The sequence below is a fragment of the Natator depressus genome, chromosome 3 (assembly GCF_965152275.1).
Source record: "Natator depressus isolate rNatDep1 chromosome 3, rNatDep2.hap1, whole genome shotgun sequence".
Taxonomy (NCBI): domain Eukaryota; kingdom Metazoa; phylum Chordata; order Testudines; family Cheloniidae; genus Natator; species Natator depressus.
Window position 1 is genome coordinate 176868934 of NC_134236.1, and position 121896 is coordinate 176990829.

The 121896-nt window shown below is 44.0% G+C and overlaps 1 protein-coding gene across 2 annotated transcripts; it reads left to right on the plus strand.

The window, feature by feature from the left end:
* Window positions 1-49389: 49389 nt before the first annotated feature.
* SOCS5 (suppressor of cytokine signaling 5) lies at window positions 49390-97828 on the plus strand. Of its 2 annotated transcripts, XM_074949388.1 has the most exons (3): window positions 49451-49524; window positions 89454-89499; window positions 93364-97828. In XM_074949388.1, the coding sequence occupies exon 3, from the start codon at window positions 93376-93378 to the stop codon at window positions 94984-94986; it is 1611 nt and encodes a 536-aa protein (XP_074805489.1). In that variant the 5' UTR covers window positions 49451-49524; window positions 89454-89499; window positions 93364-93375; the 3' UTR covers window positions 94987-97828. The 2 variants fall into 2 exon arrangements, with proteins under 2 accessions (XP_074805488.1, XP_074805489.1); XM_074949387.1 differs by lacking the exon at window positions 89454-89499 and having other exon boundaries at window positions 49390-49524; window positions 93364-97827.
* The last annotated feature ends 24068 nt before the right edge of the window (window positions 97829-121896 follow it).

Here is a 121896-nt window from a genome sequence, read left to right on the forward strand (position 1 = left end):
ACTTTCATTTAACTCTTAAAAGTTGATAGGTTGGGGGAGAAGGGAAGACCCAAAGGCTTCTGCCTCAGTGCATCTGAAACTAGCGGCATCAAGAGCTCAGGTGCTAAGAGAGGCCTTCCAGCCCTCATGCCCTCACTAGACAGACAGTTGCCCAAGGCACTGGCCCTCCCCTCCATGTGCGTAGCAGCAGCTCGAAGGAGTATCATAGGCACTGGTCTGTCATGATATATGGAATCAAGACGTTGAAGTCCTTCTTAAATAGGAGGCTTTTATTATACATGACTATGCATGCTTCCACAAAACTCAGGTTCTAGCTTGGTCTGGCTTTGCTTACCAGGGACTACCCTGTGTCTGAAACTCTGTAGAGTACACAGAGGCTTCTAGTGACTCAATAATATATTGAAATATACCCAAACACTCAGTGTTCTTCCTCAAAGCAGCCAGCTGAAGCTGAGAGCAGGGGGTAAATCAGCGTCTTCTCACTTCCTCCATCTCCATATGTGGAGCAACAGAAAAGGCTAGGGAGGAGCTTTTTCAGCCTGCTGATATCATCATAAGATGTAAATTTTTAACAGTGAGGGTAATTAGCCAGTAGAACAATTTATTAATGGTTGTGATGGATTCACCATCACTCACAATTTTTAAATCAAGATGGATGTTTTTTCTCAAAGATTTACTCTAGGAATTATTCTGGGGAATCTATGGCCTGTGTTTCACAGGAGGTCTGATTAGATGATCACAGTGGTCTGTTTTGCCCTTGGAATCTATGAATCACTTACTGGGCTCTGAAAGGTGGACTCTAGTTATTTCCCTTCATTTTCTGTGTTGCCGTTGGTTGCTAGTTCTTCCAACCCATGCCCACCATTGTATTCACTCTCTTCTCCCCAGTTCATTCCTCATTTTCCCATGATCCATTCCAACAGTCTTGCTCCCACACTCTCCTCTTCTTCCGCACTTTAAACTGGAGTACATCTGTGATGGGATGTATCTACCCTGCACTGGCCCCGCAGGGCTTAACTGTGCATTGCAGGCCCTTTGTCCCTGCTGGGCATGCTCAGCCTGGAGACAAGATATAAAGGGAAGCAGCCCAGCTCAGTTGGGCTGGGCTGTTGAGGAGAATGGTTGTATATTGTGAGCTCCCTCCATGCAGCTGCAGGAGCTCCCAGTTCACAGATGCCAGTCACAGTGAACCCCAGCTGGACACCGGATGGATAGCAGAGACCAGGGAAGGGACTGAGTTGCCACAGACTTTGCCAGCAGATGATCCCAGAGGGCCCATGGACTGCTATACTGGGAGACCAGGTATGAAGTAGCTCAGGGGAAATAGATACTAGTCCAGTCATACGACTGGGAGACTCAGTGTGTTTTGGTGGGAGCCCTGCTGACCCAATGGTGGGATCACCCTGCCACTGTTAGGGCCCTGGGTTAGGACCTGATGGAGCAGGTGGGCCCAGGTCCCTCTACTGCCAACCCCACACCAGGATGGTAGCTTCTCCCCACCTTAGGCCTAGAGACTTGCAATTGTCTACCATTCACCTGGTCAGAACACTAGACTATTAAGACTGTGTGTTTACTGCTCTGTCCTGTCTGAGGGCCTGAGCAACCCAGACTGTTGTTTTGATGCTCTACCCTGCTTGAGGGCCTGAGACCCTGGGGAGTGGACCAATCTTCTCTAACTTCTAGGTAGTGCCCTGAGGGTAAGGGTAGCCCAAAGAACTCGGACTGCTAGCTCGCACTCTCCCATTTTGTGGGTTAGGCCATCAGAGACTCTAGCAATCGAGGCATAAGCTTCCTGCTGACCATATGTGATTGGACATCCCTTGATGCAATGTATCTACCCTGTGACAGCATCCTCCAAAAAACAAACATGCCACTCTTCAAGATACCCTAACTTCTTGTGAGAGTAATATATACACACACCATTTCACTTCTGGGATAAACAGGCACAACTCCATTGGCCCTCGATTGATTTCAGGTTTGACTCCATTTACTTACGAGAAGGGATGCTGGCAGAAAGGAAATCCTGAATCATATCAGGGTCCAGTGCTAGCTCTAGAGATTCTACTGCCCTAAGCAAACCAGGAAATGTCTATACCTTAACAGCAACATTCAAACAGTTTTTTTATTGCCCCAAATAGGTGCCTGGTTCTGTACAGTTAAGTGTCCAGGATTATCCAGGAAGGAGGGGCCAGGCTAGTCCAGAGCTGTCCTGAGAATAACAAGACCAGATGGAGTGAGCCAATAGAGACAAAGCAGGCTAAACCTGAGCCATCCCAACAGGAGTCAGGCCAAATCAGACCTATCCATAGTAATAGGATCAGATTGAAGATGTTTGTGTGTGTCTCTAGTGAAAATTGGAAGAGTCAGACTTACTGCCATTTAGCCAGGGCCAATCAGAGGGGGGGCCACGAGGGCTATTTGGCCTGGGCCTCAAGCTCAAAGGGGGCCTCAAATTTAGACATTTAATTTTTTGGCATTTGCTAAATTTTGCAACTTGTTTTTATGCTCATCCCTATCGGACCAAAATGTGACACACTCTCAGCTTACAGCTGCAAATTTAAGCAAATAAGAGATGTGATTTGGTAAGATGTAAATTTTTTTTGTTATCTGATATAGATTGTCATATTAAAGAGTTTAAAATGTTCATAAATATTAATAAAAATCAGTTCTGATGGTACAAGATTAGATCATGTGTCTGTCGTCTTTTTTATTATGGCTTGGGGCCTCAAAAGCTGGAAGTGGCCTGGGGCCTCTCTGGACATCTGAGAGGGCCTGCATTTAGCTAAGGTCTTTGGAGTGTTCTGGTGGGAACCTTGCACATAGTCTTTAAATATAAACATTTCCTATTATTTCTATGTGTTTTTAATTGTGTTTGGGTGGAGATTGAACAATTGACCTCATGTCTACTACCCATGAGGTCTAAGCCTATTGGCAAGAGTGAAAAATATCAGTGGCATGCTTCCTGTAGTTTAAAAAAATTAAAACAGTTGTTTACTGGCTTCAGTTGTAACATTGTCAGCCAACTTATTATTTGCAATATGGCTATGCTCAATGTGCCAGCTGTTTTCTACATACAGTGGGAGATGTACTCCCTGCCCTAAAGAGTGTAAAATCTATTTAATACAGTACAAACAAGTATTTATGTATTAAAATAAAAATGTACTATTTAACACAGTACTAAAATGTAGTCTACTACCAGGGCTAATACAGAACAGGAAATATCCATTAAGAATACCCCTAATTCAAAGTACATTGGTCTCTGATTCAGTTTGTGATATGTACCAAAAGGATGAAAGTTAAATGAGCTTAGAGTTGCTGTCATCTTTTGGAACTTAAATAGTAAAAATCTGTAAAGTGTCTGCCAAAATAAATTCAAATTATGGTCAGTTTTCACTTTGCTGCAGCTTGGAAAGACTGAGTTGTAGAAGAGTCTGTTTGCAGACTCAGAAAGACGGCAGGTAGTGGTTCAGTGGCGGGGTTCCTCCCCCTCCGGGTCCGTGGGAGACCAGTCTGCCTCACTACATCTCTGGGCATCGCCCGTCGTGAGGAATTAGCAGCGTGGCAAGAGTTTATAGCTCAGGCCTGTAATCAGAGGCTGAGCAACCAACACAGGTAGAAAACCCAAGCCCTTGGGCAGGGCAGGGCAAATGAGTCTCTAGCTCGGGCCTGCTACATCCACTCCACTGTATCTCCGCCCAGGGCCCTAACAGTGGCAGTGGGCTTTGCCACTGAGTCAGTGGCGATCCTGACCGCAACACACTGACTTATGCTCAGGCAGTGCTGCAGCCAGACTAGGGTCAGCTGCCCCTGGGCCACTTCCTAACTCCCGCTCAGGGTGTACCTGGTCCTGTAGAGGGTTGTCCAGATCGTCCGGGTAGAAGGCCTGTGGTAGTGCTGGCAGCTTCTCTGCGGTCAGGTCAGCATGCGGCTCTGTCCAGTCCTCAGCTCCCCAGGGGCCGGCAGCAGTCTCCCAGCTCTGGAGCAAGCAGGAGGCCTCTGGTGGCTGCAGCCCAGCTGAGCTTTCAGACCGGCCTTTTATACTTCGTCACGCCCACTGACTTCCGGTGGGAGGGCTGAGCATGGCCTGGCTCCACCCACCAGGGCTTAGTGAGGGGTTCCTCCCCATCCGGGGTTGTGGGAGCCCCCTCCGTCCCACTACAGTGCTCTGGCTGCCCTGCTGGCTGGAGCTCTCCCTCTGGCGGCTGTCGTGTGGGGGCGGGGGCCCTGCTGGCCTGCTCGTCCTCTGGAGAGGAGCACCTGAGCCCACCACCACCACCATCCCTGGGTCTCCCTGGCTGGCCTGCGCCCACCCACCTCCCAGGTTTTCCAATAGGTGCTCCGTCAGAACCTGCTGCTACTATCGAGGAGGAGGAACCCTGCTGTGGGACATTGTGGAGGGGGTTTGTTCGCGAACTGAGTGACTTCTAACATCTCTGCTCCTGGGGTGATGGTAACTCCTGTTGTTGTTGTGGGGAGCAAGGGCAAGAGGTGTGGTGCCCTCCCCCTCGCCCATCTACTCCCCCACACGTCCCCCTCCACCACCCCCCAGGGCTGACTTACAACTGGACCTGGTCTTTGCCCCTCAACATGGCTGTTTGCTTCCCCACTTTATCCATCTTGGACTGTTTGCAGCGGGGGGGATGGGGAAGGCCTGCCGCAAGACCATGCCGGGGGGCCACGACCACGACTCAGATGACGATGCCATCTTAACCTGTGTCCGGGTGACGATTATCAGTTGTATCACTCCTGGTTGGACCACATTTCTTTATCATGTTTCCATCTGGCATAGGCCCACTCTTCCGGCATTGGGCCAGCCCCATTCTCGGATTACCACTTGGTGACCATGATGGCTGCTCTCAGCTCGGAGAGGCTGGAGCCAGCCTAATGGCACTTTAATAATAGCTTGTTGGAGGATGTGGGCTTCGTGGCACCTTTCTGGGAGTTCTGGCTGGCCTGGCAGGGACAGCGGCATGCCTTTCCTTTGGCACAGCGGTGGTGGGATGTGGGGAAGCAAGACTAGACTAGACTTTTGCCGAGACTAGACCTGGGGCAGCAGCCGGCAGAGGGATGCAGTGATAGGGCAGCTGGAGCAGGAAGTCTTGGAGCTGGAGAGGCGTCTGGCCACCAGCCCCGGGGATCCATCCCTCTGGAGGAGCATCAGGCCTGGGGGGGCGTTCGTTCAATCCCGCATGAGTCTCCTTCAGGAAATGGATCGTGGCTCCTGCTTCTTCTATGCCCTGGAGAAGGGGGGGGGGCAAAAAAGCTCACCATCTGCCTCTTGTCATAGGCACCTCTGCCGCCCCCCCCCCCTTGGATCTGGAGGAGATGCGTAGACGCGCCAGGGCCTTCTACGCCCGCCTCTTCTCTCCAGATCCGACTGACTCCGATGCTTGCTGGGTGTGCTGGAAGGAACTCCCAATGGTCAGCGCAGGCAACGGGGACTGGCTGGAGCTGCCTCTCACTCTGGCCGAGTTCTCGGAAGCCCTCTGTCTCATGCTCACCAATAAATCTCTGGGCATGGATGGGCTGACCATAGATTTCTACCACATGTTCTGGGATGTCCTCAGCCCGGACCTTATCACCATCTGGGCTGAGTCCTTGGAGAATCTCTGGAAGAGCTAGAATAGGGGCTGCAACCTGGCGCATTCAGGATAAGCATGTGTCAGGTTCTTCCTCACGCAGCAAAAGGGGCAGGCATCAGAGATGGGGGTGAACCGTGCCAAGTATACGCCTGTGCTCACGGCTCCATAAAGGCTCCTCCTCGTCAACCAGTCCTTAGAGAGGCTGGTCCTGGTAGAAACCACCAGAATCGGAGACCTCCTGGACTATGACAGGGGGGACTTGGTGGATCCCCAAGCGCTCAGTCGGCATATGGGGCTCTCCACCCTTCTGACCCCCCTGCGCATACTCCAGGAGGTCGTGGCAGCCTTGTCACCCACCTCTCAGGTTTTCCTTGAGCGGGTACTGTGAGAGGGTGCTCCCTTCCCACCCCTCACCTCAAGCCCTCCAGATCTTTTCAGCGAGCTCCTGCCCCAAGAACCCTCCCGGCCCCCTCTCTTCCACAATCCAAGCTCGCTGCGTGTCCTACAGCCGGTTTGCTTCCAAACCGCACTAAGGGAACAACTATACACAGTTGTGCTCCACACGTTTCACTTTCTCACCCTAGTGTCCCACCCTGATACCAAGTGGGCCAGCCTCTATTCCACCCTGGTCCCACAGCCAGCCGGAGCCGTGAGCACAGGCGTGTACCTGGCGCAGTTCACCCCCATCCCCAACGCCTACCCCTTTTTCGGCATGTGGGAGAACTTGGTGCATGCTTATCCTGAATGCGCCAGGTTGCATCCCCTATTCCGGCTCCTCCAGAACCTCTTGTTGAGGTTCTGGCTGCTTTTTTCCCCAACACCTGTTTATATTTACACACCCTGTCCATGGCCCCATGAAGTCATGAGACCTCCTTGTCAACCTCCTCTTGGCCCTGGCCAAAGTGACCATCTTCAACACCAGGAGGAGGATGCTAGACAAGGGGGTGCTCTGCAACTGTGGGGCCTATTTTCATTCCTCCCTGCTCCCACGCATCCGGACAGAGTTCCTGTGGGCAGCATCCCCTGGCTCCCTAGAGAGCTTTGAGGAACAGTGGGCACTGTCCAGGGTTTTCTGCTCAGTGTCCCCCCTGGATCCCTGGTTTTGAATCTGTGACCTCTACTTCTTGCCTTGTTATTCTTTAGTTGTGCCCCATATCTACTTGGATCCCAGGTCCAGTGGTCCCTCCCACAAGGCTGGGGGAGGGGCCTTTAGAAGCAGACAGGCTTGTGCCCACCTGCCTCTCAGGTTTTCCAATAACTACATGCCACCACATTGTTTCATGCTTTATTCACATTTGGAAGCGTTTCTTTACAATCACAGGACTGGAAACATATTTTAAAATAAAATAAAAGTTTTGAACAGAAGTTAATGGCACTCACAGGGGAAAGATTCCTGCTCAGAGAGTGGATTTTTCAAGCCAAATGTATTGGCTAAAATAGCTTGATTAGTCAATAGCTCCCAGAGAGGCATTAATATTGTTCTGTGGGTGATAGCAGGAACTCTTGCTCTGTGAAAAGTGTGAGTAGGCCACCAGCTGTCAACAGCCTCTTACACAGTTTCCAGACTCTTAGCATGTTCCTCAAAATCAGACTGGAGCAATAGTGAAGTAGATAAAAGAGTATTGCACACACAGAAACTGAACAGTGGGCTGCAGTCACCAGAAAGCAAGGTTTAAAAAACAAAACAATAGGTATTTCAAACAAAGGCCCCAATCTGACACTAACTTAAGCACGTAGTTAATATTTTGCATCATGGGTAACTCCTTTGAAATCAGAGGCAACTCACACTATGGAATATTAAGCACACACACAAGTCTTTGAAGGATCAGGGCCAAATTTTTTTTCTGAAGAGTGTGAAGCACTTGGGAATACTCCTGAAAAACAGCACTGGGGCCTTGGTGTGGAACTCTTTATAACATTGCCAGCCGCAGGCTGCTTATCAAACAATCATTAATCTCCTCAGATAAAACGGGATCCATTCTTGTACATCTCAGCTTGGGGAAGATTTTAGAACATAGCCTTAAGAAACATCAGTAGCAAAAAATGCTTTTAGATATGCACAGTGTAGCTATCAAGAATTTAAGCTAAAGACACACATTCATTTAACTGAGAGTGTTCTATTACTCCCTCTCCTACCTATTAAATCCCTGCTGCCAGGCAGAATTTGCTCTGTATGAGCCAATAAGCTGCAATCACTTACAAATAGACAGGATGGAAACAGTTTCTATTATTACTTCAGGTTATGACCTTAGACATGGCAAGAAGTAAATCTTCCTATCTTACCTCAGGCTAATTCAGCATGAAGTATATGAGACAAGAATTTAGTGTTCAATTTGCAGCTTGCTTATTGAAGAGCAACATATTCATTTCAGGAGCAGGCTCTAATTTTAGATCAGGATTGAAGGTGCTATGAAAACAAGAATGCTGCAATGTACAGTAGGGCTTTTCAAGAGCAATCCAAGTATAGTTCTTGAACTACAATGCCCAAGAGATAAAAGGAACCATGGAAAAGACTTTATTGCTGTAAACCGTACCCACTGTAGTGGTGAAATGATTCCTCCGTTGGTTATCGTAAGTCTGGTGTCAAACTTCCTATTTCAGTTGAACACTTTAAAGATTAAAATTTTCTTAGAAAAGAAAATAGTCTTTAACCCATCTGATGCTGGAGTCCTTTGCAACAGACCATGCTGATGTTTTAAGTGGGCAGTCTGTAGAGATCAGTATAAAATCAGACGATAGAAGCTAGGGAAAACTGTTTTTCCAAGGATCACAGTGTATCATTGTGCACAAAGTCAAGCCACATTAATTACAGTATGTTGCTGAGCCATGCGATATTTAGGGACTGTGATAAATGAAGTGGTGGTGGGGGGGGAGCACCCACCTTTTATGAGCACCCAGCCAGCCAGTAGCTATAAAATCCCTCTTAGTAGCTGTTCTCCAATTGCTCTACCTGTAAAGGGTTAAAAAGTCTCACTGCTATGCATAGGTAAAAGGAAGTGAGTGGGCACCTGGCCAAAAGAGCCAATGGGAAGGCTAGAACTTTTAAAAATTGAACAAAGACTCCCCTTTTGTCTGTCTGTGGTTGATCTCCGGGGAGAGGCAGACAGGGCTGCAGTTATGCTGTAAGAAGATTGGGGCCAGGTATGAAAAATCCTCAGTATCGTACATAGAAACTACTCATTTGAATTCCCCCTAAGTGCAGGGTATCCTCTTAAATGAACCTTTTCCCATCATGCCTTTCTGGGAATGGTTGTTGAAATTTAGCAGAGCCTAGCAGCTGCAGTACTATAGTAGCCATTTTGCAACCGTCTATTGCTTCTGTCTCTCAGCTAATAAGTACCTGTTTTGTTTTCTCCTCCTTGTTTCAGAAAAATTGGTACATCCCAATAGGAATGGAATAATGATATGTGGCCTCTTGGTCTTTATCAATGGGTTATTGTGATGGGTTCCCCTCGGGGTGCCACCTGGAACTGGGGTATCATTGAGACCCCTGACCCACCAGTCTGGGGTCTCTCTCACACTGTACTGCTGTGACTAGCTGCAAAGCCTTCCAGTCTGCACTTTCACCAGCATTCCTACATGTAGGGACACACCCAGCTGCAGTTACATGCAGGCTCTCTAACCACCATCTTCCCAGCCTGGGATCCCAGAGCAGTACCATCCTGCCCTGGTCAAATCTGGCCAGTATATGGCTTTAATACCTGGTCTGCCTCTCCCTCCATGTGAAGAGACAAATGAACACTTGTGGTAACCAAGCAGAGATTTTCCCCAAGCACTTCAGTCAAAGCTCACTGGTTTAGATTAAAACAAAACAAGTTTATTAACTTCAAAATAGATTTTAAGTGATAGCAAACAGATCAAAGCAGATTACCTAGCACATAAACAAAAACTGAAGCTAAGCTTAATGTACTAGATAGATTAGATATGAATAGCAGATTCTCACCCTAACTGATGGTGAAGGCGGACTTGTACATTCTTAAGGGACAAGTTGCACTGCGTTACAGCTTGGAATCCCCAGGTGTTTCATATACAGGCTAGAAATCCCTTTAACCTGGTTTCAGCACTTCCCCCAGTTCAGTCTTTGTTCCTCAGGTGTTTCCAGGATTGTGTGGGGAGTGAAAAACTACAGATGATGTCACTCCCCACCTTATATAGCTTTTGCATAGGGTGGGAACCCTTTGTTCCAAAGCTTGGTTCCCAGACCAGTCTGTGGAAAAATACTGACATCCCAAGATGGAGTCCAGCATCATGTGGCCTGGTCACATGCCCATGTAGAGTCAGAGCAGCCATCGCTCACAAGCTGTCTGTAGCGTTCTCAGGAAGGCTCACCAGGTGGGAGATAAGCTTCTCCTAGGGCCTATTGTTCTTTCTAATGGCCAATTACCCTGAATAGGCCCTTTACAACCAGCTATTTAGACTGAAAGTACCTTGTCTAGTGGGGGTTACTTAGGTATAACTCAAAAAGAAAAGGAGTACTTGTGGCACCTTAGAGACTAACCAATTTATTTGAGCATAAGCTTTCGTGAGCTACAGCTCACTTCATCGGATGCATCCAATGAAGTGAGCTGTAGCTCACGAAAGCTTATGCTCAAATAAATTGGTTAGTCTCTAAGGTGCCACAAGTACTCCTTTTCTTTTTGCGAATACAGACTAACACGGCTGTTACTCTGAAACCTGTCATTAGGTATAACTACATTTGAAATCCAGATACATAGTCAATATTTATATCTTCGGATATGAAAATGATACATGCATTCAAATAGGATAATCATATTCAGCAAATCATAACTTTGCCAATGACACCTCACATGATTTATCTTGCATAAAATGCATCATAATTATGCTATAATCATATCATAATAATAGCCCTATAAAGAATATGGGGTGCAGTGTCACAGTTAGCACAAACAGGCACAACCCTGGAAACATGACCCTTAGCACAAGTTCATTGCAAAGAAGGTACAAAAGCAGTCCCGTGCCTGCTGCTGCTGTGGCTGTTACGTTCACACATTATCAGAGATATAGGAAAATCAGACACATCCCTTAGCTTCCTCTCAGAATTACTGCTCAAACTAAGGGATGCTTCCTAGAATGGAGAAGGCACACCCCTTGGAGATACTTGAGAGACCTTGTCTACACTTGTGGTGGCGTGTAGTGTACGTGTAGCTCCATGCCACAGTGAAAGGCTGGCTGCATCCACACTTGTCGCTGTGATGTGTAGCTACACATGGCCGGAAAGGCTCCGGCAACAGAGAGCTGGCAGACCCTTTCCCCGCCACAGTGAAAAGGCTCTGGAAGTGGGGAGCTGCTGAAGCCTTTCCCCACTGCCTCCTCCCTGCCAGAATTGTTCTTCTCCCCGCCAGAGTCTTTCACTATGGGAGGCATGGCTTGGGCACGTAGAGAGATGTGTACGGTATCTCCCCTAGGGTTCAGGCAAGTAGGGCACTCTAATCTATTCTACTTACCTAAGCTGCGTCTCACCAGCTACACTGCTATTTATACCTGTGCTAGCTAGGCGTGCAGTGTCCGTACTCTATGCGCTGCGTAAGTGTAGACGTACCTTCATTCAGCCAGCCAGTGTATTGTCACCCCTCTGCTGATTTGTCGTAGGTGTTGGGGCCTTGCAGACCAGCTTCCCATTGAAGGAGAAATCAGCGATACAGTCTGGGTATATTCTTAGTTCAATTTGTTTTATTTTACATTATATATACCAGTTCCTGAACAGCAGTGGTAAATAATCAGCTTCCCTCCTTCAGGAATCTCAGCCCAAACACTAATGTGAGGTTTCCAGGGAGCACATCTGCCTCATGAACTGACTCTAGTTAGAGAGACTAAGGCAGAGGGCAAATTCCTCCACTGCTTGCCACAGCTCCTGCAAAATGAAAGTGCCCCTCAAAGCTAACTTCATCATTTCTTCAAAGAAATTTCTTCACTGCTCACACACTAAAAGAACCTATAAGACTGTGTAACAGCTCCATCTGGTGACTCCTGCAATATTAACAAAGTATCTAAATATACCTATCTATAGATATTATTTTTATACAAGTCACTCTTGCAACACTGTTCCAATATCATGACAATTGAATGTCATCAATACAGTGTCCACAGTGATTTGTCCATAACAAGATGACATACAACTGTTTGCTAGATGTCTGCAGCAGTCACGTGATTTGAACTCACTTCACTTTGCTGTCTGACCCTTCCTGTCTGACATACATGTGCAAACACCCCATCCTAATGGGTATCTATAATAAGTTAAGGTTCTCAAGTTTTCCAGATCTGAAACTAGGTGCATAAAATTTGACAGACAAATTCAAAATTGAACCACTAACTTTGGCAGCCTAGTTTTAAAATGAATAATAATAAAGTAATATTTAGCACCTCTAAAGTGATTTAATTCTTCAAAGCACTGTGCAAATATGAACTAAGTCCTGAACAAAAACAAAATTCAACTGGATTTCAGTTTGAAAATATGTATCAATACTTTATGGCGGAAAACTGAAAAAAGCATGGAAGCTTTTAAAAAAACAAAAAAACAATCCAATAATAGAAATGTCAGGAAATGTTCATTCAGAAAAGACAAATCTTTAAACATAAAATAAAACAAACACTGGGAAATATGGAAATGCAAAGTTCAAGTATCTCAAGCAATTTACAAGGTGTGGATGACTCCATTCTAGTCTGGTCTTTGGTGAAGCAGTATGGTAACCAGTCACTAAGAGCACTCTCCTGGAGTCAAGACACCCAATACACAATACTACAGTCAGATTTTGCAGATGTGCAGAGCCCCATTGACGTCACAGGGCTCAAGTGGATGTAAGGATTTGACTGTAGGATTAAGGACTTGAGCCCTGACCTTGCAAAGAGAACTGTGTGGATTCAGAGTTTGAATTCCAAGCCACTGTATGAATTTAGGCAACTCATTGAACCTCTTTGTGTCTCAGTTTCCCTATCTGTAAAAATAGTGACAATGATACTGACCCACCTTTGTAAGGTGCTTTGAGATCTACAGATAAAAAGTTTGATATTATTGCTAGATTTTATTATTTTTATTTTAAAAGTCCTCTATCATTCTGATATTTCAAATACAGTCATGAATAACTTATAAATATGCTGTTCCATTTCTTTAAAATGGTTAAGACACTAGTTTTCATCCAGCCAAACCCAAATTATCTTAGAGGGGGGTGACAAAAAGATATTAAAAGATTTTTTTCCAAATGTGATTTACAGCTAACTCTTCAACACCTGTATCTCAAAAACTGCTTCTCCTGGCTTTCTTAAATGACTAAAACAGGCTTCTCGATCCACAGGCCCCATGTACAAAATTTGAAGAAGAAAGGATTATTTTTGAGTATTTTAAGGAGCTAAAATTAAGTAAGTGGGCCCAGTGTCTCTTCATAGGCAGGAACATTTTAACATGTCCAACAAGCCACTGGAAAAACTATTATGTGGAAAAAGTAAAATATATCATATTTAACTAGTAGATGAGGCCATAAAATAGCAGACAAGGCAGCCATTTGATTCCACACATCTTTACTTAATCAATGTTGAATCTGTATAATGACACTTCAGTGAATTTACTGTCCCAAAATAATGCCTTTTTGAAGTATTGCATCATTGCTAACCTTTAATCCCTTTGAATACATTATAATATTGACACCTAGCTATAATGTTCTGAAACATGACCATCTTGTAGAAAGATAAAGGCATACAACCTATTTAGAGTTACTGAGAGCACTTGCAGCTTTCATTGCTCAGCATCTCAGAAAAACAGGCCAATATAGTCTATCTGTTCTTTCTAGTGTTGTTCTTAGGTACTACAGTGATAAATGCAGGTAGACAGAAATAAAATAGACTCAATTTAATTGTAACCCACACAATCTAGGGCACCACGCCTATATCTTACCGAGGGCTCAAGGCATGACTCGGTCAATTTAGGCCTACAAAATATTCCTGCCATATTAAAGTTCTTATAATTATTTATTCCACACAGTTTTGTCTGCAAATCAAATATATATTAGCTGCTCATTGTTTTTTTTAAAAAGCACATGATTAGACGCAAGGTAATTAAACTGATACACATGCATTTTGATAGTAGTCTATCCAGTCCCATCACCATTGCACACTTACACACACCCCTTTGACATGTTGTACGCTATGTCCAAGTGCGCAGGTTTACATTAAGTTAAACTAGCTGGCACCGTAGTAATTTTCAAAAAGTATGGTGGCTAGGATGACCAGATGTCCCTTTTTTAAAGGGACAGTCCCATTTTTGGGGACTTTTTCTTATATAGTCACCTAGTACCCTCCAGCCCCATCCTGGTTTTTCACAGTTGCTATCTGGTAACCCTAATGGTGGCCAAACCAAGGAGAAGATGGATTTGGGTCTAATTATGAATGGCTGGGCCTTCACCATCTGTTGCTTGAATGGACACATGGAGATGTTTCAGTGTGTAGAATGATATAAGAGCAATAGGAGTTTCTTCAATACACTATCTCTTGTCAAGGTCTATTTGGGGATTGTTTAATAGGCTGCTCAGTGATACAGTAGGTATTATGGTGCATAGTGTCAAAGGTTATTTGGGGTGGCTTCATTTCACAAATTAAAACAGACTAAAATAGCACCTGTGAAGTTATGTTCCATGCCACCCAGGCTAACAATTTTCATGAAAAGCAGTTATTGAACATGCACACAAACAACTTTCCTAAATAAGAAAAATTATTAGATTTCCTCAAACCATGAAAGTGAGTAGACTATATTAAGAAAAATGGCCAGCATTTTCAAATGTGGATGCCTCAAGTCAGGCACCTAAATCCATACAGAGGTTCCTAAATAAATGGCCTGATTTTCAGACACGAAGCAACCACTGTTCCCATTGACTTAAATGGAGTTTTGCCAGTGTAATGAGACAAGAATTTGGTTCAACAATTGTAAATCAGTTGAAAGTTACAAGTATAGACAGAAACAACTTTTAGCATATGGTGTTAGGCTATCTGGAAATACAAAGATCTGGATTCTAGTAATTGAATGTTTCTATGAAATACTGTGGTTTCTGATTTGTGTGACTCCTACATATGTTTGCTTAATGACTTTTCTGAAATGAGATTAAATTGCTTGCAGGAGAAATTTGTTAAAGTAGCGTTATCCATTGCTGTACTTTACATGACCTTGGATTGAATCAAAGAATCAGTGCCAAGTCTCAGGGGATGAGAAAATTGAGGATAAGACCATACTTTCAGTCAGTGGAACATAGGGTACAACCACAAACCCCCTCATTCAGGTATACACTGGCATTCACATGTGCAATCAGGCAAGTGAACACAAGTGGGTAGTTAGACATCTGTCTGCATGTGTAAACTGGACTCTTAAAAATGCAGGGAGTGTGTATGCAACTCTGCATATCCCTGGGGTTGAAAATTTGACCCATAATGCTAAGGTCAAATAGGCTTTAAGGAAAATGTTGACTGGTTTTATGGACTGGATCTCCAAATCATACTGAGTTAAGTAATAGCTGTTGGCAGTGCTTTTTAATATTTCACCCCAACTGTTAACTACCATCAGACCTTTATCTAAATTATCTTACTAGTAATATACAATGATCAGTAGTTCCAAAGAAGTTATCTAAATAAAATTATTTCTGTGTCTGCTTTTAGGAACTTTGTAAAAGTGTAGACTTATAAGGATACATTTCACTAATTCGGTTTATTGAATCAGATACTTATTGCAAATAATACAATTTTAAAATCTGAGTTTTTGCACTCTTGTATCCTAAAAATAATTAAATTGATGTAAACCAAATTCATAATATAATTGCTTCTAAGATGACATGGCTTGTGCCACAACTGAGTCCAGAAATTTTTGAGGGACAAACTTATAAACCTTTTACATTAGTGGTTTTTTAAAGGAAATGTTCAGAGAGAGACTGTAATGGCATTCACTATAATGGCATTAACGGGGACTATTACAATTACTATTCTGTTCTGCATTTTCATGAGTTACATTTTGTCTTCCACTATGTTCCAGGTGTCTCAGGCATTTATATGCGTTAAAAGAGAGAGCTGTATTAATGCTTATGTCTCATAAAATAAATGTTATGCTCTTCATGCAACTTCATGCATCTGGGGACACCTTCAGCTATAACAGGCTACATAACTGTCAGTTATAAACAAATGGTCCAATAATGCAGGCACTTTTCTACCAGGCATGGTACTTACTACTGTCAATAGCCCTATTAAAGTCAATGGGATTACCCAGAGTAATAAGCAGTACGTCCAATAGTAAATGTTTGGATCATTGTGCCACATAGTTTTGTTCCCACTGTCACTCTGTGTGCAGAGCTCCCATTGACTTCAATGGGCATTCCATGCATAGGACTTGCAGAATCAGGCTACAAATGTTCAGCATTGTACACTAGCCTAAAATCACACCAATAATGAAACTGCAGCGTTTCAGGGAAAATTCACGTCCGCAGTGGAACACTGTGCTGTTTCTCTATATGAGGCAGCATTATTGCTGGCCTGACAAATGTGAGCAGGGATCTTTTTCTGAGAACTGTGCTGTAAGTACAAGTATCTCCAGGTGTCTACTGTACAGCTTGGCTCCCCCATCAATAGAGCACTTGTATCCGCATCTGATCCATGATCCACAAAAGTTGTCCGCAGATATATCCGTATCCATGGACGCAGATAGCCACAGGTATCGGTGGAGTTGCAGGGCTCTACTAACAGCTCCATAGGTCACCACACGACAGTGATGCCAAGCAGCTCCCCCAAAATCACCCACCTCCCACTTCTCCCCCAAGACCTTCTGCCCCTCCGCTGCTCCACCCCCGCCATAGGTAGGAGGCTACAATCCTGGACCCTTGTATGCAGTTCTGCCCGCCCAGTGGGAGGGCTCAGACACCCCTATACAGCTGCGGTGGCCCTAACGCATGCAGACTCGGCAGGATAGACAGCAGCAACAGCTACTTTCTTCATAGCACCCACCCTTGCCCCCCACTAGTTTAAAGTACAACCACACCTCTTTCTAAATGTGTCTTGGCTCACTCCCTTCAGGGAGTTGTCGTTTACCTCCTCCGGCCGAGCAAGCTGGGGACTACAACTCCTAGCATGCCCAGGGGCTCTTACCACATATTGTAGCCCACTGCTGCGTGATTCAGAGAGCCGAGCTGGAGCCTGAGGGCTGGCTGACAGCCGCTCTGTTCGGGTGAGCGTGTGCTGCAGAGCCCTGCATGAATACAAAATTTGTATCCTCATCCGAGCTGCAAAAATGGCCCGCAGATATAAAATGGATATCCGCAGATTTGCAGGGCTCTATTCATTAGAACAGGGAATAATGATGCTTAGCTTCTTTTAAAGCATTTTGAGATCTACAAATGAAAAGTGATATATAAATGTTAAGTATTGTTCCTCCATCTTGAATCCTAGCAGACGGTGAGGCAGACATCTTCAGTTTACAAGGACAATACTCCAAAGATAGAAAGCTAGCCACATATCCAGCTAGCATCAACCAGGTTTCGATATGGTGGCACCTCACTCATTTCTATCCCTAGCATGGCCTTAAAAGCTAGACAAATATGTTGCAGCTGAAGTGAAAGTAATAAAGAATGAAGAATTCATGGCACAGCAAAGCAAGCCCACACAAGTCAGCTACCATGACACAACACAACAGGAAATTCAAACACAATAGGCACAAATTTAAGAGCTCATGAAAAATACAGTTTTATTAGAAATGGCTATCATCTCTCCGTGGTGGCACAAATCCCCTCTGAGAGGATGATTTTTAAACGGTGTTTCGGTGTCCCTGAAATAGTACAGTGCTTCAGGCTACTCTGATAACATTTCCAGCTTGCCTGGCTTTAACAATCTACCTGTAAAAACTCAATGAATCAGATGATTTGGGTTTTTATTTCAAGTGCTTTGGAGAACATTCATAGTTGCAGGTGCATAATAAGTTTTTATTATTGTGGTTTTTAAAAAGTTAAAAACCTAGAAAAAAAAGTGTTTTTACCCAAGGGGGAGGTAAAATTTGTACTACAGTGTCTGTGATGATAATTAATGAGCTCCAACCAGCACCAAGAAAGAGATCCTGAATGAGATTTTCAAAAGTGACTAGTGATTTTGGATGCCTTTGTGTTTGGGGCTCAGCTTGACACACCTTAAACAGGGACCTGATTTTCAGAAAATGTTGAATACCAGGGCTTCTACTCCAGCCTCTTCTCCCCGGATCTGACTGATACCTGTGGAGGGCTCTGGGACGGACTCCCAGTGGTCAGTGCAGACGACAAGGATCACCTGGTGCTACCTCTCACTCTGACCGAGCTCTCAGAAGCCCTTCATCACATGCCCACTAATAAATCTCTGGGCATGGATGGGCTGACCGTGGAGTTCTACCACGTGTTCTGGGACATCCTCAGCCTGGACCTTGTTGTTGTCTGTCCAAGTTCTTAACGCGCGGAGTGCTCCCCATCATGTAGGCAAGCCGTGCTCACCTTGCTACCGAAGAACAGGGACCTCTGAGAACTTAGGAATTCGTGTCCCGCCTGCTCCTCAGCAAGGACTACAAAGTCGTAGTGAAGGCTACCTCACTGTGACTGGGATCCGTGCTGGCAGACTTGGTCCACTCTGACCAGACCTACACCATCCTGGGCCTTACCATCTTTGATAACCTTTATTTGGTCCTGGACCTCCTCTAGCGTTGGTGTAGGGATGGTCTTTCGTTCACCCTCCTGTCCCTAGACCAGGAGAAGACATTTGATAGGGTGGACCACAGATATCTCCTGGGCACTCTGAGAGAGTTTGGCTTCGGGCCCCAGTTTGTGGGCTTTCTCCAGGTGCTGTACACCTCCGTAGAGTGTTTGGTCAGGCTCAACTGGACCCTGACCGGACCTGTCAGCTTTGGGTGAGGGGTACGTCAGGAATGTACGCTCTCCAGCCAGCTGCACACTCTAACCATCGAGCCCTTCCTCCATCTCCTCCATAGGAGGTTGATGGGTTGGCACTCTGTGAGTCGGAGTTCCGGGTGGTCCTGCCAGTGTACGCTGATGATGTGCTCCTTGTGGTCCAGGACCCAGGCAATCTGGTGCAGGTGGAAGCTTACCAGGCAATTTACTCAGCGGCCTTCTCTGCCTGGGTCAACTGGGTCAAGAGCTCTGGCCTGATGGTTGGGAACAGGTGTCAGGCAATCTCCCTGCCACCTGAGCTTCAGGCCATTCCATGGAGTGCCGGTCCGCTGCTCTATCTCAGCATTTACCTTTCTGCCACACATCCTTCTCCGCTGGAGAACTGGCAAGATGTGGAGGGCACACAACTAAATTTAGAGGCAGATAAAATTGCTATTAAAAGATGGATGAAGTCATGCGCAGTTTCTAATTCTATTAGAGGAACCAAGATGAAAAACCTGTGTTGGATCTACATCTCCTCTGCTTGGCTTCAGCCAGTTAACCCAGTCTTGTCTTCTCTTGGCTGGAAGGGCTGTGGTCAGATCATTAGCTGACATGTGATAGCTGTGCACAAGGTTCATTCAATTTGGTCAGTATTTCAAAAGTTTTCCCTCTGTGCTCACTAGCATACAACTGCTCTCTGCCCCTAAAGTTTTTCTGTTTTGAAAGCTGCTATCTATTCCTTTGACTAGTCCCTATCTGATTCCCTGGGCCTGATTCAGTGAGTGAAAAGTGAGTGTGAAATGGTGCCAGATCTGAATTGTAACATTTTACCCTCACTCTGCACTGGTGTTCATGAATATGCAAGGTGTAGGGCAATGGTTAATCAGGGCCTCAGTGGGCTTCTGAGTATGGCAGCTACAAATCAGGTTATCTGTAAATAGCAACTAATAATTTTACCCTGCACACTGGATATCTCTGTGCTTGGAACACAGTACTTAAATCGTGCCAGGGCTCAGCCCCAGCACCTCTGGGCTTGGCAGTTCATAGCCCCAGCACCTCTGGGCTTGGTGTGTCCGTTATGAAAGTAAAAAAAAAAAATTGCTCGAGTCCCAGCACCTCTTTCATTACAGAGCAAGCACTGTTGCAGCATTATGGTAATGGAGAAACAGTGTGCTTTTTGGAATGAAAAATATGCTACACACATCATGGTCTGGACTCAAGCACACTGAAAGAGAAGGATCAACTGGCCCCAAATCTTCATATGTTCCCCCACATTAATTCAACATTTAATCAGTCCTTCTCTATTCCAAACTCAAGTAGCTTTCTCTTCTATAGCCCAGTTCAACCAATGGTGGGTTAGTGTATATTGGCTGGTTGAGGGTTTTATGCATTTTAATTATATGTTATTTGTTCATTATTTTGTGCATTGATTAAAACTACATTGCTATTTCCCCAGAAATAGTAACAATGCATCTCAGGCTTTACTACTACACGCGTGTAAGTGTTTGATTTATAAATAAAGAAAAGAAATAAACACATCTCTTCTTAATAAAAAAATTGAAATGAAAAGTCTTGAAAAATGTTAATGCGAATATACAAAAATGCAAACAATAATATGATCTCATCAAGATCTTGGAAAAATGAATGTGAACTAGTTGGGATAAAAAAATTGTTCTGTGGATTGAAAACTGGGTTAAAGGCCATAAACATTGATTGTAGTGTACTCCCACTATGGATGAATTTGGCCGTTGCACGGTAAATAGAATGGTGAATGACTAAAGAAGAGAGTGAGTTCCTGCAATATCTGGCAGCAAGGCAAGATGACAACAGCATAGAAGAAGGGACTATTGGCCTCCAGACTCTTTACAAAGATACTACAAAAAGAATGAGGAGTACTTGTGTATTCTTTTGCATAGAGACTGTCCAGTTTGGCCAATGTACATGGCAGAGGGGCATTGCTGGCACATGATGGCATATATCACATTAGTAGATGTGCAGATGAATGAGCCCCTGATGGTGTGGCTGATGTGCTTAGGTCCTATGATGGAGTCCCTTGAATAGATATATGGACAGAGTTGGCAACGGGGTTTGTTACAGGAATTGGTTCCTGGGTTAGTGTTTCATTGTGTGGTGTGTAGTTGCTGGTGAGTATTTGCTTCAGGTTTGAGGGCTGCCCGTAAGCGAGGACTGGCCTGTCTCCCAAGGTCTGTGAGAGTGAGGGATCATCCTTCAGGATAGGTTGTAGATCATTGATGATGTGCTGGAGAGGTTCTAGTTGGGGGCTGAAGGTGATGGCTAGTGACGTTCTGTTACTTTCTTTGTTGGGCCTGTCCTGTAGTAGGTGACTTCTGGGTACTCTTCTGGCTCTGTCAATCTGTTTTTTCACTTCAGCAGGTGGGTATTGTAGTTTTAAGAATGCTTGATAAGAGATCTTGTAGGTGTTTGTTTCTGTCTGAGGGATTGGAGCAAATGCGGTTGTATCTTAGAGCTTGGCTGTAGACAATGGGTCGTGTGATGCAGTCTGGATGAAAGCTGGAGGCATGAAGGTAAGTATAGCGGTCAGTAGGTTTCCGGTGTAGGATGATGTTTATGTGACTATCGTTTATTTACAATGTAGTGTCCAGGAAGTGGATCTCTTGTGTGGACTGGTCCAGGCTGAGGTTGATGGTGGGATTGAAATTGTTGAAATCCTGGTGGAATCCTGTACATTGGCCAGACCAGACAGTCTCTACGCAAAAGACTAAATTAACAGAAATCAGATGTCAAGAATTATAACACTCAAAAACCAGTCAGGGAACACTTCAACCTCCCTGGACACTCAATTACAGACCTAAAAGTGGCAATTGTTCAACAACAAAACTTCAAAAACAGACTCCAATGAGAAACTGCAGAACTGGAATTAATTTGCAAACTGGACACCATCAAATTAGGCCTGAGTAAAAACTGGGAGTGGATGGATCATTACACAAATTAAAATCTATTTCCCCATGCTAATTTTTCCTCCTACTGTTACTCACACCTTCTTGTCGACTGTTTGAAATGGGCCACCCTCATTACCACTGCAAAAGTGATTTTTCCTCCTGCTGATAATAGCCCACTTTAATTGATTTGTATCTTTAGAATTGGTAAGGCAACCCCCATCTTTTCATGTTCTCTGTGTGTGTGTGTGTATGTATATATAATCTTCCTACTGTATTTTCCACTCCATGCATCTGATGAAGTGGGTTTTAGCCCATGAAAGCTTATGCCCAAATACATTTGTTAGTCTCTTAAGGTGCCACAAGTACTCCCTGTTCTTTTTGCTGATACAGACTAACACAGCTACCACTCTGAGAGATACTACAGTGAATAACATAGTACTTAGGGGATTTTGTTTCTTACTGTTCTGAGCTTTTGTATACCCTTTGCACAGGTGTTAATAATAACCTAAGAGGCATGGCAATGGAGAATCAGAGCCTCTATATCTTGCCTTAAAATTAGGCACTTACATTTTGAAGTTGTAGTACAAAATAAGGCCCTAATTCTGCAGACAATTAGCCAAGTGAATAACTTTATTCATGAGGAACAATGCCATTCAACTCCACAATACTACTCACATGGGTAAAGTTACTCATATGCAGAAATGTTTGCAGGATCGTTGCCTGAAGGAGCAACCCTCAGAGACACCAACAAAGTGATTGTCAGTCATGAAATTTATTGTACAAATACGTGAACCTGTGTCTCCATAACTGAAAAGCAGAAAGAATGCAAAGTGATACATATATAGTAAAACACAATAGGGTGAATAGGGGAACTTAAGAACACCTTTATGACCCAATCAAAATGCCCAGAGCTTGGATCATTGGTTTAGAAATGATAGTGAAGTATATCTTAGGCAAATTTCTGAATGTTCCTTTCTACATATTCTTTCTCCTTGTAGAAAGGAACATGCAAAACCATAAGTTAGCAATTCAGCTGTAAATGAGCTATGCTATTTACCAGGCATTGGTTGAAGCGAAGTAGAAATTCCTCTTCCATACTTTTGGTGGAGAGAAACAAAAAAAAAATCTGTTGCCTGTAGAGTTAAGGACAATAAGAAGGAGTTTTTTAAGTATACTAGGAACCAAAGGAATTCTAACAGGTGATTGGTCCATTACTAGATAGAAATGATGGGATTATTAAAAATGCAGAAGTGTTCAGTTACTATTTCTGTTCCGTATTTGGGAATAAACGATGATGTAGTCACCATGATGATGACAACACTCTTCCTGTGCCATTAGTATCTCAGGAAGATGTTAAAAAGCAGTTTCTAAAGTATAAATCAGCAGGTTTAGATAACTTGCATCTACAAGAGCTCTCCAAGAGCTGACTGGTGAGCTTGCTGAACCATTAATGCTGATTTTGGATGAGCCTTAGAACCCTGGGAAGTTCCAGAAGACTGGAAGAAAGCTAATTCCAGTGGATGTTTGTGGCACTCTATACCTCAGAGTAGGACCCTGGCATCCCCATGTTCACCATGGTGATATGCTTATGATATGTTTTGTATAAAGTGTGACTTGTGAGTTATCATTTTAAGAGTCTTGATCCGTTGAACATTATATAACACTTCTGCCAGGTGGAGCTAGCTGCAACCGGGCTGGGTTCAATATCTAGGGGTTCCTTTCCATTGATACAACACAGAACCAGCTTGAGCCTCACCCAGTAACCTGGGAAAATTACACACCACCCCTGGGTGCCTCTGAGAGGCGATTCGTCCCCACTCGCAAGCACAGAGTCTGAGTGTAGAAAAGAAACTTTTAATAAAAGGAGGGAAGTAACTCAGCATTAATTTGGGAAAACACCACAAACAGGTTTCAGAGTGGTAGCCGTGTTAGTCTGTATCAGCAAAAATAACGAGGAGTCTTTGCGGCACTTTACAGACTAACAAATTTATCTGGGCATAAACAGGGTTCATAAACATAAACCATGAACAAAAGACCCAACCTCAAGACCCACCCACCCTTTAACGTGCTAATCCCTTCTCTGCACCCCACTCACACTTGCTGTCCTTGGTAAGTGCAGACCCAGAGTTCAGAGGTGCATCTTCAGAGTTTACCTCCCACCATAGCTGGAGGGGGGTAAAGAGGCACCTTACTCACTCTGCTGCTTGGGCACTTGCTCACCACGCCTCTCTGCCAGCCACCCTGCCAGATGATCACCGCGCCTCTCTGCAGGGCTCTGCTCTGGCCCTCTCTGCCAGCCACCCTGCTGGCCGCTCGCTGTGCCTCTCCGCCAGCCGCTGTTCCTCACCGCCAGTGACCCTGCTGGCTGCCCCGCCGGCTGCTGCTCCTCACCACCTCACCTCTCAAAGTGATTTCAGCTATCAGTGATGTTTAGCTCTTAGCAGGCTTGGCAGCAACACAGTCCCATCACAACTGATTTCAGTTCTGATTGAGCATTTAAAATAACAAAGAGGCTCCTAATGAAGCCTATTTAGCTCTTTCTTTGAACGGTGGGGTGGGTGGGAGAGGAAGGGAGAAGAAATGAAATCAGTGTGGGGAAGATCCTTGGGGAGGGTCTACACCTCCTGACTGGGACACGTGTCCCCACCTCTCTTACTTTCACAGGGCTCTGGCATTTGAGTCCCTGGCTTAACGAGGTCTTTTCAGCTGAGGTGACCCCCTCATTTGGGGCAGGTTAAGCACAGTTTTGTTCCCCTTTATTCTTACAATAATGACAACATTGGTAACAGCATTTCACTACCCCTGCATTTGGTACTACAGTGATTTGTAACCCAACACCAGCCAAAGTTGATAACTTTGAGCAAAACACCACTCTATCTGCTGGATATCTAAGCAGAGCAGGAGCAAACTCTCTTTACATGAACAGACCTAAAGTCTCTCCCACTCCTAGCTAGCTCTCAGGGAAGAATTCATTCAGATCCTGCTTACATTAATATCCTGTTGGTGCTATCACTGTATGTGAAGTTATGAAGTTTTGTTATGTGTGTGTTACTGAGGGAGGTGTGGACTGGATAATGAATTTTCACTGGTCAGGTTTCTGACCAGGGCAAGACACTACAGTTCTGGGGTACAAGGCTGGGGAGCTAGAGGGAATTGGCTGGAGCCTCTCTATTGATGGTTCTTGAGTGGCTGGGAGAAGCATTCAGGTAACTCAGTTGGGTGTGTCCTTGCCTGTGGATGTCTGTGTAAGTGCAGTACCTGCCAGAGGTTTTCAGTTTGCCAACATCATCACAGTGTGAGAGGGAGCCCAGATTTGTGGGACAGAGGGCTCAGCAGTCCCACCGTCCAGGTTGCACCAGTGGCATAGCCAGCAGGATGAAATGCACAGCTTGTTGTTCTGAGGGAGATTTGCACTTCATACACTGGTTTAGAGATTTTATGTGTGGTGGCTGAGAACAGTCAAAGAGAAGGTTACCAGTTTGTCATTTTCTGTTTGCTTATTTCAGGAAAAGAGAAGAGGGACAGACGAGCAGAAAGATGAGTGAGAGTGATGCAGTTGCAAAGTTGGAACTGTACAAACTGCAGGTGGCAGAAAAGGAGAGAGAACATCAGAGAATCTTGGAGCTAAATGATCTAAAGATAAAAGTGAAAGAGAGAGAGAAGCTGAAGCCCAGAACTTAGCACATCAGAGGGCTCTGGAACTGAAAACTCAGGAAGGTGATGAAAGAGGGAGAGAGAGTGAAGACATCAATAGGAATTGCTAGAAAATCAGACCCAGAATCCTGCCACACTTCTGATTCCCACCTCTCCAAAAATCCATGAATGAGAACAATTAGTAGTAGTATAAAGGGCATGTCATCAATCAAACATTGGTCCCGCCCCTTGGCCCTCTCACCTCATGCCTATCTATCAGGTTGGCCCTGCCCCTTGACCCCTCCAGGCCCTGCCCATCTGTCAGATTGGTCCCACCCATCTGTCAGGTTGACCCTGCCCAGCTGTCACCATAAGACCCATCCACCTCTTGGGGTATTACTTCCGGGATCAAGATGGACACATGACTGGAAGTAAGGGATAGCTTGTGACCTCTCCAATCACTCCTCCCATTGTCTTCTACCTATGGGTTTTTTTCATCTCCGTAGGGCTGCCCTCAAGCACAGATTTGACCAACTGGGAAAAGTTCCAGGGTGGGGTTCCCTTTCTGTAAGTGGGTTGTGTGACCCCTCTAAGGACTTGTCCCACCTTCCTCTACCAATCCTGGTGGGTTTCACCCTCATAGGAGCACCCTGAGAGCAGGTTTGACCAAATAGGGCATGTGCTGGGGTGGAGTGACCCACCCAGAAGAGGGCCATGTGACACCTCTGAGAACTCCCCTCACCGCCCTCCACCAATCGATGCAGTTTCATCCCCCTTAGGCTGTCCCAGAAGTGAAACATGCACCAATCAGAATAGGTGTGGCACGCAGGTCCAGGCCAGAATACCCCTGATCTCTGGAGCTTGACGGTTGGCCGGCTGGCAGCACTGCCCATGGAACTCCCAGCACTGTGTGGAAGAGACCATCTTGTTTCAAGAACATGTGTTTCATAAATCATGGAAACACTGAGAGGAAACAGGGACTCCTTCAACTCCCTCTTGAGAAATTCGGAAGTTGTTTTAGCTCTGAGGGCCTTTGGCCACCTGTGAAGAAAGTGCTACATCAGCGACAGTTCTGAGGAGGTGGGAGTGGCTGAGGGGAGCCCTTTGACCTGACCCTGAAACCCAGCCACTCATGAGGAAGACCAATGAGCTTGACAGCCTCTTGTTTTCTGTCCCCCTGGAAGAGGAAGGTGACCACAGCTCATGGGAGTTGCCGACGGACAAGGTGAACAAAGAAGACGTTGTACAGGTAAATGAACAATTAAGAAGTGATGGTTGAGAATGGGGTGTAATGGGTTGGAACTGAACCATGGTTACATAAATCTGAACAAACAAAACCAAAAAAACCAGGCAAGAGCTTACAGTATTTTCTTTTCTGGAAATCTCGCGAGAGATCAACAAATACCTTTCTAGAAGCCCTGGAGGCCCTGGCTGGCATTGCATCAGACAGTGAAGATGAATCAGGCCCAATTTGTTTTTGCTCAACACTGGTACAAAGATGACGGCTCTATGGAATTAAGGAGGACCCTTGGCATGGAACTAACAGAGCCAGTGCCATGTCGTGAGCTTTAAAAAGTCGTGCAGTCTCTTGTCTGTGCTGCTATTTATGCTGCCCTTATTCACTGCCTTTTCAAAGATTGTGATGGCTGTGTCATAGGTGCATCAACACCATGAGTGAGTGACTTGGACTTCAGAGGATATAACCTTCAAGCTCTGGGAGCTGTATGCTGACCTGTCTTTGGAAAGCTTATTAAACGCTGTTATTGCCGTAGACTATGCTTCACAATGTCTGTGCCTAACCCAGGAAAATTTAGCACAAGCGGTGACCTTGGTAAATGCTGTGCAAAGTGCTCAAGCCCCGACAGTGTTATAAAGAAAATGACCAAACTGGAGGATACCTGCTTAGTGCATTATATTGACCATCTGGTCCGCACAAAGAATTACAGAACCTTGCTTAGGAAAAAAGACTATTTGTAAGAAATCTAAAAGGATTAAGTTAGAGAATGGTGAGAGGACAATTATGCGATATAAAAGCGGGTCACTGTAAATAAAAATATTTATTGAAAAGGGCTTTGTGATTATCTGTGTCTCAGTTAGAAGGTCTGTGTGGCTCTTAAATAAGATAAAAGTTTTGATGGAGCACAGCTCTTCGGTATTCTAAAAAGATTTGGGAAAAATATGATGCTTTGTTCAGAAAGCTGATGGGTGTTATATCCTCAGGATTTCTAAAAGAAAGGATGACTAGAAATTACATCAAAAATGAACAGCTTTTTTGAGTAACTTTGAAAAATACTTCAGTTTTCCAGAGGCTGGTTCTGAGCAGGCATGACTAGTTGTGGACAGGAGCTTGGTTAAAAGCAGGATCCTCAAGGGTACACATCAGCTGAGGTATAAACAAAAGCAGGGACAGCATTTGAGGGATAAACGGACATCTGCCAAAAAGTTAGGATGAAGGTTGTAAAAAAATTTTTAAAAGGCTAAAGAGGTGATGAGGAGAAAAACAAAACAAAAGAGATGCCCCCTAGCGGAGGCTCTCAAACTGGCATGTCTGAGATTGGGGAGGTGGAATCTGACTCTCGGTTCCTGCGAGGTAGTGGTGACTCTCACATAGACTCTGATTTCAAAAATTGACCAGAAGAGTCTCATGATACATCCCCGTCTGCTCCTGATAATCCTTCTGGTGGCTCCTGGGAGGCTGACTCTCAAATAGCATCTGACGCAGAAAATGCAGATACCCCCCGCCCAAATGTGCATATGGAGCGAGTGAGAAATTGGCAACAGGAAATACCTCGATTCAGGGGTTAGGTGTATTCTGAGCAATTTCATTTTGTCAATCTTGAGTGAATAAATTCAGCTCAGCAGGTCATTGAAGCCGTACACAAGGGAATACAGCTAGTTCTCAAAGGCATTAACAGTGGGCTATTACGTTAACTTATGTTTAAAGAGTCATAATTTAACCAATCCTTTGTTTTTGGTAAGAAAAACTAGGGATGACCTGTCTGCTGCAGATTTTTTAAATCAAGCCTCTAAGCTGTTACAGAGAAATGCATGTTGATGGGACATTATGCCTCATTGATGATCAGTTGGCAAGAGCAAACGGGACATATACCCAGTTTTGCCAAAAAAGTTGGGATGGCTGGGACAGGGCCTAAGAAAGGGACTGTTCCGGTCAAAATGGGACGTATGGTCACCCTCAACTGAAGTGTCCTAGCTGTAGACAGTATTGTTGATCCAAAGAATGTTTAGATAGGTACGTAGACTGTGCATCAAAAAAAACCTCGAATGCCTGTCTAAAATTTTAATGTGATAAAGGTCAGTCTTATTTAGACAAGGGGCACAGGTGCAAATGGAGACACTGTAAGCAGTGTCAGGGTTTGGTCACCAGTGATGTAGACAGCCACCTATGCTTTATGGACAGCATTAGAAAGCCCAGATCATCAGAAAAGTATATTTTTTACGATTTTGTATCCATGCAGGAGACGGTGTTGCATGTGTACAATTATATTTTTGCTATGTCCCTACATCCAGAAAAATCCTGGGAATTTAAAGGCGGTGAGTGTTCTACCTTTGTTAAGATCCTTCTACCTTTGTTAAGATCTTTACTGGCAAAAAGTTCCAGGACTACACATTCATAGTGCACAATTCCAAAAGTTATAATGTGTACTTTGTTGTTAGACAGTTACTGAAGGAAAAGATGAACATAGAACTGATAACTCAAGGTAGCAAGCTAATATGTGTGGAAGTTAAAGCAAGCTAAAGTGTGTGGGTGTTCATTTTATAGTCTCTTCAAACTTCTTGCCCATGAAGATTAGCAAGCTCCTGCAGGCGATGGGGTTTGAAGGTTGCAAAGGGTATTTCCCACATTTTTTTAACACTTTAGAAAACCAAAATTACATGAGGCCTATGCTGGGGGTGGAGCACTATGGTGTCAACAGCATGATGCCTGGGGAGAAAGTAGAATTTCTCAACTAGTATTGGGACAACCGATAGGACGTTTGACTTGCAGAAAGAACACACGTATTATTGTCAGCAGGATGTCAAAATTTTGAGATGAGCCTGTACCTTGTACAGAGAAGGGATCATGAAAATCACAGAGCCAGGAGATATTGTAGAGAGAGGCCCTGATAAATTCATAGAGGTAAAATTGTGTATAGATCCTTTTGGCTACATAAAGTTGGCATCTGTCTACATGGCAAAGTACAGGTTTATATTTTTACAGTCTAACACAATAGCCCTTCTCCCTCTGGACAACTATCACAGGCAGAAAAAGAGATATTCGAACCCGGCCATTCAGTGGCTGTTGTTTACCACTCACAAAGAAAATATACAAACATGGCATGCTTTACGGGGTGGGGAATTACAGGTAGGCCCCTATTTTCTAGATGGTTACACTGTCGTTGACGGGGTACACACGGCCTTTAAGAGGTGATTTCTCCATGGCTGCTTCACCAGTTAACATGAGAGAGCACAGAATCCTAGGATGGGGACAACTTTCCGGTGTCTTTATTACAAGACGCAGCTCAAGACCAACCGTCTGAAAAGACTAGGGTATGTAGTCAGGACTCTTTGGGAGCATGAGTTGGAGATGATAGTAGAAACAGATAGGGAGCTTGCAGATTTCTTAAACAAAGCCCAGTTGCCTCAGCCTCTGGCCCCTAGTGATGCTCTTTTTGGGGGAGGACTAACACTATCCGCCTATATTACAAACCTAACCCCGGTGAAGAAATCCACTATTACAATTTTACCTGTCTGTATCCTTTCGTAAACAAAATCAAAGAATACCCAGTTGGACACCCCGATATAGTTCATGACAAATAGGACACCTCATGAATTATTTTGGAACAGCGAAAGTTTAACTGTACCCCTTGAGTCCTCTTTCCCACTGTTACCTGTCAGAGTGGGTGGCAAACTTGTGTTCCCGCTATGCCGAACTTCTGCAGAAACCAGGCAGCAGGAGACATGTGCCCATACTGATGAGCAGAGGACCATCCTGGGGACTTGGTGCACTGTGGAATTGAACATGGCTGTAGCGAAGGGGTACGCGATGGCAAAAATCTACAAAATCTGGCATTTTGAAGAAAAGTCTGACAAACTCTTTTCAGAGTACATAAAATTACTCCTCTAAGAAACAAGAGGCTTCGGAGTATCCCTGTTGGTGTACGGACGAAGAAAAACAAAGTAAGTATGTTAATGATTTCTACTGGAAAGAAGGCATGTGTTTATGTCAACATGAAATCACGCTGAACCCTGCTAAGCGCCAGATGGCTAAACTGTTTTTAAATTCTCTGTGGGGTAAATTCAGTCAAAGAACAAACCTACCTAATACCATCATCATGAGAGACCCTGACAAACTCTTTCAGTCCCTGTTTTCCCCCCAATTATAAGGTTTCATCCTGTGAGTTTATCAATGATGAAACAGCATGCGTGTCTTGGAAGTATTCGAAAGACTCCTACTCGGTCTCTGGCAATACCAACATCTTCAAAGCCTGTTTCACCACCTCTTACACCCTCTTAAACCTGCTAGACAGGCTCCAACAGTGGTGCCAGTAGCACAATATGGACTCAGTGATATTCATGAAGTGGGAGGGTGACCGAAACTCCTCACTGGGAGATTATTTAAGGGACCTCAAAAGCAAGATCCCACCAGATGAACATATCACAGAGTTTGTGTCAGCTGGTTTGAAAACGTATTGGTACAAGCTATCGAGAGGAAAGGCCTGTATGAAAGCCAAAGGGATTACCCTGAACATAGCAAACTAGGAAAAGGTCAACTTTGACAGTTTGAAAGATCTAGTCCTGGACTATAGAACGGACCTGAGAGTGAACACCCCAAAAAAGATAGAGGTGCAAACGTAAGGACCAAACATCAGTGGCAAATAGAGACAAAGACCCTTAAGAAAACACAAAGTTGTTTACAACAAGAGGGGCCTCAGAGAAGCCCTATGGCTTTTGAAAATGGATACATAGTGGAAATACCCCTTTTCTGAAATTCTCGAAGGGCCTGCCAACTGTGAGAAAAGTTACTTTATAAAAGATGTGTTGGCTAACGCTGATCGAATGTTGTCAGTTATGCCTGAGAACATTATGTGGTGTTAGAGTTGCTGGCAACCTCTCTATAAAAAATTTGCTGTGCAATTATCCCCTTTATCAATTTTGTGGAGGGGCTGCCTGAAGCTTTTGATGATGACTGGTTGTTTCCCACCAATACAAATAAATGTGATTATTGTAGATGATCTGATGAACTCTGCTTGTGAAAGCGATGAAATTGAGAAAGCCTTTACCAAGTACGTGCATCACAGGAGCCTGAGCCTGAGCAGAACATAGTTTGTCAGGGGAAAAAAAAAAAGTTGCACAATTAACCTAAATGCAAAGTACGTGGTTCTGTTAAAACCCCCCAGGGATAAATTACAAATCACTACGCTCGCTCAGCAAATTTTTCCCAGCAAAGCACATATTCTTTCTGGAAGCTTTTGAGGATGCTACCAAAAGACTTTATGGCTGCCTGGTGGTGGATTTAAATACTTCCACACCAGAGGCTTACAGACTAAGAACCGGTCTTTTCTCTCCAGGTTGGCTTTCGGTTTATATTTTGAAAAAAACAGCTGGGTATAAAAAGAGATGAATTATCAGCGGGCACTTTTTAACAGCTTGGGTTGCTGACCGAAAGCATGTCTAGCTGCATGAAGAGAAACCTGGTCCTTTTAAAATTACTTAGCAAATCATCCCTGCAGCAAAGGAAGGCTAGACTGTGTTGGTCCTCTGACAATTTAGTAGCGGCCATCTCAGAAACAGCACTCAATACCTTAAAAGGAAATGTGCCTTTGACACAGAAGCCAGTGCGTTTGCTGAAAAAGAAACTCATGTTTATAAAAATTCTGTAATGAAAGGGTCTCTCTCCAAAGAAAGAAGCATCTGGTGAAGCAGTCCGGGGGGTTTATTGAACCTGTTAAATTTTGTTATCCCTCTGATAACAGGACTTTTGACTAATCGATAATAGAATATGCAGAAAAAAAAATGTACTTGGTGCCCAGGGGCCAGTTGGAGCAATTAAGGGCTGCCCCTCCAGCGGAGGAAAACATCAGCATGACCGTGACTTGCTTACTGGATGCTGAAATGAAGCCTGATCTTCAAAGGACTGATTTAGCTGAATACGAAAAGGCTAAACTTTACAGCATTGTGCTTCAAAGGTACCTAACATACACGAGGCAGAGCAATGTAGATAAAGAGAAAATAAGTCTGTTTCTCCCAGAACAGGAATAGAGCAAATGCCAAACCTCCAGAAACACCAAAGAGCTCTGATTTTGTTGCTCAGGAGGTGCTGGATAATGTGAATAAACGTTATAGGAAAAATGTATTAGCATTGCTAAATAAGCTGGACCAGAATAAAAGTCTCTCTTTGTGGAATGGTAAAGGGGATTTTGTGTAGAAAGAACCATTAACCACTGATCCTAACATGCTTGACTTAGTCAGGGCCATCACCCAGACGTGCTCTGCTCCTGGCAGACACATACCTAAAGGATGGGATGTGTTTATGAATGCCATGTCTTATAGTGAAAAACTCAAGGAGCTCAATCTGTTTAGCTTAAACAAAGAGAAGGTTAATGGTAACTTGATTACAACCTATAAATATCTACATGGGGAACAAGTATTTGATAGTGAGCTCTCCAGTCTAGCAAACAAAGGTATAACACAATCCAGTGGCTGGAAGTTGAAGCTAGACAAATTCGGACTGGAAATAAGGCATCAATTTTCAACAGGGAGAGAAATTAACCATTGGAACAGTTTACCAAAGATTGTGGTGGATTCTCCATCACTGGCAATTTTAAAATCAAGATTGAGGTTTTTCTAAAAGCTCTGCTCTAGGAATTATTTAGGAGAAGTTCTATGGCCTGTATTATACAGGAGGACATATTACAATGGTCTCTTTGGGCCTTGGAATCTGTGAACGTATAAAGGGAAATAGTCTTTAGATTTTTTACAATCAGAAGGGAGGGTTATTTTCTCCTCTACCTATTTCCCACAACTACATACTTATTCAATACATTCTTTAACTACAATAATAGATGCTGTAATTGACTGCAGCGTTGCCATGAGTGCTGTGGTACACCAAGCCCCCTGATGTCTGGTAGCGTGTTGTGTACACCATAAGCTCAGAGACAAGCAATGTAGAAGCTCCAGGCACTAGGCTAGGCTCTAACCCTTCGTGGGCTCCCATTAACATTCACCAGTTTCCAATAAGTAACCTGGATTTATTTTACTAGGCCTGGAAAAAGTGAAGGAATCAAGTTCTCTTGGCATAAAGATTTCTGCAGATCAAACCAGTTCTTGGCATAGCCTCTACGGTAGTAAAGTACATGCATATAAAGTCTCATTGTAACCTGCATGCTGTCCTCCTGCCAGCAGCCCACTGCCTGGGGTGGCTACTGCTGGCCTCCTGCCAATGGTTATCAGCCTTCCAGTCCCAACCCAAAGCTGCCTGCTGCCTCTGACCTGCTGCTCCAACTCACAGCGCCTACAGCTTTCTCCCTAGCATGGTCCCCGCTGTCCTCAGGATACTGCTACCTTTCCTTATTTACTTGGGATTATGGAGCCCTCTACTGGCTGGATATTGAACTGGGTAATAGTGTTTTACACTGGTTACATCCTTTTGCTCCAGTTCACAAGGGGAGGTATCGAGATAACAAGCAAGCAAACAAAAGCCAGTTCTGTTGCTTTGTTACCCACAATGCATCTCCCCTTGACTTCAGTGGGAGATGCACCTTTGTGGCTGAGAACAAAATCTGGCCCTATATTTCGCAAGGAATGTGTAAACGTACTTAAGGTAGGAGCAGTGGTAAAACAAGGACACTTACTGAGATGTGAAGGTTATAAATATTTTTGCTATTGCAGGAATAGCAGAATCAATGGTAACATTCAGTACACTGGGAAAGAAACTTACAGTAATAACAGAACAGAGGAGTTGATATTAATGGGCAATACAAATTAGAACCAGCTTTGGCCTTAATTTAGGGTGGTTAGTCCATAATTACAGTGATTTATTATTGTAGTAACCACTCCACTGAAGGGTTTTACAGAGCATCTTGCAAGTCCTGCGTTAAGGGGTATGGCCTGGGGCAGGAGGGTTATATCAGTGTTCTGGAGGTAGGCTATTGTGATGGGGTGCAACACCACCAGCAGGAGGCACCACAGTAGTATCTTGCCCATTGTCACCCGTTCCTGACCCCACATCACTCCCAGGATTGCAGCATCCTCTTCAGTGACACTGCCCTCCAGCTGTGCCACACTATGTTCCCCCCTTCCAGGGGGACCTGTGGTCCAGTCCAGCCACTCCCTTCAGTGGTTCCAGCACCTTCTTTGCCCTTGCATCAGGGCCGCAGATCCCTGTAGCCCACCAGGAGCTGCCTTTAGCCCTCTAGATCTCTGCCTGCAGCACTGCTTGGTCCAGGGTGCTTGCTGCCTTCCACCTGCAAGGCAGCCAGTGCTCTTCCCTTCTCAAGCTCCAGGGACTGACTCACCCTGCTCTGTTCTGTAGCTCTTCTTATATGGCCTGCCTGGCCCTGACTGGCTGCTCCTATAAGCCCTTCTGTGATTTGCTGCCTCCTGCACATCCTCCCTAAGGCTGCTTTTAACCCCTTTTCATAGAATATCAGGGTTGGAAGGGACCTCAGGAGGTCATCTAGTCCAACCCCCTGCTCAAAGCAGGACCTAATCCCCAACTAAATCATCCCAGCCAGAGCTTTGTCAAGCCTGACCTTAAAAACCCCTAAGGAAGGAGATTCCACCACCTCCCTAGGTAACGCATTCCAGTGCTTCACCACCCTCCTAGTGAAAAAGGTTCCTAATATCCAACCTAAACCTCCTCCACTGTAACTTGAGACCATTACTCCTTGTTGTATAATCTGGTACCACTGAGATGAGTCTAGATCCATCCTCTTCGGAACTCCCTTTCAACTACCTGAAAGCAGCTATCAAATTCCTCTCATTCTTCTCTTCTGCAGAAGTAATCCCAGTTCCCTCAGCCTCTCCTCATTAATCATTTTTGTTGCCCTCCACTGGGCTCTTTCCAATTTTTTCACATTCTTCTTGTAGTGTAGGGCCCAGAACTAGACAGTACTCCAGATGAGGTCTCACCAATGCCTAATAGAGGGGAACGATCATGTCCCTCGATCTGCTGGCAGTGCTCCTACTTACACAGCCCCAAATGCTGTTAGCCTTCTTGGCAACAAGGGCACACAGTTGACTCATATCCAGCTTCTCGTCCACTGTAACCCCTAGGTCCTTTTCTGCAGAACTGCTTCCTAGCCACTCGGTTCCCAGCCTGTAGCAGTGCATGGGATTCTTCCATCTTAAGTGCAGGACTCTGCACTTGTTCTTGTTGAACCTCAGATTACTTTTGCCCCAATCCTCTAATTTGTCTAGGTCCCTCTGTGGCCCATCCCTACCCTCCAGCATATCTACCACTCCTCCCAGTTTAGTGTTATCTGCAAACCTGCAGAGAGTGCAATTCACATCACCCTCCAGATCATTAATGCCCCATCACAGCCATACTGTTACCTCAAAATTTGGACCCAAGGCACTTCAATATTGGTCTGCCTATAATTATAAATTGATTTGTTAATTTATAAGGTCTAAATGGGGAGAAAGGTAGTGACCTGCCCTAAGGGAATTGCCAGGAAGTTTGTCTCTGACCCACAGAGGACTCCCCAGAGCAGGCTAACCTCCTGCTAACCCTTGGAAGGACATGGATACAGCCCTCTGCTCAAAGGATTGTCATACAAGCAGTAGTTCTTTGAAAACAAAGTCTTATTTATTGAGATAAAATTAGGTGATTACAGTATATTCAGTAAAGCAAGACAAAACAGTACAGTATATAATAGGCAGTAAGGCACAGTTACATTACATTTAAAGATTATACATTCAATTTACCCAGAAAACTACACAGACTACAAGACAAATACCATGTTGTGAGCTGGTACACACTGACCTTCTTCAGACACCTGTACAGGGCCTCTAGTACAATATACTCATGCATTTGTATAAAATAGCATTACAATATAACATTAAAATGACCATTTCATGAGTGGTGATCAGACAGTCACAAAATGGGGTGGGATAGATCACACTCAGTAGCAGGCATTCAAGTTTATTTACAGGAATGCCCAGCCATTTCTCAAGAATCATCATAAAAGTCAAACTTACACTCTTTCAACAGTCCCTCTGAATCATCTAGGATCTTTCTACTGTCAAGGCAGCAGTGGCTGCAGCTGCTCAGTCTTCTCATTTCTGTGCCCATGTCCTTACCCTCACACACCAAGCCTGCCTCGGGCCAGGCTTATATTCAGTTTCTGGCCTCCTCTGATTGGTTGACCTTTCAAGCTCAGAGCTCCCTGCATGAGTGGCAACCCCATTCAGCCAGTCAGCTCTGCCCTTACATCATAGCTACTCCTCCTTCTGCCCCTCCCTGCAGGTGTTTTGAGTCATTCTCCTGAACTTTGTTCAACCCCTGTTTCTGACTTGCTATTGGTCAATTTAGTCTGTGTCCTTCCTCTTGGGAATTCTTAATAGAAAATAAAAATGGCGGCCATGCTGGATTTTTAAGTACAAACTATCATTAATCACAACTTATCTAAAGCCCTAAATCTAAACCTAACTACAGTGTTATGCAAGCCAAAGCATCATGACACTGTAACCATCTTTGTTAAGCTAATCGAGGAAAGTGAATTTTCCAGCAATTTAAACCCCTCCGAGGGTTTTCCTTGTAGGCAGACGCATTCATATGCTTCTGTCCTGGGTGCTGCCAGTTGTCACTTAGGACTACTGCAGTTAAAAAAAACCTCTTGTATCAATATTGCTCAGCTATTCTGATCAGCTCTAGATGGCGGAGCTGCTCAGGCAGGAAGTTACATTAAGTTACATGGGGGGTTGTACTGGCCCCTAACCAGCCCAGAATACTAGGAACACAAATGTGGTTTAAAGCTGTGCAGCACACAATCATGTTCTATGGATCAAAACTTACTTTCCATACTCTTCCTATTGGTGCTGTTGAGATTTGTTTGCCTTTCACTTGTATTGACCAGAGCAGATCAGACAGAAAATAATGTGTTTGATTTTCTTTGATAGCAGCAAAGTCAGGAAAGAATTTCCTACCTTTCCAAGTGTCATTTGGCTGCAGGTAAAGAATGTTAAAGCTTCTGGGAATACACCTCTACCCCGATATAACGTGACCCGATATAACATGAATTCGGATATAACGTGGTAAAGTAGCGCTCCGGGTGGGCAGGGCGGGGCTGCGCGCTCCGGTGGAACAAAGCAAGTTCAATATAATGGAGTTTCACCTATAACGCGGTATGATTTTTTGGCTCCCGAGGACAGAGTTATATCAGGATAGAGGTGTAGTACCTAAAGCCAGCTACAATCTGACTGCCTATCTTGGCATTAGCATTACCAGTGGTTTGTTTCACATGTCTGACTTTGGAAGTTCATTGTTTTAGGATCAACCTGGATGCAGTGATCAAAATGGAAGTGGGGTCTGTTGCCCTCTCATTTATCAAGATTTTACAGTATTTGAAATAAGTATGATGGACAAGGGATACAACAATGCCACACTAACTTCTGACTATAGTAGAAATATCCTAAACCACTGCAATGCTACTTTCCCCTAACTATTTAAAGGATAACATAAAGCTATCTAGCACTAGTCTGTTAGGCTATCAGACACTACTTTTGTTTCAATCATTTAAAAAGAGAACACTGTGTACTTTAGTCTGAATGTACTGTATACAGTATTGGCCACAATAGTATGGAAATGATTAATTGCACATGTTCTTAGCCAACTTTGTTGTACTGAAAGAGAGAGAAGGGAGGTGGTTTGCCCTGATTCTTCAGAAACTTTCATTAATCAACAATGGAATAGACAAAAGCAATTGTTCCACTGCCTTTCTATATAGTCATGATGATGCTTGCAAAGGTGTATGTGTGGGCTTGGAATAAAATTCTAATTCCATTTTAAAATGGTTAGCTGCCAAATATTGAGTTATAAAACCTAAGTTAACATGTTATTACCCACTCTATGGTCCATATATGATTAACTTTTTAGAAAGAAATTGATCTATATACATTTTGTGTATGCCCTGTCTCGGGTGATTTCCTTCCTTGCCTAAATTACTAAAAACTTTTTTCAGTAATGGTACCAAATTCCATATCCTTTACCAAAACTCTCTGGTGACTTAATGGCTTTCATTTCTATTAAATTTACAGGGAGAGAAGAATTACTTTGTAAAACTCGAATACAATATTCATTATACCTTTGTGACTTGGAGACTGCAGATAATTTTTGGTTATTTTTTCTCCTTAAAGTTAACATACACTGTAAGCTATTGATTAATTATCTTAATGGATTCTTTACATTCAGAAAAAAATTACTGCACCAACAGTAGTGTAGAAGCCTAGCTTTAGTACTAAAAGGAACATTTTACAGTATATTCCTGAATGAAATATAACTGCAAAGTCTTTTCACAAGAAATCTTTGCATTTGAATCCTCTGAGGAAATCAACAGTATAATTTTATGGATAAAATGTCAAACAAAATAACAATTTATAGTGCATAACTGATCAACAAGAAAGAATTTCTACTGAAAAAATTCTTGGGTGGTTAAATAAGAAATTACAAGAAAAATGAAATTAGTCACAACCAAATTCCCTTGATGATGTTTGTTCAAGACTACATACATAGTCTTAAAAATTCACTCAAATGTATAAAATTTATTTCTTCTTAAAAGACCTAATCCTCCATTCTGCCTACACCCAAAACTCTCTCTGAAATCAGTGGAGCTTTGGAAACACATACTGCAGAATTAAGCCCCAAATAATACAATTTGTGCAGGTTTTACTTGTATTTTAAAATCACTCTGCATTGTTAATAAAAGACATAGGCCCTGACACTGTGCCTGTGCACAATTAGTTGCCAAATCATAGATTTCTAGATTTCATATTCTACGTACTCTTTCAGACATCTGATCTTTTGATCTACATTGCTGTTTTGCCAATAGCTTTTATCCAGCATTTTGGAGGTCTCCGAATTTTGACACCATGCTGCCTCAAATGACACTTTTTGGAAAAGTAAGAAATTAAGTAATTTTCAGAGTCCCTGTTGACACTACCTGTCATAAACATACAGCTAAGGATAGCCTAGAATTCCTCCTTCTTGTAAGGGGTTAAGAAGCTCAGATAACCGGGTTAGCACCTGACCAACAGGACCAATGTGGAAAGAAGATACTTTCAAATCTTGGGGGGAGAGGCGGGGGGGGGGGGGGTTGTGCTCTTTGTTTGTGTGTGTGTTCTCTCTTGGGACTGAGAGGGGCCAGACAGAAATCCATTTTCTTCAACCGATCCTAATCCAGGTCTCCAATATTGCAACCAGTATAGGTAAGCCAGGCAAGGCGGATTAGTTTATCTTTTGTTTTGCTTGTGAATTTTCCCTGTGCTAATAAAGGAGGTTTATTCCTGTCTTCTGTAACTTGAATTTTCCCTTTGCTAGAGGGAGGTTTATCCTGGTTTTTTGTAAGTTTAAATGGGTCTTGGAAGAATGGACCTAGGGGTTACAGTGGACAAGAAGCTGGATATGAGTCAACAGTGTGCCCTTGTTGCCAAGAAGGCCAATGGCATTTTGGGATGTATAAGTAGGGGCATTGCCAGCAGATCGAGGGACGTGATCGTTCCCCTCTATTCGACATTGGTGAGGCCTCATCTGGAGTACTGTGTCCAGTTTTGGGCCCCACACTACAAGAAGGATGTGGAAAAATTGGAAAACCTCCAGTGGAGGGCAACAAAAATAATTAGGGGACTGGAACACATGACTTATGAGGAGAGGCTGAGGGAACTGGGATTGTTTAGTCTGCTGAAGAGAAGAATGAGGGGGGATCTGATAGCTGCTTTCAACTACCTGAAAGGGGGTTCCAAAGGGGGTGGATCTAGACTATTCTCAGTGGTAGCAGATGACAGAATGAGGAGTAATGGTCTCAAGTTACAGTGGGGGAGGTTTAGGTTGGATATTAGGAAAAACTTTTTAACTAGGAGGGTGGTGAAACATTGGAATGCGTTACCTAGGGAGGTGGTGGAATCTCCTTCCTCAGAAGTTTTTAAGGTCAGGCTTGACAAAGCCCTGGCTGGGATGATTTAGTTGGGGATTGGTCCTGCTTTGAGCAGGGGGTTGGACTAGATGACCTCCTGAGGTCCCTTTCAATCCTGATATTCTATGATTCTATGATTTGATCATTTTGTAACCAAATGGTTAGGATATTATTCTCAAGCCTCCCCAGGAAAGGGGGTGTAAGGGCTTGGGGGGATTGCTGGGGAAAAAGGAACTCCAAGTGGTCCTTTTCCCTGGTTCTTTGTTAAATCACTTGGTGGTGGCAGCATACCTCAGTCCAAGGACAAATAGAGATTTGTGCCTTGGGGAAGTTTTTAACCTAAGCTGGTAGAAATAAGCTTAGGGAAGAAAGAAAGAAAGAAAGAAATAAGTCTTTCATGTGGGTCCCCACGTCTGTACCCTAGAGTTCAGAGTGGGGAGGGAACCCTGACACTACCAATAATTGCTACTTCTAGAATCTGAAAGAAAAACAAACTTTGACTAGAGCAACACAGGAGAATTTTGTTTTTACTTTTCCTTAGATGAGGAAAGCTTCCTATCCTGTTACCAACACCTCCTCCTCTCTCTCTGCCCCACCCCTCCACCCACAAGTAAAATATACTGCTATACAAATAAAGCTGGTGATTGTTAGGCTTAAATCCAATTCCTTTCACCTAGTCTGAGTAACTGGGCATTGTGGAGGGTATCTTTATTGAGTAGGTAAAGTGGAATCTTCCACCCAGCTCATGGAGCTGCTCTACCAGCTGGTGTTTCAGCCTCAGGAAGATTGTTCCCTTTCACAGAAAACCCACAGGAGGGGGAGTCCCAGTGGAGAAGAGAACTCTGTGAGGTTCCCCTTGCAGAGGTTGTTCTGAATTATTCCATCATAGGTGTGAGAGTTTGCTCTCCCATGGAAGAAGAGGGGACTCTGCTCCTCATCCCCTCACTGAGCTACAGAAGCACTGAGCTGTCACACTGGGGGCCTTTCCACCAGCTCCAGGGATTCCCTCCCCTTCCAGTTTCCAGGCAGCATGGGTGAAATGAAGCTCTGTTGCCTGAGAATCCAGCACAGTCAGCTGGAATCCCCCCTTAAAGGCCATGGAGGTTCCTCACATGAAGATGCTCTCCACAGGCAGGGAGTGCACAGATTTCCCTTTGTGTTTGTTTTGTTTGGCTTTTTCAGCGTGGAGAAGGATTCCTTAACCTTCCTCTGTAAACCAGTCTTGCAAAATCCTACTCTCTCAGGGCAAGTACTTTTTTTTGTAAACAGGTGAATAAAATATAGTTAGCTAAAATTTTCATAAGTGGTCACTGTTTAGAGAGTGCCCAATTTAAATACAAAGGATCTGATTTTTTCAGAATCTCTGAACTCTCAGAACTCCAACTGAGGTCTGATGGCCTCCCTCCCTGCAATCACCCCTTAGACAGGGTAGTGGGCCCTAGCGACCGGAGTCCATATAAACCCCCCTCGCAGGCAGGGTAGTGCGGCATAGCAGCCGGAGTCCATGTAACTTACCCCAAATGTCAGGGCAGGTGGCACGCTGGCCAAGGTCTATGTAAATCGCCCCCAGCTTTGGAGCACTGCGTCCCTAGCGGCTGGAGTTCATATAATCACCCCTCACTGGAGGGGTAGCACGTGATTCCCGAGCTAAGCCACCCACTACCCCCGACCTGGGGGGCAGGGGAGTGGCAGGTATGGGGGGGAACAGGGGGATCCAGGCCCGCCCTCTCCACAGGGTCCCAACCCAGGGGCCTAGTACAGTAATTCCTCACTTAATGTTGTAGTTATGTTCCTGAAAAATGCAACTTTAAGTGAAATGATGTTAAACAAATCCAATTTTCCCATAAGATTTAATGTAAATGCGGGGAGTTAGGTTCCAAGGAAATTTGGGGGGGGCAGACAAAAGGCATTATATACTGTACAGTACAGTTCTGTGGTTGAGAGGTGCCCCTGGCTTACCCCACACAGGCACAGCCCGCTGCAGGCAAGGACGCGAGGAAGCACCTTGCGCAGCAGCAGCGGCAGCTTCCCCCAGAAGAACAGGTGCCAACTTTGCTGGGGGATGCTCCAGGCCTGCCTCTTCCTGTCCCCGCTCCACTCCAGTCCCACCTCTTCCCACCCCCACTCCACCTCCTCTCCGGAGCACTCTGCATCCCCGCTCCTTCCACTCCGTCCCAGCGCTTCCCTGCTCCTCCCCATCCCTCCCAGAAAGTCCTAAGCACCGCCAAACAGCTGTTTGGCAGCGGGGGAAGCACTGGGAGGGAGGGGGAGGAGGTGGAGAAGAGGAACTTGTGCAATGCTCCCTTGTAAAGTCGCTGCTCTTCCACAGAATCTTACAAGCAGTGGACAGAGCAGGCAGCCAAATGACATTATAAGGGAGCATTGCACAACTTTAAATGAGCATGTTCCCTCATGGAGCAGCGATGTAACTTCGAAACAACATTAAGCGGGAGGACATTAAGTGAGGAGTTACTGTCGTGGCAAGTTTCCCTTGACACTGGCTCGGTGGGGATCTTCCTGAAACACGCCGAGCCCCTGTGCAGCTCTAACGCCATTTTCCTCTAAAGTTCCCCTGGGTCACTTCCTACCAGAACCTCCGGACCCTCCATGTCAAGAGGTCCTCCGGTCTGTTCACCTGTGGTGACGTGCTCCATCTGGGCATCAGGGCACATCCCAGCTTGGCTGGCTTCCGGATCCTGGAGCTCAGGCTGTCCCTCCTTGGGAGCTGGCGGCGTGCCTCCTTCCCCTCCAGTGGTTAGCCCTGACTGAGCAGCTCCTCAGGATTTTATACCTGTTCTCCAGTTGAAGCATGCCCAGCAGAGCCTCAGGAGTGGGGCTTCCTCTGCTAGGAAGGAAGGGTTAACACCTGCGGTGCCGCTCCGCCCCGTCACACACCATCCCCCTTAAAACGACCACTGGGGCCAGCTGATTGTTGACCGTTCCCTCCCCCTCTTTTTCCCCTACTCGGGAAAAGAGGTCCGCATTCCCATGGGCTTTCCCTGGCTGATGTACCATGTGGAAGGAATAGGGTTGAAGGGACAAGTACCACTGCATGATCCTTGCATTCATTTTCTTCATGCTATTAATCCATCTGAGGGGTGCATGGTCAGTCACCAAGGAGAAGGGGTTCCCTAATAGGTAGTACCTCAGGGCGTCAACCACCCATTTAACCGCAAGGGCCTTAGGTACAAAATGGGGTGCTCTTCTCCCCCCATTTCTTGCAACAGCACAGCTCCCAGCCCTACCTCTGAGGCATTGGTCTGCAGGATAAGGGGCTTTGTGAAGTCGGGCTGTGTGAAGTATTGGCTCCCGGGTCAACCGTTCCCACGGGGCGCATAAGGCATTCTCACAGTCTTTCAACCACTGGACCTTCCGTGGCTGGGAGCTTCTCATCAAGTCTGTCTAGGGGGTGACAAGTGTAGCAAAATGCAGGTACAAATTGTCAATAGTATCCGGCCAACCCTAAGAACTGCCATGCTTGCCTTTTTGTCGTGAGGGTAGGGTAGTGCTTCAAGGCTTCCACCTTATTTACCAAAGGGCGTAGTTTCCCCCGGCTCACTGTATAGCCCAGGTAAGTCACTCCTTGTTGGCCCAAGTGACATTTGGCTGGGTTTGCGGTGAGCCCTGCCTCACCCAGAGCTCATAGCACATTGGTGAGGTGCCAGAGATGTTCCTCCCAGTTGGCACTGTAAATGACGATGTCATCGATGTACGCTATGGCATATGAATTGTCGGGGCTCAGCACTTGATTCATGAGCCGCTGGAAGGTAGCCGCGGCTCCATGTAACCCAAAAGGCATCATCATGAATTGGTAGAGGCCAAATGGTGTTGGAAAAGCTGTCTTTTCTCTGGAGGTGGGTGTCAAAGGTATTTGCCAATATCCCTTGGTCAGGTCTAGGGCGGAGATGAATGCTGCCTTGCCTAGTCACTCCAGCAGCTCGTCCATCCACGGCATGGGATAGGTGTCAAAGAGAGAGACCGCATGCACCTTACAGAAATCAATGCAGAACCTGACTGTTCTGTCCAGCTTGGGAACTAGCACTATCAGGCTCAGCCATTCGCTCCTTGATTCTTCAACCACTCCCAGGGCCAACATCACCTCGAGCTCTTTCTGCACAGTCTCCCACATCTTCTTGGGGAGCAGGCGGTGATTCTCCCTCACTTTGAGGCCGGGGATCGTGGCAATATGATGGTTTTCCCTGGCTAGGCTGACAAGACAGTGGGGAAAGCTGATATCAACTGTCGTAACTGCTCCTGCTGTACCGGGTTGAGCTACTGGCCTCTGGCTGCCGCCTCTGGCTCTGCCGGTTCATCAGCCAATGGCCCCAGTTCGGATTCTGGAGGGTACGGGGTGATCATCAGACCTTCCTGGTCTCTCCAGGCCTTGAGGAGGTTCACATGGTATACCTGAGTGTCTTTCCTTTGCCCTGACACCCGAACTTCGTAGTCGACAGGCCCTATTCATCTGGTCACCTTGAAGGGACCTTGCCACTTTGCTAACAGCTTAGATTTGGAGGACGGTAACAACAAGAGGACACGGTCCCCAAGCTCAAAACTCCTTATCTTCGCCCCCTTATTATACCGAGCCTCTTGATGACGTAGGGCCTGCACCAGGTTCTCTCATGCCAAGGCTCCCAACTCCCAGAGCTGCTCTCGTAGGTGGAGGATATATTGAATGGATCCTCTGACCCGGTCTCCTGTTCTTCCCATGTTTCTTTTAGGAGATCTAAGATTCCCTGGGGTTTCCTCCCATAGATGAGTTTGAAGGGGGAAATCTCTGTGGAAGCCTGTGGCACCTCTTGCATGGCAAAGAGGAGCGCTAGGAGCAACTTATCCCAGTGCCAAGGGTAGTCTTCCACGAACTTTCTCAGCATGGCTTTCAGGGTGCCGTTAAATCTCTCTACCAATCCATCTGTCTGAGGGTGGTAGACTGAGATCTTAAGGCATGGATATTTAACAGCTGGCATAGCTCCGCCATCAACCTAGAAGTTACGTTAGTACCTTGGTCCATCAGTATCTCCCATGGCAGACCGACATGAGCAAAGATTTGCAGGAGCTTATTGGCGATGACCGGGACTATGGCGGTTGGTAAAGGTACCGCCTCTGGGTACTGCGTGGCATAGTTGACCACGATGAGGATGTACTTGTGGCCCAAACTGCTCTTTTACAAGGGCCCCACACAGTCCAGGCCAATCCACTCGAAGGGCATCCCAATCACCAGCAAGAGCACAAGGAGGGCTTTTGGTACCGCATTTGGCCTGGCCGTCTGGCATTTGGGGCAAGAGGCGCAGTAATCCTGCACCTCTTGATGGATGCCCGGCCAGAAGAACCTCTGGGCCACCCGTTGCAGCGTTTTCTCCCTCCTCAGATGCCTGGTCCAAGGTACTAAGTGAGCCAAGTGGAGTAAGCTCCTCTGGAACCACCACGGGACCAACAGTTGGTGCAGGTCATTTGTGGTTCCTGGACCACCTGATAAAGTCGTTATGGATCTCAAAATGGGGGCCTTGCTGTCGGTGTCAGGGTGGGGCTTCCTCCTCTGGGGAGTCCGTCACCTGCTCCCAGGCCCAGCTGAGGGTGGTGTCCCCCCTTTGCTCTTCTGGGAAATCAGCATCTGCATCCAGTCATCCCTGGCCCTCCCTTGTCAGTGCCTCGGCAGGAGTTCGGCCTCCTTCAGCTATCTTGGGATTCTCTGAGGGCTCCTCCAGGGGGCCGTCCAATACTGGTTGGCACAGTAATCCATGCCTGTCGGCCCGCACCCATCTTTTCCTCGCAGGCCGGGTACCCCACTCCTGCAGGAGCTCAGCGAAGCCCAGCCAATCGCATTCCAGAATCACTGGGTATGCTAACTTTGGGGACACCCCTACTAGGCACCGCCCGCCGTGCTGAGTAGCATCAAGCTGCAGCCAGACAGTGCAGTGGGGTTTCATGTCCCCATTAATACACTGCAGGCCTATGGGGGTCATGGTGAGGCCGGTGGGTTCTACCAGCCCAGCCCGGATGACTGTCTGGCTACATCCTGAGTCCACCAAGACCACAGTAGACGTCCCATTCACTTTCACTGGTACAACAATCTTATCCAGCTCCCACTTCTGGTCACACTGATTGGCGGCCCAAATCTGTTCATAATTACAAACCAGGTATGGGCAGTCCCTCCGGATATGCCTTATCTGTTTGCACTCGTAACACCGGTCTTGCTTTCCTTCTCTGGGTGAGGTGTTTTGGAAGGTAATCTGCCTTCTGCCTTCCCGATGAGTCATCTTGGCCCAACATGAGGTTCGCCCTGTTGGGTCCCTTGCACTGAGAGCCGGTGGGGTCCCTGATGACAGGGTATACAAACGGGGGCTCCCCCCTTCTACTTTGCACCCCCCCCATGCCGGGGTTGGGTTCCGTTCACCCGAGTTCCCCAATTTGGAGCTGATCTTCTCCCCTCCCTCCACTGCCATGTAATCCTCCATCAGGGAGGTCGTGTTGGTGAGGGTCCTCGGTGGTACCGCTGCACCCACTCCTTCCCCCTGGTAGGTAGGGTCTGGAGGAACTGCTCTAGGGCCGCGGTCTCGACTACTTGAATGCTCGTCTGGCATTCTGGTTCTAGCCACCTTCAAGAGAGGTCACGGATTTGCTGAGCCATGGCTTGTGGCCTGGCCCCCAGCGGGTACTGCTCTCGATGGAGTCGCTGGCGGTAAGTCTCAGAATTGACGCTCGTTTGGTCCAAGATGGTTGCCTTGACCTTAGAGAACTCCAGTGCCTCCTGCGGATTGAGGTTGCGATATGAGGATTGAGCGGGGCCAGTTAAGTAAGGGGCTAAGATAGTGGCCCAATTTGTGGTGGGCCATTGGACTGTGGTTGCAACCTGCTCGAAAGTCATGAGAAAGGCCTCAGGGTCGTCCCCAGACTCTATCATTGTTAGGCACACTGGTAGTCCTCCGAGGCCATCCCTGGCCCCGCCCCCGGCCGAGCCTGGGGGAGGACTTGGTGCATGTATTAGCAAAGTTGCCATCTGTTGAAATAGTTGCTCCTGGTTTGCTGTTGTTGGGCAGTCAGCTCCCAAATCAGCAGCTGCTGCTGTTCTTGCTGCTGTGCCACCTGCAGTTGCTGTTGTTCTGGGAGCTGTTGGAGCAACTGTGCTTGCTGCTGCTGCTGCTGCTCTTGTGCTGCCTGCTGCTGTCGGTTGTCCAGCAGCCATTTCAGCAGCTTCTCTGGCTCCATCTTGGGTGTCTGGGTCCTTCCTTCAGGCCCTGATCGTTGCCCACATTCTCCACCAGTTGTGGCAGGCCTGGCACCTTACCGCTCCCTTGGGGCAGGGAGCGGGGGAATGGGGTGTCGGGACCTCGCCACTCCCAAGTTCGCGGGCTCGCCTCTCTGTGGGCGGCTCGATGGCCTCCATCCCTGCAATCACCCCTTGGTCAGGGTAGTGGGCCCTAGCAGCTGGAGTCCATATAACTCGCTCCCAGCATCAGAGGGGTGCGGCCCCATGGCCAGAGTCCATATAATCATAGAATATCAGGGTTGGAAGGGATCTCAGGAGGTCATCTAGTCCAACCCCCTGCTCAAAGCAGCACCGATCCCCAATTAAATCCCCAATTTAATCATCCCTTGCAGGCGGGGTAGTGCGGCATAGCAGCCGGAGTCCGTGTAACTCGCCCCAAACATCAGGGCAGTGTGGCCCACTGGTCAGGGTACATGTAAATCACTCCCAGCGTTGCAGCAGTGCGTCTCAATGGCCAGAGTCCATATAATCCCCCTTGCAAGCCGGGTTGTGCAGCCTAGCAGCTGGAGTCCATGTGGCTCATCTCAAGTGTCAGGGCAGTGTGGTCCAATGGTCAAAGTCCATATAATCCCCCTCACAAGCAAGGTACTGTGGCCTAGCAGCCGGAGTTCATATAATCACCCCTCACTGGTGGGGTAGTGTGGCCTAGCGGCCAGAGTCTGTATGATTCCCGTGCTGAGCCACCCCCACGACCCGGTGTTGGCTGGAGCCACCAGGGTCCCTTTTCTACTGGGAGTTCTGGTCAAAAACCGGACACCTGGTCACCCTACCAGAGTGCCCTCCTACTCCCTGAACCCCTCATCCCTGGCCCCACCACAGAGCCAGCACCCCCAGCAGGAGCCCTCCCCCCTCCTGCACCCAAACTCCCTCCCAGAGCCCGCACCCCCTCCTGCACCTCAACCCCCTCCCCCATCCTGGACCCCCCTTCCACACCCTGAACCCCTAATTTCTGGCCCCACCTTGAAGCCCACACCCCCAGCCAGAGACCGCAGCTCCTCCTGTACCCCAACTCTCTACCCCATCCCGGAGTTCCCTCCCCACACTCCCATCCCCTTGGCCCCACCCCCCAGCCCGGAGCCCCCTCCTGCACCCAAACCCCTCATTCCCAGCCCCACTCCAAAGCCTGCATCACTAGCCGGAGCCCTCATCCCCTCCCGCACCCCAACCCGCTGCCCCAGCCCGCAGCCCCTTCCCACACTTTGAACCCCTTGCCCCATCCCCCTCCTGCACTCAAATCCCTCATCCCCGGCCACACTCCAGAGCCTGCATCCCCTCCCGTACCCCAGCGGCCTGTCCCAGCCCTGTGAAAATGAGCAAGTGAGTGAGGGTGGGGGAGAGCGAGCAAAGGAAGGGGGGATGGAATGAGTGGGAGGAGCAGCTCAGAGAAGAGGCGGAGCCCCAGGGCAGAGGGTGGGGCAAGGGTGTTCAGTTTTCTGCCATCAGAAAGTTGGCAACCAGATCAGGGCACCTGTACCAGATGCAATGGTTATTTTAGTCTCCAGGCTGTGCTGGACACTGCCGGCGGTTTCCCAAGGCATAAGGTTGGCCAGGCCTCTCCTGTCAGCTGGAGGCCAGGGAAGGCCCTTGATGCCCTTTACTAAAGATTACTTCCTACCAGGCCCAGAACCAGGCCATAGAACATTCCAGCTAACGGTTTCCTCATTTAATTTTACCCCCACGTGATCAATCCCTTTGGCCGGATTTATTGCCCGAATCCAAAATGGCCGCTAACGAGACCACTTCAGGACTGGGCAATCTGCCTGAATCCAAGATGGCAGTCAACGGAGGGTCGCTAGAGCGGTTCTAGCGGGGCCAGTACGAACGCAGCGCTCCTATAGGCTGGATGTGGCCCCACCTCGATGCCTGTACTGTTCCTATTGGTCCTATGAAGGTATAGGTCCTCTGTGATTGGTTGTCTCCTTGTCACTCCCCCATCCTTCTCCGCCCCTGGGCCCGGGGAGCTATTTTCCATTCGGTGGGGGTTCTGGCTGGGGCTGCGCCGTCCTTGCGAGGCAGCGGGAGCCGGGTGGGCCCGGGAGCAGATGATGCTGGGGCCCCGGGAGGAGCCGGGACGGGGCTGAGATGCGTCGGCCCCGCCGCAGCTGAACGGTAGGAGTCTCCCGGCTGGGGCTCGGGCTCCCCCGCCTGAGGAGCGGGGCACTGGGGGGCCTGCTCCGCTCCCGGCCGCAGAGAGGCGACCCGCCCCCCGCGGGCTCGCTCGCCTCGGCCTGTCGGAGGCCCGCTCCCCGCAAGGGGAGGCGGGGAGCAACCGCGGCGGCCGTCTCCCTTCCGCCCGCCATCAGCGAAAGCCGAGGGGAGCGGGGTGGGGGAAGGATGGGGGCAAAGGGGCTGGAGGGGAGCGTGGGGTCAAGCTCCACTTCCAGGTACAGTGCCCAGCCCCGTCCGTGCGCGGAGGGGTTACTGCAGGGCGAGCAGATCCGGGGGTGCCCTTAGAGCCCGGCGCTGATGGGAAGGGTACCTGGCTTGCAGCGCCTGCTGGAGGAAGAGGGGCCTGCTGGAAAATTTTATAGTTTAGAGAGTGGCCACTCTTGCAGAGGTGGGGAAACTCGGAATTGACACTTCCACCGAAAAGTCAGAGCAGATCTTCTCCTGTCTTTAACTTTCAAATTAACCCACAAACTAAGTCAGACAAGAATCATATACAGTATGTCAAATTTTAAATGTCTAGGTAGAAAGGGAAAATTGAGTTGCTAATACCATATAGTTAGATTTAGCATAATTCAGAGGCTAATACAGGTTATTGATGGTATTTTAGAATTTTTATATACGTCTGTATGTAATATATACACATATATTAGCTTTGCAAAATTGTGTCTCAGATGTTTACTATCTACTTGTGCGAATGGTTATAATGGGGAAAAAAGATGGTTTACTTGCCCCAGGCATGTGGATGAGAGAAATTTTGAAAAGCTGATTTATGGGTGCATTATTATGAATACTTCCTTGGAATTAAAGAGGTAATGCATAGCTCTGTGTCTGCTGTCACAAGCTTTTGTAATTTAATACTTGCACTGACCCACAATAGCTTGCTCCTATGGTGTACATTTGTATCTGCGATGTCCATGTTTATTTCAGGGTTTTGTGTTTCATCTGATCATTTATATATATTCATACCATGTAACAGTCAAGGTGTGGGCAGTTTCATCCCATCATTCACTTAACTGCAGAAGGCTGCTCTTTTCATCTGCTCATTGAATTTTTTAATATGATATGTAGCCTTTGAAGGAAATTGTAAACCTATAGATTAAATAACTGTTTTAATGGTAGATGATTTGAATGGAAAGTAACTTATTTAATAGTAATCTTGTATTTATGTAACTTCATTTTAAATATTAATAAATAAGACCTTGAAAAATTGCACAGATGGCTTGGTCTTGTTTTAAGTTGATCCATGGAAGCCAGAAGAATGGTGAGCTAGGGATGTGCTCTGAATAGTGAAAAGAGAAGTGGAAAAACCTGCGAGCTTTTTCATGACTTTTGAATGTAATACATAAGGCTAAGAACAAAGTGCCATTTTCTACTTTTAAAGTTTATCAGAGTACTGCAAAGCCCATAAAATTTATGTTAATATCTCTACTGTTCTTGAGTTGATATTTAATCATAGTTAAAGACAGCCTTTGTTAATTTCTTCTTTAAAGTTGGCATTTTTAATTTAAACTCTACAGGACAAGTTAACTACATTTCAAGGCACTTCTGTGTATTTCTGACATTCTTCCTATAAAACCCACAGTTACATATAATACAGTTTTTTTTCACTAGATTATTGTAAATCGTACATTTCAAATGCTAACAGTTTGTGTGGTGTTTTGTTTTTGTTTTTTTAACTTCACTAATCAGATACATCTTAAGGTTGGAATTCTTTTCTTTTTATGTATTGAGAAACATTTTCCAATTTGTCTTCTGCTTTTAGGAAAGGAGTGATTCAGATGTCAGTATTTCATTGTTTATTTAAATGCTCAAAAATATACTTGGGACCCGAACCTGGAATGAAATCTGCCTGGGCACAGGAATACACTAGCATGAAACTCCTTGCAGGATGAGGTTTTTAAACCATCTCCTAAAATAACCTCAAACTTGTGTGTGTGGTGTGGGTTTTTTTTTAAATATATCAAGAGGTTTTATAATCAATACTATGGTTAACACTTTCCTTTCATATAAAATTAGTTACAGTGAAGTATAAGGACCTTGCATCAAGATATAGTACTTGATCAAGCAAAAAGAGCCTTCTGGCCTTTTTCTTTTTTTTTTTTTTTCCTGTCCCTACAATATGTTTTCACAAACCTTGCTCTAGTAACTTACAGCCATCAAAATTTCTGAGTTGAACAACTTCTTGTTAGAAGGTTACTCCTGGAGGCATTCTGCGCCTAAAAATTCTGCAAAATTCTGCAAATTTTATTGTCAAAATAACACTATATAATCATACCAGTTTCAATTCTCTTGGAAAAAGAGAGGATGCATCCGATCAAGTGAGCTGTAGCTCACGAAAGCTTATGCTCAAATAAATTTGCTAGTCTCTAAGGTGCCACAAGTACTCCTTTTCTTTTTGCGAATACAGACTAACACGGCTGCTACTCTGAAATCTGTCAGTTATCTTAGTAATTTATTTCAAAATACCAGTCAGCAAGTATGTTTGTAACCACACACACACACACACCCCCCACCGGAGTAGAGAGTTAAAGAAACCCCTATGACAACCCAGGTCCTGTTTCTCTGCCTCCTCTCACACCGAGCCCAGCGGGGGTAGGGGGACAGACACGCCTCCCGCCTCCCCCTCTCCCCCCCCCAGAGCCCATCTGTGGGGTCTTCCCAGCCCAGGCTCTCTCACTCCCTATAGGCCAGCTGTGGGCCCCCCTCCCCTCCCCTCCCCTCCCCAGCCCAGACATTCACATTCTGTACCGCCCAGGGATCTAGAGGGAGAAACAGCCTCATGATGAGTCCCAAGCTTGCATGGAGTTTCCTTTGTGCAGCTGCCTCCTTCCTTCAGGGCATGCTGGGAAATGCAGCTGCTGGGAACCCTCCAGTTTCCTCCACTTCCCCCGACCCTAGTCTGCTATTTGTGAGCTGGCCTCTGCCTGGTCCAGCGGCCCCTAGTGGCGGCCAGCGGCACTGTAGCCCATTTTGGGGTGGGGGGAGGAGGGGCGGAAATTCTGCATTGCACAGTGCTGCAGAAATCCCCCAGGAGTGGAAGGAGAAGGGAATGTCCTTTCATAAGTCAGCAGTGGGGAGGGATGTTGGGGATGTGTTGCCATACAATAGCCATATAGTAGATCATATCTACAAAATGCAATCGGTCTTCTCCAGTAGGAGAGACTCCGAAGTTCTCTCCTGAATTTGACTTCTGGCATATTCTACAGTCCACCAAGATAACTGTCTTAAAGTTTCCCTGATTAAAATTGTTTAAAGGCCCATAGAAAGAGTGAGTTCTTAAAGTGTGGCTCATCTGATCTCCTGTGACAGTGAATTGTGCAGATGAGGACTTTCCACTGAGAAATGTCCTATTCCCCTCATTTTGAGCCTGAGCTCTTCCAGCTGTAGCATCCATGTTCAAGCCAGGTTTACACTAAAAAGTTAAGTTGATCCAGTTACATTACTTAGCTGTGTGAAAAATGCACACTGCTGAGTGACATACTTAAGCAGACCTAACCCCTGGTGTAGACTGTGCTAGTGTCAGTGGAAGAATTCTTCTGTCAGCCTAATTAATGCTTCTTGGGGAGGTGGCTTTTGCTGTAGAGAGCTGTTACACTGTGGTGCTGCAGCTGTACTGCTGTAGTGTTTTAAGGGTAGATGTTACTCCTAGTGGAATTCTGCCCCTCAAAATTAAAAATTCTGCAAAATTCTGCCTATTTTTTTATGTGAAAATAATGTAGTATAATCAAGCTGATTTCAATTACTTTGGTAATTTACTTAAACTACAATACAATGGATGGTGAATTGGAGTGGGGAGCATTGGAGGAAATCACCAAACCCCTTCTAGTAATGGGAGCTAGGTTTGACCCTTTATTTCTAGTTTATTAGTCAACAAATATATGCAGCCGTATGCTCAGTGTTGCATCATAGGCAAGTGAGGAGCAACTGAGGGCTGGGGACTCAAACTCACAAATTTATACTGGCTACTGACCATCTCCAGAAAGGTCAATAGCAAATAGTTCATGGAGCACATTTTTGATAGAAAATTTCTTCAATCCAAAAATTTAGACCTGTTCTAATCATTAAAGCACCATAAGCATTACTAAGACCATACTGTCCTTTACACCGCTCTGGCAATGTAAAGGAGCCTTAACATTTTTACACCTCTTTTATACTCCTGGGGGAATTCACTAAGAACAATGGGAACAATTCACTGAGCAGGCAGGTGGCTACAGTCTCCTCCACCTGAGGGAACAGAGCCTGCCCTGTGCCTACCTCTTCAGAAACACCCCAAAGCCCTGCCCCCTCCATGCCAAGCATGCTGCAATAGTGAGCAAGAGGGACAGAGTGTGTCTCTCTTCTCATACGCATGACTGCCCAGCTCCTCCCCCTCCCCCATGGTGATTTACATTTCTACCAGCTGCTCTGGGTGCCCAAACTGACCTGCTGCACTGCCAGGAAGGGGGTACGTGACCGCTCTTGCGACTTCACTTTGCTTTCCCTTTAGAAATCATTTTTTCTGCGGGGAAGCACAGAAATCTGCATGGGCCATGAATTCTGTGTACATGCAGTGGCGCAGAATTCCCCCAGAAGTAAGATATAGCCTGAGTAAAGAGTAACAGCCTCCAGGTTAACCAGGCCCCAGGGTCCATTCAGGAGTTTATAGATAAACATCAGGACATCGAAATGAACCCAGAATTTCAGTGGTAACCTATGTGGGTCTTGACGCAATGGTGTTATGTGCTTTCTGATATCATCAAAGGCTGGAAGGTAGAGTGTTGCATGTCAATCTCTCTGTAGTTTCTGGATGCCTTCTGTGTCAGTCCAAAGCAGAGTGCAAAGAACAGATTCTGGGGTCAAACAGACTGAGCTGCTGAAATTCTGTGACTTTTGGAAAATTATACCCACAATGTTCTATTCCAGCTGGAAAACTGAATTTAAAAAAAGAGGATTTCCCTGAAAACTCCCTAGTACCTCTGAGTTTTGTTGGACAAATATATTGAAAACATGAGATATGACATCTGTGATCACAACCTTTGGAGACTTTAGTTACTAGGTATTCTAAATTCTTGCTCATCGTAGGTGCCAAAGAAATGTTGATTTGGGGACAGAAACTTAATGGATGCAATTTTACCGTGAATAGAAGTATTTATATCACTAAATGTTACAGTAATGCCCAGAGGCCCCACTCCTACTAGTCACTGTTCAGACACCTAGAAGGCCCGGCTCCTGCCCCATAGACCTTACAGTTTAGGAAACAAAGTGACATGAGCAACAACATTTAGGTTCTTTGAAAGGAAGGGTAATGGGAGTTGCATACCGTTTATCAGAATGTGGCTCAAAGTTTCAGCCATATATCTTTTGGCCAAAGTTTCTAAACAAATCTATAAAATTATCCTCAGCTTGCTCCATTATGCTTTGGTATTGCAACACATACAGTAGCAGTAGCCTCTCTGGATGAAATGACTTGACTTTCTAGAAGTTGCTGTAATATCACTTCATATAGTCAAAAGAAAAGGAGTACTTGTGGCACCTTAGAGACTAATCAATTTATTTGAGCATGCGCTTTCGTGAGCTACAGCTCACTTCATCGGATGCATACCTATTCCACTCCATATGCCTAAATGCAGTGCCTTGCATAAAGACAGGTTTCAGAGTAACAGCCGTGTTAGTCTGTATTCGCAAAAAGAAAAGGAGTACTTGTGGCACCTTAGAGACTAACCAGCTCACACATAGAAGACATTGCCCTGGGAATGGGAGAGAACTAGAGGATTCCTGGCAGCTGCAGTTCCCCGTATGCCCTAAGGGAAGGAGACAGCAATGCGCAGGAAACTATACAAGCCTGAGACCCAGCATCAGACTGTTTCTCCCTCAGGATCCCTGGGCTCTGAGGGGTAGTGGAGTGGGTATCTGGGCAAGGGGGAGCCTGTGGCTGGGCTCTGGGGGGGAGGGGCAGGTGTCTGAGCTGGGGGGGCAAAGCTGGGCTCTGTCGGGGAGGGACAGGTGTCTGGGCTGGGCTCACCCCACAGCTGGGCTGTGGGGGCAGGGGTACAGGTGTCTGGACAAGTGGGCTGGGCTCAGGGGGGAGGGGGAGTGGGTGCTGTTATCTGGGCAAGTGGGGGGGTCCAGGGGGGGTGAAGAGGTGTGGTTATCTGGGCTTGGGGGGACCCTGCAGCTGGGCTCTGGGCAGGAGGGGATTTGGGTGTGTTAGCTGGGGGCGGGGGCATGGCTAGGTTCTGGGCGTCTAGCCCCCAGGTTGGGCTCTGCAGGGGGCATGGAGGCAGAGGAACAGGAACTGGGTTGTCATAGGGGTTTCTTTAACTCTCTACTCCTGGGGGAATTTTTGTGTTTGTCTGTATTGTTACAGACATACTTGCCGACAGGTATTTTGAAATAAATTACCAAAGTAATTGAAACTGGTGTGATTATGTAGTGTTTTGACACATACAATTTGCAGACTCTTTAAAATATTGTGCGCTGAATTTTTAATTTTTTGGTGCAGAATGCCCCCCAGGAGTAAGAAATTTAAAGAGTACAGTTTGCAAAAATGACCAGAAATAAGCTTAGTTCTGTGAAGAACTTACTTTTAGTAGCCTCTGGCTAATGAAGCTTTGATTAACTGAAATATGGAATTTTGATTAACTGTCAGAAGTGACTAACACTTTAAGGGTCAGATTTTGCCACTCTTACACTGAGGAAGATTTTAACACCACAAATAGTACCATTGAAATGCAGTGTATTGAAATCAGTGAGACTTCTTGTGGTGGCAAGGCACTACTCAACATAAGGCTGGCACAAACAGGCCCTAATCAAGCATGTTTAAACATAAATACTAGGCTTTTGTTTTTCCTTAGATGTAGAAACTAGGTTTGAGTTCTCCCACCTCTCTTCAGTAGAGGGTGTGTCTATCTCTGTCTGAGACAGACAAACACTATTAACCTGCCTTGAAAACAAAATGAATTTAAAATTGGGGAAAAAACTTTGTGGATTCTGAAATCATAAACTTGGATGGATAGTTGATGCTTCATTTGCATAGCCCCCAACTTAAAGTATTGCCAACACTAAATGACAGTAGGGCTAAGAGATGTATATAAATATACACGCACACACTATTTTGGAATTCTTTTGTGAGCACTGTTGTATAAAATATTTATGTAAACAGGTTAGAAATGATCTGTTGCTTGTTTACACTTAAAATTGTGTGCTAGAATATTCATTAAGTGTACATAAACAAGTTCTCAGTATTTTCTAACTGGTCTAAATGTCTTAAATCTATTTTTGTTTTTGTGTTTGTTTTCAGAATTGCAGTAGTAGTTTAGCCTCTTGGCATATCTTGTAGTGTACAACTGTTTGCCATAGCTTCGTACACCTGATGACATTGGATACGTGACTGTTCCAGTCCCTGGAGGGTTACCTAGGGTTTCACTGTTACAGCCATCAAATGGCTACAAGCACAGCTAAGAAGAGCTGATTGGGGTGGGGGACAGGGGATTAGGAAGAAACCATTCCCCATTTACAAGTTCCTGCATAACTATCCATTGTGGGTATTTTCACCTTCCTCTGAAACACTGCTGCGTCTCACTTTTGGAAACAGGATGTAGATGACCATTAATCTGGCGAGGTATAGTTGTTGCTATGTTCCTTTAACTCAGGAGTAGTCAATAGGTGGACTGTGGGCCAAATCCAGACTGCCAGATGCTTTTGAACAGACTGCAAAGTCTTTTATTTACTTATCATTATTGCGGTGTGAAAAATGCTTCTCCAGAGTCTGGACCTTGACTGTATCTTGACCAAGAAATTTGGACCTTGACAAAAAATGACTACCCCTGCTTTAACCTGTGAATAGTCCACAGTGTTACATAGTTCATTTTTCTGAACGCATACATTCTATTTAGATTTTATGTAAGATTCATATTTTATATATCCCTAGTCAAAAGACTAGGAAAATGAGTATGAGGGTAGTTTAATGTGAATTAAAAGGAAAAGCCATAAATCTTGCTACCTCTGTCCATCATGCCCTGGTACTTAGCTACTTAACTATTTTGAAGTCTCTGAAGCTTTTGTCTGTGTCTTAGGGTACGTCTACACTACGAAATTAGGTCGAATTTATAGAAGTTGTTTTTTTAGAAATCGGTTTTATATATTCGAGTGTGTGTGTCCCCACAGAAAATGCTCTAAGTGCATTAACTCGGCGGAGTGCTTCCATAGTAACGAGGCTAGAGTTGACTTCCGGAGTGTTGCACTGTGGGTAGCTATCCCACAGTTCCAGCAGTCTCCACTGCCCATTGGAATTCTGGGTTGAGATCCCAATGCCTGATGGGGCTAAAACATTGTCGCGGGTGGTTCTGGGTACATATCGTCAGGCCTCCGTTCCCTCCCTCCGTCCGTGAAAGCAAGGGCAGACAATCGTTTCGCGCCTTTTTTCCTGAGTTACCTGTGCAGACGCCATACCACGGCAAGCATGGAGCCCGCTCAGGTAACCGTCACCGTATGTCTCCTGGGTGCTGGCAGATGTGGTACTGCATTGCTACACAGCAGCATCAACCCATTGCCTTGTGGCAGCAGACGGTACAGTAGGACTGGTAGCCGTCATCGTCATGTCCGAGGTGCTCCTGGCCACATCGGCCAGGAGCGCCTGGGCAGACGTGTGCAGGGACTAAATTTGGAGTGACTTGACCAGGTCATTCTCTTTAGTCCTGCAGTCAGCCCTATTGAACCATCTTATGGTGAGCAGGCAGGCGATACGGATTGCTAGCAGTCCTACTGTACCATCTTCTGCCAGGCAGGCAAGAGATGAGGATGGCTAGCAGTCCTACTGCACCGTCTTCTGCCGAGCAGCCGTGAGATGTGGATGGCTTGCAGTCCTTCTGCACCATCTGCTGCCAGCCAAAGATGTAAAAGATAGATGGAGTGGATCAAAACAAGAAATAGACCAGATTTGTTTTGTACTCATTTGCTTCCCCCCCTCCCCCGTCTAGGGGACTCATTCCTCTAGGTCACACTGCAGTCACTCACAGAGAAGGTGCAGCAAAGTAAATCTAGCCATATATCAATCAGAGGCCAGACCAACCTGCTTGTTCCAATAAGAACAATTACTTAGGTGCACCATTTCTTATTGGAACCCTCCATGAAGTCCTGCCTGAAATACTCCTTGATGTAAAGCCACCCCCTTGTTGATTTTAATTCCCTGTAAGCCAACCCTGTAAGCCATGTCGTCAGTCGCCCCTCCCTCCGTCAGAACAACGGCAGACAATCATTCCGCACCTTTTTTCTGTGCGGACGCCATACCAAGGCAAGCATGGAGGCCGCTCATCTCACTTTGGCAATTAGGAGCACATTAAACACCACACGCATTATCCAGCAGTATATGCAGCACCGGAACCTGGCAGAGCGATACCGGGCAAGGAGACGACGTCAGCGCGGTCACGTGAGTGATCAGGACATGGACACAGATTTCTCTGAAAGCATGGGCCCTGCCAATGCATGCATCATGGTGCTAATGGGGCAGGTTCATGCTGTGGAACGCCGATTCTGGGCTCGGGAAACAAGCACAGACTGGTGGGACCGCATAGTGTTGCAGGTCTGGGACGATTCCCGGCGGCTGCGAAACTTTCGCATGCGTAAGGGCACTTTCATGGAACTTTGTGACTTGCTTTCCCCTGCCCTGAAGCGCATGAATACCAAGATGAGAGCAGCCCTCACAGTTGAGAAGCAAGTGGCGATAGCCCTGTGGAAGCTTGCAATGCCAGACAGCTACCGGTCAGTTGGGAATCAATTTGGAGTGGGCAAATCTACTGTGGGGGCTGCTGTGATGCAAGTAGCCCACGCAATCAAAGATCTGCTGATATCAAGGGTAGTGACCCTGGGAAATGTGCAGGTCATAGTGGATGGCTTTGCTGCAATGGGATTCCCTAACTGTGGTGGGGCCATAGACGGAACCCATATCCCTATCTTGGCACCGGAGCACCAAGCCGGCGAGTACATAAACCGCAAGGGGTACTTTTCAATAGTGCTGCAAGCTCTGGTGGATCACAAGGGATGTTTCACCAACATCAACGTGGGATGGTCGGGAAAGGTACATGACGCTCGCATCTTCAGGAACTCTGGTCTGTTTCTAAAGCTGCAGGAAGGGACTTTATTCCCAGACCAGAAAATAACTGTTGGGGATGTTGAAATGCCTACAGTTATCCTTGGGGACCCAGCCTACCCCTTAATGCCATGGCTCATGAAGCCGTACACAGGCAGCCTGGACAGTAGTCAGGAGCTCTTCAACTACAGGCTGAGCAAGTGCAGAATGGTGGTAGAATGTTTACTGACTCGCTTAGACCTCAGCGAAACCAATATTCCCATTGTTATTACTGCTTGCTGTGTGCTCCACAATCTCTGTGAGAGTAAGGGGGAGACGTTTATGGCAGGGTGGGAGGTTGAGGCAAATCGCCTGGCTGCTGGTTACACGCAGCCAGACACCAGGGCAGTTAGAAGACCACAGGAGGGCGCGGTACGCATCGGAGAAGCTTTGAAAACCAGTTTCATGACTGGCCAGGCTACGGTGTGAAAGTTCTGTTTGTTTCTCCTTGATGAAACCCCCCGCCCCTTGGTTCACTCTACTTCCCTGTAAGCTAACCAACCTCCCCTCCTCCCTTCGATCACCGCTTGCAGAGGCAATAAAGTCATTGTTGCTTCACATTCATGCATTCTTTATTCATTCATCACACAAATAGGGGGATGACTACCAAGGTAGCCCAGGAGGGGTGGTGGAGGAGGGAAGGAAAATGCCACACAGCACTTTAAAAGTTTACAACTTTAAAATTTATTGAATGCCAGCCTTCTGTTTTTTGGGCAATCCTCTGTGGTGGAGTGGCTGGTTGGCTGGAGGCCCCCCCACTGCGTTCTTGGGCATCTGGGTGTGGAGGCTATGGAACTTGGGGAGGAGGGCGGTTGGTTACACAGGGGCTGTAGCGGCAGTCTGTGCTCCAGCTGCCTTTCCTGCAGCTCAACCATACGCTGGAGCATACTGGTTTGATCCTCCAGCAGCCTCAGCATTGAATCCTGCCTCCTCTCATCACGCTGCCGTCACATTTGAGCTTCAGCCCTCTCTTCAGCCCGCCACCTCTCCTCCGAGTCATTTTGTGCTTTCCTGCACTCTGACATTGTTTGCCTCCATGCATTCGTCTGTGCTCTGTCAGTGTGGGAGGACATCATGAGCTCAGAGAACATTTCATCACGAGTGCGTTGTTTTTTTTTTTGTTTTTTTTTTTTTTTTCTAATCTTCACTAGCCTCTGGGAAGGAGAAGATCCTGTGATCATTGAAACACATGCAGCTGGTGGAGGGGAAAAAAAGGGGACAGCTGTATTTAAAAAGACACATTTTATAAAACAGTGGCTACACTCTTTCAGGGTAAACCTTGCTATTAATATTACATACATAGCACATGTGCTTTCGTTACAAGGTCGCATTTTGCCTCCCCCCACCGCGTGGCTACCCCCTCAACCCTCCCCCCTCCCCGTCGCTAACATCGGGGAACATTTCTGTTCAGCCGCAGGCAAACAGCCCAGCAGGAACGGGCACCTCTGAGTGTCCCCTGAAGAAAAGCACCCTATTTCAACCAGGTGACCATGAATGATATCTCACTCTCCTGAGGATAACACAGAGAGATAAAGAACGGATGTTGTTTGAACGCCAGCAAACATACACTGCAATGCTTTGTTGTACAATGATTCCTGAGTACGTGTTACTGGCCTGGAGTGGTAAAGTGTCCTACCATGGAGGACGCAATAAGGCTGCCCTCCCCAGAAACCTTTTGCAAAGGCTTTGGGAGTACATGCAGGAGAGCCGCGAATGCCAGGGCAAATTAATCCTTTCACATGCTTGCTTTTAAACCATGTATAGTATTTTAAAAGGTACACTCACCGGAGGTCCCTTCTCCGCCTGCCAGGTCCAGGAGGCAGCCTTGGGTGGGTTCGGGGGTACTGGCTCCAGGTCCAGGGTGAGAAACAGTTCCTGGCTGTCGGGAAAACTGGCTTCTCCGCTTGCTTGCTGTGAGCTATCTACAACCACCTCCTCCTCATCATCATCCTCTTCTTCGTCCCCAAAACCTGCTTCCATGTTGCCTCCATCTCCATTGCAAGAATCAAACAACATGGCTGGGGTAGTGGTGGCTGAACCCCCTAAAATGGCATGCAGCTCATCATAGAAGCGGCATGTTTGGGGCTCTGACCCGGAGCGGCCGTTCGCCTCTCTGGTTTTCTGGTAGGCTTGCCTCAGCTCCTTAAGTTTCACGCGGCAGTGCTTCAGGTCCCTGTTATGGCCTCTGTTCTTCATGCCCTGGGAGATTTTGACAAAGGTTTTGGCATTTCGAAAACTGGAACGGAGTTCTGATAGCACGGATTCCTCTCCCCATACAGCGATCAGATTCCGTACCTCCCGTTCAGTCCATGCTGGAGCTCTTTTGCGATTCTGGGACTCCATCATGGTCACCTCTGCTGATGAGCTCTGCATGGTCACCTGCAGCTTGCCTTGTTGGCCAAACAGGAAATGAGATTCAAAAGTTCGCGGTTCTTTTCCTGTCTACCTGGCCAGTGCATCTGAGTTGAGAGTGCTGTCCAGAGCGGTCACAATAGAGCACTCTGGGATAGCTCCCGGAGGCCAATACCGTCGAATTGTGTCCACAGTACCCCAAATTCGACGCGGCAAGGCCGATTTAAGCGCTAATCCACTTGTCAGGGGTGGAGTAAGGAAATCGATTTTAAGAGCCCTTTAAGTCGAAATAAAGGGCTTCATCGTGTGGACAGGTGCAGGTTTACATCGATTTAACGCTGCTAAATTCGACCTAAAGTCCTAGTGTAGACCAGGGCTTAGTTGATGTCATGTAGCTTTCACATAAGACAGAGGGCTCTTCTGCCCTTAAAATGCTACAGTGGTGTAGCTGCACCACTATAGCGCTTCAGAGTAGATGCTGTCTTTGCCATTGGTAATTTACCTCACTGAAAGGCAGTAGCTAGTTGACTGAAGAATTCTTCTGTCAACCTTGTGCTGCCTACATGAGGATTTAGGTCAGCTTAACTATGTCACTTGGGTGTAGATTGTTTTACACCCCTGAGCAATGTAGCTGGCTCAACCTAATCTTCTAGTGTAGACCAGGCCATATGCAAATGTATTTAAGTTTTGTTCTTCCATTTAATTATTAAACTGGTGATGTTTACTGTTTGTTTTTTATATATATATGATTTTCCAGGTAGCAGAGAGAAGTATCAAATCTAGAAGTTTGTTTTTTTTTCCACTGGAAAGCTTGGAATCATTTAAGTTCATTCTCCAAAATTACTTATCAGACATACGATCAAAACAATTCTTGACACACAGCTTGGTCATAAACTCATAAAAACCTTCATTAATTGTACTAGGATTAACGACTTCATATCCAAATTGTCATAGAGTGTTATGAATAATACATGCTTCTGCTTCACCCTCCCTCCTCCCCAGTGCTATGCTTGGTGTCCTCTCTCCACAAAGGTCAGTCTCTAAAGGAAAGATGATTTTTTCTTATTTTTTATTACTTCGAATTACTATTGTACTAGTGCCTAGAGGCCTCAACTAGACCATGTGTCCTGTTTGTTGTATAGTGTAAAGTACATCCTTTCTAAATATTTTAAGTGATATTGGCATGCACTGATTGTTCTCAAAGACTAATTATCAGTGGTTCCCTGTCAAAGTGAGGCTGTAATCAAGTAGGATCCTGCACAGATCTGTTCTATGTCTGGTACTATTCCATGTTTTCATTAATGATTAGGATGGTGGAGTGGACTGCATACTTAAAACAAAACAATCAAATAAACAAAAACAACTTGCAGGTGACACCAAGCTGGGACGGGTTGCAAGCATTCTGGGGGACAGGATTAGAATTCCAGGTGCTCTGGATAAATTGGAGAATTTGTCTGAAATCAATAAAATGAAATTCAATAAAAATGTATGCAAAGCTCTTTACTTAGGAGGGAAAAATCAAATCCACAAATACAAAAGAGGGGAAATAACTGGCTAGGCGGAAAAGGTTGGAGGTTGTAGTGATTCACAAATTGAAGGAGTCAACAGTTTGATGCTGTTACACACGAGTCCTTCTGCGATTGTATGCACATCTTATGTAAGACATGGGAGGTAATTATCGCTCTCTATTTGGCACTGAGGAGGCCTCAACTGGAGTACTGTATCCAGATTTGGGCACCACACTTTGAGAAGGATGTGAAGAATTGGAGAACTCCATAGAAGAGGAGCAAAAGCAAGAGGTTTGGAAAACATGGCCTTTGAGGAGAGGCTGAAAGAATTTCGCTTATTTAATCAAGAGAGGGCTCAGGTTGGACATATTTCTTCAAATATGTGAAAGTTGTTATAAAGAGGACAGTGATCAATTGTTCTTCATGTCCACTGAAGGTAAGATAAGAGTTAATCGTCTCAGTTTGCAGCAAGGGAGATCTCGGTTGTATATTAAAAAAAAAAAATTTCTAACTATAGTAATAGTTAAGCACTAGAACAGATTACTTAGCGAGGCTGTGGAAGCCTCCTCCTGGGAGGCTTTTAAGAACAGGTTATATAAATATCTATCAGAAATGGTGCTGATATACTTAATCCTATCTTAGCATATAGACTAGAAGATGACCTCCTGAGGTTCCTCCCTGCCCTACATTTCTAGGATTCTATTAACTGGGATGCATAACTCCCATTCGGTTTGGAGGTATGTTCCTGTGGTGGTGGTAGATGTGAGGGGAAAAAGCTTGCTTAGTACAGGAAACTGAAGTGTGACACAGTGGGTGAACGTGTGTGTAATTTGGGTGGGGTTAAGTTACGGTGTTAGACGTTAATGGGAGTTTTTATAACTTTCTGCTGGCAGATCACTGTAGTATATTGACTATAAGCTTTTCAAATAAAAACAAATGGATAAAGTTTTAAGGATAGTTTTAATAGAAGCAGCATTTTGACTTGTATACCTTATCTGAAAAGGCATAATGGTAACTTCTCTAACAGTACCATGCTGCAGTATTAACTTTGAGACTAACATCATTCTCCTGTTAATCTGAAAAATTAAAAATATGAATAGTTAAAATGGCTACTCTATGTAGAATTGCATTTTAAAGCATCCAACCTTCTGGTGAGATTTAAAGTATAAATAATTGAATACTGTCCTAAAGCTATCTAATTCTGTGGCTTAGGTTATTGGGCAGGTCGCTTTAGGTTTTGAGATATATCTTGTTAAAATGTTACCTTTTGAATTTTGGTAAATGCACACTGTCCCTTCTGGAATTTACTCTTAATACTGGACAGCTGTATAAATTAATAGCGACAACTGCACATATCTTTCATCAGCTAGTGTAGGTGGTACCTGAGTGAAATGGAGAAAAAAATTATGTACACTGTGTATAAAGCTGGACACTAGTAAATTTTTTACAATACTGAAATTTTAACATTTGGGTTTTAAAGCTTAGTGACTATGCTAACGGGTAACTCATTTAACATGCAGTTTAGTTTCAGGAAATATGAAATGGCACACTAACTTCATGGTTATAAGATGATGTAGACTTTTTTTTGAAAACCTCGGTGAGAAAATGTATGTAGTGTCTTTAATAGCTGGCTAAAACTCTGTGTAGCTTTACATATTCCTGTTAGTTTCAGGGTGGATAAAAATGGATAACTTTTTAAAAATCAGATTTTTTTTGTTTTAAATTATAACTTCTTTTAAAAAATAAACCTTTTATAAAATGAAATCTGAATTTAATATAAAATACATTAAGGCCTAAACTTATTGTAATCTCTTAAAACCTTTAAATAAACAATGTGCTGAATCCATAAGCCTCTAGCAAACTTTTTAAGTTAACATTAAACGTTGCTTTTCTGAATAAAGAAAGATTCCTCCCCCCCCAGCCCACTCCGAGTCTAATTTTTGAGATCAAGTTTTATAAATGTGGCACAATAGTTCAGCCTAAGTATCTTTGGGTATGTATAATCTAGAAATGCTGCAGCTTTCTTCCACCGCTGTAATAAATCCACCTCTCCTCGAGGTAGTGGCTAGATTGATGGACAAATTCTTCCATTGAACTAGTAGTGTCTACACCTGGGCTTAGGTTGGCTTAATTTACGTCTGGGGGAATTCTGTGCCACTGCACATGCAGATTTCTTTGCTTCCCTGCAGAAAAATGACTTTCTGAGGGGGAAGTAAAGGGAAGCCACAAGAGCGGTCATGTGACCCTCCCTCCCCAGCAGTATGTTTCGGGTGCACAGGGCAGCCGGCAGAGAGGTAAATCACTGTGGGGCAGGGGACTGGGGAAGACCCGGTTGGTGGCTCCTACCCTGGGCTGGGCTCGGGAAGATAGGATGACTTCTTCGTCTGCATGGCATCCGGGGCCGGGTCAGACCCACCCCCAGATTTCTCCCCCAGCTGTAGGAAGCTCTGAAAACTCCTTCCCCCCCCCTCCCCCCCGTGCCCCATGCTTCCTGCACCCATCATTCTCAGATGCAGGTGGAGGGATCACTGTAAAGGCAGCTGTTCCCACATCTGCCCAACCCCCTTGCATCCAGACCCTCTCATACCCAGACCCTCCTGCTGAGCCTCACCACCCCTGCACCCATACCCCACCCCGAGTCCCACTTCCCCTGCACCACCCTAATGAGTCAGCTGCACCCGGATCCTCACCCCACTGAGCCCCAGCCAGCTGCACCTGGATCCTCACTCCACTGAGCCCCATGCTCCTAGCATCTGGACCCCCCACTTAGCTCCCGACACCCAGACCCCCCCCGCTGAGCCCAGCCACCTTCACCTGGACCCTCCCGCAGAGTCCCATTACTGGTGCACCCAAAAAAACCCAACAAGTCCCTGTGCGTCCAGATTCCCCACTGAGCTGCGTGCACCCAGATTGCCCCACCTGGAACCCTCTCACACCACACCTGGATTCCCCCCCCCCACACACACACACACACTAAGCCCCTCCACACTTGGATCCTGCCTTGCTGGTGTACCTGGCATGGAGGGGCAGGGCCCTGGGGTGTTTCTGGGGCAGGCCTGGTCCTTGCGCTGTATCAGGGTTGGATGCAGCCTCGTAGCTGAGTCTGTGTCGTGGGTGGGAGCTGCACAGTGATCTCCCACCGCTGTGCAGCCAATGGCCTGTGCTCCCCAATGGCATGCTGGAGCCTCCACGTTTATTTGACAAATAAAATTTGCAGAATTTTAAAATGTGTGCAGAATTTTTATTTTTCGGTGCAGAATGCCCTCAGGAGTACTTAGTTAGGTTGCACGAAATGTGTAATTTTTCACAGTCCTGGGCTGTGAAGTTCAGCCAACCTAACTTTGTATAGTGTAGATCAGCCCTTAAGAGACTGTCTCATTTTTAAGAGACTTAGGCCAGGTCTTCACTACAAAGTAAGGTTCATATAAGCTGCCTGGCATTGAGCTAGTTGTGCGTGTGTCTAGGCTTAAAATTTGTCCCCCACCAATGTAAGTGCCCTGATACGGTGATGCAGTAACACCATCTTCCCGAATGGCATTGAACCATGCTTGATGTAGTGCAAGGGTAGACACTGTTACCTATAAAAGTGGCAAAGAGTCCTGTGGCACTTTATAGACTAACAGACTTATTGGAGCATAAACTTTCGTGGGTGAATACCCACTTCATCGGATGCATGAGACGTTACCTATGTTGACCCTAACAGTACTTCAGCAGATGTCCCACAATGCCTGACCCTGACTGCTCTGGTCATTAAATTGTGAACTTGACTGCCCAGGGGTCACGAAGACCAGAAGTGTGCCTTTTAGAGCCCTGCAAATTTTTGAAATGCCATTTCCTGATTGTTCAGCTTGGTTAGCACTCCTAACAGCTTTCCATTGTTATGTGCAACTGCCCAGCTGACCATGCTGGCTATATGTTCCAGATGTGCTCTGGCTCAGAGTAAAGATGAGATGTTGGATCTCCTGGGCCTGAGGATAGAAGAGGCTGTGCAAACACAGCTATGGACCAGCTGTAGAAGTACAGACATCTGTGAGCAGATTGCACGGGGGCTGCCGGAGAAGAGGTATGACAGTGATGAGCGGCAGCGTCACATGAAAGCGAAGGAACTGTGGCAGGCATAGTAGCAGACTAGGGAGGCCGACAGTCAATCCTGTGTCAAGCCACAGACCTGCTGCTTTTATGAATAGCAGCATGCCATACTTAGGGACTGCACCACCACCCTCAGACCACTAAGAATACCTCTGAGGAGCCCAAGAGACAGACCACTAGTGTGAACAGTAAGGTCGAGGAGGATGGGGGACATGTGCCCATGGGTCCAGCTATGCTGCGAGCCAGAATCTGTTTGAGACTCCACTGCAGTCCAGTCAGTCAAGCACAAGCAAGCCCAGTGCAGGGGAAGGAACCCCGGGTAAGTGTAAATATATTTCCCATTACAATGATGTACTGATTTTACCCCCAACATAGCAGGATGCAGTTATTGTCTTTTCATTAATTTACTCTCTAGATTAGAAGAGGTAGAGAAACTACCTCTTTGTGTATATCTGCTTTTCATTCACCTGTAGAGTTAGGCAGGGATGGACACGTGGAGCAGTTTATGTACCTAGGAATGTCCCTTGAATCCCCTTCTGAGAGCCTGATGAAACATTCATGGAGGTACTCTGCAATTCTTTCTTAAAGGTCATTGGGGCTGGCAGCCTTATTTTTTTTCCTTCACAGTAGGACAATTTCCCATGTCCGTCTGTGGTAACTTTGGCAGGCACCATTGCAGAAAACAGGCGAGTGGCATATGGGCCCAGGCAGATTCAGAACACCAGCAGCAGCTATGCTCTCTGGGCTTTTTTTACCGTCAGAAGTGAGATATTGGCTAAAATCATCACTGCCTGTGGAAAATGGTGCCAGTATTCAGTGCCATTGCCCTACATTCATAGCTTTACACAACCAAGCAATTCCCTTCTCATTTCCCTTGCCTCTGGTGGGCCATACTCATCTGCAGGCATCTTTCCTTCTGGTGTCCCTGTACAGGAGGTCTGGGGTGAACTCTGCACACAGGAATGTGACCGTACACATCTGAAAGTTCTATAGCCACTTCTCATCCCAAACTTGCTTTACGATGTGATCCCACCAGTCAGTGCTCGTATCTCAGGCCCAGACATGGTGCTCCACCATCTGCAGGTGCTCTGTGAGCTCCACCAACTACCTTGAATTGGCTTGTGCTATGTCCCACAGCAATAGGTCCTACACAAAATCATTGTGTTCTCTGCTAATGCAGTTCTGCAGATACCAGAGGCTCGAATGCCGCGTGCTTGCAATGCTTATGACAGTAATGCAGAAATGTGCTGGTTCCACGCTTCTGCTAGAGATAATGGACAGTGGGGTGGAGGGGCTGCATGGGTTTGTGGGATTTTTTTAAAAAGATGCAGAAATTATCGGATACAGATGACACGGGATGGAGAAAGTTGCATGCTGGGAATTTCACACCTTGATCTGTCACTCCTCCATGATTTGTTTCTGCCCCACCATGTATTGCCACAAGTTCCCAAAAGACAGTGCACTGGACAGTGGTGAGTTGCTTGCAGGGATAACCCTACCTGCACGGATAATTCTATCACACTGTGCATCAACACAAGCACTCCTGGTGAGTGTGCATCCTGCCGATGCAAGGAGCAAAGTGTGCACGAGCAATATTCTAAATGTGCCTGCCAAAGTTTGTAGTTTACACATGGCCTTAGGCAAACAGGAACTCAAGTTCCAGCTTTTGCTTAGGCATATTTGAAAACTTTCCTTGGCTGATCATAAATAATCAGTTTAATTCACTGACTACTGTTAATCCCTCTGTTTAATACGTCTTTTAATTTTAAATGTGAAACGTGTTTTGATAAGTGTCCAAAACATTTGGGTTTTTTTGTTTTTAATAAAAATATATTTTATATGCTATTTTGTTTTTTGTTTAAATTCCAGTTATCATAATGCAGCTTGACACAAGTCCTGGCTAAAAAGTTAATTATTTAGTAAATAAGCAATATATTCTTGACCACTTTCTAACATACTGAAAATGTACAACTAAGAAACTGAAAATATTAACCTGTATAATTGCTTCAATAAATGTATATAGTTATAGCGTACCCCCTTAAGTAGCAAAAAGATGTACCAATCTAGTGGAAGGGCTCTGTTTAGTTGTAACTCAACCTGTTTTAGGCTTTATATTAGCCATTGAGAATGCAGCTTTCTTTAGAAAATAACTAAAATGCAAATGGACAAGTGGATTAAAATGGATTTAGATCTAGGCTGTTCATTGATTTAAATCATCTTAACTTTTAAATCAATCCACCCTGCTTAGTGTATACAGTTGAAACTCTACTAAAGAGTTCTCAAAATATCATCTTTTTTTCAAAAAGACTGAATCATTTGGTTTATCTGCAGTCAAGGGACTCCTCTGGATCCCCAGCTGCTCCAGAATTCCTAAGTAATGGTAGTCTCTGCTTTTCTGCCAGTACTTTTACCTAGCTTTTGTCAATAAACTGGTCCAGCCCATAGCTTGAATAACTGCAAAGTATTTTATTTTTGGGTCGACTTTTAAAAGTCCACTCTGAGGCTTCTGCTAGCTAAGAATAGGGGAGCTGTAAACTTAGCTTTAGAGGCCACATGAAACATCTATGTATATAAACACACACACAATATGTATGATACTCTAGCTAGAGATGGTGTCGGAAGCTGAGAATAAGTGACAGGGAATGGATCATTTGATGATTACCTGTTCGTTCCCTCTGGGACACTTGGCATTGACGACTGTCAGAAGACAGGATACTGGGCTAAATGGAGCTTTAGTCTGACCCAGTATGGTCATTCTTATGTACCAATGTGTATGTTGTTCAAGTTATTCTTAATCAATACAGCCATGTATGGTCTGGTCCTGGCTTTTCTTCAGTCTGTTACCTCAGTCTGTACTACTTTGCTGTTGATATTCCCTTGATTTGAATTTTTGGGATTGCATGATAGCTGGTGAAGGATCACCAATTCTGGAATTTGCTTTTCTTGTTGGGCTGCTAGAGTAAGAACTTCGATCTTTCACCATGCCTTGAAGCTCATCACTGTTTTGGTTTTTTTTAAGAGAGCTTCTTACTCTTTTTGAAGTTGAATGGAGAAGAGCTGTCAGATATAACAGCAATACTACCTACTATTGCAGGCAGTGTCGTCTTATAACTGATGGTTTTAATTATTTGTTTTATCTTTGGAAATGCACCCAGAGACTGCAATATGTGCATATTTATAAATTCTCAAATATTTTGAGGTTAAGTACACAGGACAGGTTATATTTTATAAAAAAATTGTATTTTTTTTTCAGTTCAGAGCTGAGCAAGTGAAGAAGCGAATGGCAAGCATGAGACTGTGTGGCCTTAACGGGTGGACAAGGATGGACAGACCCCCAGTAGGGATCTATTTCCAGTGAAACTGAGTCTGAGGGGGTTCTGTCCCTGGTAGATAGGGACTTGTATTCAGCAAGATTGACAGAGATAGTGGTTAATCAGTGTCAAGCCAAAAGATCTGACCAGGCAGCCCCCTTGGATATTCCTCAGGAGTCAGCTGCATGTTATTCTGTTGCTGGCCAGACTAAGACTACAGGTTTCATAATCTCTCATAAAATTGGTGAGGGGGTCCTGTAGAGGTACAGACAGTATCTCCTGTGGAATATTTTGTAGGACCTTGTACACCAGTTTCTACTCCTCCACTTTTGGGAGAGGGGCTTATGGAGGATGACTTATCTGATGGACTTTGAGTCACCAGGACTACTGTAAGGCACTTGCCCTCCCCCCATTTGAGCTCCTTGGATGAATGTGTGGCTCCAGTAACAAACGAACAATAGGTACAGTCTCTTCATGATGATGTGACTAATAGGTAGCCTGACCTCACATTTGTATGTGCGCCTAAAATGTATTCTGTATTGTCCCTTGTGATGGAGTGCACCCCTGAATTCACACCCTGTACACTATTGTAATAAATTTTGTACAAAGCACACCTTGTGTGGTATAATTTGAAAACTCATAACTTGCTGATCAGTACTATCATGGTAAAATGCATGTAGCAGCATTGTGTAAAGTTATTAACAGAAGCTGAAATCATGACTGAAGTGTGTTTCCCAGTAAACCTGGGGAGTGGCTTAAACCAGTTTCTCAAAGACAAAGGACAAGTTGATGCCCCAGCCAGGTGTCAACAAAGCTGATGGGCCATTACCTCTCAAATAGCCATTCTTTAGCAAGAAAGGGAGCAAGGACAAAAATCTACATCTTAGCAAATAAACAGCATGAGGTCTCCTTCCTCCACCATACCCTGTATCTCTTGGTTTTCGGTTGGACGTGGTTTTTCAAAGAGGAACTGCAACAATAAACCAGGGGACAAACACCCCAAGAGACCCACTATCTCCTTGCCCATCTCATTCTCCACACCTGAGAAGACAAAGGAAACAGCCATTGGACTCTGGTGGGTGGGTCCTGACCTGAAAGTTTAGTTAGTAATGCTGTTGGAAGCATGTGGTGAGAAACTTAGCTTTGAATCCAATATAGTTTGTTAAGACAGGCACCAGAAAGCATTTTTATCTGTATTTTCTTGTAACCATTTCTGATTTTTATGCCTAATTGCTTATAGTCACTTAAAATCTCAATCTTTGTAGTTAATAAACTTGTTTGATCTAATCTGGTGTGTTTAAGTTAATGTCTGGTTAACTCTATTTGGGGTAACAAGCTGGAGCAGGGGTGGCCAAACTGTGGCTCGTGAGTCACATGCAGCTCTTTTACAGTTAAAGTGCGGCTCCAAAAGCCCCTTCCCCCCGACAGTCTGGTAGGCTAAGAATTGGGGAGCTCGGAGCTCCTGCCCTGCAGCGGGGTGGTGGGGCTAGGGGCTTCAGTCGTCTTTGGCAGGTGCCTGCTGAGAGTGGGGGGTGCACAATTTAATGGTCCGCCTCACCCCCCCCCCCCACAGTTTGAGTCACACACATCCAGACACACTCCCCTCGCCTTTCCCTCAATGGCCCCTCCCTTCAGCTCCCAGGTATTAGCTCTGCGTGGAGAGGCAGTGGCAAACAGCTGGGAGCTGCAGGGAGGGGCTTCTGCTTTAGTTCCTTGGGGAGAGGCAGCGGCAAAAGCAGTGGCTCTCCCTGCAGCTCCCAGCTGTTTGCTGCTGCCTCCATCCAAGAGGCAGCTCCAGCTCTCTGGCTTCAACAGCTTTCGTGCAGAGAGGAAGCCCGGTGGCACCATGTGTCACCAGCAAGCCCTGGAAAAAATCTGGGGGAGAATGAGACCCCATGTGTCTCCTTCATTCATTCCCTCTGTGGGGAGGTAGGTCTCAGAGCTTCAGCCCTGTGGGAAGTGCCTGACAGGGCTTCAGCCCCGTAGGGTGTGTGCGCCAGGGCTCAGGGCTTCAGCAGGAGTGGGACAGGCACCTCCCTGCAGGGCTGAACCCCCGAGACCCCCTCCCTGCAGGGCTGAACCCTGAGCCCAGGCAGGTGCCTCCCGGAGGGCTGAAGTCCGGCAGTCATGCCCCAGCTCTTGAAGTTCTGAAGATTTGTTGTATGCAGCTCAGAGGGTCAGTAAATTTGGCCACATCTGAGCTAAAGTATATCATTCCCTTAAAGGAATAACTGACTTGATATATTTGAACTCTCCCCTCATACATTTTTGAGGGGAAGCCTGGGGCTGGGAGTGTTTTGGGGTCACCCTGCAGTATAACCAGGGCTGGTAAGAGCCAGAGAGTAACCCAAGTCTGGCTGGCAGGCTGCAGTTACTCAGACTTACATGCTGGAAGGCTGTCTGTAAGCATCCCAGGAGGGAGCTAGTACCAGCAAGGTATTGTAAGGCTTGCATCTGGATTGCATCCCATGTCACGCACCCCCTCTAAGTTTATCATCAGAGCGTGTACTTTGTTGCCGTCAGTGTTTGACTCTAGGGAAGTTAATGGAAATGGTGTTCAAAGACACTTCAGAAATCTTGGAAACTTTTTATCACTTTGAGGTTATGTAGAGGTGGCTGGTCAGTCAATACACCTCTACCCCGATATAACACGACCCCATATAACACGAATTCGGATATAACGTGGTAAAGCAGTGCTCCGGGGGGGCTGCGCGCTTGGTGGATCAAAGCAAGTTTGATATAACGCGGTTTCACCTATAACGTGGTAAGAGTTTTTGGCTCCCAAGGACAGCGTTATATCGGGGTAGAGGTGTAGCTTTTCTCAAAATCTTAAGAGGTATTACCCCCTTTGTATCTACTAACTCAAATAGAGTATTTGGTATTCTTTTTGATTCAGAAAAGCTGGACTATTTTCTGTTATGGCTCCACGCCTAATGCAGAGTCTGGTAGAATGGTGGGCTGTGAGACAGTTTGTTCAAGCAGCTCCCATTGGCTGGGAACGGCGAACTGCTGCCACTGGGAGCTGCGGACGGTCAATGTAAACAAACTGTCTCGCGGCCCGCCAGCGGATAACCCTGACGGGCCGCATGTACCCCATGGGCCACAGGTTGCCCACCACTGGTATGTTCTAGAAGGGTAATTGATACTCAAACCTCTTCTGCTTGTGAGGTAAGAGAGCAGCCTCCTGTTTCCCCACAAGTTTTTCCAACTTTGTTTAACTGAAAGTATTATGGTTTCAAGATGAAGTAATCCAAATCGTATGGCCATATAATTTATTCACCAATTTGAATATATAATCCAATATACATTTGAAATTATGACCACCTAACTTTAGTTTTTTTAAATTGAAATATATATACTAATTTAAATCTGATTCTCTCTCAAATCAGCTAGCGATGATCAACCCCTTCAGCTGAACTTCGTGTTGGCTGCCTGCTGTCTCTGGTATGGAATATAGGCACAGGCAGACAGTGTTTCGTCCCTGAACTTGAAGCTGTAATTTCAAGGCAAATTAGTGGAATCCTTAGTCAAGCTTAAAATTAAAGAGAAACTTGCAACTAAGGACCAGTTAGTCGTGAAGAACCACTACTGGACCTTAAGGATGCATTACAGGTCTATATAGTATTTACTGATAGAGATATATATTTTTTTAATTACAGGATGACTTGGCTATTGATAGGGGAATATTTTCATTCCTCCCCCCCCCCCCCCAAAAAAAAATAAAAGAATCTGGTATGATGATGATTGTTTTGGTTATAACTAACAGTTTGGGATTATGGCAAAGACTGTTATATAGGGGTTCACCATATTTCGCTAGGAAACTGGTTATTTTTGGAAAGAAGATCAAACAAATTGTTAAATAAGAAAGTTTGATCATCAGAACTCCCTTGGGAAGGAATTTGAACTTAGTGCTGCTTGCGGGGTGGGGAGAACCTCTTATTTTGGAAGTTGGTGGTAATGGGCAATGGTAAGGTTAATGTAGATATTGAAGCTCTTATCCCAAATACTCCTGGGCGAGAGATTTTTCTGCTCTTTTTATAATATTATAACCATGAGGGCACTGGTATGGAGTATTCCAGTAGACTTTAGCTGTTGTGCTGTTGCCATTCTGGAGGTTAAAACTTTAATAAATCAAAAACTTCAAAGCTTCTGGTGAACACTTTATCCTACCAGAAGTTTTATCCTGAATTATTTAACTAAGGAGGTTCTTTATGACTCTCCGTCTTCTGACAATACAGTCAGTGTGTTTGGAAGGGAGGTATATTGGCACTGAGAGGAGTAACTGTTTATGCACATGAAGTTTTGGCCATGTTGAATACTTGCGACACTATGTACTGTCTTGTAACTTTTTTTTAAGAAGCAGTGGATGTCTCCAATCTTAGAAGCCTTTTGCCTCATTGACTTAAAAATTAGAATTGTTATATAGCCACAGTGTTTTGGTTATATAGGCTGTTACCCTGTTTGCAGGGGCAAAAATAAGAAAAGAGCTATGTGAAATTAATTTTCTTTGACTTAAGTTGATGCATTTTTTAGTGTCTGTAACTTCATTTTTTTCACACTTTTAAAGTATAAATTGAGTTTAAGAGAACGATTGACTTTTATCTCATTGTGGTTTTAAGACTTTGTACTTACTTTGAATGTTATGGTTAGTTTCTAATATGTTTGTACTAATAAATCATACTCCATATACATAATCTAGGCATCTAGCAGCTAGCTTGCTGTCATTCAGATTCTGTTTCTCTCTTGTCTATAACAGGGGGAAAAAGTTCTGGCCTCACCTAGTTATATAATTGGCAAACTTTGAGTTACATCCTGAAATTTCCTGATGGAGAATCTCTGATGCTTTCTGTATTTTCACAAGATATTTTTGGCTCCTCTATCTTTTTATTTTACATCAGCCCTGGATAACCAATGAGCATCTGTAATATACAGATAAATGGTTGACAAAACTGTCAGTACACAAAGAAATAAACCTGTTGTAAAATACAGTACAATCTGTTCAGCAGCAATATTACACAATCAGTTCAAACTGTATTGAACCTTCTTGTGAATATTGCTCTCGCTGTTAAGTCTTATTTTATTTGGCACAGCCAAGATGTGCACAAACATGTTTTTGCTTTTTTGTTATATGCAGTACAATTCTAGAAAGGTGTCGCTTAATGTCTTCGGGTGGGTTACTCGTGTTAGTGGTAAACTTTTCACTTTGTTTTTCAAGTTTAGTTGTTAACTTAAAGCTAGATTTTTTTTGTTGTTCTGATGAATTTCTGTCTCTCTTGTTCTGTTGCTCTCTGAATCCCCTCAATTTGCACAATTATAGCTTGTTGCTGCAATTTTATTTTGGCTGATTTGATCAGGGTCGATAATTCAATTCCAGTTCTTGTTTCCAGCAAGGTTGAGATTTCCAGCAGTCTTTTCTCATCACAGATCTTGTTCTATGGATCTGTGATATTAAATTGCATCCTTCAGAGAAAATTATTTTCTGCTAAAATCAAATGTAGACATATGTGATGGTAATGTTTTCCCTAAATATTACCTAGAACAATAAGTAAACTCGTGGGAACTACTGTTTGTTTGGTTTTGGTTTTTAAATTATATCATTTAGCTCTTTTGCCAGCTAAGCACTGGCACAATTTGGCAGCAGCAATTTGAAACTTACTTACTTAGAAACTTACTAATATATAGAGGGTACAAGTAATGTTGAATTACAGCTAGAAAATGTACACTGCCTCAATATCTCAGGTCACCAATGAGTTATCTTTAAAGGCACAACACTACATGTTTCAAACTTAATTTAGTGTCCCCTCTGAATTTAGAATCCATAGTGAGAAGCGATAGCAAAAGTTTAATTAAATCACCTACTTCATCCGATGAAGTGAGCTGTAGCTCACGAAAGCTTATGCTCAAATAAATTGGTTAGTCTCTAAGGTGCCACAAGTACTCCTTTTCTTACTTCATCTCTGCTAATGCATATTTGTTCGAGACAGCAGCTGCAGCCAGCAAGCTCTCTCTGTCCTGAGCCCTGTTCTGTCCCCACCCTGCCCTGTATGGAGAAGCGGTAAGTGGGGGGCAGGAGTAGGGGGGAGGGGGATACCCTGACATTAGCCTCCTTCTTCTCTGCCTCCCGCCCCCCCTTCCCCCCCCACACAGCAAGCAGGGGGCGGGAGCAGCTCCAAGGTGCGGGGGGGGGGGGGGAGGGACAGCTGCTGCACGGGCAGCGGGGAGCTGATGGGGGGGGGGGGGCTGCTGCTGGTCCACCCTGGTTCCAAGCCCCCATCAGCTAGCTCCAACGGGCTGCTCTTCCTGCAAGCAGTGGACAAAGCAGGCGGCTGCCAAACGACATTATAAGGGAGCATTACACAACTTTAAAAGAGCATGTTCCCTAATTGATCAGCAACGAAACAAGTTAACAGAGACTACTTTAAGTGAGGAGTTACTGTATTACTTCTTGCTAACCAGGAGGATATGCTATAGTTGGGCTTGGCAGAATTTAATTCCTATTTTTTTAATATATATATATATATATATATATATAACTTTGACCGATAATATCAATGTTTATTTTTAAGCATTTTCCCTATTTTTATCAACTTAAATTTTCACAAAATTTACACACAATTTTGGTGGGGGGCAGACGACAATTATTAGACAAAGGACCCTGAGATTCAAAATGTAAAAGTTTTATCATCGTTAAAACATTGTCAACATCATATGTCAAAATACACAAAGTAAATTTCTTAAATCGAAGTTTAGGAACTCAGTTTGATTCATCATCAATGGAATTTTTGGTGGTGTGTGTGTGTGTGTGTGTGAAACTGACGTTTATTGACATTTACCATTTAAAAACCTAATCCTTACTATGGCTTGGCTTGGCAGATTTCAATTTTTGTGTGTGTAATTTTGGCTATTCATTTTTATTTTTTAATTTAACTATTTTAACTTTTACAGTTGGGGGAAATTAAGAGGGTGTTGGGGTCAGGGTAGCATTTACAGGTGGGCTGCAGGGAGTCCCTAGTGCTGTCAGTGGCTTCTGGGGACTCCCTCCATAGCCATGAGGCCCAAGATATCTAGGCGAAAGGTGTGGGGAAGGCTAGGGTCCTGGCCTAGTGGGCAGAGACAGCAGGCCAAGACTTCAAGGTGGAGGACAAGCAAGTGGTTGCAGGGGAGGCCACTGCACTGCCAAACAATTCCTGCCTGGACACCACTCCCATGCTCCTCGTTGGTGAGGGAGTGAGCAGAGCCTTGACAGTGGAGTTGCAAAAGGTTCCCTGTATGGCCACGGGGCAGCTAACACCTGATCTCTCCAGGCACAAAGTGCAAAGGGAGGCTGCACTCCTGCTGACTGTTAGAGCTTGTCTTCACTATTAGGAGATTGACACTGCTACAATTGATGCAGCAGTTGTCGATTTAGCGGGTCTAGTGAATACCCGCTAAATGGATGGCAGAGCGCTGTCCGGTTGGCTTGGTACTCCAGCTCCCTGAGAAGAGTAAGGTAAGTCGACCAGAGAGCGTCTTCCGTTGCAGTGAAGACACTGGGGTAAGTCGACCTAAGCTATGTCCACTCCAGTTACGTTATTCACGTAGCTGGAGTAGCGTAACTTGGGTCAATTTACTCCAGTAGTTGAAGACAAGCCCTTAGTGGTGAATATTTTTTGTCTATTTTAGTGTCTGCTGGATTTAAATTAAATCCTGCCAAGCCTAACTATGCTATATACAGATTTATTTAAACAACTATATAGCTTAAATTACAGTTAATTCAATTTCCTGGTTTTTACATTTAATGTATTAAAAAATGGTGAATGATGCTTTTCTTATTTAGTAGATTAGTAGATTAACTTCTTTACTCCTGATTTGCAACAAGAACTGTTTGGATGGAAATTGGAATTCAGTTTAAATTGCACAAATGGAATTTGAAATCTCTCTTTAATTAGTAAATAAAGCCACTTTAGGGCTGGATACATGAGAGGACTTTTGCATTTAAAACTAAGTTAATTTAATTAATTGTTTCTGATTGCCATGTTCTTCAAGATTTTAGAAGTAGACATGTCATCCTCTTGCACCTAGTTTTTTTTTCATAGCTTGGAAGAGGAAAACAAATTTTCCTGCTTTTTCAACTTCCAGTTGGTTTCTTAACTTTGAGCAGTCATTGAATTGTAACAGTTGAATAAACTGTAATAAAGAAAATATTCTGTCTGCACCTGCAGAAGAGGCTACTGCCATGAGAAGATGATTTAGAACGTCCACAGACCAATTCCAGGTGCTCAGCCAGTGCCTTCCACCAATTCAGTGGTTAAACTTCCTTTAAAACTTAGCAGTAAACTTGTATTGCTTATTGTATTTATATTTAAATTAAACAGTTAACATATTAGAATAATTTAGGCCTTAATGTAGGCTGTCCATTTCAAATTTAAGTAGGTTTATTTTTAAAAACTATCTTTTTAAAAAACAAAAAAATCTGATTTATATAAAGTGGGTTTTTTTTGTTATCATTGAATTTTATCCATCCTACAAAAGTTTCCCCTATAAAACCTCTGTTTTCTCACACACTTAATTCTGAAGCAGTCACCTTTTTGACTGAAATGTCTTGTACTTAAAACATTTCCTTTCAGGTACAGACTAATAGAAAACTGAGCAATATACCTAGTCACTCCTCAGTTATGAGAATACTTATACTTCGTACAATTAAAATTATATGAATATAGGCTTAAACAAAACTGCTTAACTTTGAAAGTTGGCATGAACATAGTCTTTGAGCACTAGTCCTTGGTTTGGTTTTAAGAACACTTGTTTTGACTTCCTAGCCTTGAGCATTTGAAAACTGGAAGCAAACACAATTAAAAATAAATAAATCCTGAAATGTACTGATATGCAGTTAGTTGCATGTTAGGTGCACGTTTGTTGCTTCAAATGATGTACAAGTTCTGCGAGCAAAACTAACGAGCTGATTATCTCTGGACTCTTATGTCTACACAGGGATTAAAAAAAAACCCTCAGCTTGCCTGGGTTTAACAAAAATTAGTGTGTAGACCTTCAGGCTTAGGAGTCCCAGATCTCTGGCTCCAGCCCAAGCCCAAATGTCTACACAGCGATTTTTAAAGCCATGCAAGCCCGAGCCAGCTGACTTGGGCCAGCCACGGCTGTGCCATGGGTCTTTTAGCCCTGTGTAGACATACCCAGAGTCGTCTTCCCTTAAAACCTAACACCTTCCCTCCCCAAACAAAAGCTTAAAGAAATGCACCTTGCGTTAATACATAGAAATTTCCTCACTTGAATGCTTGGTTTGCCACCAAATACAGAAGGGTGGTATTTTCAAAAACACCTAAATGATTTAGGAGTACAAAGTCAATGGAACTTTTAACCCTCTTGAGTCTTCTGAATGGTCGTTCCGTAATGTTAATTTAACCATGTTTTCCATGTGTTTTCTTTTTGTCGTTGTCTTGTTAAATGTGAAATATAACTTACTCTGGGCTATTCATTCTAGCACACTGCACATTCTGTATCTTTTATATTGTGAATTACCATTTCCAGAGCAATTTCAGCTTCTGGAATTTCCCATCTTTAAGGCTTTAAAATCAAGCATTCAGGTGTGGCATTGATGTTAGCTCACTCTTGTAATAGTGGGGTGGGGTGGTTGGTGCCACAGCGTAAAACGAACCTGCCACAACAGGGTTTCAATTGGGCACTGAGGCAGGTCAGTCTGTGTACAAAACAGTAGAGTGCAGCTTCCTTTCGGCCACTGTGTTCAAACGTAGCGAAGAGCGTCTCTTGTATCTTCAGCTCTCTGCAGGCTAGGACAGAGCTGCCTGCAGGTCCGAGTGAAGGCATGAAACAAGTTAGACCTGGTTGCGCCTCCCAGCATTTTCTTCCCTGCAGGATTTATAGTCTTCTACCTACCCAGCCACTCTGGGGAATGAGGGGTTTGTTTGCCAATTAGTAAGGCAGCCAGAGCTGCTTCTGACCAGCATGACTGCTTGTAGCTGTAGGGCTTCTGTCTCAGACAGGGTTTTAACCCCCAGTTTGCTGGGTAGTATGCATGTTAAATTCCCAGTCTCATTCTAAAACCATTCAAACATCCTGCTGTTTGATAGCATCATTAGACATGTGGAGTGTATGATAAAGAAATCGAACTAACGTATGATGTTAGAAATGGCATTCAGTAGGAGAGAACTGATGATGGTTTGGGATCTGTCCAGTTGAGATCTCTTCCCCCCCCCCCCCCCCCGTTCAGGACCATTGCACTTGTATAAGAATTGGTGCTCAGGCTAATGCTCCCCGCCTTAAAAGTGCAGGGGTTATTGGAGGGGAAATTCTGAGGAACATTCCCAATTTTGGAGTTTGCATATGGGCGCGCACACACACTTAGGAGGTCTGGTCCATCTGAGCCTGGATTTATTACCTTTCCAGGCACACTGAAGCATTTAATTCTGAGCACTGAGGAAGGCATACCTGAGATTATTAAGGGTAAATACATCCAGTGAGCTGTTTGTCTTTATATTTTTGTAATATTGTAAAGTGCACAGACGTTGAAGTGTTCAGTAAAGTGAAAGAAATTAAGTAACTTCTGCTGTGTTGCATAATACATCCCTCTCCCCCCTACCCCCCATCACTAAGGTTTTTTACAAACTTTCATACCTGTGGTGTAGGAAGGCTTGCCATCTTCCAATGTGAAGAAATTTACAGTCTTCACTGCTAACAGTGAACAGAATAGATACTATCTGTAAGACACCATTGGGTCTCTAGACTGCTCACAATACATAAGCAGAAGTTTCTGAGCTGAAGAACTTTAACACCGTTGCTGTTCAGAGACGTACATTGGAACTGTGTAATGGTTTTTGCAGATGTATGTTAATGTTATGCTGTGTGTCACAGATAATGAAAATTTAAAACAGTCACTATCTTGTTTGTGTGTTGTGATCATATTGAAAAGTGAAAAAATAACAGCATTATTAAAAATGAAACTCTGCTCCACTTCTCTGCATCCATCAGAACAGCTGAAATCTTACTGTTTTTTTACTGGAAAATTTAATTTAATTTTTTCATATTTTTAAAGATTTGCTTACCAAACTTCTCATTTAAGAGTTTTCCCAAAGCTGTGCCCTGTACAATGCTTGCTCACAATCTTTTAAATTGTGCCAGCAGAAGTATTTCCCCATAATTCTGAAACCAGTATTACAGAAGAGGGACTAGATCAAATATCTGATTTGAAATTAGCTTTCTGTTGCCTTGTCAAAACATGTTTGTTATACCTCCATCAGGTTACTGACATATGTTAGCTATTGGACCATTCTGACATTGAATAGAAGGTTCCAGACAATTCTACCAATCTAGTCCATGAAATGCAATAGGAAGCTGACCTACTTCCCACCCCCAACTCTGGTCTGTTAAGGCAGAGGCATTAAGGTATCCATCCTCTTTTGTTGTTGGCGGGAGTGGTGATGGTAAGCAAGTTCTTGAAATTAATAAGTATGAGCAAACCATTGTTGCAGATAACCTGAGGTGCAAAAAGTTATGAGCATATTTGTATTTTTATCTTCTTGGTAAAAGAATAAACTTTCTTGGTGACCTTAATGGAAGTAGAAGTAAATTCTACCATGCTATGAGAAAACTCCAGTAGATAGTTATCCTCAGTATAGTTGTGACTTTTGTAAAGGTCATCCAAAGGGCGTCTATAGTTGACTTGCACTGTGTTTCCCTCCTTCCCCCTCATTTTTTTTTTTTAATTTTAGCAGTTTAAATGCTAAGAAACTTAAACATTGCAGTACACAACATTATTTGAGTCCTGTACCGCTCTCTTCCATATTAAGTACCTTACTATGCTCTACTGCATGATCCAATAAAAATTCACAACTAGCGCAAAAACTGGTGCGTTAACACAATCACAGGATGTGAAACTTTTTTGCTATGGTGTTTGTTTGACTGGCCTACTCCACCTGGCAGAAGGGTTACATTAGTACAGACTTAAGTAACTGTTTTGAGTAGACTGAGATGCAGTGGTACAGAAGGACCTAGATAAAACACAAGAATTTTTTAGGAAAGTCTGTAGTGGACAGAGATCATCCCCTGAACCTTGATTAAGGCTACGATTTAGTCATGGATATTTTTAATAAGTGTCCTGTCCAGGACTTATAGTATAAATACCCCTGACTAAATCTTGGGGGGGGGGGGGGGCAGCGCAAGGGGCCACCGTTGAGCAGTGGGTGCTCCTGCTGGGGGCTGCCCGAACAGCGGCCAGTGCGAATGGCCCTGGGGACGCTCCAGCAGCAGCCGGTGTGGCTGGCTCTGGGGCCGCCTGAGTGGCTGGCAGCAGAGTCGCTCCAGCAGCAGCAGGTGGAGCTGTCCTTCACCACACCCCACTCACTGTGGATGTCCTTGGTCAATGAGGACCAAGGGTTCAGAGGTGCATCTATGTGAGTTCACCTCCCTCCCAGGGAAGAAGGCACCTTGCTTGCTCCACTCTCTCTGCACTTTCTCTGGCCAGCCGCTCCGCCGGCTGGCCGCTTGCTTGCTGCTCCTGCTGGCTGCCTTCTGCTATGACCTCTGAAAGTCAGTCTCTTAAGGTTTCACCCAGCTCTTAGTGATTGTCAGCTCTTGGGGGAACCTGAAGCAGGGTGGGCAGAAATGCTGTCCCACCACAAGTGATTTCAGCTCTAGTAAGCACTTAACATAACAAAGGGCTCAAAAGTTAGAGCTAAATAGCTCCATAGAACAGAGGGGAGGAACAGGTTAAACCAGACTGGGGACCCTTAGGCAGAGTCCAAACTTTCTGGCTGAGACACCTGTCCCCACCCCTCTTACTTTCACAGGGGTCTGGCATTTGAGCCCCTGGCTTAGCGAGGTCCTTTCAGCTGAAGGTGACCTCCTCAATCAGGACAGGTTAAGCACTGTTCTGCTCCGCTTTAGTCATACAACAAAGACAACTACATTGATAATCTTTCACTACCCCTGCATTTAGTACTAAAGTGATTTGTAACCCAACACCAGCCAAAGTTGATCATTTTGAGCAACACAGTTCTATCTGCTGGATATCGAGGCAGAGTAGGTGTGTTCATAGAAATACAGTTTGCTCCTGAAGTCTCTCCACCTCCCAGCTAGCTGTTAGGGGAGAGCTCACTCAGACCCTGCTTACACTTAAAAAAAAATCAGTGGTGTCTCAAACTGGTCCTACAAGACCCTCATGAAACCTCTGTAAGAGACATCTTCCCTCTGTTTGCTTTATAGCAGCTATGGTTGGCTAGGAGACTATGTAAGTTGGGAAATTTGTCAGTTTAAATAACCCTATCTTCAGAGACTATTTTTGATACAAAGTATCACTTTCAAGTAAAGCAGAGAGTTCTTCTTAAAACAGAGGTCACCAACCAGTAGATCACAATCGACTGGTCGATCTTGGAGCTTCTGGTAGTCGATCTCAGTCTAGGGTTGCCAACCTTCCTGTAGATGAACTGGGAGATTGGCTGCTAACAGTCCTGCAGGGCTAAGGCAAGCTCCCTGCCTGCTCTGGCCCCATGCCAGTTCCGGAAGCGGCTGGCACATTCCTGTGGGCCCCTGGCGGGGGAGGCAGGAGGTCTCTGCGTGCTGCCCTCGCCTGCAGGCACCACCCTCGCAGCTCCCATTGACTAGGAATGTGGATTTGCGGCCAATGGGAGCTAGGGGGCAGTGCCTGCAGACGGGCAGCGTGTGCCCCCTTCCCCCACCCAGGAGTGCTGCTGGACATGCCAGCTGCTTCCGGGAGCAGGGCCAGGGCAGGCAGGGAGCCTGCCTTAGCCCCACTGTGCTGCTGCCTGGGCGCCACCTGAGGTAAGCGGCACCCGGCTGGAGCCTGCACCCCAAACCCCTCCCATACCCCAGCCCGAATTCCCCCCTGCATGCAAACTCCCTCTTAGGGCCCGCATCCCCTCTTGCACCCCAACCTCCTGTCTCAGCCCCCTCCCAGAGCCTGCACCCTGAACCACTTCCTGCACCCCAACCCTCTTCCCCAGGCTCAGCCCAGAGCCCCTCCCACACTCCAAACCCCTCAGCCCCAGCCCAGAGCCTGCACCCCAACCCCCTGTCCCAGCCCGGTCAAAGTGAGTGAGGGTGGGGGAGAGTGAGCAATGGGCGGGGGAGGGGATGGAGTGAGTGGGATGGGGCCTTGGAGAAGGGGCGGGGCAAGGGTATTTAGGTTTGTGTGATTACTGTTATTTGTACATTTTCTTTGAGGTAGGTCCTGGGTTGCACTTAAATTCAAAAAGTGATCTTGTGCTTAAAAAGGTTGGCGACCACTGCTCTTAAAACAACCAATTATTTGTTTTGGAAGGATATGAACTTGCATATATGTTTGTCATTGTATCACCAATATTGCAACAGTGATTCATTATTTTTGGAATTTGAGAGTGGGGAGGGAACTTGCTGTTTCATAAGCTTCAATTTCAGCCTCTTCCTCCTTTCTTCAGTCACAGTTTAGGTACCCGTCTGTTTCTTCCTTCATTTACCTTTCCACTCTCCTTGTTACCCAAGATTGGAGGGGTGTTTGAGGCAAATCATGTGAAGGCTTTTTCAAGCAGCTTAGCCATACAGGCCAAAGTTTTCTAAGTAAAGCACCTTAATAAAAGTGGGCTGATTTCCTCCCTCCCTCCCCCCGCCCCAAAGGAAAAAAGACCTGAGTCCCTGGACTGTTCCTATCAGGTTTCTGCCATGTGACTGTAATAAAGATTTTAGCTGCAGTTTAATTTTTATACAATCTGGATACTGCAGAGGACAGTCAAATAACTCCCATATAGTCCTTTTTTTAAAAAAAATCATGCTAGATAAAGTAGGGAGCATGCTGATTCCTTTCCTCATTTCTTACTGGGAATTAGCAAACTAAATTAAAAATTTAGTGTAATTCTGCAAGGACAAATTTTTTAATTTGTATTTGGGGGGGGGAGGAAATCTGTAGTCACCTGTGTTGTCTGCTGTGGAAAAACTAAAGATGAAAGTAGGTAAGTAGGGAATTTTTATTTTGTCTTGAATACCGAGCATTATCATTCTTTGTAGTGTCCCCAGTTCAAGCATACCCTTGGGAAGTAATTGTGCACCACCAATCTAAGAAGAGGTTAGCCCATTTTTCATATCTCAGATCTTACTGTATGTGGTTCTTGGTACTAGGTTTTTGAGAACCTCCATATCAAACACTTTGCTTTGTTTTGGTATCATTATGCTTTTCAGCTATTACTTGTCAACACACTCATTGGGGAGCATAGGTGAAGCAGTTGAGCCATACTATTTCATCCCTGCCTTGCCAATCCTAAAATGATTTGCTACGGTGCAGTTAAGCATTTTAGTCCACTTGGCATACTTTTGTATTGAACCCTTGTACAATTTTTTTTTAGAAGATTAATTTTTCTGATGCAACAAAGCCGTAACAATCTGTCACTTGTAACCTGATCCATGTTTAGTGTAAATATAGATATGTTTTTAGAATTGACTTATGAGAAGTTGCTTTCCCAGAGTTTGAAATAGTTATCATGTGACTGAGAAATACAAGAACTAAAACACTGCCTTTTTTCAATATGCACAGTTCTCTATATTGGGATTACACTGAGGTAAGTTATTTTGGCTTTTGTGGACATGATACAGTATACAATCTTTGTACTTTCAGTTCAAATTTTATTTCCCATCTCAACTAATTGGAGTCAGGTAAACTTGCACCTTTTTGACAGACAAGGGGATAAACAAACTTAGCACAGAATTTTCATAGTAGTAGGAAATCCTATAGCAAAAAGTCACAGCTGGTGTAGCAACTAATTACAGAAAAGGATTGTGAGAGAACAATCCATAAGAATTAGGACATGATCTGGCAGGACTCCTAACAGTCTTGGTTGCTTGCAGCATAGTTGGGGGCAGGAGAGAGGCAAAGCATGGGTCTGCTGTGTTCTGTTTTATACCCTTCGTCCATGTGCTTGGAGAATACAAGTTGAGGCATGTCTGGCGGGCAGTGCTGAGTCCCCAGGCAAGGTTGAGCAATTTCCCTTGTGTGGTCTCATGCAGGTGAGTCACTGAGTTGTAGCTCCCTTGCTGGCCAATGGCTGGTGATAGGTTGTTTTGACACCCTGCCTGGGCATTGGTTACTTTACTGTTGCTTCTGGGGAGCGAATATCTGGCTGATTCTCCAACTTACAGCATGTTTTAGTGACAACCATACAACACAATTCTCATAATTTCATGTCCATTAATGCTATACCTGTATGGACAGAAAAATAACTTTTCAGCAGATCATAACCGTTCCCCTGATACCTGACACGACCTGCTTTATCTGCAAGATCACAATTATATATAAATGAGGAATATGGAGGTTACAGGGCAGTCCCCCAAGGTATAGAATGTCACACTTACATCTGTATGCACTTGTGCAAAGTGGGAGTAAAACATGACATTACAGTGAAACATGATGCTAGCATTTTATACTCACTGTGTGCTCATTTTACACAGGTGTAAATGACTACACATAACAGGTAGTGAAAACTCAAGGAAGTGTAGTAGAAATAATCCTCTTGCTTATCTATTTTATAAAAGGTATTTGAGGGTTGTTTAAAAACTGTACTGCACTGCATGAAGATCACTGATAGTAAGTACATTCCAAAAGATTAGCAAGTTCTGGCAAATTGTAGAGTGGTGTTTTACACCCCAGCAAAAAAAAACCAAAACAAAAACTACTGGCAATGTTAACTTTTTATGGAGATGGCTTTTGAGCTGCTGAAGAAGTAATCCATGTTTTGTCAATGTAGTGGCAGCCCAAGAAACCCTGGAAACAGAAAATCTGTTGAACTTTAAAATTAAGCATCTGAAATTATTTGAATCCGGCTTTAAATACTATTTGAAGAAAGACTTGAGCCTTGTTCCAATATGGGACACAAAACTTTAACTCTGACAAGTGCTCAAGTTCCAAAAACTCTCTTCCATTAGCTAAGATGGGTTACCAAAGTAGCCATTCTGCATGGTGGTCTCAGAAAGGCTTGTAGAGCAGGCCTATGTCAAAGCAGCTAATAGTGTTGATAACTTATAGGAAGTGAGTTGCTCCTTCACCTTTTGGAGCAGGTTTGAAGAATGAAGGAGAGACAGGTAAGGTTTAAATAAAAATATTGTTAAATCCAAAGCTTCAAGATAAGATGCCATGCATTTTTTTAGATTTTAATGAATTAAAACAGTGTGTAATCAGCCTCTCTGCCAAATGTATTCAGTAGAGCAAATGTTTTAAGTAACATAGGACTTTCATTTGTGTAAGGCAGATATGCATTCTCTCTAAAATTTATAAAAACCTGTCTGTCTCGCACTTTTTTGATAGTTTTATATTTAAACAGGTGTTCTGCCCCGCAGTTTAATCCAGGTTTTATCACTATTTTATATTTGTAGTTCTTTGGAGGGGTTGTTTTGGGGGAAGGATGTGTTGGGAAAACTTTAAGATTTTCACTGGTGGCCTGACTTTCAGATGTGCTGAGCAACCTCAGCTCCCACTCAAGTGAATGGGAAGTGAAGATGCTTAGAGCTTTTGAAAATCTGGTCTTTTTAATCACTCTGGTCCATAGCCCCATCTGTGAATATTCATATCTTTTTGATTCTTTAACTGCTATGCCACATTCCTAATTCTGGTAAATCTGCCTTTTATTCAAATAATTCCCTTGTAATTCAGTAATATTTTAAGTTCACTCTTACTACTACAGGCTGGGGGTTTGGGGTGAGGAATCAGTAGATTAAATCATTCAGTTGTTAGTCCTGCCTGTTGCCATTAAAATTCTAACTAGCAGCTGAGAGTATTGAGTACTGTTCTCCTCCTGAAATCCTCTTACCGATTCTTGGAGACCAGAAATGAAACATATACCATCATTTTGGAGAACCCACCCCTAAACTTTCATAGTATACTGTGACCTCATCTTAAATAGATTTTTCTTGTGACTAACCTTCCTTGTCATATTTACGTGCATGGGTCACCATCCCCTCTGCTTTACAATGAATAACATCCGTGTGGCAACTACAGCAGTTGCTTACCTGGAAGAGTAATAGTAGGAAAGTATATATTTTTAGCTTCCTTTTGATGTGATGTAGCAGCTGGAAATAAGGAGAGCCAGCATCAAGTGATCAGCTAGCTCTTCAAGCCACCAAGTGCTTCTGTAGACCAGAGCTTGGGAATCACTGCTTTTAGATGTGAGACCAAATGTATAGCAACATTTCCCAAGGTCTATACAAGTATGTCCACAGCTTTAGAAGCCTCAAGGATCCAGATGCTTCTAGCCTTGATCTGTTTAAAAAGATTCATTTTGGGATCTTCTGCAAAGTCCTGTCTCACTACAAGTATTAACAGACTTAAAAAAGGAAAAGCCTTCAAGGTTTTTGTTTGGTATGATAAACTGTCTGAACATAAGCCGTTGCATACATAAGTTTAAATATACTTTATTGTAAAGTCTCTTGATAGTCTGGTGACAAATCTTAAATTTCTAGGTAAAATATATATTTTAACTTACTCAAAATATCATTTAACTGTCTTTCTTTTTATAGTAATCATGTTATCCGCAGCTTGGGGAAGGAGTCCAGAACATACATGGTGAGATACATTCTCAAGACAGGACATAGTGGTTTATATGCCTTTTCTGAGTAAGAAGGGTATCCATTATATTTAACACCACTTAGAAGCAAATAATCTCTGGACCTAATTCTCAGAGCACCAGTTCAAAAGAGTACACTTTCTGCATACCTGCAATCACTTCAGGGATAGCTACAGGGAGGAACTTGCAGCCCACATAGTAGTTACAAGAAATTTCAAACTCATCAGACTTATCCATTTTAGTTTACATGACTTAACTAATAGCCTTACAGGAAGTAAAAGATGCCACTCTCTAGCTCTGTATCGTTTTGAATCCTGGACAACTTCCCATGTGGTATCTTCGTAAATCAGCTTGCTTAGAAAATGCAATTCTGAATTCATTGCACCCTCATAAACATTTCTTCTGTATGCTTGGCCTGAGGTTAAGGTAAAAAGTCTTCCTGTTTTAAAGACTTTCTGAAAAGGGACCTGTTCCCTCCTCTTTGTGCCTTATTCTGTCAGGCTTAAATAAGGGGAGAAGTTTATAGGATCTTCTTTAGGTTAGGTTCCAAAGAGGATGAAGCTAGGCTGTTCTCAGTGGTGGCAGATGACAGAACAAGGAGCAATGGTCTCAAGTTGCAGTGGGGGTGGTCTAGGTTGGATGTTAGGAAAAACTATTTCAGTAGGAGGGTGGTGAAGCACTGGAATGGGTCACCTAGGGAGGTGATAGAATCTCCATCCTTAAAGGTTTTTAAGGCCTGGCTTGACAAAGCCCTGGCTGGGATGATTTAGTTGGGGTTGGACTAGATGACCTCCTGAGGTCTCTTCCAACCCTAATCTTCTATGATTCTTAAACTATCTCTTCGCTTTCGTAGCAGCTGCTAACATTATCATCTATGTCCATAATGATAAACAGTGATGATGTCTCTCCTTTCTCAGTGATCTTTGTTTTCTCTCCTTTTTTTAATCTTTTATGCTCTTTTACTAGGTTGGATCTTTAGCACTATGTAGTTGCCGAGCATTGGGGACTCAGTGTTTTAGATAGTTTGTTCCAGAAATTTCAGGGAGCCTAATGAGTATTAACATTTTAGCTCTAATTTTATTTTTCCAGAATCTCCACTCAATGCTTATATTTTTCTTTTTATGAAGTTGTATGAAGACTACTGACTTGCTCTTTTTATTCCTTCTCAAGATGTTTTAGCAGAAGCTTCTGTTCCTGTTACTTGGGGCTCCCACAGCAGCCAGTAGGGTGCTCCAAGTTTGTTACTCTGGAACTGTGACACAAGGTTAAACTATACATTTGACCCCTGACTCAATGTCTCTGTGAGCACCTCTTTCAAGATACAGGCCCATGCCTGTACTTCCCTGAGGAGAATCCCTTGACTCATCCCATTCTTAGGCTGGGTCTCCAGGCTACAAACACCCCTGTTTACCAATCTTGTTACCTAGCGGGTCCAATTGGATTTGGCTCCTGCTAAAGACTTCCCTGAGGGAGCTGTGAACAGTATCAAAATGCAGTGGCAGAGAGTAGCTTATTTGCTAAGTTCCTATAGAGAATTTTTTTTAAATCAGAGAGAGAGGTTAAAACAACAAGCCTAACTACCCATTGTCTTAGCTAAATTTAGCATTTTCCTCCAAATTTAGGTTGGCCCAGCTTAGCCTTTGTATAACAACCTCCCCTCCTTGCTCCCCAAACTTCCAATTCTCTTGTGGACCAAGTTAGTCTTTCTCTGCAGACTCTGTGTCTGTTTCTCAAGGCTGCTATTTGTAGGACTCGGTCTACACTGCACAGTTAGGTCACCGTAAGGCAGCTTACATAGACCTAATTACATCAGTGTGTACACTACAGTCTTGTCCCACCAATGTAAGGGCTTGTCTATACTACCTGCCGGATCGGCAGACAGTGATCAATCCAGCGGGGGTCGATTTGTCATGTCTAGTCTAGACGCGATAAATTGACCCCACCCCCCCCCGAGCACTCTCCTGTCGACTCTGATACTCCACCAGAGTGAGAGGCACAGGCAGAGTTGACAGGGGAGCGTCAGCCGTTGACTCACCACAATGTCTTCACTGTGGTGAGTAGCTTTAAATACATCGACTTCAGCTACATTATTCACGTAGCTGAAGTTGCGTAACTTAGATCGATTCTCTTTCCCCCACCCCCCAGTGTAGACCAGGCCTAAGTGCCATACTACATTGACATAATAACTCCTCCTCCACAAGAGGCTTACGTTCGTGTAGTTAGGACCACGCAGTGTCTGTGTGGACACAGTGTTACTTACTTTAGCTGTTAGATCTCTTGTCAATTTCACAGTTCCAGTGGAGCCATGAAATTGACAAGAAAGCAAGCCGGGCAGGGAGAGCCCAGCTGCCCCCTGCTCCCTTGGAGAGCTGGACCTCCTGAGTCTGCTTCTGTTCGGGAGCAGTGGGTGGTCCAAGCCCAGGAGGGTAATGTGGACATGCACCACCTGTAAGTTGACCTAATATAGGTCAGCTTAAGTTTTTAGTGTAGCCATGCCCTAACAGTTCTCAAGTCCTTTGTTCCCATTTTCTTCCACCTTGATTCCTCCTTTCCTTGGAGTCACCAGAGAGACTTGATACTTGTATTATCTTTTGAATAAAGCCATTGTCTTTCTGCCCAGTGGAGCAGAAATTAACTCTTTGGTAGCAAACAATACAATAGCAATCAAATGAAATGAACATATGATTCATAAAAATATTCCAGACAGCTCCCATGTTCTTCATGCCTTGATTCTAGGTTATCAAATTTGGCTTTTAAAGCAGCAACTGCAGTGTGGATGCTGCTAATATTTGTATTAGTTTTTGACAATGTTTTGGAGAATGGCTGGCTATGACCTCTTGCTCTCTCTGCAGAGCTAGTTCTATATAATGCTACAGGTAAAAACAGAAGTTCCATGGTTTTCCCACTTCTTTTTGTTTTGTTTTTTTAAATAATCACTGAGAAATGCTGGTTTTTGTTAAGCAAAGCCTCAACTATGAAATGCCTAGGAGTCAACTTCTAACTATAAGCTTTTGTGCGTATCTTGCTGCTTCTCATGGGAATTGACTCTTGTCAGCTTTGTATTCTTACTATCAAAACTTTGAATTTTGAAGTTGGAGTTCTCATGTCTGTCAAATACAGCTTGAAACTTTCTGTACCATGGCCTTACTTTTCAGTTTAGTTTGTGAATCTAACTGTTTTTGCAGAGAGGGCCACTGCTCTTTCAGGGATGGAAAGTGTGTTTGTGCCTGATTTCATAACTGCTCTGGAGTCTACTCAATGGCTTTATCCTTAATTTTTCATTATTTGTTTTACTACAGTTTCTTGGAAACTCTCTCTAGGGAGTCAGTTACCTAATATATGACACTCAAAATAAAGACTTGGAAACTTCTAAATATGTTGTAATTAAAAAATGTAAATAACAAACTTTAGGTTTGAATACACAATTAACCTCTGCAATAGTGGCTTTATATAGTTCTTTCATGGTTTTCTATATGGATGTTTAAGTGCCCATCAAATATAAATACCAAAATGGAAAACTTACCATTATGCTTGTTTCCTCCATTAATGCTTTTGTGGGCTTTTGGCTATATTGGCAAGGTGGGGGGCCTTTTTTATTATACTTTTTTTTGGAAACTAGTCACTTGTGCTTGACTGCATTCTTTTCTTTTCTATGCTTGTTTCTGAATGTGCAAATACTGCAGCACAGCTAGCACTACAGAACTATGCAGGCACTATAACTTTTCTAGCTTTCAGTTAACTATATCTTCTCCGTACCTCTGACTCATTTGAATGTTTTTGTTTTATTAATTGAATAGGTGTCTTTTATTTTTAATTTTTTTAACTTTTTGATTAAAATCTCTTCATCCCCTCTTTGAATTTAGGTAACATAATCCATGGATCAAGTGGGAAAGATGTGGAACAACTTCAAATACAGATGCCAGAATCTCTTCAATCATGAAGGTGGAAACCGAAATGAAAACATAGATGTAGACTCCACTCGATGCTCATCTGTTAAAGAGAGAAGTATCCATGTACCCGATTTGGCTCCGCAGCAACCAAGCAGTCCTTTAAGAGAGAACATTGCCTTACAACTAGGTTTAAGTCCTTCAAAGAATTCAGTGAGGAGAAATCAGAATTGTGTCACTGACATCCCTCAGATTGTCGAAATAAGCATTGAGAAAGATAATGACTCGTGTGTTACCACAGGAACGAGACTTGCACGAAGGGATTCCTACTCTCGGCATGCTCCTTGGGGTGGGAAAAAGAAACATTCCTGTTCTACAAAAACCCAGAGCTCCTTGGATAATGATAAAAGATTTGGTCGAACACGAAGCGGCTTGCAAAGGCGGGAGCGAAGATACGGTGTGAGCTCTGTTCATGATACGGACAGCGTATCAAACAGGACTGTAGGTAGCCGTACTCTGCGACAGCGGCTTCAGGATACCGTTGGGTTATGTTTTCCCATGAGAACTTATAGCAAACAGTCCAAACCTCTCTTTTCTAATAAAAGAAAGATTCATCTCTCTGAATTAATGCTTGAGAAATGTCCTTTCCCTGCTGGATCTGATCTTGCCCAAAAGTGGCATCTAATTAAGCAACATACAGCTCCTGTGAGCCCTCATTCAACTTTTTTTGATACATTTGATCCTTCCTTGATTTCTGCAGAAGATGAAGAAGATAGACTTAGAGAGAGACGTAGGCTTAGTATTGAAGAAGGGGTTGACCCCCCTCCTAATGCCCAAATACATACATTTGAAGCTACAGCACAGGTTAATCCATTATATAAACTGGGACCAAAGTTAGCCCCGGGTATGACTGAGCTTACAGGGGACAATAGTGCAGCACTACAGGGAAACTGTGATTCTGAAGAGGACACAACAACCCTCTGCTTGCAGTCACGCAGGCAAAAGCAACGTCAGGTGTCTGGAGAGAGCCATGGCCATAGCAGCAGACAAGGGGCTTGGAAAGTGCATACTCAGATTGATTACATACACTGCCTTGTGCCAGACTTACTTCAAATAACAGGTAACCCATGTTATTGGGGTGTGATGGACCGTTATGAGGCGGAGGCACTTCTGGAAGGCAAACCTGAAGGCACTTTTTTGCTCAGGGATTCTGCACAAGAGGACTATCTCTTCTCTGTGAGCTTCCGTCGTTACAACAGATCCCTCCATGCACGTATTGAGCAATGGAATCACAATTTTAGTTTTGACGCTCATGATCCCTGTGTATTTCACTCCTCCACTGTTACAGGACTTCTAGAACATTATAAAGACCCTAGCTCTTGCATGTTTTTTGAACCATTACTTACTGTATCTCTGAACAGGACTTTTCCTTTTAGTCTGCAGTATATCTGCCGGGCAGTAATCTGCAGGTGCACTACGTATGATGGAATTGATGGCCTTCCTTTACCATCAATGTTGCAAGACTTTCTAAAGGAATATCACTATAAACAAAAAGTTAGGGTGCGATGGTTGGAACGGGAACCTATTAAGACAAAGTAAACAGAATCTAAAGTCCCCAGCAGGCTTACTAGAATATGCATTTTTTTGTGTGCATTAGTTTAACTCAGCAAGCACATCAGCTTTTTTGCAATACCATATTTAAGCTTGATGTTTAGTATCATGTCAGATGCTGTCTGCTGTTACACAAATCAAGTTGTGATGCCTCTTGAAACAATAAGCAGAGACAAAGCGACGTGTTTTTCATTAAGACCGACATAAAAATAATTTGCTAACTTCTAAATGTTTTCCTTTTTTGTAGCTGTAGTAATTGGGTGAAGCAACTATGGGGCATTCCATCTAATGCTAAAGAACAAACGTTATTTTTTTATTGGTTGAACATTTTAATGATTTGAGTAGTGTTTAAATTTTTTCAACAGAATCTTTCCTCCTTTGAAAAGTTTAATTGTTCCCTTCAAACAAGTTTCCAAATGTTAATAAATAAAACATTTCAAAATGCAGTTTAGCAGCATGAGAAGCCTGTGTTCCATTAAGAATTTTTTTATACTAAAAATCAATCACAGTTAGTGCACCATGTTTCCTAAAGATGAGGGCTTGAATATGTCTGATCAGAAGTGGACCTCTCTTTAAAACATTCATGGGTTTAGGTGACATTATTAGTAAGATTAATACGATCTTGGACAGACAGTTAAATACCTGCTACTTGAAATTTTAAAAAAATGAAAATTTGCTTAAATTTGATTATTGCCATTAGTTAACCAGTCTGTAAACTTTGCTAAAAACTAAATATAAGAATTAGTGACCTGACAACTATCTGTCACGGTTGCAAATGACGTTGAGAGAAATGTTTAATTTAAAACACTATTTAACATTGTTTATGCTGAAAGTGTTCATAGCTGAATTATAACTTAAATACAGTTTCTAAACAAAAAAAGACTAACCTGCACTAAATAGCAGGTTTCAAAGGTACTATTATTTTTATTTGTAAATAACATTTTTCCATTTAGCACCTTTTTGTGATATTTAGAATGGTATGTGCTGATACCATTTGAACAAACTACTTGGAATTGAAATTCTAAGTTTGATTCCATTTATTTTTAATATTGGACAGAAGTTTCCAATATTAAATTGATTAAATAAGTTTGATTCACTTAACAGTTTCCAACTGTTCTGTCCTTGACATTTTTGCACTAAAATTGTGTTGGAATCTCCAACCACCTTTTTAAAAGTGTTTTGTACCACTTAATAAGTGCTCCCTAGTTTCTTTACCAGCTGCTACGGTATGTTGTTACTTCTCCATGGCAGTGACTGTGTGAGTTAGGGAACCTTTTGGCTGCAAATACAAGAAAGCGTATTCTTGTATGCAACACTAACCCTTCTATCAATGTATTTTTCTGCTTGCTGTGCCTTGTTATGGCTTTTTTGTGCTAATAAAGTACAGTATGTTCAGTGTTATACTTGTATATCTGATCTGTTTTATATTTGCCTAGCTTCTCTTGTAGCAGTTAACTGAATTTTTTTTAATATCCTTTACCTAGTACATAGTGTAGTTGATGCACAAATACTGTGCAGTTAAATATTGGTTCATCTTTGACTCTGTTAGGTGACTTTTCAGAATCCTAACAATGTTTCTATAGTCACTGCAAAATAATAGACTGGCTGCAAGTATTTATAACAAAAGATAAGTGATAAAAAACAATTCTTTTCAACAGTACTATTGATCCCCTGTTGTAGTTGCAGATGCTGTCTCAGCCAATTATAGTTGATTACTAAATTAAGTTAATTTTGATATTCCTCACTAAATCAGGAATAGCTGACTGTTGTACTGTCAATTTACAGCAGTCATCACTGAGACCACTTTTTGATAAACGCACATACATACAAAATGCCCCAAATGTATTTTTACCAAAGAATACTGTCAATGTCTTCATTTCTTCAGCAAAGTTAAGGTGGAGGATGTGATTTCTGTTGCATCAAATATTTATCCCCAACTAAGATTTAAACCAAAGTATTTGAGAACTTCATCTGAACTTGTTTAAGTATTGTATGCAATTACGTTGGAGCATAAAAATTGTGTACGAGTAAAAGTTCATCATAGTTTTTGTGAATTGACAATGCACCTGCAAAGAGATAAGTAAATGATTTAAAACAATTTTGTAATGACTTAAAGAATGCTACATAAGATCATATTGAAAGGAGTTAATTAGAAATACCCAGAAAGTACTTTAAAATGTGTTTATGCTTGTGGAAAACTGATCCCATTGTGCATTTTTTGTAGTAGCTAATATGCTTTCATGTGTTAAACTTCAACTGTTAAAATGAAACTTTTTGAACATGTAAATACTTCTCACTAAGGTTATGTAAGCATGTGTACAAATGTGCTAAGTCACTTAAGTTCTGATCGTGTGTATTGATGAATATGCAACTTTTGGTTTAAAATCTGCTCTGAGACTAGCTACTTACATTAAACAAAAAATCACCAGCATGAAATTGCACCCAAGTGTACCTTCACTGTGTGTCTCTGTATTCCCTCATTTGGATTTAGATTCCAGATGAGCTTACTTTATAGTTCTTGTAATAATAGAGTTCTAATGTTAAGTCCCATCCAAGTTTTGTTCCAAAATACGAACCTGGTCTTTGCTTTATATCTACTGCCATCTCTACATGCTATGAATTTTAAAAACTAACATTGGAAAACTTGTTCTTACATTTGTGTAAACACTCATTAGTGCTACCTGTGTAGAGACAATTTATTGCGCCTCTCCTCTCCTCTCCCCCCAATAAATCATATTAGAGTGAGCTTTTTTTTAAAGTACAGAACGGTTTATTTTATTGGCAGAGTTGTTTCCAAACTTGAAGTTTTTAAAACAATCTTCAAAATTAAACTTGATTTTAAGTGTTACAGTAGATTTAACTATTGACTATGCGCTGAAAGGTACTAATGTTTCAGATTTTTCAATAACATTGAGTTCCTTTATTTTCATTATAAAGGGGCAAAACATTTGATGCGTTGAATGCTACAAAATTAGACTGACTTTGTAGCTGACAAGTTAAATTAAAATGTAAGGATAAAAGTGCCTGCTTGATCTTTAACTTTCTGGATTTTGTTTTTATAACTTTTCAATATTTCCCTCTTTAAAGATGTGCACAACCGACTTCTATAACATCTCTTTCTTTAGGTTGGTAACATACCCTGGCATAATTTCAGTCCTATTGGGCAGATATGTATTTGGGCTTCAATCCTATAAAAAAAAATCCTTACCTCTGAGATTTGTGGAAGGATTCATCCATGGGGTTTGCTTCTTAAGATCTTGGCCATAGTTGAAAAAAAAACATGACGATGAAGCATTAGTGAAAATCTTTGAACATTTAAGAAGAATTCATAGTGTTTGTACAATATATTTGTCACACTTTTTCAATTATGTACATTGGAATACTTTTAATGAGATTAGCTTCTAACATTTGAGAGATGGAAATTTTATAGTGAACACCACAATGGTTACATATATAGAATATATAACATTTCTTATGAAAGATTGTTCCCTGTATGTTTAGCAACAGTGTCTGTTAAACAAAAATATATTAGCTGGCCTTAATGTTACACAATGTCAACGGGTATGTCTACACCACAACTAGACACCCACAGCTGGCCTGTACCAGCCAGCTCAGGCTGCAGGGCTATTTCACTTCTGTGTAGACTTCCGGGCTCAGGTTGGAGCCAGGTCTCTAGCACGCTCCCACCTTGCAGGGTCCTAGAGCACAGGCTCCAGCCTGAGCTGGGAAGTCTACACAGCAGTGAAATAGCCCTGCAGCCCATGCCTGAGTCAGCTGGGATTGGCCAGATGTGGGTGTTTTAGTTGCTGTGTAGACCTACCCAGAACGGATAATTGCTTGCCAAATATCACTGCAATCAGAACTTCCATGGCAAAAATAGTATTTAAACAATTTCTTTCCATGAAGAACTCCTGAAAATACTCTTATTGTAGAAAATATGGGACAAACTGCTTCTAGCAAGTAGAAACTCCTTTTAGAACTTGATTTTTTTTAAAAAAAAAATCATCATGTTTTGCATTAATGTGCTTTAAACTCCTGTCATGTATATTTGAAGTGTTTCTATTACATGTTTCACGATAACAGGTAATGTTGCACATTTTTATTGTTTGCTGCATTAAGTTTTGAATTAAACATTTCAATGTTTCCTCCCATTTTTAGCAAATAACTAATGTGTTTACTTGCCATCATGTCACCTTTTTAATTTAAATCAATGGTCTCCAACCTGTTTATGCCCAAGGTCACTTTTTGAATTTAAGGGCATCCCAGGATCTACCCTTCCCCGAGGCCCCGCCCCACTCACTCCATTCTCCCTCCCACCCCCCCATCACTCCATCCCTCACTCACTTTCACCAGGTTGGGGTAGGGGATTGGGGTTCAGGAGGGGGTGCTGGCTCTGGGCTGGAGCAGAGAGTTGGGATGCTGGCTCTGCTGCTAAGGCAGGCTGCCTGCCTGCCTGCCCGCCCCACGCTGCTCCCGGAAGGGGCCAATGCAGTCCCTGGGGTGGGGGGCAGCACGTGGCTCCACACACTGCCCCTCTCTGCAGGCACTGCCCCATAGCTCCCATTGGCCACAGCTCCCCATACCCGGCCAATGGAGGGAGACCCCTGCCCCTCCACCCCCGGGGCCATGCTGGCTACTTCCGGGAGTGGCGTGGGGCCAGGGCAGACAGAGAGCCTGTCTTAGCAGCAGCCCCGTTGTGCTGCTGGGATTGTGATAAACTGGTTGGTGACCACTGTTTTAAATAGTAATTGCCACTATTTAATAACTTAAAATTTTCTTGAAGTACTGTAAAGTCCGTTATTTGGTTCCAGATAGATGGGGCCGTATTGCTAGTTGCTGTAGTAGAGGCAAATGAAGGATCCAGATGGAGAGCTCTAATAGTGATTTAGACTATATAACGGATGAATAGTTTCAAAGAGCTTGCCAAGTAGTAATCTTTGATTTCAGAAGCAGTTCATCTTTTAAAAGGCCTTCTTGTTTAATCCTACCATCTGGTAGGAGTTGTTGTTCAAGATAGCACTAAACATCATCCTCATCTGCATATACATGTATTATTAAATCAATATTTTAACTGTCTGATTCTGCACCATTTGGGAACAAGCAAAGATTCTGAATGTAGCTTCTTGAATCAAGTTCTTGGGTGCTTTATCCTCCTTCATGTGAACCTGATTCTTACTGAGGATTTGCAGAAAGTTTGGGAGCCTTTATCTGATATTAAACCTGCACATAGGGCTCAATCCTGCAAGGTGCTGAGTAACTCCTAGATGTACTGAGCACTTTACAAGGTTGAACCCCTAGTGAGCACGCTTAGCCTAGGAAAGAAATAATAGGTTCCATTATTAGTAGATAACAGCAAATTATTTATAATTTCATGAATAAAGGACATGACTGCATGTGCTTTAAGTCCACCACAATACTTTGTGTCCCTTTTTATTACCCAAAATTTTAGACTACTCAAAGGTAAGTTTTGAAAGTATGTGCTTTCATTTTGGCTTCGGTTTCTCGTTTCTCTCATTCTTTTTAAGTAAACCACAATGTTTGGCACAGCTGACTGTGAAACTCAAAATGGACCATATATAAACCAATCAGATGATATCTACAAACAAGCTAGTACACAGAGTAAGTTTCAAAAAAAGCCAACTCTAAGCCAGGCCCTTGTAGAGCTAGCAAAAGATTCCAGTATGTAACAGTCTCATCTCTTAACCTTGATTTCCCACATTGACAAAACGGAGAGAGGAGACCATTTTACTTTATTGTAAACTACAGTTGTTGTATAGGTAGTCGTTCGTCCTTTTGCTATGGCCAAATTTGTATCTTAACTAGTCTGTTTTCTGTCAATGATTATCAGAGAAATCTGAATGTATTATAAAACGAATAATTTCACTACAGTTGACATCAGCTCAGCAAACATCACTTGACATTTCAAACCTTATGAAGCAGAGATTAACAACTATAACACTTTTAAATTGTTAAATTTATTGCCATCAGTTGGTGTCCATCAAAGATTAACTTCAAATGCCTTGCTCAGTTTGGTGCGGTTTCTCACTTCTAATATAATAAAATATTTCTGTGAGAACTTTAAAAAAGAAACTAAGCCAATGTTATATTATGTAAATATCTAAAATTTATTAAATGTTTGAACTATTAAAGGGTTATTTTCTTGTTTAAAAAAAATCATGTTAAAAACAAATTTCCTCACCTATTTTAAGATCTGAGGATATAACAGAACCTTTTTTAAAAAAACAAAAAACACCCTCAGCATTTATGCTATTACTTCTATAATTAACATAGATTGGGCACTGAAAATAGACCAGTCACTTTCACGCTTAATTCATCTGCTTGCACGTTGCTGTACTGCTTTGATTGCAGATAGGAAGAGTATTTGGATTTAAATAATTACACTGAAATCTTTTCCGTTGTTCTTAGTTATGGAAATCCATTTATTTTACAAAACTTAAATTTTAGTTCTGAATTAACCTGACAATGTATCTTTAAGGTTATTGGTATCTAACAAATTATTTGTATGTATACTTTTCTCTAATTTTCAGGCTAAATAAATGTTCTCTTTGTAAGTTTATATAACAAATCACGGTAGTCATAAAACTAGCTTCTTAGGGTCAACACAACTTCTGCTGTAAGCTGAAACTTTTGGTGCTTCATACTTTGTCTTAAATACAATAAATATATAATTGTACACCTGTGTTCATCTTACAAATGTATATTTCTTATGCATACGTTTAGTGCTACAAACAAATTTACCTGACTAGCATGTCTAAAAATAGAGGAACCTATAACTTTGCATTGCAAGAGTTATCACATAGGGGGCAGGGAAGGGAGGAAAAATATTTCATTGCATCTGTTCTTTTGTGAGAAGTTTCCAGGTACAAATATTACATTCTTTCCCATGTGATAAGTTATATAGTTTTTCTAATGCCTCCAGTTCTGTCACTGTTCAAGAATCATTCCTTTGAAAGACAAGAATGGTATATAAATAGTTACCTCTCTCAACTCTTGCTTTTATGGTTTCTGTTACAGAAGTGGGGCATATTTATTAGTACTCATCATATGGTGTCAAACTATTTAAGCATTGCTTTGTAAAAATTTTACAGAGATAGTAAATTCTTAACGGTTTCAGGAAGCAAATATTGGTGCTGTCCAGATGCATGCAGATAGATGTTAAGATTAATTAAAATCCACCATCAATATCCTTGCCAAAAGTCTTTGATTTAATAGTGTTGTAGGAATAATGTATAAAAACCACTACTGCTGTGACGATGCAGTATTTGGCACATGTCCAAAAAAGTGGCACCCATATGGTCTTTTTGGACATAGTCCCAACATTCCATCTGAGGCTCCTACCACTGGAAACCTCATGTGGTGCTCTAGGATTTGTCTAAAAAGCATGTAGTACATAGCTGGCTGGAGTGAGCCAGAGTCCTCGAATGCACTGTTGTAAGCCAATAATGGAACTTGCTTAATGCCAGAATCCTGTAACTTCATGCCTTGTTAGTCTAAGATGTCACTGGCATCCATTGTTTTAGCCAACTGCAGCTTAAATGTTTCTCTACCCTGACTACCTTTTGTATTTGTAACTGGCTGCCAAACTATATTTTGCATCTTAATAGAGTAAGGAAAATCATGACTGTTGTATAGCCATAATCAATGTGATATACATGTCAGACACAGCTATCCCATTTTAAGAAATAGTAGTGGATTATGCCCTATTTTTTTTACATTTTTATATATCCTAATATTTGAACAAATCGTGTATTTTAAAGAGTTTGCCCCAAATCAGTTTGAAAATATAATTGACATTCAGCTGACAAACTTTTATTTGAAGTAGATAACTACTTGGCTTTTTAAACAGAGATTATCTAATTTACTGCGGATTGTTTTTACAACTATATTTAAAAATATGTTGAGAGCCAATTTCCAGTAATCTGATGTATCCTATTTAGATGCTTATCATATTCTGCAATTATTGGGCATCTTTTGCCCTTGGGATTTAAACTGAAATAGAAGGCTGGTATTGTGTCCAAATCAGGATTATGGACTGAATACACAACTTTATGTGCTATACCATCTTTCGTATAGGCTTTGCCCCCTGATGCTTTAGAATACAGCATTTAAATAGCTTTGCCTACCTTATTTTAATGTTTTTATCTTCCTCTGAATCATTTAAAAAAAAATTCTGCTGATAGTACCTATTTTTAGTATGATTCGTGTCTTTTAAAAAGCCTAGAGATGAGTTACTGGATCCGGGAGGCATGTGTCTTGCTGAAGATCTGAATCAGTTGCTTTCCACCTGTCCTCAGTTTCCTGTTGCCTAGAAAAAGTTGATACAAGCTCAAATTGACATGACTGCCTTTTTCATTGCAATGAAGTGTTCCAAAAAGGCAATGTGTGATTGTTTTTCATTTTTCACCGATTTCCGTATCAAGTTTTTACTTGGCAAATGGAAATTCGTTTTAATACCATTCAGTCTAGGTTCTGATACTCAGTTTCTGTCAAATGCACCATCACCAGTAGAAGACTCTGTGGACCAAATTATACGTTTAGCTACCTCTGTACATATTTCTCTTCATAGTTAATGATTCAGGCAAACTCACTAAAAGCTAAGGTAAGTACACAGGGGTCTGTGAGGGCATAATTTGACCTACAGAAGCTGTGCTAGTGGGAGTGAAGTACGGGTTCTGTCTATCTTAACTGTCACTAGCCAATGTGAATTGGGGAGCTGTGTCTTAGTAAAAATCTCTACTGGCCAACTGCTGATGCTTGCAATGCTGATACCTTAGCCGTATAGTAGTGATTATAGGGTGCTTCTGCTCTACAGTGTGCTTTAACAATGTAAGCCTAAGGGTGCTGTGAGGAGTAAGAGGATGGATGCATGATCTATTGCATAGAGCACTGGACGGGCATTCAGGTTCTGTTACTAGCTGTGCTCTGTGCCTTTAGGGTGACCTTAGGCAAGTCACTTCCCTTTTTGTGCCTCAGTTTCTCTGCCTGTTAAATGGGGGTAGTGATACTGACCACCTTGGTGAAGCACTTTGAGATCTACCATCAAACACTGCTCAGTAAAAGCTTACAGGGAAGGGAGCTGACACAGATTTGCCAAAAGTCCATGGAGCAACTCGCTTACAACCAGGACAGGCATTCTGGAATACCTACTTCAGATATCAGTCATTCTACAGCAACTTTTGGGAAGTGCTTTAACATACAAACACAGGTGTGTTAAGTAAGATGGTCACCCACGGGCTTTTTCTTAAGGCATAGTTAAGTTAAACTGATGTATTTTGGTAAAATACATTCACTACTTTTGCCCGTGTATGCATCTAATAAAACTTCCCTCCTCAAAAAACAGTCAGTCCAGGTGAGGAGAGGGAGTCCAGGATGATCTGACCCAGCTGCAAGCAGAGCAGAAAGGAAAACATTCTAGTACTAACAGGCTAGAGCAGGGGTTCTTAAACTGGTGGTTCGGACCCCTCAGGGGGTCATGAGGTTATTACAATGCAGGGGGGTCAGGAGCTGTCAACCTCCACCCCAAACCCTGCTTTCCTCCAGCATTTATAATGTAAAATATATTAAAAAGTATATTTGGGGGGGGTCACACTCATAGGCTTGCTGTGTGAAAGGGGTCACTAGTTTTTTAAAAAAAAAAAAAAAAAAAAGTTTGAGACTCACTGGCCTAGAGCTTTGCTGACAATGTACTCATTACTCTGCTAGTGAAGCATATAATTTGCTTTCTCAGGACAAATAAACTAAAGCAACTGGTATCTCTCAAGAAGGCAGTTAGCCAGGATGGATTACCTTCCCTCCTACGAGGCAGCTGACTGTATCAGCAGAAATCTAGAATGACCTAGTCACCTTTACGTTCTTTTGCATGTGCCTTATTGGCGTGGGCTTGAGAATAGCCCCATTCTCCCTATCCCCTATGTTAACATAAGACCCGCCCTCTGGGATCAGGCCAAAGGTCCCTCTAGCCCAGTATCCTGTCTTCCGACAGTGGCCAATGCCACATTCTCTTCCCCACCCCCACCCCCGGGAATGAATAGAACAGGTAATCATCAAGTGATCCATTCCCTGCTGCTCATTCCCAGCTTCTGGCAGACAGAGACTAAGGACACTATCCCTGCCCGTCCTGGCTAATAACCATTGATGGACCTATCCTCCATGAATTTATCTAGTTTTTTTAACCCTGTTATACTCTTGGCCTTCACAACATCCTCTGAGAAGGAGTTCTACAGGTTGACTGCATTGTGTGAAGAAATACTGTCTGGGACTTAACTCTCTTGGAGCCAGAAATGGCAGTAATATAGGAGCCATTTGGTTGGTCCTCTGCTACCTCCAGGGACTCCTCAATGTGCTGTCCTTTAGCTTAGTGCCTGTCCTATTGTTCCCAGGGAAAGGAGTCCATGAAGACTTTCTCCTTCATGGGGCTAGATTCCTCTGCTGCTGGGATATGGAGACAATGCTTACCGGCTGCTCCCATACCTCCTTACTTGAATGGTCTGGCATTGGAGAGTTGGTGGTATAGAGCTAGCTCATTGGTGAAAACATTAACTCCCTTCCAGCTTCCTTGAAGTACACACTCTCCTCATTAACATGGGAAACAAGGTGTCACTGGAATTAAATATAGATAGGGGGTTAGGGAACATGTTGATCCAATCTTCATAGCCCCATGAGCACAATGTGCATGCATAATTTGTGCAAATACTGCATTTGGGCATGGCCCAATAGACATCTGACTGGTTATTTGCATATGTACTATCCATAACTGCATATGCTATTGTATTAATGGCACATGCCAATCATGTGCAGTTATGGCTATCTGGGTCTTAAAATCAAGTAGGAAACTTGAACAGACTCTCAACCTGGAGGCCAGCATCAGAATGGAGTGGAAGAATCTTCTCTATCCACCCAGCACCTCCTTTTTGCTCCCCATTTGCTCCCAGTTGAAGGGATTATGGGTGTGAAGAAACAAACCCTGCACAGCAGTGCCTTCTGGCCTCCTTTGTGGGAATGCTGGGAATTAAACTCTTTTCTGCTGCCCGAGCCTCCAGAGGGCTCCCAGGGATTGAAAACCCCCTCTCAGCTCTCCCTGTTCTCCTCTGTCAGTACTGCTCCTCCCTGCACTCTGAAGGGGCTTACTGGCTGCTTCAGCCTCCTGTCAAGCCTAGTAAGGTTTGCAGAGTAGCTGATGTGGATTAAAGAACCTACTAAGGCTCCCAGGGCCTGGGGTATTGAGCACAGTGAAGGGGAAGTCTTTGTGGGCTGGAGAGCAGGAGGCAGACAGGCACATTAAGTAGTGAACAATGGCATGCCTGTTGGAAGGCATCCTGCATGCCTGGCAAGAGTACTCCCTAACTACATTTTCCTGTATTGGCCCTGGTGCCATTCCTGAAGCCGTGCCATTCCTGAAGCCATGCCCCTCCATTGGTTTTCCTGACACATGAGAGGTGGGTGAGTCAACTAAGAAACTCTATTTTTTAAAATACATATTTGAATTTGAAATCACAGTTCGGGTCCAAGGTTCTCTCAGTTTCAAGGACATTTTTCACAATAGAAGCATCATCAGAAGCAGTTGTACAGACCAGATTTAAAAAACAAACAAACTAGTAAACCTTCCAATACAAGGTTACAATTCCAGCATGGAGTTTTGTTGTTATTGTACATTAGAAAGAGAGGGAACTGGCTGATTTAAGGTATTGGTAAATGTGTTGCTGGTCTAAATCTAATCCAAGCTGCTAAAGACTGAAAGTTATCAAATTACATCCATGATGGCCTCCGGGTTGAGTGTCCTGTTCAAGTTTCCTGCTTGATTTTAAGACCCAGATAGCCATAACTACACATGATTTGTCTATGGGTCTTTTAGTACTTACTGGAGTTTTAACAAAGCAAGAGTTGGCCATAATACAACACTTACATTTTATACAAACTTGTACAGCTGTTGTAACTAAAAAGTCAATATTTGCCAACCTTTGCTATGCAGTGGTATCAGAAATAACACATTTCCCCATTCTATAACTAGAATATTAAATAATTATACCCCAGATCCAGATTGGAGACCATTACTAAACACTGACTATCAATGACAAATTTTATGCATAGTTCTATCTTTGTACAGTAGACACTAGGAGTCATAAAATAGTGAAATCTGTACAAAGACAGCCCTTCTTCTGTCATAAAAGACTGTTGCAACGTATCTTCAAATGCCCTCTGCTCCATCTTTAATAGGAAGACTACTGCAGTCCCAACACCTTATTTGACTATGAAAATGTGATAACTGTCTGCAAACAGCAGGCTAAGCACTCAGTTCTGTGCATTTCCCAAAATGACTAGCTTATTTCAGATGCCTTAAATTTTGGGTGCAACTTTGTAAAGGGGCCTGCTTTTTCAAAAGGCAGGGGAGTGATCAGCAATTTCTGAATATCAGGTCCCTTTAAGGTGTCACAAATTTGACACCTAATAATTGAGGAACCCAAAAATCACTAGTTACTCTTCAAAATGTATGTCTTTTGCAATTACTTATTTGCATATGAAAATATAGGTTTCTTCATGCACACCTCTGCATCACACACTCCACCCGTGGCTGAAAACGTGGGTCAGTAAGTCTTTCTGGACAATGAAATTTCATAAATCATAACCATATTGGACCCAATTCTCAGGTTTGTGCAGATGCAAAAGATGTGCATGTATTTTGACAGGCAATAACTGTGGTGCACATGCAAGATTGTGCAGGTCTATATGCAGTTCTAGAAATCTTCTGCAATTTCCAAAAGATCAGCAGGCCGGCAATACTGGAGGGCTTGCCTTTCTCTCTCTTTTTTTTTTTTTTTTTTTTTTTTTTTAATAAAACTTTTCATCTGAAAGTGATCCAGAACAGGATGTGGTTTCTCAGACAGAACAGAGACATTCTTCTAGGAAACGTGGGCAGAGAGACTGTCTTTTTAGTTATTGACCATGGGTTATTTATGTGCTTGTGTAAGACTCCATTCAAAAGCATATGAGAGCTTGCAGGTTCTCCACAATCCTTTTAGCTGAGACCAGTCACTTGAGCTATCCTTCAGTTACCTGGTTAACTAATGAGCTTCATGTGAGCAGCAAGAATTAAGTGCAGGGTAGAATTTATAGAAAGTCAGAATCTGGGCCTGAGCTTGTGCCCCTGACTTTCAAATTGCGTGTACATCCTAGTACTTTAATGGTGCATGCTAGTGCAGCCTACTCTGTCTCGGGTGTTATTTTTCTGTCTGATTAGAAATTGTATAGCAAATGGTGTGACAAGATCCACCCAGAACAAAAATGGGCTGCCAATTATTAAGATTTTAAAATATCTATCAATGATTGTACTATTAAAAACATCTTGTTATAAAGATAACTGCTCCCAAAGAAGGGAGGTTTTAATCAAACTCTCAGCTATGTGATTTTCTTCCTCACATTTCAGCCCAAGTACACGGTTCTGTGAGAGACCTCAGCGTTGTCACGTTGAGTAGTAGAGCACATGTAAACCAAAAAGAATAACATTGACTAGAGATCTCCTATAAAAATCAGTGATCAATGCTTGTTCAACTAGTCAGTTTTATAGACGTATAAAAGGAGGTTCAGGAGACCTGGATTCTACTCCCACTTCTGACGTGGGCCTGCTGGGTGACCTTGGACAAAACACTTCACTTCTCTGTTCTTCAGTTTCCTCATCTGTAAAACAATACTGGCTTCCTTGCTAAAGCACTTTGAGATCTACCGATGAAAGTGCTGTACAAGAGCTAGTCGTTACTAGGCAGCCTTTAGGCTCAGCTGTTTAAGGGCTTCACCAGCCCCAGGGGAGACTGGAGGAAGAAATTGTGACAGAGGCATTTGTTCCTGGGAGGAAATAACTTACTGAAGCCGTTCACTTTCTTTTCACTCTATTCTCATTGGTGCCACTGATTCCCTGCCCACCTGGTCACAGGTATACAACCCCTGCTCCTCCTTCCCCTGCTTATCTGAGCTGCAGTGCAAGGGGCACTAACATGGGTGAACAGGGTGGCCTTATTCCCCTGCATGTGTGAGGCGGGCTGAAGCATGACCTAGCCCAGAGAGTTCACCAAATGAAGGTGTTATCTGATCACTTGCTTTGTTTCCTCACAGACTTACCCAACAGCCCTCACCTTCTCTGGTAGGAACTGCCCTTCTCACAAGGGAGTAGAGCCAATGTAATATTTTACATGCTAACAGATTTAAGATCTGTTGCTGTCCTCACACTCTAGGGTGCAAATGGTTTGGTGGACATACTTTTGAGAAAAATAAACAGGTAAGAAAATTTATTTTCCTTTCCTGCCTTATATCATGGCCACCCACCCTACTGTATGCAAGTAGGGTGACCAGATGTCCCAATTTTATAGTGACAGTCCTGATATTTTGGGCCCTTTTTTATATGGGCTCCTATTACCACGCACCCCGTTCCAATTTTTCACACTTGCTATCTGGTCACCCTATATGTAAGTGCCAGCAGTGACCCTCTAATAAAGGGATGGAGTGAGATTAGATAACTATCCTTCCAAAGTGATAAAATATTTCAGCTATGTACACTGATGATCTATTTCTAATAGGAGATCCAGCTGGGATGGACTCTGTGCCCAAACACTGTATCTCCAGGAAACTGCAGAAAATAGACATTTTGCCAGAGGTATCACCCCTCAGTCTATTCACAGATTCCGAGGCCAGAATGGCCTATTGTGATCTAGTCTGACCTCCTGTACATCATAGGTCATAGAACTTCCCCAAAATAATACCTACAGCATATTTTAGGTAAACAGCCTATCTTGATTTTAAAATTGCCAGTGATGGAGAATATACCACCTTGGTCAATTGTTCCAAAGGTCAGTTATCCTCACTGTTATACATTTATGCCTTATTTTCAGTCTGAATTTGTCTCGCATCAGCTTCCAGCTATTGGATTGGAATTGAAGAAAAAGAAATTGACTGCTTTACATATTTCGTGCACAGATGATCAAACTCATTTGGCCTGTATTGATGCCATTGCCTTGGTATGATGGGCTGTAATTCCTTCCAGAGGATGTACACCATTATTTGTATAAGCCTCTGATATACATGCTTATCCAACTGGAGACTGACTGATTTTCATGACCTGTCTTTGTACTTGAGGATGAAGAATTACTGATACTCTGCACCACTATCTAAAGTATGAGTGCTTCTACTGTATAACACATTTACCAATGTGATATATGCCAGCATGTTGGGAATGGGCCACATCCACCCTGATTGAATTGGCCTCCTTAGCACTGACCCCCCCACTTGGTAAGGCAACTCCCATCTTTTCATGTGCTGTATATTTATACCTACCTACTGTATTTTTCACTCCATGCATCTGATGAAGTGGGTTATAGCCCACAAAAGCTTATGCCCAAATTAATTTGTTAGTCTCTAAGGTGCCACAAGGACTCCTTGTTTTTGTATAAGCAGTATGTCCTTGGTGATGTAACTGATATAAGAATGGCTGTTTGAATTACTGAATAAAAAAGTAAAACCAACTACATTAGTTCAAATGGACGTGTTTGTCGGTGATTTCAAAATGATGGCCCTGATTCTGCAGTGAAGTCAGAGGGTCTGACTGCATGGAGCTGTTTGCAGGGTCAGAACCTATATTCATATTTCTTTCAGGACATCTTTTTACATGAGTCAACGTTTGGAATCTATCAACTTGAGGATGATTAGAAAACTCTCCATTCTGTATAGGTTTTTATAGGTTCTTTGCAGTTATAGTTCTCACACACTGTTCAGTTGATAGCCTTAACCCCTCTCCGAGCCAACAGTGAGAACCATGGCAGAGTCAGTCCTGCAGGAAGTATAGAATTGTGAAGTACAGTATCTTGGGATGCCTGATTGCCCTTTGTGCCTTTAAAAGCTCCCCCTTAGTCTTTTGGGATTAAGGCCTAGTGTACACATTAAAGTTGTACTGGTATGTCAGTTACACGTGTAATCTCTCCCCTCCAAAAATAGTTGTACCAGCTCTGCTAAGGATGGAGTTGCTTATTCCACTTTCTGTACAGGAATAGCTATACCACTATAAAGCATCCTTATACCAATATAATCATGTCCACACTGGGGGTTGTACTGTTTTAGTTAACAGGTCTAGTTCAATCAGGACAGCTTTCTAGAATAGACAAGACCCAAGTCTTCCCCCGCCCCCAACCCCATGCACTCGTTTCAGAACCCTGGACATGTCACATATGACTGCTGGCCTCTATCCCTGCTGTGGGTGCATTTCAGCACTTTGGTATGTATATAAAGGCTGAAATGCTTATAGTTTGGACTGCTGTGTGTATCGGTTTTATTTTAAGTGGCTATGCTATTTAAGTTTTAAAGCTTGTGCCATATAGCTGCTTTACAGATCACTCCCTATCAGTTTTCTAGAACAATAGGAACACCATGGCACTTACATAAGCACTTTTACTATCTACAAAGGTGTAAATGTTCCTGTTTAATTGTACAGTGGTAGCCCACTGGGATCTTGCTGAGGCCTCTAGGCTTTTCTGCAATACCAGTAATAAATGATGGTAATTTGAGAATCCACTTACCTTCCTCTGGCGAGCAGTTCATTTCCTTGGAATCTGGTGCTCTTGGACATGCATCTAACCCAGAACCCAACTAAGTTTTGTAAATAACATGAGATGCATCTTTGTTCAGGCATTCTACTACCGTGCTGCTCTGCTTCGCCTGCTTGCTACCCAGCTTCTCTATGTTCTTTAAGGTTAGCGAGTGTCATGCTGCAGGCAATTGTAGTGTACATGCTTCTTTAATGTGGAATAATATCTGAGCTTAACTTAAATAAGGTGAAAGGCAGGCAGCCACTGGGGTGATGGACAGCTTATAAATATATGTTGTAGTAATTTCACTGGAGGATATTAAAGCACTTTACAAGACTAAGCTTGTTGTGGCAGGGACTGTCTATGTGTGTATACAATGCCTATCACAATGGACCCCCGATCCCTGAAGGGAACTAAGCACTACTGCAATACAAATAACTAATTAGTGCAAGAATTACAAACCAGATTAATTGCTTATTTATTAAACCAATTCTACAGGTATATAAACTGAACTGCAGAATAACTAAAAGTTACTTGTCAAAGGTCACAGAGTCAGTGGCAGAGCAAATGAGAGAACCCTACAGTCCTAGCTCCCAGTTCTGTGGTCTAGCTACTAGATAACACTTCTTTTCCTATACCAGGATTTACCTGTGCAGCATACATATCATGCGAAATTCATTTTTCAGTGGAACTTTGTGTTAATATTCACATTGTAACGATACCACTCATCTCTTTACTGTAAATAGGGGCATCATGTCAACATGTATTATTCCTCATGTGCAAATCCCTGTCCAGTGAAATAGTTTGTCAGTGTAAAATAAGATTACACAACAGCTTGACAGTGATTCTCATTACATATCAATCAAGGGCTTTATTATCATTGTAGTATATATGAATACTCTGCTAGCCCAATATACTACAAAGTTTTTGCCACTCTCCCCCCTCTCCCCAAACACTTAACATAAATAGCCACTAACTGAATATGTCAAATAGTGGAGAGGGAAATTACTTTAAGGGCGACGATAACAGAGTTCTCTTGCTTTTGTGGGTTGGAGACATTCCAAACGTAACTCACCACATTATGCTATTATATTACAGCATTTATGATAGAGGAGATTGCATCAGAAACATGTAATGTACAAAATCAGTTTCTAAAAAGAGGAGCTTGGTTCCATAAAGAGAGTGCTAGCAAGTTACAGATGATACAGCCACTTACATGGCAAAACAAAACAAGACAAATAGGGCTACCTTGCCTGTTCCGGTCACACTCCACTGCCCCACTGTATCCACCCCTCAAATCAGAAGCAACCATTTAAATAGCAGGGAATCTTCTTTTGGAACATAGCTCTCTTTATCATTTTTTTCGCCTTAAAAAGGACGGCTTTCTTTTCCTACCATGGCTCTTTTTGAACATGTTAAATATTAATGGTCAGTTACCAATGAGTTTTATTTTAAAACAAATTGAAAATCCTTTGATATCAAGTGTACAGTAAAAGTAATACTAATGCACTTTCAATGGCAGCTTAACCCCACAAGTAGCTGGGTTCCAAAGCCGTGTTATAGGGTTGCCAGGTGTCCAGCTGTCGACTGGAATGCCTGGTCAAAAAGGGACCCTGGTGGCTCTGGTCAGGCCATTAAAAGTCCAGTTGGCAGCATAGAGGGGCTAATGCAGGCTCCCTGCCTGCCCTGGCTCTGCACGGCTCCTGGAAGCTGTGGCATGTCCAATCTCCAGCTCCCAGGCATAGGGGCAGCCAGGGGGCTCTGCCCACTGCCCCCACCCCAAGCCTCTACAGCTCCCATTGTCCAGGAACCATTGTCAATGACACCTGCCGACGGGGCAGCATGCAGAGCCGCCTGGCTGCACCTTCACATAGGAACTGGAGGGTGGACATGCCACTGCTTCTGGGAGCTGCTTGAGATAAGCACAGCCCAGAGCCTGCACCCCGACCCCCTCCCGTGCCCCCAACCCCCTGCCCCAGCCCTGATCCCCCTCGTGCCCTCCAAACCCCTCATCCCCCGCCTCCAGAGCCCCCTCTTGCACCCCAAACCCCTCATCCCCAGCCGCACCCCAGAGCCTGCCCCCCCAGCTGAAGCCCTCACAGACCCGCATGCCCCAATCCCCTGCCCGAGCCCTGATCCCCTTCCTGCCCTCTGAACTCCTCAGTCCCAACTTGGCGCACCATCTTGCACCCCAAACCCCTCATTCCCAGCCCCACACCAGAGTCTGCACTCCCAGCCAGAGCCCTCACACACCCGAGAAGGTCAAATACTGTGCAGAGGACCTTTAATAAATAAGCACCACCCTAGCTGTTAACTGTCCAAGTAGCCTAGCAGAATGGGAGCCCTCTAATATAAAGGTCAAAATTTCCAAGCATTCACTGATTGAGCGTTTAAGTTTGGGTGCTCAATTTGAGATGCCTAAAGCCTGACTTTCAGTGATGAGCACCCACAACTTCAGATGAAGTCAATTTGATCTAGCTGCAATCAACTGAAGAGGTGCTCGACACTAACTAAGCTATAAACGTTTTAGAAACAAAGAGATGAATGCCTACCATCACCTGGATCACTGATTGCTTGTGACATCCCTTTCTCCCCTCTCTTTTTTTTTTTGGTCAGCATAAGACTTAGCTTTTCAAGGCAGGGACCTTTTTTTTAATTGCTAAAGCAGCCAGCATGACTTGCATGCTAAACAAATGATTAGAAGACTAGGAGTGCAAATCCTATTTTAAACTAGAGACACACAGTACAGTACTTTATCTAGCTGTTCGCCCACTCTCTGGTCAACAGTAGCTCCTGAGATTTGCAGTGTTAAAACAACTCTTGGGAGGATCCCACATTATTTGTTTGAGCACTACAAATTACAATCACATATCAGTTGCAGAATTTAAAATTAAAGGGCCCAATCTTCGGCTGGAATGAATTACTGCAGCTCCACTGTCTTGGCGCTATGCCAACCTAAACTCGTTGAGGATCCGGCCCAAGGTGTGTGTTTTCCAGTTCACACTAAGATCAACATTCCTCAGATGCTGTGAGGTTTACTGTTTGCTAATTCAAATGTAGATGAGAGGGTGAATGAAGAATCAGTTGAAGGAAAAGGAAAAATCCTTTTCTCTGCATCTCCAGCACTCCTAATAGAATGAGTCATTGCACTGGATGGTGGCGCAAGTGCTGTCCAATAACACAAGTACTAGTAGTTAACGTTGTCAGCGTGATGACCTAGATTCCTCCAGTTAAATCCCTTGGCAATTCTCATTTCCTAACTAGGCTAGAATCTCTACCTTGAGCCTTGCTCCTATGTTGTTCTCTGCTCTCAACACACAACTACAACTGCTCTTGTGGGTTAATTATTAAAATTTAGGGTTTTATTTAATAAACTAAAGCTAAACGTGCCTTGTCACTTGCCTGGTTATTATTTGCCATGTAGAGCACCTAGGAGCCTGGTCATGGACCAGGATCCCACTGTGCTAAGCACTGTACAAACAGAACAAAAAGACTGTCCCTGCCCCCAAAAGAAAGCTATTGTACTCTTATGTTCTCTGTAATGGGGTGCCCCACCCCTACAAACAGTGAATTGGTGATCATATATTAACGTCAACACTAAATAGCTAGTTCAGTTCCACCTCAGACTAATAAAACGTTCAGTTCCTACAGCTAATGGATGTTCTGTAGCCTATGTAAAATTAATCTGTGGCCTTAATCTGGGTCCTAGTGGGCAAGCCATAAAAACCACCACCAAAGTTAGCACTAGGTAGTGTCTTTGTTAGGGGACTTAGAGAGGCCCAAGACTGAATTGACATTTTTTGTAGTATTACTGTAGCAGCTGGGAGGCCCCTAGTCCCATTGTGCTGGGCACTGTAAAAATATACATAACAAAGAACAGGAGGACTTGTGGCAACTTAGAGACTAACAAATTTATTTGAGCATAAGCTTTCGTGAGTTACAGCTCACTTCATCGGATGCATTCAGATGTAGCTCACGAAAGCTTATGCTCAAATAAATTTGTTAGTCTCTAAGGTGCCACAAGTCCTCCTTTTCTTTTGGCAAATACAGACTAACACGGCTGCTACTCTGAAACATAAAGATAGTATCAGTCTCCAGGAGCTTGTACTGTAAGTGTAAGCCCTGTGTCCTGAAGCGGTAAAGGGTAGGGATCTCACTACTATTTGGTAAACAGGGAAAGAGGGGATAGAAGCGGAGGGCGGAACAGGGGGAAAATGCAGTTAGAGAAATTTATTTGCATAAGTTTCTTCTCAGAAACCCTCCAGTGATACTGTGGGGAGACTGTACCCAGACTCCACAGGGGTGGGGCCATGGGAGTGAAGTGAGAAGAAAGGGAAAAGGGGCTCTGCGTTGTGGCACAGAGTGCATCCCCAGTGGCAAGGGCTCTGCTCCAAGGTCCTATATGCCATTGATCCCCCTCCACTGAAGATTTTGCCAAGACACAAGGCAGAGCTGACTTTGTGATGAGAGAGACATAGAGGCAACTTTATAGTAAGAGATCAACCCACCAGCTCTTCAGTGGAGCTGCAGAGCTGAGTGAATGCCAGCAAGGGCCATCCTCCCAGCACTAATTGGCTGAGGAGTACCAATGTAGCATCAAGTCACAGCATTACAGGAGGCATCACCTCTTTAGCCATAATGTCCTGTCTGAGTCTTCTGTAGCCTGGCCCTCCAGCTAGGTCACTTAAAAATTCAATCACCTTTCAGAGTAACAAAAGGGTCCACCCTAAGTCCAAATAAATATCTAAACTGATCATTCTTCAGCTTCTCTTAGGCTACACTGAAGTTCTCTGCTTCTTAGCCCCTATTCCCAGGCCCTGCAGAGCTTTCTCATATGCTACTTCATTTCAGCAGGTTTTCCCCCACCGCCTCGCTCAGGTACACCATGGTGTAATCTCTTCCAGCCTGGCTTCCAAAGTTTCTTTCCACTCACTGTGGTCAGCTCTGTTTAAGTAGTCCTCTCTCTGATCCTCTGCGGCAGGAGTCAGTCATTCCAATTAAGCTCCCATCGCACCCAGCTGGGATCACTAATTATGACTACTAAGTTGCTAGATCATGGGCAAAACTGAGGGCTAGCTGCTAGGTCACAGGAAAGACTCAGCCTAGCTTGCATTGAAGAGCTAACCAGCCTGTGATGGTAGTGAACTGAGTTAAAGGTACTGCCAAAGATACCATGGAGAAGAAGGTTTTACTTATTATTGATGGAGACATTGTTGATTTATTGTTGCTGTGTACCCTTGCCGCCTGATAAAGTATTTCCTTGTTCTAAATGCAGACTCAGTGCTTGTGCCGGAGGAATTATTGCTGGCTAACGGTAACCTGGGAAGGTATTCAGTTTTCCCAGGTTTTGGGGTTTGAACCAGTGACATTTGTTAATTTCAAGGGGAAGCCCCAGATATCTCAAACTGGCCCTTGTTGTAGCTGACAAGCTGGCAGAAATTAGCATCACAGAAACCTCAAGGGGTGGTTCCTTCAGGTCCAAGTAGGGTCATTTGAGCAAGAAAGCTTTTAATTGCAGCTTTCTGTGCTCTAGCTGTTATGTGGGTAAAGAGTGGACTTCTGTCAGTAAGGCATCTTTTACCTCGTCTGGATCTCTTATTTCTGCCCTGTAACTTTCCCTCCTATGCCTTTGTTGCCCCCCCCACCCCCCGCCATTTCATTGTCCCCTGTAATTAGCTGGGCTTTGTATTTTCTTTTGTCCCTTCTCCTTTGTGGGGGCAGATATATTGTTTTTGCAGGCAGAACCCCCCCTTGAGAGCTCTGCAGCATATCGGAACCAAATAGGCCAGCATTTTTCACAAGCAATTAAAAAGTAGAGTGAAACCAGAAATCACACCACAGATTACAATATGCTCACATGTGTTTGCTTTCTAAGGACAGTTATAGTCACATAGTTCTGGGGTCTAGTTCAACGCTCTTTCATTTACTAGTGCTGATGTGGCAACTGTAGAACTTCCATCAAGATTACTTTGTGGCAGAACTAAAATGTCGTACATCAAGCTATCCATTACTAGTGACCATGCCATTAGTCAAAACCATGGCTATCGTTTGTTTTAATTTTGTAAAACTGAAATCAATCAAGCATAGTTAAAACTAGATGATGCTGAAAGGACTAAAAAAAAAAAAAAAAAAAATTCTGTGAGCACTTTCCTCTGGGGTATTGTTTAATAAACTCTTACCCAACATTTTAGCCTGTGCACATTGCTTCAGTGTGTTTGTGTGATGATGAAGAAACTGCAAACTTTTGTTGTTGTTGTTTTATTTATTTGTATGGCAGCGGGACCTAGTCCATGACTGGAGCATCTATGTACAGCACTTAGCACAACGTGGTCCAATACAGAACAAACCAAATAGAGTTTAAATGCCTGGTTTTAAAACTAGGTGGTGAGCAAAAGACTTTTCACCAAGGGGGATTTTGACTCCTAAGCAAACCGTTGCAAGGGAAGGCCGGGGGGAAGAGAATATATTAAGTTAGACAACTATTAGAGGGATGTATAGGATCAGATCCTCAGCTGGTGTTAATTGTGGTAGTAGCACTGACTTCAGTGGGGCCATGCTGATTTATACCAGCTGAGAGTCTGGTCCATAGTCTCCCTGACTCCATCACCTATGTGGGCAACCACACTTCTTTTGATTATTTGTTTATATTTCTGCACCAAACTATTTATTTGGTGCAGACATCTGTATAACCCATCCCGCTCAATATTGGGTTGTCTCAAGTAAGTACTAGTGTTGGAAGTAAGGTCATGTCTACACAAGCACTTACTGTGGGGTGCAAATCTACAGAACCCCAGCGTACTGCACACTAACTCTTTGCACAGACCATGCAGATGTGCGCTAACAGTTTCCCCAATGCACTTTGAAGTACTGCTGGTTTAAACCACAGTAGGTCAAAGCGCACTGCAGAACTGTTAGTGCACATCAGCAGGGGCCACACTGATGATTCGTGCAGGGCACTCAGGAGCACTATAGAGTGCCGTGCAGGGCATGCTAGTGTAGACATGGCCTAATACATCAACTTCTATGAATTAGTTTTCATTGCCACTGGCTTAACTTAATCTATCCTGCTGGAGTGGGGTTGTTTTCTTCTTTACTCTTTTTTTTTTTTTTTAAATATGTGACCTGACTGTGCACTGCTGCTGTCTGGGAGAATAAGCCGTTCTGTTTGACAGCTGCACTATAACTGGTGGCATGATAGAGTCTTAGTGCGTTTTCAGCCAGATGGAAGGCCCACGTTTCTTAGTTGGTGGTCTCTTCCAGCTACATCAACTATGTATGTGTGGCCCATTGCTGTACATTTTCTTTTGTTGTGGGTTGTCATTTAGCCAAACATCAGTCTGTCAATGCTGGTTTGCTCTATAGCAATAACTATTTCTAGTATGGTTCACTTTCGCTTCTGTTTTACTCAGCAGCTTCAGTTTAGGGCAGACCATGGTGATTGAATGAGTCTGGAAAGAAATGACAAAGTAGAATCGGGAGAAGTGCAGCTAAGGGTGTTGACCATGTTAGAGGCATACAGGACAGGAGATAGCAGCATAGATAGGAGCAGGCCTACTGGACCCCAGTGCCCCTGACAGTAGTGGCACCAGTTCCCTCTGAGGATTTTCACCCTCCCCAGCTCCAGCTGTGGGACTGCAGCCTCCCTCTACGGCCCATTAGGCTGTTTGCCCCAGTGGGTGTCAATATTATGCCATATGATGGAATTTGTTTTACTGTTTTTAAAAAAAACCAAAACACAGGAAATTCCACACACAAAACTACGCTAAAAGAACATTATTAGCTAGTAGAGTCAAGCACTCAGAAGTTAGGACATGCCCAAATTAAGGTTGCACAGGCAACCTTAATTTGGCCCTGTTGTGTGTATGTGTATGCTACAAACTTTAGTTACATGAGCACAGTTTTTTCTCAGGACCCCTGCCTCATTAGTTGCACAGGATGGACCTGCTGTGGGGATGAATCAGGGTTTTGTGGTGAAGGAGGCTGTTGCTGTAGGACCCAGCTTCATTTGTTGCAGAAGTTGGAAGGTGTGTAGTGAATGCGACAATGAGAAAGGAGGGTCTCATGATTAAGGCACTTGAATGCTGCCCTGGAGAACTGGATTCTGTTCCTGCCTCTGCCACAGAGGTCCTATGTGATGTAAGGCAAGTCTCACCCCATACCCTTGTTCCTTGTCCCAGTCTCCATGCCCACCTGGTCCCAGTTTCCCAGCTCTTCATCCAATCTCTCTTTCCCCCCCCCCCCCCGCAACCCTCACATACACACACCCTGGCTTCTAGTCACCTTCCCCTCCCTGTCCACATTCCCAGTTCCCACTGGCTCCCAGTCCCAATCTCCTTCCCCAGGCTCCTCTTCCAATCTGTGTCCTCCCCCCCCCACCCCAGTTTCAGCTTCTAGTCCCAGTCTCTTTTCCCAGCCAGCCCCAGTTCCCGCACCCCTCACAACAGCTGCGTGTAAGATCTGTCTCCCCTCCCGACTCACCTCATTCTATTCCCATTGTCCTTGCCACCCATCTCCCAGTCTCCTCAGTAAGCTCCTGGTCTGTCTCTTTGCCCCACCAGGCCCAGTCTCCCCCACCAACCACCAGTCAGTTTCTCTCTCCCTCCCTCCCGCCAGTCTGCAGTTTTAGTTTCCTCTTCCTCCCCAGGCTCCTTGTCCCAATCTACTCCCCCGGCCCCCTCACAGGTCATCTCTTGTCCCCTGTGCATGCAGCTGCTTCCTTCATGCTGTGTGGGCTGAGCAGGAGGTCCCTGAATGCAGGAGAGACAGGCTCCCTGCATTCAATTCACATGCTCCAGCTGGACCTAGCCCACAGAAGCCCCAACTACAATTGCTCATCCCCAGGCTGGAGCATGCTCAGTGTGGACAGAATCTTCAGGGAATGTAGCTGCTAATATTTAAGAAGTCTCTGTTGAGAATAAGTGAACTGTGAATTTTTTCAAAGGCTCGTCACTTGGTGAAATTTGGGAGGATTTTCACTGGGATGGCAAAAAGCACATCCCTGACACAATGGCAATCCCCTTGCCAACTTTCAAGTCCATGCTCCAAAACATGGGGCCACTGGAGCTTCTCAAATAAATGGTGGCGGGAATTTTTTAATATGCACAAAAATATGTCATTTTCCCAGCCTTGCTCTTAGTAACAGCTGAACCATTTTGTCTAAAATTCCCTTTCTCCTTCCTCCCAGTCCCCAACAAAAAAAGCTTGAGGCAGGCACCTGGCATGGAAAATTTAAGCCCAAACTATTAAAGTTTGGCAAAGTTATAAGTAACTAAAACCAGAGACTTATAATGGGAAGTGTTGAGCAACCTTACTAGTAGGTGATGCTACCACTCTCACCTATCGTTTATACTACAGAATAGCCCAGAGGCCCCAGCCAGGATCAGAACCTCATTGTACTAAGTAGTGTACAGATAAATATGAAGACATAGTCCCTGCCTTGAAGAGTTCACGATCTAAGATAAAACTTGCCATGAAACTAATTGGAAATGAAACTAATTTTGTCAGGGCCATGGTAGCTTCCTTCAGTGAATGAAACCAGTAGTTGCAGAGCAGTGTGTAGGGCACACATGATACAGCCTTATCAAAACAACACACTGATCACATACACTTCCCAGGTTTGATCTAGGGTCTGTTGTGCTCAGATAGGACTTCCTTCTACCTTAGTTGTAGTTTATTATTTATTATTATTGTAGTATTGCAGGAGTGCTTGGAGGACTCAATCAAGGCCCCATTGTGCTAGGTACTGTACATATATACAATGAAAATCTGGTCCCTGCCCCCAAAGAACTTGTAGTTTAAGCAAACTAGCATTATAGCCTCTCACTTTGTCAATGGTTTGTAGCTAAGGGATGGCATTGCAGCTCCTGTCTGCTCTGAACTGACATCCGGAGCATGCAGATAGAGAATTTTTGCCTGTTAATTGTCTTTCTGTATCTTCCATTCAGTACAGTCAACCCTGAGGAGTATCTAAATGTAGCTGTTTTACATGGCTTTATAAAGGCTCTTGAAGCACTCAGACCTCTAGATCTTATTTAGCAAGTTCCAAGTGAAAAAGCGTTTTTTGGAAACTTTATTTTCGAGAGAGCAAAGCTCTGGGAGCCTCAATTGGAGAAAATGAAGTCCCAGGGAGAAACCAGTACAGGGCACCAAAAAGTCCTGCTTATGGATTGCTTGCTGCTATTGATAAAAATGGAGAGTATGAATTGGAATGCCTCTTTTTCCAAACTGAAACACGGAAGAGCAAAGATAGATAATTAGTAAGTAAAGTTACTTTGCATTTAATTCTCAGTTGAACTGCTTGGTAAACGTCTGAAAG

Coding starts and splice junctions, on each gene's coding strand:
- SOCS5 (XM_074949387.1), top strand. CDS start 93,376: ATGGATCAAGTGGGAAAGATGTGGAACAACTTCAAATACAGATGCCAG.